This window comes from Scomber scombrus, chromosome 1 (assembly GCF_963691925.1).
Source record: "Scomber scombrus chromosome 1, fScoSco1.1, whole genome shotgun sequence".
NCBI lineage: Eukaryota > Metazoa > Chordata > Actinopteri > Scombriformes > Scombridae > Scomber > Scomber scombrus.
The window spans coordinates 12,924,336-13,068,514 of record NC_084970.1 but is presented as its reverse complement, the minus strand read 5'-3'; the positions used below and the strand labels follow the sequence as shown (position 1 = coordinate 13,068,514).

Genomic DNA, 144,179 nt, shown 5'->3' with positions numbered 1-144,179 from the left:
TTTGCCAAATGGAGCAATTCATTCTAAATGTACTCACCTTATACAAACACCTCAGTTGGAAATTTTACCTTATTCTCATAAAATCTTTATTATTTACTTTATTGCCATCAGTTAAGATTCTAGTCAATTCTACCTCTTGAAGTATGTTTTGGATTAAATGCTTAATGTGACTTTATTTGAATTGCATCATTGCACTGAGCTCCTCCATCACATGTACAGCTCATTCTGACCATCTTGCACACATACAGTGAGTATAAGCCAACCCCAACGCAGGCAAGTTGTGATGATTTTTCAATCTGCAAAAGACTTAACTAGCAGCTACTTGATCCAATTCTCCAGTCCAACTACTTTCCACCCATTTGCAGCCTCAGTGTAAACCAGATATCAGCAGTAATGGCTGAGCAATGCAACGTGTCAATCAAACCGACACTGTAAAATGGCTGTATTGTCTCTAACTCCCTCGAGGATAACGCCATGCATCCACAGAGGTGGAGCATAGCTAAACATACACTGCTAACTGAGAAACTACTGAGGTAACTAGCCCTGAGTGCTGCACAGTGCCAAGACAAAAGCCTCTATCACTAACAGAGAGAGACAGTGTGAAAGAAAAGAGGGGGGAATGAGAGAATGGGAAACAGAGACAGTGAGAGAAAGAGACAAAACAGATAAGCGTGCACATACACACACGGCTAAAATTACATTCAAGAGGGCATGAACTAGGCCACTGCGCTGCACTATGCTGGAAAGTGGTAGTAAGCTGAGTGAACAGAGGCTTGCACAGAGCTGAAGGCGTAAGTGTAAAAGTGCATGGTTACCTATGTGACTTAACTGTTGGCTGAATACTTCGCAAGATGCCACATCAGCCCACATGATTATAGTCTTAACTGCAACTCTGTACAGAAGCTAATAATCACGACGAAACGGAAAAAAGGACAAAGAGTACATCAACACTGAATATTCAAAAATAATTAACAGATTGCACCGGAGCAAAATAAATTCAACAATGCTAATCTTTTGAGGATTTGGGAGGATTGACGGGCCCAAATCGACTCACCAGACAACTAGTAACAACTTCTAACAGCCAAAGCTGGCAAGAACAGAATTTAGCCACACCAGCAGCAAGACCGAAACTGACAGGCATGACTCGCACCTAATAAGCATTACATACTGGAGTTGTTTATTAAAAAAACTCCGTCTGAATACACAGCATGAGCCAGATCAGCAGACTTAAAATTTAATTTTTAGTTGTGGTATTATTCAAATCTTAAAGTCTGTGTAAAGGAAACTTAAACATTTATTTTTAAACGCATTATACATGCTAGAAAATTATTGCTGAAAATGTGAAAAGCCAGTGAACAATGTGGTATTCAATTGAGTTAGAGCGTTAAACAGTTTTTCACCATTTCTGTGTTCAGAGTTTTTTTGGTGGACCTGAAATGGTGGCCAGTGACATATGGGGTTACTAGCACCTCTCCCACTGCATTAACACTAGAGCACACATACTCATAGTTACCACTAAATTTACACCAGGAAGTTTTACAAACTTTCATCCAAGACAACTTGGACTCACTTCAGATACTCTGCTGTTACTGGTGAATGGGGCCATTTTCGGTCAACATTTGCACTCAATAAGTTATTTTAAACCCAGCTGAAGCGTCTGTTGATGGGTGGAGCTGCCAGCGGCTTCGTCTTCAGCACCGGCTGTGCGGCTGGGAGGTCCCTGGCCAGATGGAGAGCCTTTGCCAGGCAGCACTTCGCCAAAAAGCATGCCGTGAGAGGCTTTTGCTCCAAAGGTGACGGCCACAATGAAGCCACCAAGGATGTTTCAGCAGAGAAGTGAGCACTGTTAAGTGCATTGAACTCCATTGAAAAAGACAAGAATTTAACATACCAATGCTTGTTAACTATTAATTTAGTTACATTTTTACTGAAAAAAGTACACATTTACCTACAAAATATGTGCCGAATTAAACACTGGAGTTTAAAACCTATTTTTATATACTTGGCGATTTTTTTTTAATCATTCAAATTTGGATGGATGGTTAACTACACATTTTTCTGTGGTGTGACAAACTCAGAACAGAATTATTCTTGCTTTACAAGGACTTTAAATAATTTAACAGCTGTTTTCCCACTTTCTTGTGTTCTAATAGAAACATTAAATAAAGAAGTATCCCCAACATTAGCTACAGATGTTTGGCAAAACTAGTGTATTGTAAGTAGTGGTCAAAGTGTGTGGTGAAGTTGCCATCAGTAATTTTACGTTTGACAAAACTGCTCTTGTTTTGGATAATCTTTCCTCAAGTTGTCCTCTACAGTCAAACATGAGCACACAAAAACTGCAACCAAACCAGGCTGCGTTTATTATTAATGAAGCCATTCAGACTAAACTGTTAGTTTGCTCCAATGACACAGGAAAAAAAGGTAAATCTGGTGTTATTATGAACAATTCAATACTGTAGGCTTTGTGGCATTTAGACAGGCCTACACATTATGCTCATACAGCACATAAAAACTGGCACCACACACTGGAGGTCGTTCAGCGTGGCTGTAACCAACAGGCCCTACACATTAGGCCTTTGTGCTTCGAGAAACATCAGCCTCTCTTTTTTTTTAACCCTGCCTGCAGCACAGCAGAGCGCTGCAATGTGCTGACACCATCATCAGCTATTCTAAACCTTTTACCACAGCTATATTCCCACATCCTGATAAAAAGAGGATGGAGGGGGAAAAAAGAGAATAAGCTTAATTTTCACTTATCTTCCTTCACAAGAGACGCCTAATTTTCGGTGTCTGGTAAGTTTGGTTCAGTTTTTTGTACAAACATTCAAACATCCTGTGCATGTCCTGATGTGCTTTCTGCTTGGACCTCATTCAACAGTGTCACCCTGGCACTGATGATCCATGGAGAAATGGCTTGTGATCTCCTGAGAAGCATACAGATTGTGTAGCAGCAGCAGCGGTGTAATGACACCTTATCGATCCAAACTTGGGGAAAATCATTCATCACTGTACAACTCAAGCTGGTCAAGACATTTTAAAAAATCACTGTTAAACTTGGGAGGCATAATTTCTGCAAAGTCTGAATGGTTGAGAGCTTGCCAATGCTTTTTGTTAATCTTGACAATTCTTCAGCGCACTATTATTAAATCAAAAGTTCACCATATAGAATGTCAAATGCTATTCCATCACCATTCAATCACAAGGTAGGGCACATAAGACAGACAATTAACACAAGGTTAACACTGAACAGAAGACTGTAAATATAGCAGCATGCTGACAGACAACAAGTTTGCAAAGCAAATGAATATTTGGCAAAAAGCCTACAAGCAGAAACAGACCAGAGATATTATCGTCAAACAGTGTAAAGCCGAGAGTTCCAAATCTACAAATCCAATCAACAATGTGGCTGTAGCTCGTCGCTCAAATCAGGAAAAGCCAAGAGACACACTATAAGAGGTGGTGGTGGAGTCTACAGTCAGAAAACACCAGGCAGGTTACTTGACAAGCTCTGATCAACAACCGGTGAGGGTAGAGATGACTGAAGATGCTCATTCTAAGAGCTGCAATAAAATTGGAGCTCCTGGCAGTGTGACTAGAAAAGGGTGAGCTGGACAGCAATGGTTGACTTCCTCGGGCATAGACATGATGGAGTTGGTGAAATGTCATTTCAGGGCGATCAGAAATGGGTCACTTTGAAAAAATGCAAACTGTTAACATCTGCTGCATGAAGCAGGGTCTGCATGGCCAAGATACCTGACTGACACTGAGTCATTTGAATATTTCCATCTAAATGACCATCAATCAGATGACCCACAGACCACAAGGGGAGGGAGGCTTTTTAATTACTTGCAGCCCCTGAAGTGCACTGACACTGAGCTGCATCAGAGCTACGTCTACATGCCCTGGGCTGCCAAATGGTATGCACAGTATGCAGCTTCCCTGCTGCATGCACCATCCACATCACATGATTAGACGCTGCATGGAAGGGGTCAGTGGTGTGTTATTAAGCATCCCCAACGCCTCAAATGGCTCAAATGTGAGTGCTATATGCGATTGCAGACAGCCATACAAGACGTCGATCTCTCGCCTGACAGCCCATGTGAGATGCTGTGCCCTCATTAGTGCGGTGGAAGATACCTGTGGCCTCTCAGTGATCTCTGACAGTTAAGTGACGAGTCAGCCAGCCAGCTGGTGGTAGTCTGTCTTCCACACAGGAGCGAAGAAGCAGCCCGGGCTACAGGTTATCTGCTGCGGTGCATCTCTCGGGTGCCCGGCGGTGTCAAAATATCCCCCACAGCTCTCTGCCAGGGTTAGGACCAAAATGTGGCTTCGACTGTGCGCTAAGGCTGACCGAGGCGAGAGTTATCTGAAGGCTACTCAAAATAAACCATTATCCCACTCCCCAAAACTTGCGCTGTATCTTTAAAAGAAAAGGCCTGACAACTTAACAGCAAAAAAACTTTGTTGAAGACGGGCCTAGGCAAGACATATTGGCTTCCCGTGTCTCGGTATGAAGAGGTGTGTGTATGTGTGTGTGCGGGGTATAGATCAGTGATGGGTAGACCGGGGCTAATGTGGCCTGGTGTATCCCCATACTCCTTTATGCGTCTCTTTTCCCCCTCATTCTCTCCATCACCCGCCCCCCCTCTCGACGCCATCTGTTTGTGGCAATGAGAGAATGTGGAAGTCAAAAAAAGAAGAAAGAAAAGACGACATTTTGACTGTAGTTGCTGACCTACATCGACCATTTGTTTTCGGTGTAGCGCCAAAAAAATAAAAAAAGAGAGGGAGTCCGCACCGAAAGACACCCGTCCAAAACGCACAGTCGGTGAAATCGCCATCCATGACTCGCGTACATTTTCTAGTCTGAGGAGGAATTTAATAAGTTACGGTTGAAACAGTCCGCCTCGCCGGGGCCGGACAAGCCAGCACCAGCAGCAGCAGCATATCCCGTCTACGGAAAACATATCATCAAAAAATCATTACTCACCTGATTCCAAAATCGGTTTATGGTGGCGACGTGACTGTGGTTAATTTTGATATGGGAAAAAACAGTTACAACGGTGGGTCCCCGTTGTGTGTAGCAGGAAGGAGGGAAGGGAAGGGAAGAGGGGCTGACGTGAATGAATAAACAACTGAGCTCCTCCTCAACGCCACAAGTAAAGGCGCAATGTGGCTGACTTCGTCAAAATCCACCAGCAGCCGGTAAACATAATCTGTATGGAGCATTTACCATTTAACACAGATGTGTTTGAAGTTTCACAACCTTTGATACCGGTTTATTATGATTATATTTAAACCTGACAATAATCCTTCTACAAGTCTGAAAAGGCTTTTGGATACTAACCCATCATGACAGTTAGATTATTATATCATTTGTATTTAAATAGGCTACGGAAATAACAACATGTTACTAATTTTACTGTTAAAGACAAAATGTGTTTCACATTAACTAAATCCACCAGGTGGCACTATGTCTGCGTCCTGACAACTGGACTCAATTTAAAACCCAGAATTACAATTATTTTTACTGCCTAATAAGTTTGCACGTACAGGGAACACAATATCACAACAGCCAGGTGATCATAAATAGGTGACTTTTATAGTAATAAGTAAAATTATATTTTATAAGCGAGTTAGAATTTTTTTTAATAAATTTGGGGTCTGTTTGTCCCCAAATGAAAAGTTAGTCCCCATAATTATGAATGTGTGAATAAATGTATGTAATACAGTAACACGCTCTCACACTTTACTAGAGCAAAGCTTTCTACTTTATAGACTATTAATTATGACAAGATTACACACTATGTACCAGAACTCTACAGAAACATTGTACTGTTTTTGTTTGTTCAGATTTTTTTTTTTTTTAAGTGTGATAATAGATGAAAAATGTGCAGAAAGTGGGGGAAAATTACATTTTCAGAGCAAAAAATAGATTTTTACACTTTTATCCTCAAGTGAGCCAATGATGAGGTTTTGTTTAAGAGACAAAAAAAATGAGTAAAAGTTCAAAACAGTGCTGAAATTATTCGTTTCCTGACAGAAATGCACAAATCTGACACTAGAGGGCACAAGCACTCTACTAAACCTGTGGGCTTGAGCTTTTTTAACATGTCTTCCAAGGTCCAAATGATTCATGTCTCACATGATTAAAATTCCTCAATTAATACATTGCTGTTTGTGTGTGAACAACTACATCAGTGTTCCTGTTATAAACTGTCAAGGAAGATCAAGGCAGGTCCACTGTGTCATCATTTGAACACTGAAATTCTCTGTTGAAAGCAATCAATTGGGCTTCTGGCTGGTGTGTGGTGTGTGGTAGTGCTGGAGCTCTCCTTTAAAGACAAAAATGTTTCATCACAAGGAAATATTCAGTTGATGATGTTAATTTGTTGTTACATAATTCTGAAGCAGATGTGTTCTCAGTATTTGTCTCTCGTGCCTTCCAGTGCTGCTGCACTATGCTATCAGTCCACACAGAAGGATGTGATTATCCAGTATTATTAACAGAATATGGTCTTTTACATAAAGATGCCCTTCAGTGGCAAAGTGGGATGAATTTTATTGATTGTTATGTAAAAGAGTTGAGAGTGGGAACACTGCACATACTGTTAGACAGATGTGGGGGTGTTATAGTATATCTCATACATGTTAGACTCTGGCATAACAGCTTTCTCGTGTCCTCTCTTTCATATGTCAGCTGTAAAAAGTAGTGTTCAAATAGCGGAATATGTGTCTTAGTTATGCAGCAAAAACATTGACTTGAATGAAAACAAGCTGCTTTTTTTTCCAATGCCATCGTATTAATATTCTGGTCTGGTACTGTTGGTTCATCATGATGCGCTACCATGATAATTTGACTGCCTGCTTCTCACGTTGCAGAAATCTGTGCAGTGAGGTCTTTGAAAACGGCTTTAAAATGTTCCTGTGGGTGGTTGATTTAACAGCAAGGCCCATCTCCTCTTCGCCTACCTCCTCTCTGCCCTGCTTGTCTAGACTGTGATTACCATCTGCTTCATCACTTTGGACTGTCCACTCTTCACAGCGCCTTTTCTGTCTCTCTCTCCCACAGCTATAAACAGAATAAAATAAGGTACTAGATTCTTATTTGCCTGACCTGCCAGTAAATCCAGTTTTCTTTATTCAGAGAACATTTACCAGTACATAATAATGTTACAAAGCTTGTGCCCATACAGTAAATCCAGTATTTCCAGACCAATGCAAGAATAGCGCAGTGGGTGTAGAGTTTGTGTCCACATTTGTTTCTTAGGATGAAAAACATGTTGCACAACGATTAATCTGAAACAGGCATTCTCTTAAAGGGAGAATAAATCAGTGAGAAATTTTGCCATGTGCTACTTGTTACAGCTTCAGCTAGCTGAGACCTGTTTTGTGATCAGCTATAATTTTCTTCTAAAACTACACATAATAGAGCCAGAGATGATGTCATGCACAAGTCAGTTGTGTAACAAGTTACTGATGAATGCAAGACAAAGAATAACAGGAATCTGGTGGGTTTTCATGCATACTTTCCTAAAATTACTGTATGATGCTCAAAATACAATTTTAAGCCCATAAATCCATTGAAAGCGATAATTGTCATTCATTTGTCTCTTAATCACATAACAAACCAGAACTTTGATTAGGACAAAGCTCACTAATACTGATTTGACTATCTAAGAAAACAGATTAATTCTGGTTTAGGTTTTTTCTAAACTGATTAATGAAGAAGTTATTTTTAAATTCTTGTCCATTACTTTGGGTTATATGGTCAATTTGTCTCCCTCATCATAAATCAACTTGACCGAGCTCACCTCGGAGACAATACTTATCAAACACTCTCCCATCTTTAATTAATTACACAAATTAGAGAGGACATAAATGTGAAAGAGCCCAGCGTGCTCAATTTGTTACAGCAGTGGGTTTTAACTGTGGTGCTGCCATGTGTTTGCTATTCATTCAAGGCAGTGTAGTACTCTGTTTTCCCATTCACTTGACAGCATGTTTTTATTAGGGTGTAACAGTATTACCTCATACGTCCTCTGACAGCTCACTTCGAGCCTTCAGTGCTTTCCAGAGACGTACAAGCAGGGCGTGTTGGGGCAACTGAAGTTCACATGTTCAAATTCAAACCAAATCCCTGGAGAATGTGCAAGCTATTGCATAAGACCCTCTTTCAAAGAAATATCCTGTGTTGTCATGAAGCATTTGAAGCAGAGAGCATTCTTTCTGTTTTCTGAACAGCTGTGTGTGGAGACTCAGATCAGGGTTGTAGTTCACTTTCAAATGTTAAAATTGTATTAGTCTGTGCATATTTACATGCTGTCTTTATGTCTTCCACTGACAAAATGCTAAGATACTGTGCAGCATACTGACTAGAAGGTACTTCACACAGAACTGTAGAAGTATGTGAACTATGACAGCAGTGTGGATGCCAGAGTGGGGTCAAGAATCCCACTCCAGTGAGGGTTTTAATATAGCCGAGGTTGTTCTCACCCCCTGTTGAGAGACCATTAATTAACACGGGGGCATCCCTCTCCTAGTACATGACATACTGCCCTGCAGCCCACTGGAACAAGCTCTCATGCCTATTTTAGGATACAGCATGGCTCCAGTGAGGTTTATTCAGGACTTTACACTGTTACATGTAAGTGAGCATGCAGACAGACAGACAGACAGACAGACAGACAGACAGACAGACAGACAGACAGACGAGACGAGAAAGAGAAGAGACGTCTTCATCGACAACTGGGTAATAATCTCAACACATGCAGACTGGATTCCTTCATGGAGGTCTAGTGTCATGGAGCCTTCCTGTGTTTCTTTAAAGTTAGTAGCATTCACTGCAGGGCTGCAACTAAGAATTATTTTCATTATTAATTAATTTGTTGATTATTTTCTCAATTCATCAATCAGTCATTTAGTCCGCAAAATGTGGATGACCATTTGCAAAGATGCAATCTGAAATGTCATGTTTGTCCCGACCAACAGTCCATGATCCAAAGATATTCATTTACTTGTTTGGAACAAGACAATTTGGGCTTTTTTTTCTTTAAAAAATTACTCAAAATTATTAATTAACTATCAAAATAATTGCCAATTCATTTTCTTTTGATTGATTAATTGACTAATCATTTAAACTCTAATTCATTGCTGCTGAACTGGTGATTGCAACATCAGTTTTTGTACCATTTAAAAGAAGAAAATAACACTTATAGTCTTCGAGTATTACATGCATGAGACTTAAGTGATACAGTACATATCCACTCAGTCACAAGATGAATAACACTTGAGGAAAATCTGAACACTCTGAATACCATTCTTGATTTGATTACTTGAGTGCATGAGGTACTTGATCTAGTCTTCAGCCAACCTAAAAAATGTGGTTGCATCATTCACCAGGTAAGATAAATCAAACGATTCTCATTTATTGCCAAATATGTTTTAGCTTTTGAGTCCACATTTTCCATAGTTTAACATTTCTAAATCAAAATGCAGATTGCTAAATTTACATTACCACCAGAAAGGCCACACACTACCACAGACTCAGAAAGCTGGCTAACTGGTGTTTGTGGGGAATGTGCAGAAGCAGCATAATGTCAGGACATATATGCATGACAGACAAGATGGTGGGACTGACTGCTTCACCACACACAGTCTGCCAAACACTGAGTTAGTGCAGAATGGCTGATATTTCAATACATGGCTGCTGCCTTTAACATTCACTTGCATACATGTTGGCCTTTGCACACACGCTTTCCTGAAAAAAGTGCTTCAGGTTCACATGCACCGAAAGATCACAGGTCTCATCATAGTGCGGTTAAAGAACACTGCTGATGTAAAATTGGCTACCTTCTAATCACCAGAGCACTTTGCTCAGTGCACTCAGGTACTGAACAAATTGAACAAGCAACAATCCAGTCACTAATTGGTCGCACTATCCTCAAGTCTATTTCTGTCCTGTCTTCCACGAATGTGAAAAAGTCTCAATGTGATTGCCTCTGTCTGATTTTTCTCTCTCTTTATGTAGCTCAAAAGCAATAATAACTTTATCAATATAGTTAATTAAACTGAACATGTTACTGCTAAACAGAACTGTGCAAAACTAGATAACTCAATAGTAATGATATTTAGGAGCGCATGAAATTGCCCCAGGGGCTAAGGTACATAATTAGGTAATAATTCTCATGACATATGAAGTACTGTAGTGGAGCATGTATTGTGCTCTAGAGCCTCTACAGACTCACAGTGAGCTGGATTTCAGCTACTGCAGTTTGTTTTCCTTTATGCATGTTGGAAATGTGTTCATGTCTGTGAAGGATATCCTCATTACATGGAGCTGGAAGTGGCACTTACCCGTTGAGTTTCCCTGAAAACTGCACTTTTAATCAGCATGGAAACAAGACTGCTGAACACGTAATTCTTCTTGTTCCACTTTTTTACTTTCAGAGCCATTTGCACTTGTAAAACAGCTAAATCTGCTCGTCATAGAGTCAGACATCATTGCTTAAAAACAACAATCTAATCTAGTATTTTAAAAGTAGTTCATACAATATATATATGCTATAATAGATTATCCCCCTCTTTCTGAAATACATATTTTTTACATTACATATTTTCCAATGAGCTAACACACACAGGCAGACTTATATTAATAAGGTTGTGACTAAATTGATGTATGGCAGTGAAAAGAAAAGAAATTATTAGAACACAGTTATAAACTCAGTGTTGTTTTCCCCACATTTTCTAATGTTCCCATTGTCTCAATTCACAAAACACATTAACCAAGACTACTACAACCCACTGAACAACAGAACAATGGACTGAGCATGCTTTATCCTCTCTCTCTCTCTCTCTCTCTCTCTCTCTCTCTCTCTCTCTCTCTCTCTCTCTCTCTCTCTCTCTCTCTCTCTCTCCTCTTGCACACACATACACATACACAAGTACAACCAGCACAGCAAAGAGTTAAAGCAACATATTAAAGCTGCACCAGTATAAGAAAGCAAAAAAAAGTTCTCCACATGCTTTTATGAACTGAATATCAGAGGTTATCTGTAATAATTTCAGCATTAAAAAAAGTGAATATCATATGGTCTGAATATGACTTTTTTTCTCCTGGAAATACATCTTCATTTTGCTATGCTAGCAAGTGTCTTAAAGTCTGTTTATAAAAAGAGTGTTACAGTCAGTCAGCCCTAAAAGTGTTTCATTAATCCAGTTTAACCTGCAGGAGTTTCCGAAGGCTCGTATAACATGTTTCTCTGCCACACAGGAAATAAATTCATGACAAGTGGAAACGAGTCTGAAGCGTCTACCAACTAAATGGAATATGTCAAGCTGCCAAATATCACTGTCAGAGATGATAAAGAGCTCAAAAAGACAACCAGGTAGTCTTAGAAATGCTAACTGCCCGAGAAAATATTATATATAAATTATATATAAATTATATTATATGTATATATATATATATATATATATATATATATATATATATATATATATACATATAATATAATTTATATATATATATATATACATATGTATATATATATATATATATATATATATACATATGTATATATATATATATATATATATACAGGTGTTGGAAAAGGGTTGTCTTTTAATTAGGGTCGCCTTGTATTTCGGCCAATATAGTATATTGTAAATGTTCATTACATTGCTCAGCCCTATCTCATGGATGTGTAATGTAGCTTGATAAACTGATATATAGCATTAACTGAATCGTGTACTAGAATCAAGGTTGATCAACAACATTCTCACAAACCATCAGCTCAGCATCTCTGAACGAATGAGCGTGATGTTCAATGGCAGAAAGAGGAGCTGAAACCTATTTTGTTTTCTGCTCATCTATTTACGAGAAGTTCTTAAGATTCAACTTGTAAGAAGTGGCTTTTTTCAATTCTGAACATGATTAAAGACACATTGACCACTAAGCGTGTGTAGAGTTGAAAGTAATGCACTCACACAGAAAACTGCATGAAGGCTTTGAAAATGAAGACCTGATATGATCTTTGTTTTTGTTGGGACATATGAACACTCAGATTTGTACAGAATCTCTTGAGGACTCTACAGAAACAGCTGGAATTATAGTAAAACTGTCAATATGACGCATTATGGGCAGTATCAGATTTCTCAGATAAAGCTAAAACTAAACTATTTCACAGGCCTGTGGCTCCACGTCCAGCTGAAGGTTTGGAGGATGCAAACAGCTCCCTAAAAGCCAAGGGCAGCTTGTTTGTGAGCAAGCAATCTTGTTCATCTGGGAGAAAAATGAATCCACTAAGGCTGGTAAGGTACAAAGCTTTGATACAAACTTGTGCACCTGTTAGGGGTTTCTCCCTCCTTACTTGAAAAGGAGAGCATTTTATAGCCCGAGGTGAGTGGCTAGCACAGGTGCTGCCTCCGTTTGATGTAGACACTTTGACTGGGGGAAATCCACCCACCTGTATCCATCTAAGTTAATGAAAACTTTGTCTCTTCTGAATTGACTGGGTTTTACAGTATCTATCGACATAAAGGATGAGTCTTTGGCACTTACCGGACGAGATGAAGATTGTTCAGAAACATAATGTTGCTATTTGAAGCTGAGATGAGATGTTAACCTGAGAGTTTGTTTTCTACAGGTGGCCTGCACTAAGGCTTAGATAGCAGGGAGCATGGGCTATATACTGTATATTATCAAGGGTATTGGATTTTATTTTACCCACTAATTCTTAGGTGCACAAGATACCAAATGAATCAAAACAGCCATCTGATAGGTGAGCTATACATGAATCAAAGCATAAACTAAACATAATAAATACCTTTTCTTTACTTCTATGTTGCAAGAGGGAGTTGTTGAGTGAGTGAGTGGGGTGAGTCTTACAGTATGCAGCAAACAAAATCAGTTATGGTGAGCTCTCTATGGTGATGCTCCAGCAAAACACCTGCACCTGCTCTATGTGACTCCAGGTCTGTTTGTTTAATGGGAAGCATGCCACAGTCATAGTGGGATAAGATGAGACTTCCAAGTCCCTCAAAACATGAAGGGAGTGTAGTTTTAGGGCTTGAACTAGAATCAAAAAGCAATTCAATTTCAAGTCAAGTCAATTTTATTCATGTAGTGCCAAATCACAACAGAAGTTATCTCTGTGCACTTTTCACAGAGACCCAGCATTCCCCACGAGCAAGCACTTGGCAACAGCGACAAGGAAAAACCTCAAGCAAAACTAGGTGGCTCTAGGTGGGTGGCCATCTGCCTTGACTGGTTGGGTTGAGAGGGAAATATGGAGAGGAAGAGAGAAAAGAGAGACACAAGGAAGCACAGCAACAACGATACAAACAACAATAATAATAATAGAAATATAACTGATAATAATTGCAGCAACAGTGGGCATCAAGCTGGATAGAAGGCGTTCCACCGTCCAAGGGGTCCTGCAGGACGAGAAAGCAAAAGACTGCAGAGAAGATGCCATGTCAATAATGTGTACAGATGGAGAGGGGGAGGAGGAGAATAGAGCTATGTGCATCATGGGAAGTCCCCGAGCAGTCTTCACCTATAGCAATATAAGTAGGGGCTGGTCCAAGACAAGCCTGGACCAGCCGTAAATATAGGCTTTAATTAAAAGGAAAGTTTTAAGCCTACTCTTAAATATAGAGAGAGTGTCTGTCTGACACTTGTGACAGTAGAAAATTGTTTCCATAACAATTTGTGACAGCTTATAATATTATTTTTTGAAAGATATGTTGCTGAGTTTTCTATTGTAATTTTTAATGCTTTAACAAACACAAATTAAATTCTGTTCACCCCCATAACATTTCACCAGAAGTGTCAGCACCTCACAATCTCAGGAAAGAAAAAACAAAAAATATCTGATTAGGTTGAAGATATATACATATAAATATGAATACAGCTGTACGTCACACTCAGGAAATCAAAAGTGTCTGAAGGAACTTGCACAACCTGACGGTGCTATAATTGATCTGTTACTAGATTACTATTATCTTGCTCATTCTGTAATTGCCTTTTGAGCTTTTATTTTGCAGTCCATTTATTTCTTTCACTTTGTGTTGTTTTAGTTTTCAGATAATTAACATGACCATAAAAAGATTCCTGAAACTTGAGTCAAGGGAAATCAAAGTGAAACACACACACACATAGCACTTGAAACAGGACAGAACAGGAAAGACTTTAACCTTAGCGTTCACATCAGCAAAATGCATATCCATTATGAGTGATTAAAGTGTGACACCGGCCGCTGATTCATATGTCACTGAGACACATTCCCGTGTGATCGTTTCACACACTCCTTTATATATCCATTAAATCCCATCAGTCAAAGGTTATCCAATATCTAGTGGGTCAAAGGATGAGCACACTGAGTCACTTTAACACTGAAAGACCAATTGTATTCATTAAAGAGAAGCAAAATATCCCTGTCTCTTTGTTGGTCACATATCTCTGACTTAACTGTGGGCAGTGATGAGTCATTACTCTTTTTCTCCTTCAAAGCCATTTTAAGTCTCCCACTTCATTGTGATGTCTAGTTTTTGACACAAGATTTTGTGACTTTTACTTTGGCTGAAATGTGATTTTAATGATGTAAGGAGACAAGTGTTTGGTATTGATGCCTTCAGAACAGAAGTGTACTGGGCTGAAAGGTCACACAGACAGAGGTGATTATAGTTGAATTGAATGTTGCATTTTAATTTTAGGAGTGACCTTTTTCATCCGTGTCATCGCATTGCCTGTCATCATACTTTAAGATTAGTGAGCCGCTTCTAATCACTCATTAAAATACATTTTATGTAATCATATTCTTTCCAAGTTTTTTCAGCAAATAAGTTGCACTTTGCTGGGCTTTGATGTAACAGGTGCCGTCAGGAAAATCACTAAATTGCATTGCTTTATATTGTGTGCCAGATTGATCCAGAATTACATTTTTTCATTTATTGTATTTTTTATTTAATTTCTCAGAGTAATCCAATCTGTCACCCAGAGGCCATTAGGAGGAATGATACCACCTACAGACTAAATGTACAAAGAGTATTCACCTGCTCTTAGCAGGACAGCTGAACTGCTTCATTCCTGCACTGTGCATTCTGCCACATATCAAATCCAGACAGTTAGGTTTTGTTGTTTCATAATGTAATTTGACCTATGGATGTATCTAAACGCTTTTTAAGCTGAAATGCCAAACTATTAGTCTACGTCACACAGAAAACTAACACATCCACATAGTGTTTTAGTGTTTTCATGAAAAAAATATTTGGTTACATTTCATGTTTCTTACCTTCTGACAAACATGCTTAATACATAATAAAACCTTTGGAAAAACCTTTTTATTTTTTGATGTTTTGAAAATTGCATTTTTAGCCATGGCTCTATGGATGGCAATGTCAGTCAGTCAGCCGACCCTAGACTGAAATATCTGAACAACTATTAAGTTGAATGATTGACATTCTTGCTCCACAGAGGATGAATCCTACTGATTTCGGTGATCCCCTAACTTTTTCTCTGGTGCCACCAATAGGTTACATTTTTACTTCCAGGGAACTATTCAACATCTGCTTGATGGCACATTCAGTACAGATATTTGTGGTTCCCAGCTGATGAATCTGACTTGACAATGACTTTGGTTAAACCCTGACTCTTCCTCCAAACATTCTACTTACAAAACATCAGCATGCTAGTGTTGTCATTGTGAGTATGTTAACAAGCTAACATTAGCATTTAGCTGTCTGCAGCCAGTACAAATGTATATCATCACCAAGATATGCTCGTAAAGTTTCTGTCTGTCTTCATGTCTATGATGTTAGAAAATACAAATACTGCAATATAGACACCTGATCATGACCATATTCATCTACATCACTACTAGTGTCCAGCACAAGGTACCTTTAAGAATAAATTTAAAACTGTTTAGTTATCATAGAAGAACCAAGCCAGCGAAGATAAATGGGGTATGTGTGAAACTGTCATAATGCAGTTTAAATCTTTTGCTAAATTGAGACATTGAGCCAAATATATAAACTGGAGCACTGGAGCTTACATATCATGTGGCACTAATGGATCAACAAAAATAAAAATTTTGGCAACAAGTAGGAATTGATAAAATTACGTGAAGTATATGACGAGGGTTCCTGGAAAATGAGTGTGTTTATTGTCAGAGACCCTGTCATACATTGCATCATATCCTTTTGCTCCCCTCTGGGATGACTGTATTCATATGTGCTGGGATGGGCTGGACAGCAATGACTCCCCTACTCCTCAACAGGGTCAGAACTCTACACAGTAAGATTGTGTTTATTGTCTTCTCTCTCCAGGCTTGCCTTCTGTCTCTCTCTGTATTTCTTCTCAGATGTGTCAGTCCATCAATGATTGATGTCTCCCCTTAGAACTTGACTCATCTTTCACCTGCAACCTGCCTCACAGCTGCTCAGTGAGCTCAGCACAAGCCCACGTGCATGAACTCACAGCTCTGCACACCACAATATATGCTTCTCAGAGACTGTGTGGTTTTTGGAGAGTCCAAAGACTGATGCATCACATGCCTCTGTCTCTACCTGACTCACCTCACATCTAATATTTCTCTCCCCAATGAGTTTCTTCCTCTGCGTGTTTGTTTCGTCTCTATAGATTGAGAGGAGATTCGAGAGTGACAGATCAGTCCAGATGAAAAGGCCAGATGCTACAGCTTTGCGTCCTTTTTGCCACTGCGTCTTTGTATGAGAATCAATGCATTTATTCAATATATGTCCTACCCTTTATTGCTATTCCCAGGAGCACAGAAATAAAAAGCCACTTTTCAGCTGCAGAGGCTGTAATTCCATGTTGTCAGAGCCCATTGTATTGCAGAGGCTGCATCTTGTCTTGTATTGTCTATTGATGGTGTGGGAGCGGCATAAGCCTCAACGGGCACAATTATGCTTCTTCACAAACCAGCGAAACTGCATTTCCCTACACACGGATCAGCGTTTCTTGAAGCGAAAGGTGAGGAAAGGCCGAATAAATATGTTTATCCTCTTCGGCAGTGGACCTCAAAGCCTTATGCTAACACTCAGCCCCTCAGCACCCACAGTAACATATTCAGTGTCATGCAAATATGATGAGTAGGTCATATACCCGCAGCAGTGGCTTAGCCCCGGTATCTTTTCCTATTTGTTTGGCCTTGTTTTTTTGGTTTAGGGCAGAGATTATACTTGCAGAAAGTTTTAAACCGAAATCCTTGCTTTAAACAGACAGACACGCTTGGGTTTGGAAAGACGTCTAAAGTCCTTTTTCCTTCAGAGATGTGAATGTTACTGGCAAGCAAGTATTTTATATTTGTGCTTAATATAATGAGCAGAGCCCAATGATACTTTCTCAAAACAAGCAATGTAAACATATCTTGGTTGTTAGTAACTTTAACAAAACTCCAGGATTGCAGGGTCAGAGAGTCATAAGATAACAAGGCAGTGGGGTGTGTCGCGTTTCACATACTGTGATACTCTTTCACTGGATATCTATGGCAGTATTCATTCTGTATTCACATTTGAAGCAAAATAACACACACCACACTGTAACACAGGAATTCAGAAAAGAAGTATTGTGCTGTTTATTTTTTTTAAAACACAGGGCCACTCCTGTTACTACAACTGAACAACAATATTCCAAAAGCACAAAACACACACACCCAGCTTTATGCAATGGATATGCATAAAAACATTGTTTGATGATTCATGTCTCCACAACTGTTGATATAAAACAGGACACTGATATCCTGGTTGTTTATTCCATTTTTTTCTACACAGCTTTCCTTCTCTGTTTAGGAAAAAAATTCAAGGGTTCAAAGAAGGGAAAGTCAAGACAATTATGAAAGACTCAAGCTTCCTCGACAATAACACATAACCTAGAGTTGAATCAGAATTGCTTTACTGGAACAAGACAAACAAACATCAACAATGCATGTGAACTGAATTACGGTTCTAGATGGCTGGTCCTGAATCAATTGCTTCCTTGAAAACTGACACAAGCCTCCAGTCCAGCTGGGAAGAAATGTGCTCTGACTGCTGTGCTCAGTCCCTGGTGTGAGAGCCAAATGTAAAACAGCTTCACATTCCCACCATCCATCTCATTTTAAACAGATTGTCCATGTTCATATTCAACCAGGACCCCAAAGTTTCCCCCAAAGTTTGCTGTATGTAAGTGTGATACGCCAGGAGGGAGTTCAAGGAATGTTTGAATTTAATAATCCATTTTCACTGTGTGGACTTGATAACCAGTGTTGTGGAAGGGGCAACATCATTTTGTAAAAATGATATATTATAAATATTGTCTCTTTAGGTTTCTGCCATAGATGTGGACACATGTTACATTTTACAGTGATATTCTTCACATGGACTAAAGTCTAAATAATAAGACTATGTCTACTGATCAAAACATCCAGCCTCTTCTGACAAATACTGCATAACTTTATTTAATTCTTGTCTCATGCTCACACATGTTCTGACAGTTGGGGAAATGGGCCAAACCAGAAAAGTTCTCCTAGATCAATGTTGACAGAGCTTTTAATTTACTGGATCATACTCAACTCAAGTAAAGAAATAATTAACAAAGGACTGTATGCTTTTGTATTACTGAGAAAAATAATGTGATTGTATGAATGTACAAGCATTTGTTGATAAAGTCAAGTATGATTAAGTAATCCCTGCATTGATCATATAGCTCATGTTACTTCTGTGAACAAAAAAAGGTAATAAAAGGTTGTCAGACTGGTTGGAAATTGTTTATCTTGGTGATTTTATCATGGATTATTATTAGATTAAATGATTTGATTTGACTTAATTGTTATTGTATCAGCTCACGATAAGGCAGTTTGACATCTAGTGCGTATGAACATGTTGGAGAGAGATTGTGGTTTTCTAATGTGTATATGTTTATGTGAAATGAAGATAGCTGTGTGTGTGTGTGTGTGTGTGTGTGTGTGTGTGTGTGTGTGTGTGTGTGTGTGTGTGTGTGTGTGTGTGTGTGTGCGCGTGTGTGTGTGTGTGTGTGTGTGTATATGTATATGTATATGTATATATGTATATATATATGCGTGTGTGTGTGTGTGTTTGTGACCTTCTGCAGTGCTTTCTGGTTAGAAGAGAGGGTCACACACCACAATGAGATATATGGATGTTATAGATTACTTTATATTGAGCATTTAAAAGTGAATAATATTCAACCAAAATTAATCATCATTAAAAAGTACATATGCTAGAAAACTCTGTTACATCAGGGTAAGAATCCTCTCTACTGGCATAAAGTCCAAAGATTATTTGAAAAGGCATATGCTGCCAAGATCAGTCAGGATCTGTTCCCATTTAGAGAGGAAGTTGACCTCATCAACATGAGAATCGTCAGAAGGCTTACATCATGGGGAACCGATCCACCGCTCTAATAATCCCCCGGTCACATCTCAAAGAGTTTCCTCTCCCATGATTTGGTGTGTATGCCTCCTGTTTTTAGTGTGCCAGATGCAAAATATATGTGTATTCATTCCTGGGCAGGCCCTTGCACAATACACTATTGAGACGCATAAGGGGCAACCGCCTCAGGCTCCCGTTGACGTCACATTACAGTTACAATAAGACAATCAATTGCTGGGCCTTCCCCTACGGTACTGTGAATAGATGTCTGCCACTGCTTGACAGGTCTTATTGGTTCTTGGGAGTTTAATGCCTTTAACATTTAACTAGGACCAAAGTGGCCTAGCTGACATTTGCACATGAACCTGACAGATTATATATAACCAATCACAGAGGGGGGACAATAAGGTTTTCACACTACAATTCCAATTGACTGGACAGTGTATGATCTCTCTGGTTATTGGTCGTAAGAGGGGGAGTTGCTTTCAACACATACCTATAGCGTATGAATTTGCATGCTGTCCAGTTAACATCCACAAGTCAAAACATAAAGCAAAACATCATCTCAACAAACTGAAGGTCATAATCAGTACTGGCATATTTCTGTTTTAGTGAAAAATATGCAATGTATTAACATTTTTATCTACAAAGAACCAATTTACAAACTCATTCATTCCATCAATCGTTTGTAGTCAGCCTTATGACAATTTTTATTTGTCCTCAATGAAGTGAACTCTTTCGTCAGCTTTTTCCCATTTCCCTCATGTTCCCACTGTATCATCAGTCTTGTGGATGACTGGCTGCTGAGCTGATTAATAGGCTGGCTGACTGCTTTTCAATCTGAGCAGCACTGTGATTGTGTGACTGACAGACTGGTAGACTTACAGAATGAATGATTGACTGACTGTCTGATTAGTTGCTGACTGATCACCAAGGTGACCTATTGGCCATCTTGCTCATCAGTTGCTTTTCCTTTTGACTTGTACATCTTCAACAGAGGTAAAGGATAAGGTTGGCATTATCCTTCATTTGTCAATGTATGTCATGAAAAGACCAAAAAACAACAATGCGTTAGTCCGTCTGTCAACTTTATTTTCCCGATGCAGTCTGTGGCACTCAACCTCACGCCCAATGGCTACTATAGAAGATGTCATCTCTAAGAATGGTTCATGAATATTTACATTCATGTTCAAAAGAGGGTGAATAATTTCCTTGAACAGCTGGGCACTGTAGGTTTTAGCAGATATTACTCAAACAGGAGTAAAAAAGGAAATAATGTGGGGACAGGAGTAGAATAATACACATCTGAATCTATTGAGTATTTTGAGCAACACTATGGGTATGTGGATTTAACTCAAAATAAACTACAGTACCCATGTTCACTGTGACGAAAGGACTTTGTGCAACAGTCTGACTCATTGATAAGTTATTAATAGTTTTGGACAACAACTGAGCTCTATGGCGCACACAAATAAACAGTATATCATTAAGAATTAGTAGACTTGTGAGTAAGATCGATTCGTTGTTGGTCTTACATCCAATATTTTTTTTAAAAAGTCATTTAAAGTGAGGGCATAATGTCTTCCTAAATTATCTTTAAATGTAAACTATGATATCACATTTTCTATTGTGCTGCCTACGGAATGGAGATTAGGATAAAAAAAAAAGGGATAAAAGAAAACCAACTAGATAATATTTTGTAAGAACCAACCATGAACCCCAGAATCCCATATAAGGTTTGGGTTATATGTTGCCTTTGGACCTATTGCCAAAGCTTGGGAGTTCTCAGTTGTTGTGAAAGATCTGTCAAACTGATGGAAGTAGATGAAAAAGGTCAGGGGGGGACAGATTATCTCGTTCTCATAAAGCTTTTACTCAAGTCACTGTTTGCCTTTATGATTGAGTAATTATCTCATTAGGTTACTCAAGTGATTTGTGTCTTTCATGGCCAGTGTCAACAAAACAAGCCGTTCCAGAAGATCTATCTGTCTGTCAACCCAGGCGGTCACAGGCTGGGATCCCTCCAAGAAAACTCCATATTTGTCCCTTTTTCTCCCCAGCTTCCTTGTGAAGGAGGGCTAAGTGATGTTTTAAAGCAGAGACATATAGTCTTTCTCACTTCCTACCTTTCTATCTCCTTAGTCTCTCTCACATACTCCATCATTAAAAGAAGCATGTTTCGACTCTCTGTCTATCTGTAAGCTAATAAATGCCAACTATTTGTACAAAGTACTTGTACAGGTTTAATACCAGTAACATGCTGGTATAAATCATTCAGTATTTGGATGTTGTTTCCTGAAATTGTAGTACACACGATGAAGTTCAGGCTGCACCTGCCTCTCTCATTAATTGTTACCTCTAAGCTCTGAGAGACCCTTTACCAAAGTGTCCACAAAACTGGAAGATCTAGGTAAGATCAGGACAAATTGTTACGCCAAAGGGGAAACCAATCATACACACACACTAACCAGTAAAAGCCTCTTCAAGAAAAAGAAAAAGAAAAAAACAGGCAATTAAAGCTGATGAGTTACAGCTGAGGAGACAAAGTGACAGCCATTCTCTTGACACTTCATTAAATCACCCGTAACACAACATGGGAAAGGGCCCCTTGGTCTGTACATATTGCATTGTATGGTGCTTCTGTGTTGAAACGAGATGTGACATTCAAAACAACAACTGCCCCACAGTTGTTGTTTCACTTTCATCTCTTTTGCACTAGTTAAAGTGAGTAAGGGTCTGGTGAAAAATAACATGTTTTGGCATTATATTACTCAAGAAAGCTGTGATGCAAATCCCAACAGTGTCAGTCAAAGCAGTCTGTGCTGGTGTTTTCTAATGTCACCTTTGAAGGAGGAAGCAATTTTGCCAACTGGAGAGCCTGGTATTTCTCAGAATCCACTGTCCACATATGCTAGAAGATCTGTTTCATGACTATAAAAGGTCACTGCAGTCCGAGGGCCTTTTTACACCTGTCAGTCTCAACCAAGGTCCATATTTATGTCACACTGTACATTTGGTCCGGTTAGTTTAGTTTCAGATTGCAATTGTTCGAGCATACTTAAGAACTTTACATGACATATGTACGTCCTCTCATCATCACCTACATGGGCTCCATCTTACTATACTAATACTACTCTGGTTTCATGGCAGCCTCACTTTTTAGATGTCTGTTTTCATTTTGTACAGACAGAACGCAAAGCAAATTTTAAAAGCAGTATGATTGCATAGTGATGCAGGAGGGTACAAAAAATGTACCTATCCAGTGACCTAATGAATCTGTTCATAAAAAGTAACGAGACCAAAAAGGAAAGAAACACACTCTACATGCATAGAGTTGGTGAAGACATTTCTAACTATCTTACAGCCAATGTCTGTACAGTCGATAATGCTTTGTTTCAGCTGACTTATCAATGTCTTGTTCTAACTCTTACTCATAGTGATATCAATCTTTTCATATTTCTCAAAGAAAGCAAGTGAGTTTATTTCCCAGAATGTTGACCTTTTTTACTCCATACAGCAAGCCCCAGCTAAACAGATGAAACAGTGGATAAAAGCAACACTGCCACACTGCCTATGCTCATGCTTTATCATAACGGACACTAATCTGTTCTCAAAATGACACAGAACATCATTGTTTGCCTGTATGGCGCTCCCATTCATTTGGATGACACTGCATCTTTCTCACCTGAAAGTCAGTGGTGATGAGCTTTAACAGCTGTTGACCTTTAGGTTCCAGTGTCCAGCTTATATATGCTGTGCAGTTTTGAGACATCACAGACCCCCCCCAAAAAAGAAGCTTCATTCAGTTTGAGTGGTCATGCACTCTGTTTGTGGTCATGCAAGTGTCTCATTGGGGAGAGAAGAAAAGGATAAGCATGTACCTTTTTCTTTGCACAACCTTAGTGAATCCTTCTTCAGCTGCTTGGGGGCAAGAACAGAAGTCCCTGTGTATCCAAAGAGAGAGAGAGAGAGAGATAGGGAGGGGGAACAGAAGAAGGAGAGAGAGAGAGAGAGAGAGAGAGAGAGAGAGAGAGAGAGAGAGAGAGAGAGAGAGAGAGAGAGAGGGAGAGAGAGAGAGAGAAGAGAGAGATAGAGAGAGAAGAGAGAGAGAGAGAGAGAGAGAGAGCGGTGGGGGGGGGGGGGGGGGGGGGGGGGGGGGTCTGGCTGGCCGTAGGGTTGCCAAGGAAACAGGGAACAGTGCAGGCATGGTGGTGAAAGGAGAGGGGGTCTGGGCTGATAGGGATAACTGGAGGCGCCAGGGGACACCTTTGTGTATTAAGATACTCCATACTCCCTTTTGAGGGGGAAAAAAGAGACTTAAATTAAAAAAAAACCCAAACTAAATTAAACTATAAATAGTGCTGGTTAGGCAGTGTCTGAAATTGAAGAGCCCAATATCAAGAAATGTACCTCACAGGCAGACACAGAGCATTTTACGGTATCCAGACCTGGGTGAATGAATACTTAGATCTATTTCCTACTTGTGCTTCATTGGTCACATGGTCTGTAGTGCACTAAAAATGGTCACACGTGAAATTATGCTGATGCTTACACTACAGTATGAATGTTAACAATGGATTATTCTCACTAAAATATATCTGCTCATAGACCTTCATTTCTGTGTGTTTCCAGCAAGCATCATCTGAGAAATGAGGTACACAAACACACACACATAGTAATTTGTCCCTGAAATCTCACTTTCAGAAGGTTAAACTGTGTCTGAAAATTTAGTTTATAATTTACTAGCAGCAGGTGCTGCTCAGGCTGCTCAAAGACTGGTCCATTGAATTTAAGTACATATACATTTCATACTATATTCCAGAAGTGCTTGTACTTGTGTCTGACGTCCTCCTGGTGTCAATTATGCACAAAGGAAGGCAACACTGTGTACAATAACAGTTTCCATCAGGCATTATTCCCTTGTTTATGGTATGTGTCAATGTTCAGTTTCCACCTTGACTGAGAGACATGTTTATGAATCTCATCCAGTTCCCTTAAATTGCATTGACGTTTCTCTCACCTCTGTCCTTCCCTTGCGTCTTTGTCGCTCCAACCAAGGATGCATGGAGAGACGCAAGAAAACCATGTGAGGTGAGAGGAAATGAGAAAATGTGTTTTTTAGAGAAATGAGGCTTCCTTTCCTCTGAAGCATCACGTTGAGTGATGTCTGCTTCTGATGACAGTGGCAGCTGATCACAGCTGGATCAGTGATCAGTCGGCTTTAACAGCTGTAGCAACTTTTGATGGAGTTTGTGTCTGCATAAATGTGCACTGTGCCAATACTAATAAAGGTGCACAGTTATCACTGACAGAGCAGCAGTGTTACCTGTTTAAAAACACCTGCACATGAATAAAAACCTGCATTTTGTATTAATACTGTGTACTGTGTCCTGCTCAGAGGCACATTAACTATTTCTACTGACAGAATGTGTTTATATTATTTATTCATTATTTGTGTCTGTATTTATTGATATTCTGATAATGAATTATTTCATAACCCAGAATATAAAAATATATAAATGTTTCAGGAAAAATTTAAATTATGTAACTCATATCAAACCCAGCACACTTGTGTGTTTCTGCTGACAACAGACTCTCCATTACTTTAATTATATCTTAAATAAAAGTTAATTGGGGAAATGTCTTCTTGATCAGACTTAAAATTAAAAGTTGTTTAACTAGATGATTAATCAGGAAACAAATAAAATACAAAACTTGGTGATATGCTTGAGTTGAATCTGAATCTGTCTCCACTCATGTTGATGATGTATCACATCAGTCTGATCAGCTGCAGTGTCCAATCAATAACTGATATCAATTCATGGTGTGTGTCAGCCAGTAACACCTTCAATGAAGACTGCTCTCATATCCTCGCTCCTCAGAGCAGAAATAAGAGCTTTAGGATGGCCTTCAAGATGGTGGATCAGAATGACTTCTGGTTCATGTGAGGATCAACAAGCGAGGAAAGCTCAAATAAGGGACTTGGGATGTTCTCTAAGCCTTTTACACAGAATACATTTTTAACATGTCACAGTAGTAAGATCACAGGTGTCAATAATACAGTTAATGCTAATTTCCATTGAGCTGCCCCAGTTTCAGGGTCATCTAGTGTTGTGCATGCTGGCTCTCTGTCACACTGTCATGGTTTACTGAGACATTTGAACACAGCAGCGTACAGTGTATTAATGTATTTGTTGTTGAACAGAACTGACAGCGTGAATTTATCTAGAAATACAAATTAAATCACAAGTTAGGCAATATGGCAATAAACAAATATATGATGTGTAATAAAGCCAAAGGAACTCTCATATTGATAGAGCATCTATTATAGTTTGGTCTACAATACTCATGTCAGCGGCCATAATTACTGCTTATTTTCCGGAGCCTGGGAACCCTGCCACCATGTTGACTTTAGATGTTGCCCCTTCCCAACAGGGCATGGTTTTGTTTTTGTAAGGCGAGGAAGATACAGCTTGACTGGAACTTACACATAACAACTGGGCCAAAATCAGTGAGATAATGCCCTGCTGTGAAGAAATATAAAACAGCAGCAGGGTGCTATTTATCTTTCAATTAAAGTATTTTGATTTGAACCATCCATATTCTTTGGAGACAGTGCCAATCACTCAATAGTTCCTTCAATAATCCTCAGACTCTGATAAAAAAGAAACTGATTTTCACCCACATTGCGTCATGTACTGCTAATTTTATCTGGATTGCAGCAACGGATGTATTAAGACATTTATGATATTTTAATTATATATCTTCAGTCTTTCTTAAGGTTTTCTTCACTAAACGGGCACCAGTCATGTATACGTTAGAATGAGCAACATATAGTCTAAATGATTCTCATTCACTTACATGTCATGACTCATGACAAATAAAACTCTAACCATGTGTACAGAGGATGTGGAAGCAATGTAAAAATATAAAGATGGTGTTGAAAATCTGTAGGGATTACCTTTGCATATACAGATGATGGGGAACTTTGAAAATGTTACTGCAAACTTCAGTCTAGCCACACTGCTGACCAAATGCCCTGAAATGAGTTGAAATGAGGCACTGCTGTGATCTCACAAAAGATAGATGAAGCATGCCCAGTCAGCAATTCCTATGTGAGAGATGAGAAGACAAAGACATAAAAGGAGGCCATTCTTTAGCCAGTTACTGATTGAGGCCAAGATCTTCTTTAACTTGAAACAGCAGCAAGAATCATTAGCTGTGTGTGTGTGTGTGTGTGTGTGTGTGTGTGTGTGTGTGTGTGTGTGTGTGTGTGTGTGTGTGTGTGTGTGTGTGTGTGTGTGTGTGTGTGTGTGTGTGTGTGTGTGTGTGTGAAAATATCCAATATAAAATGATATTGGCAGGAGAGGCATGGATGGCAGCACTTCTGAAACAAGCATTAACAGAGAAAGTGCCAGAAATATTGTAAATAGAGAACAATCATCAATCACTCTGACTCAGTAGCACCTTTCTGTCTGTTTCCCCACAGAGATTTCCCCCTGTCCTTTGAGGTGTGGTAACTGCATTAGTATTGCATTAACCCAAGTCACCACCGAATGTTTGTGCTTGTTATCGTTCAAATAAAGCTGTGCTGTAGTATCGTCTATAATGAGCTTGTCTTTGGTCGTGAGGTGGATATACTGTAGCTGCATCCTGAACAAGAGTACAACATGACAGCACGCTCTAAGTCCTGCGAGGCCCGCAGGGCTAAACACATACACAACTTAGCTTATGAAAATTAATGAAGAGAGCTGGGAGGAGAGACTTCCTTATCTGAGTGTTTCTGCCACCTGCACCCCTCCTATCTCGTTTTCGGCCTGTCTTGTGCCAGATCGGTGCAGACAGAGCAGAGGTGCTAGGTTAACCCTGAGCTGTCATTGTTTTCCTACAAATGCCCTTCCCTTTTTTTCCCTCCTCCCTCTGTCTGTTCTCCCTTCACCGTCTCTGCTCCTTTTTAGGGACGGCAGGCTTCACAAAGACAGGTGATTGCTGCAGCTGCTGGTGCTATAGAGTAAAAAAAATGTGTGTGTGTGTGTTTTTCTCCTCCATTTAGGGATGTGCAGTGTCAAAACCAGCAGAAAGTGTTTGGAATCACTCACCTGAAATGTCAGTGACTTCCTAACAGGATGTCCATCAGTGCTTTTTCAAACTGACTAGAGAGCCATTAGCCAGTAGCTCAGAGCACCTGTCCTGTGGCAAAAGAGGTGGGATTGAGTTGGGTTTTTTCAATGTCCATCTGCAGCAAACTGTTAGTGTGTATGGCATAAAAAGGGAAGGAAAATCAGCATCTGGATTGCATCTGTACATGAAAGCTGTGAGAATACTTATTTATAGTTTCCAGGAGACTTTGGTACATGATCTATACAATGTGGTGCACCCGGTTGCGATTATTATATCTTCTTGATTATAGCTGTTGTTTATGTTCTGCTCATGTCCACAGATGCACAACACCCAGGTGCAGGCACCATGACGACACTGTATGCAGCATGGGCACAATCTTTAATCATCCTGTTGTCCGCTGCAGAGGGAGAATATACAGTTATGGTGATGCAGACACCAACACAAACATAAGGACACACACACATGCACACACCTTCCCCCACCCGTAGCCCACCCCCTGCGATCCTACCGTTCCCTAGTCCATGATGTAATGCTACCAGACCCCTCCTCTGCTGTCTCTCCCTCCCTCCTTTTCTCACACACTCCTCTCTCTCTCTCCCTCTCCTCATTCTATTGGTGGCTCCCGCCTGCATCTGCTGGATCAGCTCTGACTCCCTGCGCACTCACACACACACACACACACACACACACATACACACACACATGCACACACACATGCACTCACACACACTTACACGCTCCCTCTCACACACTCTTACACATACACTACCAGGGGGATTCCTCCGCCACTGCAGCCTCTGCTCGCTCCACCTGGCTCCTGTCTCTGCTGCCGGGGGGGAAAAGCACGGTGAGTCTCTCCTTTTCTGATATGACAGCAGGCGATGTGGCTCACAATAAGACAAAAGGATGATGGGGTTTTTTCTGCAGAGATTGGCGGACAAACAACCGGGAGGCATTGCTGCCACTGCAGCCTGGGAGGAGAGGTTTGCAGCTGAGTTTGTGCTTGGAGTAATGAAGTGGTGTGAGGTTGCTCAGTTACTACAGATACCGGTCATCTAAGCGCTGGGTGCCATGGCAATAGATTGCATTCATGTCAGGTTCTTGGCCCATTGTGTGTCTGTGTCCTAGTAAGGTACTGCTTAGGTACACGTGTGTGTGTATGTATGTGTGTGTGTGTGTGTGTGTGTGTGTGTGCGTGTGTGTGTGTTTGTGTGTGTGTGTGTGTGTGTGTGTGTGTGTGTGTGTGTGTGTGTGTGTATGTGTGTGAAGCGTTCCAGCCTGAATGAATAAGCCTGAATATACTTCAAGGTGTTATCTTGTGTCCTTTTTGACAAATGTCAGTCACCTTGCTTTGAGATAACCTCAGGAGGAGGAAAGGATGCTGGGAGCTAAATCATACTGAAAGCTGCTACTGCATTAAGTTCCTGATCAGGCTTTGAGTGCGATGGTTTAGTTTGTTCTGACTCCTGCCAGCTGGACAGGGAGGATAAATTGGCTACAATAAAGCCCTGACAGTCTCATTATGTACGTATAGATTGTTCCTGTTGTGTCACCGACAAAAACAGGGTGTGTGCATGTGGTGTGAACTCGCGTGCCTGTGACATTTGGACACTTGCAATGCTCTCTCTGTCTTCTCCCTCCCTATTATGTGCACTGGGCTCTTTCATTGTGAAGCTCAATGACACTGAGTCTAATAGGAAAAGTAATTCTATTATTGCCACGGCTTTTGACTGCTAAATGACACAGTAATGATAATGGAACCGAGGAGTGAAGTCACTGATGCATTTTTTCTTCCTGGGCTGAGGTTGACCACATTGCATTTTGTGTAGCAACACATTGCAACCTAACCTTTTACATCCAGTGTGTTGAAATGTTAATATTTTATATGGTTGGTCTACTTCACATGTGGACACTCTCATAACTAATTCATCCAGATGTTATTCCATTTTTATATCACACAGAGCCGACAAATAAAAAGCCAGACATGATTCACTGCTTCTCCATTTCAATATTAATGGCTAAAATTAGTCCATCTTAAATCTCTCCATCCTGTTTAGTTGGTTTCCATTAGTGGGATCCATAATTCAAACAAATATCTAGTAAATCTGAAAGGAAGTGTAATCCATCAAATGCCACCAGCTCACTGGCAGCAAACCAAATAATATATTTTCCATGCAAGATAATCTGCATGCTGTTCTTCAATTAACCAACAAACAAATTAGCTTTGCTATGCCTTTCAACTCACTCATTATTATCAGCGATTGCAGCTATAACCGCACAAAAAGGAAGAAACCCACAACAATATTTTAGAAGTCAACTGGCCATATTCAAATTCTCCGCAGTCCCTCATGGAACAGTGTGTGAAAATATGTTGGTGGATTTTTAAATTGATGATTAGCACATGAAACGGCTCTTCCTCGGTCGGGGCTGTTTAACTCTGACATACTCCCCATACTCTCTTCCATAAATGGAAAATAATTAGGGTGGTTGTCCAACAACAAACCAATGGGCAATGAAGAAGTGCAGCAAATAGTCAACTCCTATTGGCTGTTGAAGCATTATTTGGGTCTTAAAAAGGTTCATGTGTGGTCTTACTGAGATAGTGTATTGATTTCTTGCTGTTTGAATTCCATTACAGCTGACAACAGACACCATGTAGTGCCCCGAAAGACCTTTAGAAGTAAGACCAGGAGCTAATAATGCAGTCATACACTGCAGTTTTGTGAATTTGGCAGAAAGTTTTCTGGTATTATTGTCCTCTGATCGTGAGGATTCACTTGTATCATTTGTTTGATCACATATTCTGACTTTTGAGCTTCCTGTGAAGTTTAGGTTTGCAGAAGTCCTGAAGTCAAACTTATCAACTACACAAAATATGAATATTTGAACTCACTCAAGTTAGGAAAGTGAAAGACTCGCAGTACACATGATCAGGCAAATCAATATTTAATTGACTCTGCCGACTGTGTGACCAATTTCGATCCTGATTACAGAAACCTTTCACTTTGGTCACTTTTTCATTGCATTGATTCTGTGTGAGTGCATGTGATTGGTCTGTGTTAGCAGGCTTCCACATGAGCACTGTCAGCTGTTGTTTTCTTTCTTTTTTAATCAAAGGTTGTGAATGTTTGATGGCTTTTCCCCATTTCCTATAAACAGAGACACCACAAGTATTCCCAAGAATAAAAAAATGTGACAATGTGGGGCCTACTTATGGAAAAACTAGACCAATGACAGCTTCTGTGGTTCTTCCATCCTGTAAACACTGAACACTGAGCTATACTTTCACCCAAACTGCCCTGTAAACATCACGTATGCAGGTGCACACTATCTTATCTTAAGAAGATTTTCCATTTCTTACAATGTCTGTCTTCCTACAGTACATGTGCAACTTGTAACTGCATTTAAAAAAAAACAATAAATACATCAAAAGTAGAGGACTGTATCTGAAAATGGGCAAAGCTAGCTTAGAGCACCAGGATACCTGCTAGTCTACAGTGGTTTGACAGAGACTAAACACTGAGCAGAAGGGTGAGAGCAAAGCAAAATATAGAGGATGATCCTTGCTCAATCATTACTTCTAAAAACCCAAAATTGTTCTGTTAAACCAGTAAGGTTTAATATGCAGGATCACTCATATCTTGCTTTGCTGTCCAAGCAGCTAATGGAAAGTTCATTCTGTTTTCAATAAGCTATTTCTTTTAACATTCCACAAACCTTTACAGAGCGTCAGTGAAAGAGGAGCTGATCCAACTCCTGATTTCCTGATCTTTAATTTCAGGAAGGGATCACAAAATACTTAATGGATAAACCTGTTTTTAGACTTAATTTTAACAGTATTCCCCTTTAACGCTGTACCACATTTAATGTCAAGATTGATAAAGCTTTTGGGGTTGAAAAATTCATAAAAAATATCAGAAAGTCATTAATTCATTCTCAGCGCCTGGAGGCGTTCTTTTTTCCACAGCCCTCCCCCTTCCCACTGTGCAGCTGTGCAGGACCTTCACCTATGCCCTCCTACTGCGGCATCCACAGCTTCAAAACCAAGAAGGAAGAGACAAAGAAAATCTATGTATTGAGTAAACACACACACACACACACACACACACACACACACACACAGAGCGACGTCTTCATTTAAACTGTGCTGGCTGTAATTGACGTCATTTCCCCAAAGCTCTCAGGGGAAAACCAAACCACATTATAGTGCATTAATCTCATAACATCCTATAGAATTTATATTAACGCCACATGTCGGCCCTTCCCCCGGTGTGTGCACAGAAGCTGTCAGAGAGCAGATAGATAGATTTGTGTTTATTAAGGAATATAAAGAGGCATCCAAATAATTCAGCTGCTTCCAGTATGTGCTCATGGCGTCAAGGGTTTGAGTCCGTTTCACATTCTTTCTTTATCTGGCTTTTTCTTTTTCTTTGTGCGTATTTTTCTTGTAACTTTACTGTTTACTGATGCAGAAATGTCACAAAGCTAATCCAAAAGACAGCCGGCATGCATGCTTCTGACACTTTCCCCTTCACATCTTTAGATCAAGTTTTTCTTTTGTGAAGTTTTACAAAACAAATAACCCAAAAGAAGAACCAAAGAAATAAAAAAAATGTTTGCAAAACATATCTACAAAAAAAGACCCTGTAGAAATGTAACACTCATACCAAGACTATAATGTGATAGTTACAGTTATCCAGTCTTCAGGTTTTGCAATCTGTTTTCTATGATAAGTTGTGTATAAAAGTTAGCTAGTAAACCTCTAAGCTTTAATTATGTTGGGGAACGAAAAAAAGAGCTTCAAAAAGTCACTCCGAGATGATTGAACATGTCAGGAATGAAAGCAAGAGCCAATTAGAGTAGATGGAATGATTTGCATCTCCTGCTTAATTATTTTTCCTGTCACTAAAACACAGGCCTGCTTCTGACATGTGAGAGAGAGAATGAAAGAGAGAGAAAGGAAGAGAAAAGGTGTCTGTCAGGCAGCGGGGAGGATGACAGCAGGAAAACGGGAAGCCACCTCTCTTGTCTTTGATATGGACTCAAGCTCCCATCTGCAGTAACAGTAATACTATGTGGTCACACTGGCTGCTCCCAACAGCCTACAGGGACATGCGTGCACACCCTGGTTTCTTAAAGGGTCAGTTCATCCAAATTACAAAAATGAAAACATATTTGCCTTTAGTGGTAATTAGCCGTGCAGATAGATTTGATTTCAGCCTCCATCCTAATTCAGTAGAACTAAATTAAATTTGATTTGTGGTGCTCACAGCTTTACAGGCAGCTTCCATTTCCATGAACAATATCTAGGCTGGATAATCCAAAGATGTCAGCTGTTTTTATGGCGACCCACTGGTCAAGGGGAGCAGACCTCACAGGGTCATCCTTGTTCGACCTAGTTCAACCTTGTTGCATTTCAGCAACTCTTGTCTTCATCCCCTGTTGCAGATACTCCTCAAATATAATGAAACATACATATGTGAAGCAGTTTTTCACAATAGCCTGCATGTTTTTATATAAAGGGATTGTAATTAAGATTTTGAAATCATTTTTATGTATTTTAACTTTTGCATGTTCTTAATTGTTGCTCCCTATATGCAGGTAACACTGATTGTAGAATATGAGGTGACAAACATCTAAATTCAAAGTGAATTTTGAGTTTATCAAATCAAAAACTGTTGATTCTATTGACATACGCTCTGAGTTGCTATTATTTACAGTTTTTGTTAAGTGGGTAAATCCTCACAACATGTAGGCATCACCAAATCTGGTGTTGTGTATTATCCAAAGAGTCTGTCATATACTTAACCCCAATAAAAGCCCGACGGGTGGCAGTGACCTTAATATGAATAGCTGCTGTATACTCCCCGGTGCGTTCGCGTGCCACGACAAAGGGGGGGATATTATTTGAGTGCGGCGACGGCAGATTAAGGGTGATGTGGTCCAACAACTGAGCTTCTGTGAAATGCAACCTTCAGGAACTTAATCTGCCTTGACTTGATGAATAGTTTTATTTATTTTTCTCGCTGCTTTATCTCTCACGTCGGAAATTATTTCTTCAAAGTGTGAAACAGTCCAAACACACCCAGGCGTGCTCATTACCAGGAGGCCACTTAATTCTTATCAAAGTGCTTCACCCAAAGCTGCAGAGCCACTCAGCATCTTGTTATTACATCCTCGGTTGAAGAGTGCCAACATCTGCAGACTGCCTGGCACTTTACTGCTTCCTCTTTTTTTCAGTGTGAGGTAGAGACACTGCACAGAGACACTTTGTTAAGGTTAATGAGTTCATATATCACTGTAAAGTCCATGATTGCAGAGCGAATAGAAAAGTAGCAAAAAGATAGAAAAGAGGTTTTTGCAAACCTGACTTTTATGTTAGATGATTTTAATCTTCTCAGTAATCCTTGATTCAATTTAAGGGATTACTTTGGGCTTGGCAGATAAAGGAGAACAACTTTGATTTGGTGTCTGTCTATCAGAGAGAGAAACATTAAGGCAAAATAAAGACAGGAAGTCAGAGACTCTGTCATAAGTTTAACCCCCACCTATCACAATTTTTTTTCTCCAGTGGGTAGGAACGTTGGCCTTTGCCTTTATTTATGGCGCAGTCACGCAAAACCAGTCAGTGTGACAACATTTCCAACAAAGAAGCGGCAGGATTCTGTCAGACCGGGCTATCGGGACAGCCTTGAGCATTCTGCGCCTGCCTAGGTCGCTGCCATCACATTTCTTGGTGTTAACTGTCAAAATATCTGACAAATTCTCACATTGTTGCATGCCACTAAAAACAAGGAGCTGGAGACTAATTATGAACGTTATCTTCTCCCCTCTGGGTGTGAGGAGTGGGTTTGTGTTATGCGTGGGAGCTTGATTTGTGTCCCCTCTTGTCAAGAAAAAGATGATAATTTTGGTGAGTGGTGAGCTCTCTGACATGGATCAGATTGGATGTCCTGAGTAGAGTAGAAAGGGGAAGGACATGCTGTCTGTTTGTTTTGACACTTACACTCTTAAAAAGTAAAACTAGATGACTTGAGTCCACAGTTCTTTGACTTAAAAAAGAGATTACATGAATGACTGAGTTTGGTTATGTTCAAGTCTTTTCCTTTGTACATAATCCCCTGTAATTCTTTGTGGTGGACGCTCTCAGTTGTCATTGGTCGTTTGACGGCTGCGGGGTATCACCCTGAGAAGAGAGAAACAGGCTTACTGATTTTCAAGACAACAGAGCAGGAAAACTTTTCCTCTGCAAAGACATTTTTCACAGCCAGAATGTGAAAGAGGAGATATATATACAGCAAAACATATTTTATATATACTTCAGAATATCTCTAGAAGGGATGATGTTTCAACAGCTACTTACACATACAGTGTGGAAAAACTGCACATTTTTTATTGGTCAGTAAAAAATAATTTTCTGCATTTCTGGTCATCTTTTTCATTGTTTATGAACACATGGAGGTATTTTTCTCCGATTTATAGAGGAAATAGATCATACAAACTGTAGCTTGAGTGATAATTTTCGGTTTTGGACTAACAATGGATGATTTCTTGAATATATATGTGTGTTGCAGGCTCTTTATACTCAGTCTGTGGCTGCAGGCAGGCAGCGTGTGCAGTGGGAGGAGCTAAAGTTTTTGAGGTTTGAAAGCAGCCAGCCTCAGTCTGTAGTAGAGGAGGCTCGTCTTCAAACGCACGAAGGATGGACTTCATTTCACGGACACGCAGACAGACTCGAAACGCGTACGTCTAAGCGCATTTAGAGGATTTAAATCTCACTTTCCTTCGTTTTCGTTATTTTCCCCTTGTGTTACAAGAACTGTGAAGACTTCAGCTGTGACCGGGTGTTTTTTTTTTTTTTTTTTTGCGCTGCAGGTTTTATTCACCAGCTCGTGGATGGTAAGGTATTTTTGTCCCTCGTCGGTGTCCTTTGGTTTTAAAGGTAAAACACCTTGTCAGCAGGGAGAACCAAGTAAAGCGTCATTTAAACAAAAGCCACTAGTTTTTTTAAATAAGAGGTTGAATATTTTTACCTGATAGATATCATTTTTAAACATTCAGCTGAAGCAATTCTAAGATGTGAAGGGATGAGCTTGGGAGTTTATGTGTGCTTGTTGATAAACAAAATCTCAAAATTATGATTTTAAAAATACGAATAAATATAGTTTCAGGAATTATTTGCAGCACTGCTGTAAAAACATGATATAGTGGGAGCAGGATGATGGACTGGCCCCTCTGTCTTTTGACTGTTTGCTCCCATGTGCGTAAACAGCTGCTGTTTGCATCCAGACCAAATACAACAACAAACTGGTGCTCTGTTAATTTGGCTCTGCTTTATTTTCACCAGACTTCAAGAAACATTGTTAAATCTGTAGTTTCTGAACACTTAATTATACATGTCTGTTTGTACCATGTGGAGCCTTGTGGAAGTGATTCTGACCAACTTTACACTTGTTTAATGACAGCTCGCATGTTTCCTGTTATTCTCTTATCCCTGCTGGCATGTTGTAGTATGTGTTGACATACCTCCCATATCACTCTGCATTTTTTTAAAGAAACAAACACAGTTTTAGACATTAGACATCTGGATTAGACATCTTTTCTTTCTGTTATAGTTGTTTATAAAATGTGTACTTTATCCTGAACTGATGGACAAACTCTGGTGTGAGAGCCAAAGCCCAGTTCAGTGTTTAGATGGTGCTGATATGGTTTGCTGGAATCAGACTGTAAATGACCAGTGGAGCTGTTGTACCCCTTTTGGGCCTCTGCTGTTCTTCTCCTCCTTTTGCCAGTGAGCGATACTGTATCAATAACACGAAAGCCGCTGATGGTCTCTGGATCTGTTCCTGTAAACAAAGCTGCTGCAACCTTTTTTCACTTGAAGCACTTGCACAAGCATCTTGTGTGCTCATCCCTTCCTCCCTCCTTCTCTCTCTCTCTCTCCCTCTTTCTCTCTCTCTCTCTCTCTCTCTGGCTCACAGACATATGCACAGGCAGACCACCACCCACACAATCACACACATATTCAAACACTCAAAACAAACACACAGACTCCACCCAACACTCCACCCACTGTAACAACTTCAGAGGAATGGTCAGCATGTGGAGAGGTTGCGGTAAAGAGCTGGAAGGGAAGTGGATACACTCTGCGGCTTTTTAACCCTCAAAAGGTTAGTGATATATCCCAACAGTGTCCAGAGGGACTGGATGTGTTCAGTACAAACTGATGGGAACTTGCATGTTCGGAGTCCCTGTGCAGCCAGAGATGTGGGAAAACTGTCATTTCACTGGGCTGAAGCCAGATTGCTCCTAGGCCAGGACATTGTTGGCTGCCTTTTCATCAGCTGAGTTGGGTTTGTGCAGATGAGTTTTAACAGTTTATTGCATTTAAAAACTGTTTATAGCATTACCAGTTAGAAATGAATAGACTTCACGTGTAAAAATCCCATGAAGATATAGTTCTCTCTGAGGTTTTTCTGCAGCTTGAACATTTGGCAGAGGAGGCGCCTCAGTTTCAGGAATCTGAGCGAATTCTCGCAGCGTTAATGCAGCCTAAACTGTGAAAAGTCACACTCTGCCTTTACACATGGGCGATAAGGTTTAACCGTTTGCATTTGCATTCACTAAAGACCTGGCTGCAGCCCAGTCTGTTGCTGTCTCTGCTGTGTCCACGCATAGCTTTGTCTGCCTGTTGCAAGGCTATTCATATTCAGCATGACCTGCAGGTCTTGTAGACAGGCTGGCCAGGCCCTGCAGGGGTTGAGATATTGGGCTAAAAGCAGAGTTGGTGAGCCAGCCTTTGACTTCTCTGACTTCTCTTGTTGCTTGCTTGTTATGCACCCTGACTTCACTTTCCCAAATGGATTTTCTGATAGTTAAACATGTCTACTAAATGTTTTTGAGCCATTGCTGTTTAATCCCTGGTCATCATTGTTCTTCCAGGACTTGAATACTGTATATTTGCTCAGTGATTGCTAAATGCTGTTTAACAAAATAACTATAGTGTATATAGAGAGGCATTCATGTGGTTGATGGGGTATTTACACAACAGATTCAACATGTCTGTATTTAGTCACTTAATCAAAAGTTTTGATTGTGTATTTTTGTTTGAAGTATATCTGAGATTGATACTTTGTAAGTCATATAATATTTCTAAAGTAATCATAGAGTTGCAGTAGAAAAGTATGTGTGTCCATCCTTTTGATAATAAAGCTGAGCATTCAACTCTGGTTAAGAGCAGACCTTCAAAGTCATTCAGATTCATTATGAAGTCAGGTTTATATCACCTCACTTCAGTCTGACTGAGGTGTTCATCAGCAGTGCCCTTTGTATCAGCTCGGATGAGGACTTAACTGAGGCAGCTGTCTTTTAAATGGAAATCTATTATGTAACATGTTCCTCTCCTGAGAGGAATTAATGTCCTCTCCATTTTCCTTCGCTTGTTTTGAAAGAAATGTAGAGGAAAAAAGTTAAACTGTTACTTTGTAATAGAAAACAGACTTTCTGTCTGCCTGGAATGTGTTTCCTTGTGAATTTGCTGATAAGTGTCTTCTATTTCAGCTGGAGTGATGTGAATACAAATGATTTTGCTCTGAGTGAGAGTCAGTATTATTTCCATTGTAAAATACACACTTATTATTTTGCTACCAAAACAAAGAACTTGCATTCTTACAAGTGGCAGGAGTTGAAAGTAATCAGGCATTTTCAATAAAACAGACAGTCAAAGATGTTATTTGCTGGAGTGAATGAAATACAGCAGTTTCTATCTAATTTGAAACATCTATCTTAAAGCTTGCATTCCGATACATTAACAAACTACATCATATTTGATTCACTATTTGTGGGGTATCAGAATAAACACAGAATCATTAAAAAAAAAAAGAAGAAGAAGAACAGATACTGTGTCTGCTGTCAATACTCTTAATTTGATTCATGTGTTATATATAAAATGTACTTTTACAACTTCTACATTAACTATAAAAACAACTATCCAATTTTTTTTCTTTAGCAGTGTCAATTCATCATTATGGAAGTTGTCATTTATCATTCATTTTAATAATTTCCGCTTAGCTCATTTTTTCCTGATTAACTGTTCTAAATGAATACATTTCATTATGATAGCCATCCTTATCTGTCGCATGTATCAGCTATTATCAGTGGTGCTGTTGCCAGGAGGGAGCACATTGTTGACTTATTACTTCCTTTATTGGCGGCGGCTGCTCGCAGAGACAAAGACAGAGCCCCTACCTGACAGTAAACAAAGCAGAAGTGTTTCAGCTGTTCCTTTTGAAGTCGACATGTTTGCCTAGAGTAAACAGCCAGCTGCCTTGAAGCAGCGAACCTGAGAAACGACTCTGACAGACTGTGTCATGTTTCCACTTGGGATGAGTAATGTGAACAGTTTGGTGGTCAAGGCTCGTGGTTTCCGATCATTGACGTTCGTACCTGAACACGCTGAAGTGATTGCACTGTCGGTCTGACAAGGTGAAGCAGCGGCCAGAAGCAGAATATCGTCATCTGATACGCTTTTAAATCCTATTGCCCTGCTTGTCAAATCTTGTAAAGAAATGAGTCCTCACATCGGTTTAACTACAGGGATTAATCGTGCCCCCCCAGCTTGATGTTTAAGTCATGAGATGAATAGCCCACTACGGATAGCCAAGTCTTTGGATTTGATGGTGTAATTAGCAGATGAACTGTGATGCTAACACAGCGTGGTCCAGACCTCACAAAGGCCTCTATTGTGTGATTACATGACTGTAAATCTTCGACTCTCCTTTGTTACGCTACAGAGTTTGCTCACAGACTTGACTGACATCATCATCGACCCAGCAGATGAATGTGATGCTGTCCTGTGTTGCAGCCATTTGCAGCTTTGATAGCAACAGTGTTCCCTATATATTCTGTATATCTGGGCTAGAAAAGTCACAAGTAGGCCAGAGTGGCAGGAAAATAAATGAAACCAGTTTTGTGTTTTTTTTCTTTCTCTCATTGCTGATGTCTTTGGATAATCATTAAATTGCATTCTGTCAAGCTGTAAAGCCCAAAGCAAATGGAAATTTAAACTCCTCTCTTCTTTTTTGTTATGTTCCCACTAAAAGCAAAATGTTAGGTCCTAATCATGAGGATTTTCTGATTGGTCAGCTTTATTAGTCTAAATGGGTCAGTGGGTTAAAAGTGTAGTGAGGTTTTTCAACCCAGAAGCACATAATAAACAAAAGGAGATTAGTGTAATCTATTTTCCAGTGAGTTAGTAGTCTTACAGCAGTCACTTTTAGGGACTTCCTCACAAGCAGCGTTTGCATCTCCAAAGGTTCCCATAGTTTCTGTAACAGGACTGTGATCAAGTGGGACTCAGGGAAATTATGCCTCCTATCACACTGCGTTCTGACTGACACGCACAGCTCATTATTGACGCTTTGCAAGTTTTTCAAGAACCGATCTCCCACTGTTCCCCATCAGGCTTGAATAATTTGAGGCAAGGGCAACTCTGTATCAGAGGGAGTAAGGTGACCTCAACTCTCCTTTAAGCACTTATCTCCTCTGCCAGTTCTGCTTCACTCCCTCGTTTGAAATGATAATTGCTCCTTCCTGCATGGCAAAGCTGAGCAGTATGTACACTAATGTAAAAAGAAGTTTGAATATTCCTCCGAGCCCATTTGAGCTCAGGATCACGCTTAAAGTGGTGTCACATTGTGCTCTTTGCTCATTTCAGCACTGTGTGTATAGTATATTGGGATAGATGGCACAGAGAGACAAGTTGCACTGCTAACCTAAAGGGACCACAGAAGGATGTAAAAAAAAGTTCATCGCTGCATCTTTAATGAATACCTTTGACTGTGAGACATGGACATGACAGAATCATGCAAACAGTGCACATACTGCAGTTAAACAATTAACACAGATCTGTCTGGTAGCTTAAGGTCATGCAAAGCCAATTAGGACATATTCAGGGCCGAGTCTTGCACCTCATTACCATGTGAAAAGGAATATTGATGCAATGTGGTTCATATCTCCATGTGTCTCCATGTGTTTATATCCACTCTAACAACTTGATGAAGAAACACTCCATCATTCTTTCAAACCAGTAATGGCTCCTAACTAGTTTTTTAGTATTAGCAAATGGATATCACGTCCTTGCAAGACCTTTCACTTGGGTGTACAAACAAAAGTTTGTCTGTTTTCACATTTTATTTCTCTTATACAGCTTAGAAAGCACATGCCTTTCATAACATTGACTCAATTAAACAATCAAACAAATTAAATTTACAGGATTAGTGTTCAGTGTTGTTACTGCAAACCATGTAAACACCTTGATATTTGCTTCAACTACATTGTTGTGGTTAGTGTTTACGTGTATATTATGCTGTAGATAAAAAGGTTAACTGTGTTACAGCATCGCTGTGTGTTTTGATGCAGATCTGGATACAAAAACAGATTTTCAAATTCTCCATTTTCCTGTTAGTAAAAAAGCAGATTGTGCAGCCTTGACAGAACTCGGCATCACTGAGTGCTTTCTAGTTTGTGTCCGTTATGCTAAAAGTGGACTTTGATTCATATTGTCTGACTGAATTGTCAGAGCTGTTTGACTAAATCAGGATTACCTCTCTGTATGGATAATAACATTTCCCCCCTTTTTTCTTACCTTTTGGGCCACTACACTTCAAGGGGGGTAATGGTTAACTTACTTGGTTTTTGACTTTTTTATTTGTTTACTGTGCTGCACCAACATCATCAGCCACTTGCTATGATTACAATAAATAACATGAAGGAAATGAAGATGAATATGTTAAATTGGAGGCTTCTGATTAGCAGCCAGACCAGTTTTTGTGTCATTTTGTACAAATTTGTCTCTTTCAGAAGGAAATTTGCCTGTAGCGATCATCAGGATCCTGAATCTTCACTGTGCAGCTGTTCCATATTATAGACCTAAAAGTTGGAGCGTGCATAAAGGTTTTTATTTTATCCTGGGTTAACATCTCTTCTGTCGTGTACTGGCACAGGAGCTTGGTTTGGTAGAGAGCCGAGAGAAAATAATGTTACCTGCAGGGTAGAAATGATATTGGAGGGATGCTATAACATTTTTCTCTCTGTGGTTGTATTATTTGTGTTTGTGTGTGTGTTGGTGTGTGTTCAAATTGTAACTTTGGGGGGAAAGTAAAAGCACCCTTTCATTCTGACTTTCTTTAATTTACATAGTTGATGTCCTATTGGTTTTCTATAGTTCTCTACAAAAGTTTATGTAAAATATTTACATTTAATTAGCATTTAATTTCCTGCTCAATAGGAATTTCCTCTAAGAAGCAAACTCAAAACAATCTCTGGATGGAAAGATGTTTTTCCAGGACCTGCATTGTGTTCCGCGTGTTATGAGTTATGACAAGGCTGTCCATATTAAAACCCACTGGAAGGCTTCTTTGAGAGGATATCCTGGAGATTTTTTTCTGATAGACGAATTACCCATAAGCTTCTGTACATTCCTAAGAAAGCATTGAGGCACTTCAGCACCACTATAGATGTACTCAAGATTTTAGCCATATCTTAGGGTCGACTTCCTGTTTTTAAAATTCCACAGACCTATTACCTTCTTGTTCAGTGCCAGTCAAAGCTGGGTTGGATGTTTGACCATTTGTAATGACGACATTAGACTGATACAGTGACACGGGTTAAAGCAAACTGGCTTCACAGTTCACAGGTTGAACGCAGGTCAGATGTTGCATGGCTTTTTTCATGCAAAAGTCTGTGGATAGACACTGTTAACAGTGATAACTGGCGATTAATTGTCCAATATATATCATCCAACGTTATAAAAACATTCAATAGACCAGCCCCTGTGAAAGGTGTGCAACATCTACGTGACAGTATGTTCAGTGCGTTGCAGTCAGTGATGTTATTACTGTCATCTACCTCTCATCCTCATTTAATATCTTTATCACTGAGCTCCCCTCTTCCAGACATGCTGAATCATGCTTTGACGCTGTGTAAACTCACCGAGTCACTGTGATGATGAATTTACTATGAGCTCTGCCAGCTTAGGAAACAATTGCTGCAGCTGCGCAGAGGGGTTACAGTTTATTTTTAACCCAGTCGTGATTTATTTAGGAGTCTGCTTTCTTGGTGCTGGGAGCAGTCTGCTCAGCTGAAACCCTTCTGTGTATATCCCCTGTCCAATGTTCCCTCTAATTTTTAAAACTGCTGAGCAGAAATTCAACTCCCCTGATGACCTGCTTGAGCAACTGTGAGCGACAATACGTCCACATGTCGGTGCTATGGCCTCACCTCTCCAACTCCAAATATCAGTACAATTGACTATTACTATAATGATTAATAACAGATTATTTTGACAACATTACCTAGGCTACTCCATATCTAGGTCACTGTTAATGAAAACAAAATACAATATTGTTTTGGCAACATTTATTTTGCATTTATTGCCATATGAACAATTATGTCAAAAAATAACTAAGTTGGTGTTATCAACTCTTGACACATTTTTGATATGAACAGTGATAAAAATCTCAGGAAAAAACTTTGAATTGAACAAAATTGTATAGGGCTGGGACGATATGCTTTTCTCCCGATTCGATTCTTCTAGGATTTTTTGGGTGGCGATTCGATGTAAATTGCGATTCTACGATACTGCCGATTCTCTCGATTTTTAGTCTGCATTTTAAACATTTATCTGCACACAAACACTGTAGGAGCCTATAAAGCATCACCATTTTCTGAAGGTCTAGTTCATGGCTGGAGTAGAAGTCTGTGATTGCCTTCACAAGATCATGAGCAGTGCATGCCTTCAACTGAACGATGCCACCAAACACAGTTTTGCAATTGACGTCATTCTCCTCTCTGTATTTGAAATACAACACTAGCATTTTATGCAGTGTTACGTCTGTGCTCTCATCAATGATCAAAGTATGCCATGGGGCGTTTCGGATACTGCACATAGTCTCATTCTGTACAACTGCATTGATTGACCCAGCAAATTCAAAGGAGTAATTTTTGCTCCTCCAGTGTTCTGGTATACTCACATATTTTGCCATGTGGTCATGGATTTGTTGAACAGCTAGCATCGATGCGTTCATTTTGATGGCAAGTAGAACATCGTCAATGAGAATTTTGATTTGCTCTGGATCTGACTTTTTCTTGAGTGACAGTTCATTTCTCTTTTGCCGCTCCTCCGCGCTTTCTTGGAGTAACGATCCAATCCCAAGCCCCTGCTTTCGTCGTTTTACAGTGTTAACAGCATGCAAATGTCCTTTTGTTCCAACATGTCGCTTTAGGTAGTGTAGCTTCCAGTCACTCCACACTTTCCCCTCTGAAAACTCGCCTTTTACATTTGCGTCACTGCACGTCTTGCAAACGACTCCAGTCTCGGTTGAGAAAGAAAAAATGTCGCTGAGTTTCACCAGTGTTCCCTCGTCCGTATTCATGTACTGTGACAGCCACTCCACTTTAAACGACACACGTTTTTTCTTCACCTTTCCGCCGGCAGTCTCACTTCCCTCCCGTGTAGCCATGGCTGAATGCTATTGCTAATAACAACAATGCCACAAGTTAACAGCGGCTACTCGTCATCAGAGTTATTGATTGGCTGTCAAGCTAAACAACCGCTGCGTATTGGCTGGGCAGCGCCTCGTGGGCATGTTTTTTTTTTTTTTTAATGATCACTGGCTGACAGCAGCCCTGTCACCTGTCACTCATTGCAGTGATAAACGCCCACACGGTTTAGGTCATACATTTCAGAATTCGAAGCACACAGGGAGAAAAAAAAAAAAAAACTAGTCGGGGATATTCGAGTGCGCAACTTTTTTTGTCTTGAGGTGGGGGGCAGTGCGCAATTGCGCAGTAAAACACCTTAGAGGGAACAGTGCCCCTGTCCCATTCCCAAGTGGGTTGGATACGACAAAATGTGGTATCACATGTTCATGTTCCCAAAGTGCTGTACCTCCATAGATTGTAACAGAAAGAAAGCAGGACTGTACTTTCCACCCCAGACTGTGAAATCCACTTAAAAGGTTTATTAATGAAAACGCTTTAAGGTCACTTTGTAAATAAAGAGAGAAGCTGTTCTTGCTCTACAACATTTTCTATAAATCAGGAAAAAATGTTTGATTTATCAGATGTACAAGGTTGTCTTTAACATTAATAATCAGAAAGCTCCTTGCTAGCTAGTTTAATTTCCTATCTACCAAGAAAATTGTTTATATAGTTTTCCTTGGCGGCCGTCCTTGACTTATTACGTTGCATCGTTTGCAGTGTGACTTGCAACCACATTTTATACTTTCTGTGCTAACAAATCAAAGTTACCATGAAATATTTCAGTAGTCTACTTGCAGAACCAACAACACAAAACAATAAATTCTTGCACGCCTGCATACATAGAAGCCACGGTAACGGCCTGACGTCAAACCATGATTAAACCTTTCCTACCAGCTTTGCCCTTTCTCCTGCTGAGGCTGAAAATTAAGATGGTAGATTGTTTGCGAACATGTGTCACACATGAAGGATCGGTATACGTAATTATTTGGGAGATCTGTGGTGACAGACTTTCACATCAATTGTGCTCACCATAGATTAGCTGTATAGTCTACATCATTCATTTCTGGGCTCATTTGCATTTCATTATCTCTCCTCCCCCTTGCTTTGATAGATTATGTACCAGTAAAGCCATACAGTACGAGGTTTAGCAGGATATTCAATACAGGAACTCATCATTAGGAAGAAGTGAGAAGACAGGAAAATGTTATTGAAAGTTATCTAATTGTTTTTGCTTATCAATAAATGAACAAACATTTCATAGTCATTGAATGGCCAACCATTTTTTTGGTTGGTGTGGGTGTTGCACCTCCCCCTCCCATCCGCCGGGTTAAATTTGAACCAATCACACGCTGCCCTCTCAGCTAAGCAGGCTGCTATAAGTGTGAGTTATTATGACAGACACAGCAAGGAGCCTCTGCCTTGTCAGTCACCTACTGCGGTCTTTTCTGCCCAACATAATGGCACCATAAATCTTGCTGAATAGTAATCTGAACCCAAGGGGCCGTGTTGTTTTTAAGGGTCGGACACAGAAAAAAATAAACGTTAGCAGTAATGTTAGACGAATACTGTCATTTGACCCCATGAAAACAATTACACTTTTTTGAATCTCCTTTTTATTTTTGTTGTTGGGAGCAGATACTGATATTATCTCAAAGTCACCCTTAAACCTGGCAAAAACTGGTAGACCAACTAATTAAATGCAAATGCTTTTATAGTTCCCTTTCACTTTGGACTTAGATGTACTCGTGATACTGTTAATGGATTGGACGGCGGCCTAATCTAGCCTCATGTCATTCTCTGTGATAGTGCTCTCATCACAGGGTCCTGTCCGGCAGCTGATTATCTCCATAAGTGCCTCCATCTATGCCAAAAGACTAAATGAGAGACAAGTCACTTTGCAGAGATGAGTTATTGGGAGCTGGTCATCGAACACAAAGCCCAGTCATGTATACAAAGCTAGCCAAACGGTTAGCATCCACGCTGCTCCCTATCCAGTGAACTCGCCATGACCTGGCCAAGTGTATCTTCCAATGTGTCTGTCACATCCTCCCTCCCTCTCAACAGATGCAGGTATTAATAGGGAGCCTCGAGGGAGGTTCCAAAGGTTAATGAATCTGTAGCCTTAAGCAATATGGCACCAGATTCACCCTTCATAGATACAAGGAGCAGCAAACCCTCTCCTAGATGAGCAGATGGGTTCTGTGGCACTGAGCATAGTGGGTCGTCCGTACTTTAACAGCTCTAGTTGAATAGAGCTCTAATCCTATAAGTCCTATAATTGTTGCTGCTAATAAGATCAGTTTCTTTGCTCTATCAGTCGCCGTCAAATATGATTTAATGCTTATTAATATTTAATACTTTTTCCTTAGATCCACGCTTCATTGTTCTTTAGGATAGAATTGAGTGCTACATGATTAAGTACACTAAAGTACATGGAGTACATGCACTTTTTATAGTCAACCAAAAGAAATGTGTGAAAGACAACATGCGGAGGAACATCAGTTTGCTTGCCCTTCATGCCCTTGCTAAGACTGAACAGATTTGCCTCTGGCGTGTGGAGTGTCCATCTTGTCCCCCTCAGGTGCTGGCATCAGCTACATCAACATTACTGGCACAACATCCATGAGTCATCCAGTATTTTGGATTCCCCAGACACCTCATGTTACCCAATCTGTTGCAGAAGCCTCTTCATGCTGCCCTAATTCATTTATGACTAATCACACACATTTTTGTTTCAAAGTTGAGAAAGTGTTAGTAGAAGAGTATCTAAAGACGAATTGAAAGTGCCTGTCAGTTCTGTTTGCAGGATTTGGTTTAGCTAACTGTAGTTCCTCTCCTCATCGTGACCATCTAAGATATTTCTTTTATACAATACAATTGACAAGTTGGTTAAGATCATGAATTGGCTATTATGGAAAGTTGGACCAAATCTATGAGAATTGAATGTGTTTGCTCATTATTCTCTGTCAAGTTACACACCACTTATTATCTTGAAAATGTGACTGGAAATTTGTGTTGGGTGTAAACTATTTTTTTGGTACTGAAATGTTAATGCAACAGTGTTGAGATATTTCTTTATACCCTAAAAGTTTCCTAATTCACCAGAGTCCCAGGAAACCCTCCTAACAACACTCCTCTCTTTTCATTAAAATGTAAAAGGCCCCTGGAGTTGTGTAAGAATATGCCCTGTGAACATAGAGGCATGGTGTGTGCGTCACACGCAGGGCTGCTGTGCTCGTTGTTGCAGTCTCAGCAGGCTTAAGAGGGACCAGCAGAGGAGGGAGATGTTACATGGGTCATGGGTGGATGTTTCAGCCTCCAGTGACTTGGCTAACTTCAGTGTAGCAGCAGGCTGGTAGTGAAGTCGAGAGGGGCACGGTCATTTTGGTTCACAGCTTGAGACCCAGGGGATGGACAGAGACAAGGGTGTGACCGTGAGAAACAGATGCAGAGATGAAGGAAAGAAACCCAGTCCGATGTTTTATTCAGTAAACTAGTGTGAGATGTGTTGCCATGGCAAAGGTGAGACAGAAGACCTTAAAAAAAAAAAAATCCTCCACCTACAATAATTGCCGTTACCCTGTCATTATGCAAGGCGGACAGCTTGTCATTCAAAGACATTCTGTCTGCTACCAACCAGTCAGTCAACAAGCTTATTATTCTGCCTGGTGCCAGTCCATCAGTCTGACACCCAACTACCCAGTCGTCAGGTCTACCAGGCAGTTTGAGAGACAATGAAATGGCAGCAGGGAGACATGGTTCTAAATCTTTGTTTATCCTACATTCTGTTGTTGTAAGTCCACGTTGATCAGAAGTTTAAAATGGTACTGGCCCTGTCACACCAGACGACCAGGGGCCACTCTCTGACCACCGCTCATCACTCTTGCACTGTTGTTGGTTTTATTAGCTACCGTAAATATTTGAATGAAGTCTTGAGGGAACTGCTGCAGTGATGCAAGCTCTCAACAAGAGATGGTATGTGCTCTCCAGTGTTTACTCTCTAAACGTCGACACCTATGTGGGAGCTCAGAGGAGTTGTTCAACGTTGTTGAGCAATGAGGAGTAGTGAGCGACCGTACATCACACAACAGGCTTGTTGTGTTCATTGACTTGGTGTCTGAACTCTTTGTGGTATTCTGGTAAAATCATGACAACAAATAACAGTTTGCATTTGTCTTCTTCTTTAGCCTTGAAATATGTTTCACCTGCAGCCGTTTCATGTGCATAATGTGTTGTTTTTTTAAAACATTTTATTTCATTTTTCATGTTAACAGAAATGCTCTATGAATTCCAACATTGGTTGGGCCACCATTTCAGTCAAATTTTCTCTATAACTAATTAACTGCAAAACTAATGACATTCACATTTGTTTGTCTTTCCATCAGACCAGCCAAACATCAAATTGTTAGCGTTGTCATTATGAGCATGGTAGCATGCTGATGTCAGCCTTTAGCATAAAGCACTGCCGTGCCTAAGTACATCCTATGCATTTAAAGCAGTTATATAATCAATATATTCATAACATTGGAGCAAATTACAACATATAATATGAAAGGGTTTGCTTATAGGAACAAACCCATAACTTTATAACAACTTGTTTGGTATACTCTCTTAATGTAATGGGCACCAAACAGCAGACAGACTAAGTTAAGTTAGTTGCTGAACATATGGGAACATTTAGCAGCTGAATAGTCTGATACTTCCTCAGGATTTGTTAGAGACCTAAAAACTGAAAGTTGAAAATATATTTAATACCTTTGTCAGGTAGCCATAGATGCAACTCTAAGTGAGTACTAATGTTACTTCTTGCCCAATGTGTAAATAATCAACAGTTTGCTAACAAGTTTGACATACAATTTTAAAAGGTTATAATATCAATGTTGTGGTCACAACTTGTTTCTACTGCCACCAATAGGATAAAAAACTGCTATTGCAGATTTAAGAACTACTAACAACCATACCACAATTGTCCAGTTTTCCATTGTTTTTATGGTATTGATGGGAGTTGTACCTGTTTCAAGTTAGTTTTCCAAGAAAGCTGACCCTCAGCTAGATTTGAAAAAATCCTAGCATATATCTACATAATAGGCACTTTATCTGCACACTCACACTGAAGCCAGTAAAAGTCAGACAGCAGATTTGTTCATAGCGACTCTTTGAGACAAAGAGTTGTCTTGGGAGTCACTGTTCTTTCATTTATTTCCCCACACAGCCACAGAATTACAGCCAAGCTCTCATATCATCTTCTTGAGAATCTCTCACCAATTCTTGATGACAGCATAATTAAATACAGGGGTTAATTTAAAAAAAAATCCAGCAGACGTTTTACCTCTTAAAGAAACTTCGTGGGCTGTAGTGCAATCAGCAACTTGGACACTTGCTTAAAGTTTGTAAAAACCTGCAAGCTGCCATATGATGTGTGTGTTCATGTCAGCTGGTCGGTGGTTTGAATCATCTGTTAAGTGGAGTTTTTCTTTGACAGTGTGGTGGAAGAGCAAACAGTAGAAGCATAAACATTTGTTTTTATCACCATGGCTTTGGCTGAAGCCATCAGTGCCACAAATAAATGTTATAGTCTCTAGACAGAGATTTGAGGTGGTTCTGTTTTTTTAATGAAATTATATAAACATCTAACTTCCTTGAAATCTGGGCGTATTGTTTGCAGAAAAGTCATCATCATTCTCCAGAATTAACCTAAGCCAAATGTATATGTCCAAATATATCAGCCCCTTTGCTGTTGTAGCGGTTGGTTAAAACATCAGAATTTGGATATGGATCTGTTGTTCATGATTCTATTTCATCTTTTAAAATTTTTTTTTTTTTTTTTTTACATGTTCTTGGATCTATTATAAAGAAACCATTCCTCTGTGTTCTCTCCACAGATCCAAAACAACTTACTAAGTGACCACTGGTTGGAGCTCAGCACTGATCCATCTACGAGCACTATGAGTAAATGAAAACAAGCTGCCTTTAATCCAAGAAGGATTCCTCCTCTCTTCGCTAAGAGTCTACTAACCGTGTATAAGGACCACTGGGAGTACCAGAATCAAGTCAAGGACACATTCACTCCCCCTCAGCCTGCAGGAAGATGGGAGTGAGAAAATAAAGCTCTGTGGAGTCAAGAGGAGCTTAATTAATTCTAAGGAACCTTTAAAACAAACAGCATTCATTTGTGTATGTTTGTGTGAGAGGATCAGACAACCATGTGGACATTCGCTGCAACTGTCCACTGTCTTCTGGCTGCTGCCCTGCTATTAGCCAGCTGCCTCCAATCAGTGATTGCAACTGAGGATGATGTCACACCGCGCATCAGTTTCCATTACAGTAAGTTGAAGTAATTACCTGACACACTTTTGTTTAGTCAATTACTGTAAACAATATTAGACACATGCCATTCCAGTATTATTACAGTTTTTCCTAAAATAACTGAACAGTCATTAAACCCTGAGTAGCAAATTGTCCAAGCAACTATGGCCGACCTGTCAAACTTTGGAGCTGTCCACATGTGTAAAGCACTGAGCATGTGGCTGTGGTTTGGATGGTGGGTTGGTTTAAAAAAAAAAAAAAAAAAAAAAAACCTCTCCAAAACCAAAACACAAGAGCAAAAGTCTTAAGGAACAGATAAAATGGTGTGTTGATCAACTCTGTCAGCATTTCATACTACATTATTTTACTACATTTGATTTATATATATTTTATAAAAAAAAGGTTATGTTAAGAAAAAAAGTTTATGCCATTATATCTAGAAAAACATCAACACTAGTAAAGAAAAACAGGAGAAGAGAGTAGAGTATGGATTATCTTTATGATAAACTCTTGTGTCAAGAATGAGGCAATGCTGAAAGGTCTGCAGAAATGTATTCTGTAAGAGACTATGTTTACGTGCACAAAGTATTCCACTAATATTCATTTCATTTCAAACCTCAACTGAGATGCATATTCTGAATGCACTGTACACATGTCCAAAGAATGCTCATATGACTCTAATAATATCAGCATGTCTTAATTGGAAAATTCTACATTTGGAATATCCACACAGAATATGCTGTTTATCCTGTATCAAATGCAGAATATTGTCATGTGTGTAATAATGGTGGATTATTAGTGCACATGTAAAGTGAAGAGAAATAACATAATGGCATTTGTTCATGTGCATGTTTTCACTCCAAGCTCCTTCTGTGTGCTTTCATGAGCCACCTGTCCACTGCAGACATGGAGCTGAACCGTAATGAATGAGTGAAATGGAGAAAAGCAGAAAATGAAACTAAGAAATTAAGTGAGTCTTTCTCAGCAGTAAATCATTTGAGTGTTTGATGGTTATTTATTTATACATTTTATTTCTCTCATTCACCTGCTTTGTTCCAACTACAGATACTCCCTCTGGTTCGCTTGCACTCTCAGCCCACTCTCTCTCTCTTTTTCTCTCGTCTTTTTTAAATGAGTCAGGAAGCTGAAGAGCAAAGCCAGACTTTACTTTTAACATTTTCAAATGAAGTGAAATGTCCTACCTTCATGCTAGGCTGTGTATACCTAGCTTAATGTTAACACAGATGACCATTGGTGTTGACTCCCAAATTGTCACGGAGCATTACAGAGATTAGTAATTGTAATTTAATTACTAAATCTTGAATTGTAATCCCTGAAAATACTTTACTGAAAAAATTATGCACTTTACTGTAACAAGTTATAAAGTAATATGTTGTCCCAATGTTGTTCCCCACTGTAAGGAAACATTGTTGAATGCTGTTAGTTTACCGTTAATGCTAGTTTACCATTTTAACGTTAGCGATTGCTAAATTGGAATGGAACACATTGATTATTTCTCATGCTAAGAGCCTCTTTTCTCTTGTAACCACAAAGTAGGATATGAACAATTGCATAAATCCAACCTAGTTACTTGTATTTGTTTGTAGGTTAAGCAGCTAAACAGTGTTGAGTTGGAATTAAACAAACATTTTTTACATTTTTACTGAGCATACTACAATGCATTTTGTCAATTCCAAACTAAACAACGTAATTAAGGACAATGTTGAGCAAACCAGGCTGCAGTTAGTGTGTACTGAAGCTACCTGCAGTTTATCCACAGAGACCAGTTGCCTGCAGCTCCACATACACACATGCCAACTTGCCAGTGCTCACACTTCCACTGCTCATAAATACATGCAAATATAATTATGTTCCCCGAGGATGTTTTTAAAAGATTAAATACCACTTTGCACAGTGTGTGTTGTTTTTTTTCCATCCTGCACATTGACAGCAAGAAGGGGCAGAAATGAATGTTATAACATGTGACTCCTCACAGTGATGAGCAAATAAAGTTTTTGTGGAAAGAACATAATCTTAACTGGACCCTCTAAAGAAGTTACTTTCTACTAATGATGGACTTTTTTTTATTATTCAGCTGAGTGCAACAATTTATCTCACAGATATAAACTCATTGTGTCTCCTGGTAAATTCACTGATTGAATGGAAGACCTTTTTGCACCTGAGTTAATCATTGCATGTAATTACTCCTCACACACTGCAGCACTCGTCTTAGTACTAACTGTGGATTAAGCTTTTAGAATTTAAAAACATGGCGCTGTTTTTCACTGATTGTTCAGCTGACAGCTTTTTTGAAATGATTGATGTATGATGGGAGCTTATGACAAATAAGGTAGCCGTTTGCAGCTCACAGGGGAAGCTAACTGCTTTTCAGAGATGTCTCACAAAACACTTTATTTCAACATCTCGAATTGAATCTCTTGTACAAGGACAGCTCTACATAACTAACAAATTGGCTCTTAAAATGAGCTTTCTTGTTCCTACAATTTGTTTGTCCCCTGTCCTTATGTCTGTTTTTCAAAACCACTCATACAGGCAAGTACACAGATCCAGTAGTAACCAAAGTGTAGGTTTCTGAAGATTAGAGGGTGTGTTGGCTCCTGTTAACATTATCTGTCTGAATTTGAAGTTCCTCGCTCTTGAAACAACAACCTGATGCTTGTTTTCCTCACTTCTCAGCTGACACGGTGAGGCGTCATGCTGTAATTCACGTGCACCATCTCAAATTAGCATCGCTCATACCCAAGGACAACCTTTCACATACTTGAGCCATTTAACTTGTTTCTCAAAGCACTAAATGGATTAAATTGGGCCAAGGCTGGTTCCCAGGAGCTGGGATGGGTTTTTTTTCTCCCCCTTTTTTTTTTTTTTTTTTTGCCTTATTCCACAAACATTCATACTCTAAATTTCATGTATTTTGACATCAGCGACTAGCAATTCAGATGCACTCAAGTGGATAGCTTAAGTAGTAGTGTGAGAGACAACATGCTTTTCAGTTGATGATACGGTGTAGAAAATCTTATTTAAATGTCACTGACACTGATTGTAAACTATTCATTAACAGTGCAGCTTTGAATAAACAGGATCTGCAGCATCACTGACATGCTAAACGTTTTGTATATAAAGTAGGCTAATTTCAACCCGCACCATTGATACAGAACATGTAAAGCAGGTCACCCCTTTTAAAAACTGCATTGTGGTTTGTGTAGTCTGTAAGAAAAGGGGAACTCAGGCTGTTTTCTAGAGAGAAGACCCTTGCCTTAACACAGCCCTTTTCCTGGACAGGCATCCCTTTTTCGTTTTGTTCTCGTTCCCTCTCCCCTTGCTCCTTTCTTCTCTCCTAATGAGCAGGCTAATCTCTCATGTGTAGTGAGTGGAGGTTTTTTGTGGTTGCTGCAGTGGGAGAGCTTGTCTGTTTTTCATTACGGCTCTTGTGCAGAGAGGCAGCACAAAGGATCACGGGACTTGAAGCTGTAAGCATTGGTTATGTGGCATGTATCCCTGTTAGTTATCAGAAACTTCTCAGGCAGGATGTTACTCTCTGTCTCCAGAGATACACAGAAGATTTAGTTTTTCTTGTTGTTTCTCTTGGAACAAGAAGTAGTAATTCAGCTTTTGTACTTAATAAGAACAGTTTACATTAATGAGCAGGTTAGACAGTTTGGCAAGCTTACTTGATCTTTGTTTTTTTTAAAGATTTAACTAGTTCATGAACTGTATTCTGAATTGTATTTCAAGCCTATTAGTGTGTGTTCTTGGCCAAGTCTGCTGAGATAACGAGATATAAAAAGATATCTATCTTCATACAAAGTCAGGTTGGCTGTTTTTCCTGTTTATGGCCTTTATGCTAAGCTAAGCTAACAGACTGCTGGCCTTCCGTAGCCTTAATTTTAACAGAAAGAACATGAGATGTATCTTTTCATTTAACTCTCAGCAAGTAACCCAGTAAGTTTACCCATCAAAATGTTATACTATTCTCTTTACTATCAACTACATTCAAAATATTTGTAATAGTATTGTTTATCTTATGTGTTTCTTTCTCTTTATATCTTTATATAGCTTTCTCTTTAATAATCTCATAATCTGTAGTTTATGTACAAGTTGTTTTGAACATTTTGTGGTTTGAAGCAGCACATATATCGTTGATTTCCTGTGAATATTATAGGCTATAACTATTTTTCTTCCACAATAAAAGGAATATTTAAAGCCATGTTGGTGATCATATAGAATCAGTCAGTCGTGTGCCATATTGTAGATCATTTTGATCTGAATCCTAAATGTAATTAATTTTTGCTCTAATACAATAATTGACATAATGACAGGTGACTAGAATAGAGAACATGCCAGATTTCAAAGCTTCAGCAACACATGTAAGCATTCACAGACTCTGTCAGATATGACAAAGTATGTGTCACTGTATGTGTAACAAAGGCAACTTTGGAAATCAATAGGAACATTTATCAGTCTTAACACTTTTCTTACATGCTGCTAGAATCAGAGAGAGCAGATCAAAATGCCCCTTTAAGCCGAGCCATTGAGCATGCTGCGTATGCTCAGTGTACTCAGTGTCCTTTCCCGTTTACGTTTGGTTTATGTTCGGCGAATATTGTGTGCTTTCTCTCATGCATGCTAATCCAATGACCTTGGCAGTGTGTGGATCGCAGTGCAGAAACGGAGGAGGGGCTGCGAGAGGGGGGTCAGGCCAAATACTCATGAGGTTTTAGACATGCTCCGATGCCCACCTAAAACCCAGCAAGGACACGCCCACTGATCCTGAAAGAAAAGCGGTCTGTGGCTTCCAGCAGAGGTGGCACTCACAAGTGCCTGCATATAACGCCATAACAGCCACAACAATGGGGCATAATTACAGCACATCAACTCTGTCTGTTTCAGATGTCTTAATGGCTTCATCATTTGCACGCTTCAGGGAATGTACAGAAAAGTTCAGTCCTTACAGATTTCGGTCAAGAACATTTGATTTGAAGAAAATGGCAAGCAGAGAGAAATAATGGTGTAGCTGTTAATTAAGATGGACAGAGAGGAATGTGAGGTTAGAGTCGTTAGATGTTTTTTGAATTGCTGTGATGCCGTGGTCTGCTTCATCACTATTAGCATTTTGCAGCATTGATTTTTCATAGTTTTACAGCTGCAGTTACACAAAAACAACTTATTATATTGGACTGAATTTCACTTTTTTCACACAACATAACACATTTTTTCTATGCTTTTTTAGACGTGGCGTTATATTATGACACACAAACAAATGTTTTGTCGCACGTCAACGACCACAGGGTGTTCCTATTACGCTTTACCATGCTACATTCTCTCATGCACTAAAAAACAGGAAGATAGTTGTAATATTTTTCTGCACAACTGCATTTCAAACTATGAAAAGGTTGACTTCTGTTGTAATCGAGAAGTGGTAATGCTAGACTAAGTAGCATTAAAAGCTGATTAATTAAATGTTTTGATAAGGTGATTTAATACACTACAAAAACCGAGAGGTTTCACATTTGAGTCAAGGCAGAAGTGAAATAGTTAAAAGCAGCCTTCTCATGTATCTTTCATTAAAAGTCAGAACTTTCCGGATTCGGTTCCAGCATGTTAATACATTCCACATGCCTCTTATTCCTACTTGTGTGTGTGCATGAAAAGAGAGACTGAGGTGTGTGTCCCTGTGAAGCCGGCAGGATTTATATGGTATATAGATGGAGCTCAGGGATTGAGTTAGTCACAGATTTTGTAACAATCCTGTTTTTTCTAAGTGGCTTCATTTTTTATTTGACATAATGACTATAGCGCTGATGGATTGATGAGAGGAGACTGTCGTCCTGATCAGCATGAGTGACACCTGTTAACAGAGATCAGAGATACAGTTGGATCATCTTTATACCATGAAAGCAGAATTACCTTTATGAGCCCAAATATGGAGGCTAACCCAGCAGGTGTGGGGATCTTGAGCTCACCAGGCTCCCAACGACAATATGACTAAAGGAAATAAATGTGATAGTGGAATAGCAAAAGTGAAGGCTTACAGCTGCTGAATTTTAGAGGCGTGTGTAAGAAAAGCCATTAGCAAGGAGCGTAAACCAATGTGCTTGACCACTCTGTTACTTGGCAGTAGATGAGTAGAGCAGGAGACTCAGTGTGACTCCAGCCTGCTCTTCTCATCAAGGGTCTCCTCAGAGAGACATACACAGACACATAGAGAGGGTAGAGGGTTGTGTTTGTATGCTGAGGTAACACTTAAAGCCCTTTAACACATGCCCATCCAAAGTGAGTGCACTAAGTAAACTGTAAGCAGTTCCACTGGTGCCCTAAAAATCAACAAGTGTGCAAACTAAAAAAATGGTTCAAGAGACGTATCGATGTGTGCTATAATGGGATTCTAGCTGTAGCACAAACATGCTGCCAACATGTGGGAGCCAGCTGTGTTCAGATCTTTGCATTGCCAACACAAATGACTCTTTTTTTTTTCTCTCTTCAAGTCCACTTGACTGAGCCTTATAGTCCATTGAGCCAATCTTTCTCAGTGTACGTGGTCAATGCTAGGATATAACAACCAAAATCAAGTTTTGTTAGCTCAAACTTAAACACAGGAAGCTCAGCAGGAGAGCTGAATCTGTTTACATCAGATCCCTGTGACGTTTTCTGTCTCCCGCCCCTTGAGAGAGTGTAGGAGTAAGATAGGGAGAAGTTGAAGAGGCTTCCCGCATACGACACGCACGGGCATGTCTGTTTTGAATTGTGAGTGAGGAAATTACACCAACTATCTTCCTCCCTTTGTATGTTTGAATAAGTCAGTCAGATACCACACAGTGTCTTTCTCTCTCTCACCAAGCTAATATCCAGGATTTTGTAGGCTTTCAGCTGTGATAGAACACTGCACTCCATCGCTCTGCTGCTTTGAGCATTGGGTGTGTGCATGCCAATCCAGAGTGCACCAGGATGACACCTAAGAGCCAATAATTACAGAGCAGCGCATCACGTCTGTGTCAGTCCCTTGTTCTCTGCTTTTAGAGCTATGCAGGGCTTTATGCACTGACCTCATCCTTGGTATATGTGTGCTGGTATATGGTTTTAAAGTATTTCAGGGCTTGTACACAACAGTACACACAACTATTTGGCATTCCCAACAATTATGCACAGTTTCCTCGAAACCTCAATTATTTCAAGGTTTTCTGTTGATGCCCTGATGCCCTGTTTCTGCTGCACATGTAACCGTGTGGAACCATGACACCTTCTTGCTGCATAATACACACACACACACACACACACACACACACACACACACACACACACACACACACACACACACACACACACACACACACAATTGCATCAAGGCCACCATCATTTCCAGTGATTACAAGCAATGCAACACATCTATGAGCTAGATGGTCTGGCCTTACAGATATTGTAGGTCGCACTGTTTCTGAAACAGATTCAGTGCTGTCAGCTCAGTACAGTCTGATTTTCTCTGCCCTGCTTTTGTCTTTGCTTGGATCTGGTGGTCTGTATCATTGGTCAATCTGGTTGACGCAGACTGAACTGGTTAAAATGGAAATGCAATATGTGAAATCTTTTTTAGTAAAAGTTTTATTTCTTCCTCAACGCTTCCCATCTAACACCCCCTGCTCCTCTGACCTCGTCTGCCTCCTCATTAAAGCACCATGTCCTTTAACTGTGCAGACAAACAGTGTTACTGTACTGACTTGGGCTGCTCTCGGTTGCCAGTAGCCACCGATAATAAAATAACCACCACTTTGCCCAAATAGCAGTAGTAGCAGTGCTGTGATGACCTTGACGCGACTTCTGTCAGTTTCTGTCTGGAGCTCCAGCGCTGTTATCAACTCCATTGTCAAATCATGTCAAACAGAGAGCCTTGGAGCTGTGCACTGTTGTGTAGTTTCAGCAGACAGAGGGCAAAGATAGATAGTTTTTGGATAAATTTGCATCTTGTATGTGAGATAAGCAGATCCTGGTGTGAGATTAATATGAACTGAGCTTCACTCGCCTTTCCTTTGAGTTTCCTCAGCCCTGCTGCAAGCGAACCCCTTTGTCCCCTTTGCCCCCTCGCCTTGTGACTTGGCTCATGCTGCTTTAGTAAATCTGGGGTATGTTTACGGTAGGGCCTTTTTTAGGAGTGTCTTGGCAGGCACGCACCTACCAAGCAGCCAATCAATCGCCCCACCCTGCCTGGCTGCAATAGCACTGGCATGTATTTTATTTCCCAACGACACTGTGTGCAAGCTGGCACCCCCTGATGATATCTTAGTTACCTCATTGGTGAGTTAGCACACACTGAACACACTCAGTGATTAAGAGGCATGTAAATCTGAATTGGTGTCACTGTGCTACTCTGGAGGTCTGATCTCTTAACATTGTTAGACTTCAACATTTATTTTAGTCTTAAACTTAAAAATGATTTGAATGCTTTTATTAATGTGTGTGACATTCATTTTATTAACACTTCACTAAACATTCATTTTATATCTGCATGCTACATTACAGCTATTCTTCTGTTCATCTCAAGGTCTTTGTGTTTCTGTTAAAGGAATAGTTTCACGTTTTTTTCGTCTTGCAGAAAGGAAAATAACATTGACACTACTCTCATATCTATTTGTTCAATATGAAACTGCAGTCTTTATGCAAATTATGTACTGGATGTTCTTTTTGTTTCCTTCAGCCTATCTTGCAAAAACATTTTGTCTCCCAGCAAACAATAAGTCACATTATCAGTGAGGTGGCTCATCCTCACACCAGTCTCTATAGGCAGGAAATGTTACATACCATACTTATGAAAGGCAATTCCAACAATCAATGTATTCAATACAGCCAGAAATTTAGATTTTAGGTCGCTTTTAAAGGCCCAGATACAAGAATTTTTTGTCCTGTATCTCTGTTTAAATTCATTAGGTTTTTTAGTCTGACTTGTCTCACCCTACAGCAAACAGTGCTGTGGTTACAGAGACAGCTGCTCTCTGAAATCCTTTGTAATCTGATTTGACATTCAGCACTAGGATGTTGTTAGTATTGTGTGAAAACCCTGTTCTTACGATTGTAAACTGTCCTCAAATTATGCCACCGGACTAATTTCTTGCTCAGGCAACCATAGAGCTTGTAGCTTTCACAAGCATGGAGAGCTTAAGCAAATGTACTCAGTTTGACTTCCAGGCTGGAATACCTTAGAAACCTGTGCTAATGACTAATTCAGCATGTTAGCGCTGGCAATAAAGCAGCCATATTGATGGTAGGTGTGATGTGATGAGCATTAGCAGAGGTTGAGGGCCTGGCTTGGTGACAGCCAGCTGATTAAACAGGCAGGTGATGAATGGACCTAAAGCCCGGCTGTGAAATGGCCTGCAGTTGCTGCTGCTCTCGGCGGATGCCCGACATTCTGCTGTAAGCATGTCAAAGCACACGAATGATCTGCTGCATCAAAAAGTTCAAGAAATATCCCATAAAAAACGGCCTTTCTGGATGAATCAAGTACAAAAGAAAAGGGAAGATCCTTGGTTTTCTGTTTTGAAATCACTGTGACTTGACAGAGCACTGACGTTTTTTACTGCTTGACCTTCTTCTCTTATCAAAAAGCCATTTTGGAGTGCTTTGAAAAATAACATTTTTTCCCCAGTCTGCATGTTTCTTCATAGGTCAACATCTCAATCCAATCTTCCTGGTTACCACTACTCCCACTCAGTACCCTGACCTCAACAACCCCCCTCATGCTAAGTAGCCTCTTCCTGCTCTCTGAGTAAAAGTTTCATGAGTTTGCTCTCCTTTGCTCGTTATTCCATTGTCTGTCTAAGAGGATGTCGCTGTGATTTATGTCAGAGAGTTTTAATATGCTGAGGAAAGGCTGTTTTTGGTTCCAGTGAATGGCCAAAACCCAGGGGAGCTGTGACAGTCAAGCTATAATATGTCCCCCTATTGAGAGCAGAGATGGTTCTCTTTGTCTGCCAACTGCAGGGTCCACCGGGATTCAGTATAGCTCTCTTTATGAGCATTTAGGACATTTTTAACAGACTTAATATACCTAAAAAATAAAACCAGTTTTTCCCCTCTTGACATAGAAAAACTTGTATTTTGCTCCTCATCTAGAATGACCTAAGGATGACAATAGGAAGTTTTGTATCCCCCCCCTGATTTTAATGACAGGCCCTTTTCTTTATTGACTCCAGATGTCACAACGTTTTAAACAGAATGAGGGCTGTTCTGATCTGGAGAAGGCCTACGATTTGATTTTGGACGTGATGTGGCTTGTGCAGCTGGCTTTCACTCCCATAAGGGGAGAGACGATCATCTGCCAAAGTGCCTTGAGTGTTAGATGAGCCATTTGTTTGCAAGCATCTTGGAAAGTTTAAGTCGTGGGTTGTAAACATTTATTGCAGTTTACTGGCTCCATTTGCATTATGGTCCAATGCATCACCTGCAGTGTTGGAGATAAACATGCTGCTGATGTCGTCTCTAATAGTCAGAAGTCTCTACATTTGAATTCAGTTTGCTGGTTGTACATGCAGAAAGGCTGTTAAGGTTTAACTGCAGCAAATAATAGTGTTTACGACTCCAGATACGAGCCAGTAATCTTATTTGGACAAGCAAGCAAATGGAGTCCATGACCCCCAGCATTTTGGCTCAGGGGGAACATCAAGTGTATTTAATATGTTTGGAATGGGAAGCAATAGATAAACATTTACAAAGATGGTCAAAAACTGCAATAAGTATAAAGTATATAAGCAATGGATGCACACAGCATATATCCTGTGTCTTTAGTGAGCTCACTGATACATGGCCGAGAAGATAGAAGATTGTTAGTCTTGTTAACAAATATCATAATACTGATAACATTGACCCAACCAAACACGGGCGGAGCCCGAACACGGCTGTTGTCTCTCCAGGGGTCACAAGTCTCAAAGGTTATGTATAAACCATTTTCCAGGACTTATTAGACCCGGTGTTGGCGTTTATATTGGGTGTTTTTGAGTATCACAGAACTGAAAAGTGAGCAATTGTCAGACCTCTTGCCTGTTACAAAAACTGGCTGCAAAAATCAATCCCAACCTCTGGAAACTCCACTTTAACAGCGGAAAGTGGTTAAAAAGAAGCTGTTGCTGATGCTACTGTTGAAGATCTGGTGATGTTGAGGGAAATGCTATAAAAGGAGCAACGTGTACATTAAATCTGTACTTCATCACAAGAACTATTTGAGGCTAGAGGGAGGGAGCGATTGGGGGGGGGGGGGGACTCGTTTGACTTATGGCCCACTGCTAAAGAGATCCATTTCAAGAGGGCTGGCAAGCAGCAGAATGAAGGACATTTAGATTGGTGTTGTGTTGAAGTGGCGTTTACCCTGCTGCCAGTACAGAGCAGACTAGTGAGAGAGCTGGGCAGCACAAGAAAGTGTGGACGTGGCTCATTGGTGTACATATAACATCTTCATGGAGCTAGCTGCTGGAGGATAATGTGGCACAGTATCCTCCAGGAGTGACGGTTACAGAAATAACATGCCCAATGAGAGTTTTCAGCTGTGTGTCATATATTGATTTGGCTGAAACTAACCACTGTGTGTTGTGCATTTAAATGTTAAATGCAATCTTATGTCTGTCCACTGGTTCTCATTTCTGTGATGTGTGGCTGTTTGTGAAGTTTCCCAGATTTTCTTGGAGTAATGAAAATAGTGAAACAAGAGTTCTGGTGCTGATATAGTGAGTCTAAAGGGTGTTTGAATTGAACCAAAGTGAATGAGTGGTGTTATGTATTGTGGTGGCCTTGGTATGAAACAGTTAAATGGTTTGGTTTGCTGATTGGCTGATTAGCCCAATGAATCAAAACCACATAATGCTACGTATAAGCAAATGGTGGTTTTAGTTCATATATGTGCATTGGTCAAAGAAACAAAAAAACTTTTGGCAATAATGTTTGTTAAATGAGTTACCTTGACTTACTATGATGTGGGTCTGCAACTAACAACGTTTGTCAAACTAACAGTTGTAAACCCAAAGAGATTCCGTTTTCTGCTTCCTCTTGATTTTTACATTGTAGTAAAGTCTTACATTTCTACTACCAAGACATGTTTGAGTGCTGAATTGTAGGCATGGTGGGCCTACCTGAAGTAGGAAAAACACTGAATTGTTGCATGCTTCTGGGGATGTTTTGAATGACAGTTCAGGAAGCCAATGACCCTGACTTTATCTTTGTATCTATCTATGATAATAAAGTTCCTTGTTTCAGGCTTTTACATCAGAGGACATTTGGAAATGAGGTTATGACAGCAACCAGATTACAATATTGTTAGGTGTCGATAAAGAGCTGAATCAGAATGCAACAATGTGTGTATCTTCTAATCTTGTCATTTGTCACCACAGGGTAAATATGAAAAGCTTGTATACTGTAGTTTGCAGTGCATATTTTCAACATCACAGACTAACCCATCTTGTCAGATACAGTATTTCATATCTAATGTTTTATTTTCCAATAATGCAATGACATTTTGAAGTCCTTGAACACTATATGGTAGCTTTGTAAACCAAAATCACTCATTGACATGCTGTTAAATTACTTACAGTGGAAACTTTGTCTTTGTTTCCAGCATGCATTCAAACAAGTTAAAAAAAACCTCCTCAAGAAGGCAAAAAACTTGGCAGGATTGTGACCATAATAATTTATCACCTTGTTAAGTGATCACATTTGTGTTCTTGTGCTTCCAGCATCAGGACATGTTCTGTACCGATCTGTTTCTCCTCTCTGTGCTGTCCTGCTATGTGATAATGATCTCCTGTGTGTGTGTGTGTGTGTGTGTGTGTGTGTGTGTGTGTGTGTGTGTGTGTGTGTGTGTGTGTGTGTGTGTGTGTGTGTGTGTGTGTGTGTGTGTGTGTGTGTGTGTGTGTGTGTGTGTGTGTGTGTGTGTGTGTGTGTGTGTGTGTGTGTGTGTGTGTGTGTGTGTGTGTGTGTGTGTGTGTGTGTGTGTGTGTGTTTTTCTTGCTGTTTCCAGATGCAAAGGAGAGATCAGCCAAGAGATTCTCTGTGGACGGCGTCTTCAATTACACCTCTCTGCTTCTTAGCCAGGAGGACGACATGCTGTATGTCGGAGCAAGGGAAGCACTCTTTGCCCTCAGCCTCTCTGACATCAGCAAGACCAAGCTGCAGAAGAACGTGAGTATGTCGAAAATGACAAAACCTTGGAACTTGGAAACGTGGACGAGTGGGCAGGCAGATAACTCAGGGCCATAAATCAGGTCAAGTGTGTAATAATGTGGCTTATAAATACAAATATTAAGTTAAATGAAAAAATGTAGTAGCTAACTTTACTCCACATATTGATTTTTGCAAGTGAAATGTATTTTCTATACATTTTGATATTAAATGAATAGTCCTCCTCCTGAAATGATTAGAATCAGCAATGTTCCCAGTATTTCACATGACTTATTTAGGGTTTCTTTTTCATCTTCAGCTGACGTGGGGCACTCCTGCTGGAAAGAGAGAGGAATGCAGCTTCAAAGGAAAGAATCTACAGGTGAGAGGCACCTTAACTTCCAGCGAAACAGGAAATAATAAAAGAAACCTAAAAAAAAAACTTAAATAACGACAATATCAAAAGCATGATTTTTCATTTTTGTTCTTTTGGGATTTGAGAGGCAATGATGGTTTAATTTATATGTTAATGTGGCAGATTACCTTAATTAAGTATAAAGAAGGAACACCTGAAGCTACCAAGTATAACCTTCATCCTCTGATGAAGCCTCACTGTCGTCCCTGAATCGTTTCACCAGCGCTCGGAGAAGATATAAAGAGAGTTCTGTGTTGACAAGCCTTTCCACCAGTTACAAATAGATTCATCAAGTGTGTGGGCCCGCCAGGAAATTGCTCTTTTTTCTGCCTCTTTCTGTCTGTCTGTTACCTTGTTGTCATGCCAGCTGTTGTATCCCTAGGCGACAAGCCCTGCTAATCTGTGTACTGCAGTTTACAACTCTGGTCTGTGTATCACAGAAAGACAACCGCTGTGTGACACAGGGAAGTTTTCCCAACAGTGTCTGGGACAAGAGAACATTTTGCACAGTTTCTATCAAACAGTATTTGTGATTCTGAAAGATTTACACGATTACTAGTATTTCAGGGAAGAATCTTTAAGGAAAAAGAAAAGTGCTCTCAAGAGAAATACTACTTCTTATACTGCATATTATGTTAAGATTTTCTAATGGATTTCTATTCCTTACACTCTCTCCATTTATTTCCCATCCAGACTGATTGCTTCAATTACATCAAAATTCTTCTGCGGCTGAATAGCACTCATCTTTATGTGTGCGGCACCTATGCATTCAGTCCAATCTGCGCCTACATAGTAAGTGATGGCCTCCTAATCTATCTGTTCACCTCCAACTGCTGATTTTCCTCCTGTAAGTCTTGATTTTTTTATGTCTCTCCTCTTCTCTCGGTCGTGCAGCTTTGAATTTTTATATATTTTTTGGTGTTCTTGTAGAATCAAGCTCTTTTATCCACCATGTCAGTATTGGATCTGTTGTTATCCAAGCGTAACCAAATCCTGCTGAGGCACTTTAGCCAGACATGTCAACAGGGGGTACAAGAGCTGTGTGGTTTCCAGCAGTAGATCTGTTTATCTAGCTGAGGAGTACATCAGGAGTGATGGTAACCGGTAGCAGGATGACATTGATTTCAGTGATAGGGGGCAATCGAGCTTGGCCACAGCTTTACTCTTAAAGCGGAGCATTTAACTCTCCCCCTTTGACGTCAGAGTGAAAGGATAACACAGGACGTCTCACACTGATGATGACTTGGCAGGACTTTAGGGCCTGAACCTGGATTCCAAGCAACTCTGAATCCACTCATCATGTTGACACAGTCCAGAGCTCTGTGTGTGTGTCACTGTCTAAGATGCATGTTAACATTAAGAAATGTTTTATTTTTATAGTTCTTCTCAAAACATTCACAAAGGGTTTTACGGGCAGCGTATCAGGACACTGAAGCCAAGAAGATCCGCTAAACAATCAAATGACAGACATGAATTAAAACAAGTCTCAAGTAGAACAACAACCTAATTATAATGATAAAGCATGGGAAGATCTTCCAGGCGACGTAGGCGCTCATTCTGTCCTGCTGTTTGATTCGAATGTTAGTAAATGGAGCAAATAATTACAGTTTCTGTCGACAGCACACATACATTAAGGGATATTTTTCAAGTTGATCCTAATGCAGTCCTCACTTTCTCACATTAAAAGCTGTATTGTGTTCCTCCTGTCCACACAGGTGCAAAGACATCCCTTCTTTAAAGTGTAAAATGAATTTAGCTTAGGTGAAACTAATGTGAACCTTCAGCAGTTTGACAAATCCAGTGGATATTCTCCAACATCATGGTCTTCTTAGTACCAAATTACTGTTTTATGTTACTGTCCTCTGAGCAGCTCAGCAAGAAAACAGTGTTCAAGAAAACACAGGAGGGAAGTTTGTGCTAAAGAGATTGTAACTTTGGAAGATTATCACTTAGTTTGGCTAACTCAGACTGCTGATGTGGCAGGGTTTACCAGAGACAGACTGAAATCAAGAGTGGTCAAAATGGATGCAGCACAAACCAATATATTCTCACTTTCACTCCCTGGTATAGGTCAATCTCCCATTATAGATCCTATACTGAAATGATTAGTCAAATGATGAATATTGTTTAAAAAATACTACTTTTCTTTGTTGGATTTAATTGTAAATTAAAGATCTTGACATTTTAACTGTTGATCAGGAAAAACAAGTTATTTGAAGATGTCACCTACACTGGACAAAAAGGGCCTTTTCATACACCCTTCCTGTCTTGTAAAAGTGAACATCTGTCAAACCCTGAGCTCACTCAAATGATGTCAGACCTGATGAATCTCCTCCAGAGCCAAAAAAGACATAATACAACTGTTTTCGCAGGCTCTGTATTGACCTACACACTGTACTTCTGCCAATGTGCTCTATGTCTATGGCCTTATGATTGACAGTGTCTAAAAATCCAGTTTTCATTATCAGTGAAGTTCTACTATGAAGACGTTCAAACAACCTGCCAGAAGAGAAGAAACAAATTTAACTTCTATTAAACCAGATCAATAAGCCTGGCAGGCTGAGATTTTTCATTAAAATGTACCAGCCTCAGATCTGCTAGTTTTAATTATGTTCAGGTATTATGTTAAAATAACACCTACAGCATACCATATACTAAAGCCTACTGCACGTGTAAAGGGACCAAACTCCCAAAAAGTCAGCTCTATCTATGTGTATTGTAATGAAAAAGTGGAGAAAATGAACTTTAGCTCACTCTTACTGTAAGTAGAATTTAATTGGCCTGTGCCTGAGGGACGTTTTCTGTTTGTGTCTGTGTCCAGAACACGTCAACATTCACACTGGAGAGAGATGAAGTGGGCGAGGTTGTGATGGAAGATGGGCGCAGTCGGTGCCCCTTTAATCCCGAGTACAAATCCACGGCCATCATTGTCGGTATGTAATAACAGAAAAAAATGTTTTGCCTCTTCCTGCGTGCCATTTTAAACATCTGGCTTCCAAACAGTACAGTGTTATTACTGGCCTCTTTCTGGGAAGACACTCTGAAAACAGGCTCAGCTGTTTCCGAAACTACTTTTGATGTTTGTTGCAACTTTGATTCAGTAATGAGTCATGATTTGCCTACTAATGTTGTTTGCCTGCGTGAATAGCCGGACACCAACAGACACTGCTTGTGCTCAACTTCTTTAACAAGCAATTAGTAAATAATTGAGCTGGATATGAGTGAGAGAAACGATTTGTCTAATCCCTCACTCAGTCTTTCTTGTTATGATGTTAACAGTACTCTCTAAACTTCTATTTACAATCTATTGAATTGAATAAAAGCCCTCAACAAATAAATAATTTGTAATATTATTATGTAGTATTATGTTAAGTTTAAATTTTTTGTTTTCTTTCAGATGGTGAGTTGTACACCGGTACTGTGAGCAACTTTCAGGGGAATGAACCAGTCATATACAAGAGTCTGGGTCAGGGAACTGCACTGAAGACAGAAAACTCTTTAAAATGGCTGCAAGGTAAACTCCATTTACCCCATCAGACTATTTTTTTCCTCCTCTACACATCTTCCATTATGTACCTAACAGCAGATAAGCTCCAAAAAGTAGTGATCATTAGTGAGGCACAGTTGCTAATGCAGACTGAGAGCAAAGACAAGTTCTCTTAGATTGCGTGCGCCCGGTCCTATCAGTCGCCCCACATGCACATCAAAACAGCCTCAGCTGGCTGCCACTGGTTTTGCCAGAGTAAAGCCGCACTTTGCACACAATTAAGACCCCTCTTGTCTTTTGATCTATAGGTAATACATGCAGAGTGCTCCTGATGAGACATCTGAGTACAGTTATACAGAGGATGCTGTTTCCTATACTCTTCCAGGGTTGTATGACACAGCTCTATCGTGTAGACTTCTTTCCAGATTTACAGTATGATGATGAGTTCTACATTGAACAGAAGTGAAAAAGATAGTTGCGTAACATGCTGGATAAAGCAATGGAGTTGCGTTTCACCACATGTTTTTGTATTTTTGACAGATCCGGTCTTTGTTGGCTCGGCTTACATCGAGGAGAGTCAGCCAATAGGGAACCCCGTGGGAGATGATGACAAGATTTACTTCTTCTTTAGCGAAGCGGGAAAGGAATTCGACTTCTTTGACAACACCATTGTGTCAAGGATCGCTCGCGTGTGTAAGGTAAGACACCTGGGGTTGTGGTGAGGTCATTTCACAAGATGGCCTCCTCTACTTAATCCCCATACAATTATCCTAAAACAAGGTGGGACGCTCCCATGTCAAAGCATGTTTGTTACCATTTAACTGTATGTCATGCACATGTAGACGCAATAGAAAATGTCCATAGTGCGTTAAAGCTTCTTGTATTTGACATGTTTTCAACAGATTTGGTCTCCTCTCGCCTAAATCATCCTCTCCTCTCTCCCTTCCTCCCTCCCTTTCTTTCTTTTCTGTGCAATGTCATCTCCCCCTCTCCTTCCATCTCCATCACAATGTCAGCTGCACTCGTCCATCCCTCCAGCTCTTTGCCTTTTTCCACCAGCTCTTTGAGCTTTGCAAGCATTATTAGTATTCAAGGGTGCTTCGCAGCAATATGAAATGCTTTTTACACTCAACTGTATGGCCTGTTTTTCGTTGAAGGCACAGCATGCAAACTGTAGCAACCGCAAAATTCACTTGTATCATTTAATTTGTCGACGTCATTCATCCTGGAGAGTTTAGTTCGGTCGAGCACCCTGAATAATCGGCACCAGACTGTATCCCTTTTCACCTGTCATCAGATCAATTAAATGGCTATGAAGCCGTTTGATATACATGCACTCAGCATCCCTCCCTGACTGATGCCTCTTGTTCATGAAAGCATTAATGTGAGTAATCGTGGGGACAGCATGTAATCTAAGTGACAGCTTAATGACTTAGTCCTGCTAGGCTTTGGCACTCTGTGCTGCGACACCTCTTGCAACCAGCGGAGCACCTCCTGGGTTCTATATATGGAAATCATTGACAGAAAGGCCCCCAGACTGTGGCAACTTGCTGCAGATGAACTGTGCAATAGAGACAGAAGAATGGCTTTCTCCGCTCTATAAAGCGCCTTTATTTCACTGGAATGCAGCAGGCTTTTTCCTGACTGACATCTTTCAGATGCTGCTCTGTGGCAGTACAGTAAGAGTTGCAGGTGGTTTATTCTCCATTTTACTGGGTAAATCCTGAAGTACATTAACAAATCAATGCGTCAAGAAGGCGCATAGCAATTCTGCCTTCTGTTTTTTGTCCAGTGTCTGCAGAAGAAATGCATTTGTAGTTTGCTGAGGGCTTCAGTCTCAATTCGGTGCAAATTGTTGTGCTGCAAATTTCATTCACACTGCTCATAACTCCTCAAACATCAGTTTGTTTTTAAGTTAGTAACTGATGCCTTGAAGATCTGAATTGCTGCAGGCAAATATGCAAAGCTATTACCATATTCACTTCTTTTTTTTCTCTGAATAGTGCATCACATCCAAACACACGCCCTGTGTACTCCTTCAGTGAACAGAAAGTGCTGGACTCAGATTAGAGTTAAGTAACACTGAGGTATGAAGGCCCCTCCCTGTTAGCGGGCTCAGTATCTGTAACTGACAGAAAACATGCACTCCCTTTTCTCCTCTATGTAACAGGCAAGGCCAAACAAGTTTAAATGTGGTTTCATTTGAATATTTTAAACATTTTGGGTGTGTTGGTTAATCTTGTTACCTTATTGAGAGGGCACGCTTCTTTTAAGATAAGATAAATCAACATCTCCTCACTTTTTTTAATGATGCTTTAACTACTGTTTTACTTTGGTTTGCCAAGTAATTCTGCTTCCAAGTTGTTTTTTCTCCCCCTTATCAAGCTGTCCCCCTCCCTTCTTCCACTCCCTCTTTCTTTTGTTTATTCAGGTGTGTGCACACTGAGGGACTTTGGAAAGTAGGCAGATTATGAACAATGTGTGGCACCACTTCTCTTTACATCTTGTTCATCTACTTCTCTGCTTAAAAAGCAAAGAATCCAAAATGTGAAATTTGCATTAAACAAAAGAGAGTGGTGTACAATCATATTTTTGCACGGCAGCTATCAAGTGGAGGAAGTGGTCGAATGCGATTTGAAAGTACAAGCTGCGCAGCGGAGCACAGCAACAATGGCAGTGGACAGCTGAGAGAGCAGGAATTTGTTAATTTGTTTGCTTTATATGTATTATGTCATTATGTGGACAGACTACTACCACAGCCCAGTAATTGGCTCCCAGACCCCGCATCAGTCCTACGAGGTTTCACCTTAGCGTGGAGTGATTGTTTGTTTGTAACATAGAGGAGGGAATGGAGGTAGTTATAGTTTTGCATTTCATCATCTCCTCAAAGATGATTCACTCTTCGTGCTGTTATGTAGGAGTTGTTCAGGGTTGTTTGAGGCCGTGCTGCAGGGATAGTTTGGATCAGAGGCAGCAAACTGTCTTGAGATTGGGTGAGACCAGTTGTTTTGGTCATGTCCTTCCTCCTCCTCTTCCTCCTCCTCCTCCTCCTCTTCTTCCTCCTCCTCCTCCTTTGTTTTCCAAATTGCTCTCTGTATTTGGGAGGACTTTCTTTTGGTATGTGTGTGTTTATGAGCTCTTAATTAATTACTAGTCCGAGTGAAGTTGTCTGATAACTGTTAATGTGTATCTTTTTTTGATGGCCCAAAAGGGGAGTGAATGTCTCTGCTACATCTTAGAAGAGAAGTGAGACATTAACCACTGATCCATTTCACAATCTTCTCTCCTTTAATGAGCAACTGATGCTCAGTATTCCATCAATCCATCTTATATGTGGAGAGTTTTATTGTCTTTGTCCTTTTGTAATTTAATTTAAAAAATGAAAGTGGATTGGACAGCTGCAAACTCTTTTTTGAGGAAATACAATGGACACATAACCCCAATCAACAAAGATGATGAGGACAATGTCCTATTGATATATATATATATATATATATATATATATATAATTTGAATCGGTTCCTGTCTGATTAGCTTGCTGCTTGCCTTCGGACACACATAAGTACTCCTACTCAGTGATAACCACATCAATAAGCCAATGATTCGTTCTCAAAAGAGATGCTGTGTTAATTTTTTATATTTTTTTTGGACACCGTTTCTTCATCCTCAATAAAAAAGAAGATACATTTACAGTGTCTTCTGGCATATCTAGACCATCTCTCCCCTGGAGCAATTCCTGGCTTGCCTAAACAATTACCTTTTTATGAGACTAAAGGGTCTTTTGACCAGAGCTGACTGAAAGGCCACAGACTCTGCCTAACATTTTTTTTTAGCTGGAAAGCTTCTCCTGTTGCTCTTCCTCCTCCCCACAACTTCACATGCATGTGAGACTCCCTCTGACCTCGCCTATTGCTCACTCTGCACCATCTCTCCATCCTCTCTTATCACTGGATCATCAGTAGTCATGTACCCCAGCCTATGCTCTGCTGATGACACTTACTATGCACTGTAGATGCACTTGCCTTAAAACCAGTGATTCTTTCCTCTGCAGAGAAACTGGAGTCTGACTTTAAAATCTTCATCAATTCTGGTCCAGTCCCTGCATCCTGTTTTGGATTTAGGGTCATATTCTGTTCTTTTTTCTTTCCTGTATAACTGAAAATAGTGCAAGTATGCTCTGCCAACCAAAAAATGTATAAATAGTTGGACAATTACAAATAACTTTCATGGCATACTGTGTTTTCAGGGTGATAAGGGAGGTGAGCGTGTACTGCAGAAGAAATGGACCACCTTCCTGAAGGCTCAGCTCCTGTGTTCCCTCCCTGATGACGGCTTCCCCTTCAACATCATCCAGGACATGTTTGTCCTGAAGCCCATGGGAGACAGCTGGGAGAGCACCGTCTTTTACGGCGTCTTCACATCCCAGTGGTGAGAGACACATGGAGGGATTTGTTCTGATCACTTAACTGACACCGCACCTACATATTTATGCTACAGTTTATGTTTATGAACACACACAAATGCACAGAAAAGGCACACACAGCTTACACACACCATCTAGAGCCAGTTTTTCTTTAATATCTGCACTGAAACTTGGCAAGTTGCCTTTTCTTTCTTTGCTCCTCTGAATTTAGAGCAGCTGTAATGAGCTTAAACACTAACACAAGCTCATGCAACCCCAATGTCTAATTAATGTATCAACAAAATACAGGTTTTAATATGGAAATTATTCAGGCGCCCACTCTACAACTGTTCTCCAGTGAGAAGTTGCTGCTCCAGTTTCCATTTTATATAATGACGACTGCAGAAAGGACTGGGTAAAAATGATAACATGCTGTAATAAAATGGGCCCAATTGTGTGACTACTTATTTAAATGCCTCCATTTTTACATGTTAAAAAAATATGGAGTATTAAACAGTAGACACACAGCATCTGCAGGGACAAACAAAAAACCCTTTATATCTTTCTTTACAGGTATAAAGGAGCATCGGGCAGCTCAGCAGTGTGCGCCTTCACCATGGCACAGGTGGAGAGAGCCTTCAGTGGGCGCTACAGAGAGGTCAACAGGGAGACGCAGCAATGGTACACGTACAATCACCCTGTACCAGAGCCACGGCCCGGGGCGGTGAGTGCTGCAGACAATATCCTGTGACAGAAAACCAAGTACAACTCAGCTTCTTTTGTCTGTGCAACAGTTCATTCAACCAGTATCAAAAGAAGGTTGTTATGTTGCTTCACACAGCAGATACAAATGTTCATTTCCATCCGATATATCTATCTTATATAGATGTATATTATTAACATTCTAGGCTAAATAACAGTTAACCTACAGCAAAACATACATCGTTGTATCTGTAGACGGATGTTTGGGCAGTTCAAGTACAGTTTGATGTGAACACATGCACAATCTTTATCTGCTTTGTTTGTGTACTTGTCTTGTTGATGATCTGCTGAACCTCCCACACACAGTAGTTTGGGAGGTAATAAAATATCTCTTGAACTCTGTATTTGTTAGTGATGATCACTCCCTGTTACACAAGCTTCACTTTGTTATTTACTCAATGATCATGGCATCCTTTGCTCATGGTGTCTGTGTATTCCCAGGGCTACACGACTAAGCAGCGATTCATTTTTCATTTCTAATTTGCTCCCCACACAGTGCGTGACCAACCATGCCAGGCAAATGGGCATCCAGTCATCTTTGCACATGCCTGATAAAGTGCTCAACTTTGTCAAGGACCATTTCCTGATGGACAGTGTGATCCGCAGCACTCCCCTGCTGCTGAAACGCAGCGTGCGCTACACACAGATCGCTGTGCACAAGATCCAGGGCATGGAGAGGGCCTACGATGTGCTCTTCATCGGAACTGGTACACTTAATTAAACAGCACATTGTGACTATTTCTATTATTTTTATTGGAAAATCTTTTAAAGGAAAAACATACGGCACACATTCACATCATTTGAAAACATAAATATAAATGTTTGTGTTTGAGAACAAATCAAACAATCATCAGTTAGGATTTGTGATGTAATAACAGTAGACATTGGTTCTTTTGCTTTCACAAACTGTCCCCTGCCTTCTTATACTGTTACATCTTCTGTGTCTTCCTCTGTGTGCTGTAGATGATGGAAAGCTCCACAAGGCCATCAATGCCAATGACAAGATGCACATCATAGAGGAGATGATTCTGTTTCCTGACCCTCAGCCTGTGCAACACATCGAACTTGATCCTCAGAGGGTAAATCCTAACTCTATCATCACATTTTATGCATAACCAAGAAAATAAAATAAATACATTTTACAGCTTTATACCAATCCATAATGATTATTGCCATATACAGTAGGTTGTGTCAGTTCTTACTTATGTTACATCATGTTTACTCATTCTATATAAAAGTAATAAAAACACGAAGGAGCTAGATTTACCAGAGCACAAACTGGCTACAGACATTTTCTTTCCACGGGGGCCATTCCATTGAGTTTTCCTGAGAGTTATAGCACCGTCTGGAAGAGAGTTTATGATCCTCTCTGGCATCTTACCCGGAGCTAAATTTCATTACCTTTCTCTCTTTTATTACATAATGGCCTCTCCCAGGACCAAAGCAGCCAAACTGCAATCTTATCTAAGATTATGTAACTCTAATAAAGTCCGATATACTTTTTTTGAGTATATTCTTGGCTCCAAATAGGGATATGAAAGACTAAGACGTTATCCACATGTCTGTCTGTCTAATATACTGGGAGATAAGGTGGCCTAAATATAGACTGCTCTTTTCAAACACGGGGTGCATGGTGCATCAGCATCAATGTCACATTAATGGTAAAAGTGCACTTGCAGACTTGCTTTTACCTGCTACACAATGATAAGCAATAGAGGTATGTACTGTCTGAAAAGTGTTGATCATGCAAAAGAAAGAAAAATAATTAAATACAATTCCATTTAACTGCCACTGCCTTTGTGTACATGGTTGCCATGTGTCTTTGACCACAGTCAAATGAATTGGCTGGCATAAAGTAAGAGAACATCTGGCCAGAGTTAGCTCTTTGTTTAAGTTATACTGTTCTGTTTATCTGAAGTTATTGTTTTAGCATGGTTTTCCTTTTTGAAATCAAAAATCCTTAACCTAAAGCAGAAGGACTGTTCTGCTCAGGTGTTTTTTGATGAGAAAAGTGTATCTCACAAACTGACATGTGTTTTCTCCCCTGCAGGGTTTGTTGTTTGTGTCGTCCTACTCTGGGCTGGTGGAGGTTCCCGTGGCTAACTGCTCTAACTACCTGAGCTGTGGAGAGTGTGTGTTGTCGAGAGACCCCTACTGCGCCTGGACCGGGCAGCTGTGTCAGGATGTCAGGATGGCTCCTCCTGACAGGTGAGATCACATCCACATACAGTGCATGGCCTTAAATAACCTCAGAGGTATAGTTAACACATACACTGCAACCCTGGAGCAAATTATGAAACACTCATTCCTTAATGCTCAATTTTAATTTGCTCATCTACCTTCATATCACACAGCCAATAGCCTACGGCTGTATTTAATTATTATTAATTATAAACCCCTTTATCTGAACAAAAGCCCTTTTCTGTAGTCACAGAAATAAGTAAATGAACAGAAACATACTTTATAAGGCCATAATCATTAACTTCTAAATGCAAGTAATGTGGACCAAAAAGTTAAATTTTAAATAATATGTGTCCTCACCTTTTTAGATCTTAGATGAATGTGTTTTGCTGTGGTTGAAGTGAACATGCACCTGAACAAACAACATAAATATATACAGTATATGTAGTGGTTTAAAGCAGACTGATCCCTTAATCATACTGATGAAGCTATACTCAAAGGGTTTTTTTAATGAAAGACTTGTAGGGAGAAATTAGTGTGTCTACACAAGGTGCCTCTTATTACAGCTGCTAAACTGACCCTGTTGTTTTTTTTAAAAAATGTTTTGTCTCAGCCGCTGGCAGCAGGATGTGGAAGAGGCTGATACTTCAGCGATTTGTAGGTTTCCCAGCCCCAGATCTCCCAGACCAGCAGCGTCCCGTGAGTGTGTGTGCTTTTTGTGTAGTGGAAAAAGGGTTTGTGTCAGTCACCTCGTCGACACCATGCAACACAGTGTGGCTCATGAAAAGAAGTGGTCACTTGTTCTGTATATTCTGAAAAGAATGCCAGCCAACACAATACTCTTACTCTTTTATGTAAATTATGTTACACAAAGTCTAGTTTTTGAATTCAGAATTGCACAACATGCAGCAATGTAGTTAACATGACAATTTAAATAACTTTAAAGGAATAATTTGCCATGTTGGGAGGTTGACTTATTTGCATTCTTGCTGAAGGTAAGAAGATCAATTAGAATTAGATATTTAACAAATCTGTCTGTGAAATATGAAGCTGGAGCTAGGAGACAGTTAGCATAGCTTAACATAAAAACTTGCAGCAGGGGGGGAAACAGTCCAAAGGGTAAAAAAAAACATCTACCTACAGTACCTGTACCTCAACCCCCCATAAAAAAACTATTTTCTTTTCTGTGCTGGTAGGCAGGATTTTGTAGGATTTGTATTGAGCCATGCTACCTCCAGTCTTGATGCTAAGCTAAGCTAACTGCCTGCAGCGTCTTATTTAATGGTCACAGCAAGAAAGCAAATATCCCAAAATGTTGAGCTAATTCTTTAAGTTTGGCTTATTCCATGGGCTATGAAATTAGTAATATATTCCTTTTAAAATGATCTTTAAGTGTTTTCAAGCATTATTGTGCTTGTTTTTTTGTTTTTTTTTATAGGTGGCTCCAATTGCCAGCTCATTACAATCCCCGCCAACACTTTCAGAGTCCTGCCCTGCAAACTGCGCTCCAACCTAGCACAGAGGAAGTGGCGATACAGTGACAGCGCCAGCCAGTTCCTTTATGCCACCCCTGAAGGCAACTTGGTCGTGGTAGCACAGGCTGACAAAATGGAGACTTATGAGTGTTGGTCTGAGGAGGAGAGCTTTCACCAGCTGTTGGCCAACTACTGTGTGAGAGCGGAGCCCCGCCAGGAAAGCACCACTATGATCGGTCACTCACGCACACCACATATTGAGCGAGAGGAGACCATCATCCTGCCTGGCCAGTCGCGTTCTGAGCAGGTCCACACTAAGACGTACTGGAACGAGCTGATTGTGGTGTGTGCCCTCCTTGCGTTCTCCCTCGTGGTGTTCTCGTTGTTTGTCATCTACAGGAACCGTGACCATATGAAGTCCATGCTGAAGCAGGGCGAGTGCCCCAACATGCAGCAGAAGAAGCCAAGGATTGTGGGCAAGCCGGCCGAGAGCTTACCCCTCAACGGTAACACCATCCCCGTTTCCACATCTGATCACAAGGGCTACCAGACATTAAATGACAACTATATCTGCAGCACGCCCACCCACGAGTCCTCGCCAGACAACAGCAAGAGCTTCTCTGAGTCCTCTGACAGGCGGCCACTTAACCTGAAGGAGAGCCACGTGGAATACTCCCCCACCTGCCCTCGGCCCAGAGTACGGTTAGGCTCAGAGATCAAAGACTCAATCGTATGAAAGCACAGTATTTGCTAAATGATGCCACCCTGTATCTCCATGAAAGATACAGGCCAAACCCACCGAGCAAAGGAGGGGAGACCCTGTCATCCTCCTACATCACAGCATATCTTTTATTTTAGTCATCTTTGTTCTGTGATCAGCACGGAGGTCATTTTGTTTAACCATTTCCACTCTGAAGCCAGAGGTTGGTCCGGTCTGCTGCGAGGGACAGGACGAGGAAGCAGTGCGACACTTCGGTTTCAACCAGCTGCTAAAGAATAGTTATATCAGTCTTTTTTTGAGTCATTCTCATGGCCACTAACAGCATATGTGTGTGTGTGTGAGTGTCGGGCTGTGAAGAAAATAACACAATAAGCAGAAGACCTTCTTCCAATATCAGTATTTATTCCAGTATCCCTTTTAGATATGCAAGCTAGTCCATTGAATTGTCTAGTAGGTCACTGTCACATGATACAATTACAGCAGTAGACAATAAATTAAAAATACTGATACACTGCCCAGCCCCATTAATAATGTGTGTCCTTGCACATGCTCACATGCAGAAGATTGCTGCTACGGTATCAACACTTCTGATGTTATGCAGACGCCATACTAGAACCAAGCTACAGTACACACCACACATGATGACCTAGAGTTTAGGTTAAGGAGGATATAATACATGCAATGCATATTCATTAAGATCCACTCATGATGGGAGCAAGTCAGAAGCACATTTCTTTCCATTTCGCTCAATAAATGTCATGACTGTCTGAACAGAAAGACGAGGACAGACGAGGAAGACCAGGAGAACACCACACCTTGAAAATGACTACAACTTTAAGACCGTTAAGGGTGGCTACTAATCAAAAAATGTGATCACAAATGACGCTCCTGGGTCTAAATATTGGCATTTACCTCCTGAATGTACACTGTTTCATTTACACCTAACCACAACATGGACAATTTAGGGAACCCATTCCTCTACATCTCTGCTCATCCGAGACAGCCCTGCTCTTCAAAACTGACATAGCAGGTACAATGATGGGTTTATAAGTCCATGGGGACACAGATACCCTGTTTTAGAGGCGAATACGGAAAAAATCCTGGCATTTTCTATGGCGATCAAAGAAGACACTACAAACACAGAGAGCCAAGGAAAAAAGGGTGATGTCCACACCTCACTGTGTTCAGGGCAGCAACAGAATCATCATGTGCACTGTGCCAAAAAAAGCAAAAGAAAAAACATGATTGTCTTATCAAAATGCAATAGTGCCATGCTTTTCTGACCACTCCCATCTCATGCTTTGTTTTAGCATTGATCACTGTCGAAGAGCACATGGTGACGGTGCTGGAGGTTGTTCTCACAAAGACACTAATAATAAACAAATGTGAAGTGCAAGGTTGGACATTTTTCTAAGACTGTTAGCTCATTACAGACTTTTCAGACTGTGTTGGGCAAAGTCATTGACGTTGTAAAATCGGCCTTGGGGTAAAGGACATGGCATGGAGATTGAATGTGGTGACAACTTGCCATGTGGTTATCTGCCTTCTTAGTACTTTGAAATGCACAAGTACATCTAGTTTGAGACTATTAAGCTTGACAAACACTTACAATACACAGGCAACATCTTTTTAGGTTAATGTAACTGCTAAGCCCAGTGAAAATGAAAAGGTCACAAAACAACTAATAACTGTCACTGTATTTAATAGTCTCTTGTTCAGACTGCAGCTGCACTATGTAGTGAGGTAAATGCAAATAAGCGCTGTATTAGCTCAAGATAACTCCCCCCCCCCCCCTCACTCCAGGTTACATTTCTTACACACATGGCATTCACCACACTGTCGACGGCGACGTTAATGTGAAAGCACAAGTAATCAGGGTGTTGAATACAGGTTTGCACATTTCAGTAAAAACCGGAGCGTATTTTAAGAAATGCAACTACTGAAAGACAGATGGTGTGGCTGCTAAGGAAAATGATTTCTAGAAATCCGTTATTACAGGGACCAGTGCAGCCATTATGAACATTCTTGCACCCACATTGCTTCAACTTTTGAGACTTAAAAAGCAGAATTTTCCAAAGATGTAGGAAGCCGATAGATGTGTAAATCAAACTGAAAAAACATTTACGCGGCCATAGGGACAACATGGCACCACATGTCTTAGAATACACATCACCAGTTCACTGTATTGATCAAGTAAGCCTACAGTATATATTTCACTATCGAGCAGAATTTGCTATTTCAAACACTGAGCAGATGACGACATGCTATGTAACTTCAAATCGACAAAGTAATTGCACAGCATACTGTGCAACAGTGGTCAGTGTTTCCTTTTTTCTTTTGTTTTCGTTGTGTATATACAGTATCTGTGCTTAATATTGTGTGTTTTTAAGGGACCTTGTGCAAGATGTGTTGTAGAGATAGTCTTGAAACTAGAGAGTGAACACTGCTGATATATTTTCTTTTTTTCATAATCGTGCTTTACTGCCTATTCAGAATACATTTCTCCTCTTGCACAAAATACTGCACATTTCTCACCATGCTGTTAGTTCAACAACTGCGCTGGTTTTTACCAAGTATGTCAAAGCAGGGGAGGTATCCAGTTATATTTTCAAGGAATAATTTGACAGGGAAATATTTTTATTCAGAGAAAAAAACAGACAAAAACATAAATAACACTCTCAGTCTGTGCAGTAAAACTTAAAAGTATTTCCCAAAATGTCAGCCTATTCCTCAAATTTTGTTTGCTTACTTACATGCTGAGACTGACCAAATTAACCAGTGTTACATTTCCTAACAGATGTATTTCAAACAAAGTCCATTGCTTATTGCAGAAACAAGGATAAATCAGATTCTGTCCTTGGTGGAGAGTTAAGAATTTCTAAACTCTAACATATCTCTCTTGAGCTTATTAATATCCTGCTTTGAGATGCTCGATGGATAACCTCACAACATGTTTGCAAAATGCCTTTTAGATATCAAGTTGCTCTGCCTTCTAGCCATGTGCCACATTGTACACACCACCCAACGGTGACCTTACCAACAGAAATGCGGTGACTGGCGTGATTGTAGCCCTCCGTGGGCACACTTAACTCCACAACACAACACGGGTCAACAGTAGATCTATACACTCACCCGAGCCACCATTAACTTTGCCTGCAAACAATAAAACTGGGAGCTGCTCAAAATCTCGTACCACTCTGCGGTCTTTGCTTGTGTTGGAAGTGGTAAAGTGCACATAGGAAACACCTTCCTTAAGAGTTCAATATTTAACAATAATATTACTTCATAATCTCATGTACAATACCACTTGACCTTAATATTCAATAATGCCAAATGGTAAATACTATGTTATAAAGTTGTGCATATTTATTAATGATGAGCTTTTCATTAAAAAGCACACAATAATACCATGGTGACTTCATTTTGAGTGGCTCCTCAGTAATGCAACATACTGTACTGGACATGAATGTAGCCAACTATATCAAGTTTTGAAGAATATCTTCAAGGATATTACAGCAGTCCATTTTGCTAAAATGGCTCAAGCCATTGCAACATCTTTTCAGCATTTAGTTTAAATGGTCATACTACAAAGAAACGGTACAATAGAACTAATTAATCATTTGTGCTGCATGATGTAGTGCTGCAGTAAGATGCAAGCGCAGCTCCAAATCCTCCATATCGGCTCAGCCATGAGACACAGCAACAGCTTTGCCTCAGCATACCAAACACCATAAGCTTAGTTAACTGAATAACTATTAGACAAATGTGGTCTTGCCTGCATGATTTCTTGTTTTGTTGTGTACAAATAACATTGTGAACTGTATTTTTTGTATCATTGAGATTGTGACTGTTGTTTTTATTATATTGTACATAAAAAGCACTTTATTTTAATTTTTTAAGATAAATGAATAAAATACATGTTTTGACAGACGCATGTGCGAGTCCATTTTGTGCTGTAAATTGCTGTTTTGTCTTTCAGAGAGAGCAAGGAGAAGGAACTGGTTAACTTAAATTCACTTTAATACCAAATTTGCATTGTAGGTGTGAAAACAAGGCCAGTATAAAAAGAACATTTTCCCAATTATATATGGACTAAACTGTCAATTTGGTAGGAAAACTTGCTTTTTAAAACAAATATTGGTTAGTATTTTCACAAGACCTACATCAGTTTCAGGACTATAATGCAATATAATGAAGTCTAGAATGTGTCACCTGGATGATCATGGGCATTTTTAGTGGTTTATTTAATCTGTCAATTGCATGTTAACACCTTACTTTAACACACTGGATTTTGTATTTAGATTAGTACTTCATTCACCTCCAAGGGGAAGTTTAATGTGTTACAGAACAAACATTTAATAGTGCAGTCAATAAATAGACAACAGTAAAACAAAAAAACAAAAAAAGGCTTCTCAATAGTTAAACAATAAATACAACCAGGCATTTCCAGTACTAGAAAAAGATATAGAACAACACTGCTTTGAATACATTCAGCAGTATTCATTATATAATCTAATGGCGGCTGGAAGGAAGTACATCCTTGTAGCAGTGTATAACATTTAAATTAATAAATATTGATTGTAAAAGAATATATATAAATATATAATATATATAAATATTTATATACACTCAAATATTTTATATACAGCCAATAAATTATAAACGAAGGGCAGTAACAGTTGTATCATGAAAAAATCAATTTAAAAAATCAATTAATCATATAATTTGGCAATTAATTCTATTTCCTTTTTTTTTTTAGCACTGAATGATTGCATCAACTGCTTCATTCACATTTTTCCATCACTGGCTCATGTCAGCTGCTGGACTACCAGCTGATCTGTAACTTTCAATCCCATTTGTGCAGGTGCACAGTGTGGCCATTGCAAGCAGAGATTTTAAAATTACCTTGCAGATAGCTCATGACAACGCTGTGCGCTGCCACAGCTCCCTCCAACATCACAGCCTCCTCCTAATGTGCTTTTTTAAAATATTGTTAATTTAACTACGGTTTAAAGCTGCACACTGATCATAGATACACAGTTTCAGAGGTCAGCACTCTTGTAAACATCAGCTTTGTGAAAGAATACAACATCATGTCAGGTTATTGTCATTTAGTGTTTGTTTTGATTTTCTACTTCTCACAAAGGAAAGAAGATCCAGTTCTCAATGAGACTACCTGTTTAAATAAATGATTAAAGAATTCAAATTGGAAATTAAATACTAGAGAGCTAAATTTTCACTGCTCACAAACAGACTAGGAATCTATGAAAAACATGATCATGTACTGAGAATCAGATATGAGCTGTAAGCTAATGATATCATTAACCTTATTACAACTAATCAACACATTATTTCAGTCCAATCAAATTGTATCAGAAATAATAGTACAAATAAAATGCTCTATTGATCATGTGCATGTTTAGATCCCTTTTGGCTAATATTGTAAAACTGTACCTTCATTCTCATGTTTAGGTTATGAAGGATGGCTTATGTAAAAAACTATTTTAGGTGTCCCACATGGTTCCTTACTTCGACCCTTTCTCTTCTCAGTTTAGATTGACAGTCTCTCCTTATTCCATTGATAAAACAGTTTATTAGCCTGGCTGTACCAGTAAGTGAAGTGACAATGAAGCATGAAATGTCTCCGGACATCTGGGCATGTTAGGGTCTGAAATTACAGCATTAGTACACGAACACACAGTCAACAACAAGAGAAGAAAAGACAACAGAGGAAGAAGTGGGAGATGAAACAGAGGACAGCATCCAATCCATGTTTTTTCAGAATAATCCTTCATATATTTTAAGTTTAACAAAGCAATTTCCCTGAGCTAATATGTGTAAGAATGGGCCTTGATGAGAGCTTTTAAATTCCTTTTCTTAATATGTTTACCAAAGCAACATTTTAACCATCAACCTTCAGAGTGATCATTTTCTGCTTACAATATGTTTGCTAATGACTTTGTTTCTTGCTTTTGTGCTGAAGACATTCATCACATTGTTAGAGGATACTCTATCCTCTTCTGTTTATTGATATTGCTGTCTCCAGTGCTGCCTGTAGATAACAGGCTATTTCCATTTAGATGTTACATTTTTGTCCTTTGCTTTGTGGCTTCTATGTGCTTTTCAGGGTAATCATCAGTTTCAGCTAAGACAAAAGACTCCATGTTGACCTCTCATCTCATGTCGTTGTCTTTGACTTCTCATACATCAGAGGATCAGTATGATCAAGCTTCACACTAACTTCAATCAGTAACACAGCATATGGTTTTGCTTAACTGGCAGAATACTAGGATTTCTGAAGAATAATGTGAGTGTAATGTATGTGCATAGGTGAGAGTACAAGGAAAACAGAAGCACATACTCATACTCTGCAAAACCAAGTTTTGCAGATCACATCAAATATAAGTGGGTACATATGAGTGGATGCAAACAAGGCCATGAAATACCAGGGTTTAATTAGGTCTCATAAAGATCTGTTCTGCAACATGAGAAATGACAGACTCCCCTCTTCACATCCACTGACCATCTGTCCATCCCATTTTAAAGGGTGAGCTCTGTGGTAGCTGCTGATATTTGTAACCCAGGCATTTTTCACAACTGTCCATCTTATTAATGATGGTTAAATCACAACTATCCACAAAGATGGCTCTAGGTAGCAATTCAAACCTGATTACTTGACTATGTACATGCATCAGGATGTAATTACAAATTATTTTGCCAAATAAACTAACGAGAAAGAGTATCTTCCTAGACATCCCAGAGCTGGTCCCAGCAAGTATCCTGTTGAGCCTCGGAACCAAAACCGACCTCAACATGAACAAAAACATTAAAAAACCTCTCCTCGGAGGAGACAGTGTACTGTGAATAAATCCTACCTTATTGATGTCCTGGCACCCCTGCTGAGACAGAGATCAGCTGTCAGCAGGAATAATAGGCCTCTTTCCTCCCAGACTGCTTGTGAGTGTGTCAAGACTCTGATGGTCACACGGATAGCATCAAGTGGATGTCCATAGCTGACTGTGACTCTACTCTAACATCTTTCCTCAAAATGACCCAGAGTTAATAAAAACAAAAAATATATATATGTTCATTCTCATCTTTTTTCATTTTTTTCCCTCTCACTTTCTGCTAACATATGTCTTTCTGTTTCTTTCTGGATCCTGTTGAATCTCAACATATACTGTCTTTTGATGGCCAGTGACAGATCCCATTTACTTTCAACACCAGAAGCTCGTCTGCTGTCACCGACCATCTGATAATGACCAAAGGCGGTAATTTCCCATTCATTAATAACAAATCACTGCGCTGTGAAGAGGGCCTTTTGTTTGCCTGAGCCCTGAAAACAATTACAGTCAGTTTGCATTTCAGCTGTGATTACATTTTTTTACATATTACATATTTCATGGCAACGGTTCATTGATGGTGAAATTGAAAGGCAGATTTACTTTTCACAGTCAATGAGAGGAATTGGAGATCTTTAAAATCCAGACACAACTTCCCACGTCACACATCATCTCATCTCTTTCAACCTGGGTATTCACATGTAGTTAAGATTCTTGAATGGATGACCATTTGAACTAAAACCTGAAATGTAGCAGTTTATCTTTTTTCTATTATCTAATTCAATTTCTGCTTTCAATGCAGTAGACACAGATTTTGCAGGCACACTACAAATTAAAAAAGGAATTTACTTGAGTATTTGTAGAGTGTCTGTGTACAGTCTAGTGTCATATGGTTGGGCAGTGTGTTAGTACACTGCAACATGAGACTCTTATACTTATGCAACACTGACTCTTAGATATTATGTTTATTTATTAAATTATTATTACATCATATACATTTATTCTTGTGATTTCCTCTTGTTTATAGAAACAAATACAGGCAGATTTATCTATAGACACATTAAATGTTGTAGACGTACACTCCTTTTTATTAATTTACTTTCTAATTTTTAATGTATTCAATAATGTATTTTTAGTATTATTTACTTTTTTTAAATTCTGTGTTAAAATCTCTGTGTATTGTATAATTGTTTGACATATATTGCTTACTATAAATATATAATTTAAAGGACCAGTGTGTAGAATTTAATGGCATCTAGTGGAACGGACTAGAATATAATGGGGCTTTTCCACTATACAGTTCTAGCACTACTCGACTTGACTCGACTCGGTTTTTATTGCGTTTCCATTAGGTATAGTACCTGGTACCTGGTACTTTTTTAGTACCTGCTTTGCCGAGGTTCCAAGTGAGCCGAGACGATACTAAAATGTGACGTCAACAGACTGCCGGCCACTGATTGGTCAGAGAGTCTTCACTGGAAGAGTCATGAGTCGTCCTACACAAGAATCAAACCCGGCATTTTTAAATACCAGCAACCGCGTTACAGCCATTCAGCTCAATTTTCTTGCTTTGTGTGTGACAAAAAGCCACATACAGCAACATCGCCTCATGTCCTCCGTTGTTTATGTGTTTGTGTCACGTATAAAACAAATCACGGCAGTTTTGCGTGCTATGACGACCGCGCCTACGTTGAGGTACTATAGTAACTGAAAAGGTCGTTCCTGGTACCACACCGAGTCTAGTCGAGCCGAGTAGTGCTAGAACTGTATAGTGGAAAAGCGTGTTTTTGTTACTTTATAATTTGTTACATCTATATCTAATGTACATAAGGAATGGGTCCCCTTCCACAGAGCCTGCCATGATGCACCGCCATGTTTGTACAGTAGCCCAGAATGGACAAACCAAACACTGGCTGTAAAGAGAGCCTTTCATGCTTTTTGCAAATTTCACAACCATTGTAGATTTTTCTTAACCTCACCATTAAATATCACTAAATCTTACACACTGGTACTTTAAATTGTTATACTTTATGGTTCCTATTTGTGCTAAAAACACAATAAAAACAATGTGTTTATACTCATTTGTAACAACAAATATAAATTGAACTTCATTTGTAACTTTTGAAATGATGCAGACATTTTTGAATTGAAGTTTCAAACATTTAGCTACTTCAGAAAAATACGTACAGCAGGAAAATGAGCTTTTATCATACGAAGCAGCTGTGTGTTCGACACCATTAAAAGAGAGCAAAGCAGAGCAGGAAAAAACATAATTATTATGTTATTCACAGTGCAGTCATTATCTAAGTAGCTGCAACAGTGTTACAGTGTAAAAAATTAATTCTCAGAAAACAGGCTTTATCAAAATATTGTGCTGCCTTCACTCTCAGTGTAATGAAACAGGAGGAGTGCCTGCCTGTGGCTGTATTAATCAACCACAACATTAATGCGATGATCACATAATTTTTCTTTAAAGGGAAACACTGTACCAGGCAAAATATTGTTGCATGTAGCTGGCAAGAAGACAAGTCTTACAATATTTGCTAACATTTTTTTTACTTTATTGGGTATTTCACAGCGTAGTCCAATTGACCAGAAAAAACATGTAGTTGTTTTTTTTTAAATTTTCATTTCACTCTACCTAGATCACATCACAACTAGACTAATCAGGTGTATTGAGAGCTGATCAGTGCAACATCTAAGTTGTGGATACACATACAGTACACTAAATATTCAGATTCAATGTTAATCAGTTACCATTATCATTCTGTATGTCCCATTAGTCCCAGACTTTTTCTAGCACTGTTTTACCATTCATTTGTTTCTATATTCTCTTTCTTTGAATCACCTAAGAACACCGGAAGGTCATTCTTGATAGACCTGAACAGCTGATACACATATAGATCTTTGTTTACCTGTATATTCATAATTTACCAATAATATCATGCAGCAGCTGAAGAAGTCTGAATTTCCTGATTATTAAGGCTTTACTTTGGTTAAATGAAATTACTAATCATATCTTTGCTGTGGGGGATTTTAGATCACATTCAACAAATATAAATGCAATCATCATTTACAGAACATTGTGGTCCATCTTCTTCTCAATTTGTACTTTGACACTGGTCTATTCAGTATTGAAAATGGCACAAATGAAGCCCTGCTACAACAATGCGTTTTACTCCCATATCTCAACATATTCAGCAAAGAAAGCAGGAAGAGATGCGGCTTATTGTATGAATTTAATTAGATTGGCTGAGTATGTCTTTCCTTTGCATTCTGCATTTCTCATTAGCCTACCACCCAGCTCCTCTCTTGGTCTGCTTCAAGAAAACATGCCAGGACCCACTGGCAAGTCAGTCTGTTTGGCCTTATGTTGGAATTTGAGTGAGATCTAGCAAAGCTGAAAGAAGAGTATCATGGATAATAGCAGATAAGGTTTGAATCCACTCAAATTTAAGCAGCCTGCTGATTCTGCATTTGTTCCTATTACTATTTAGCTCCTCAGCTGCACTCCTGCTATCTGAGATGGAAAAAAGCTAAACTGGTGATTGAATTATACGCCCTGTAATCTGAGAACCGAGGACACAAACTCACTGGATTTCGGCAAGTAGACACACAGCTTATTGACTATAAATAGGCTGAGCCAAAGCTTATTGGTTCAGTGAACACTATAAAATATCTGCAATCTGAATTTGGTGCTTATGCTGGTGGCTGACACTCATAATACTAACACTGAGCAATAGCAGTGCTTGCTTCATTTCAAAAGTATGAATAAAATGTCGATTCATAGCACTCAAAACATCTTAAAATCTCACACTGAGCCATGACAGACAAACAAAACCACATCAGTCAAACACAAATCCAATTTTCACCTCTAAAAATACATTCTTTTAGAAAGATAGCCTGGTGTTTGCTTCCACCTAGTGGTCATCTCTATACAATATCACTCTGCTGTCTGCTGGCATATTTGGTTTAATTACAGTAAATTTGGCAGACTCCAGTGTTACAAAACACAGATGCAGCAGAGACAGAAAACAGATGAATCCTTCTTGTAACCACGAATTGTCTGCAGGATGATATGTTTTATGATATTTATGGTAAATTGGACTTCTTTAGAGAGTTACTCTACTAATAACTTTAAGATATATCCAGGTTGGTAAGGCTGTCAAATTCTTATATAAATACGCATGTGCCACTTGTTTCAGAATATCTGAAGCAGCAAAAATGATCATAAATCCGCTTAAGTAAACAACAGCAGTTTACAAAAACAGATGTTACCTGCTTAGTTGAGTGACGTATTATTTTGGATGATTCATTGGCTGACACTGTTGTTCCTTTCAGTGTGAAGGGTGAGCACTATCCACACCCTGAAACTGGCTGAATTTTTTCTTCTTGTGAACTGTGTAGGTTTGATATGAATTTATATAGACTACTGTCCCATTATACTGTATTTTTCAAGGATTCAAACACTGCAGAACCTGATACCCACTGATAGAAGGCCATGAACAGTGGAATTACTGCTTTATAGTTACAGCCATAATTCATCAAACACTAAAAAATAAGAGAACATACAATGACAATACTGTTTGCCATCATTATTATTTTCCAAGTGATTGCCAATATCTGGATTCTCACAGATTAATTAAAATTCAGATTGTGACATTTGTATTTATTGGCCATCTTTTTCGTTCTGTGGTATCTCTATGAAATTTGTTTTAGTATAACATCACGTATGCAACGGATCATTAACCACGCTGCCTGCCCAGAAAATACATACAGGTTGAACTAGATTTTTTATGGGCAGGGAAGGTTAAACTGGTTTAAAAGCCTAGATGTAAATATAGGCTAAACGTTGCAATTATTCAGCTAAAAAATATATTGTTATAACTTGTTTGGGTTTTATTCAACTTTTTTTTTGAAAAACTGAATTACGGCATGAAATCAAATTACCCAAATATCAGAAATGGCTAGTAGTAGTTTATTTCCAGATCATTCCTCATTCATCAGTGTTATCTCTAATAACTGCACCTGAATGTGATATCATTAAAAGGGACGCTGAGAGATCCAACTTGCATAATTAAACAGTGTTCGTTGATTGCTGCATTCAATGTTAACATTCAGAATAACTCAAGCAAGCATGAACTAAAAAGATACACTTTATTTGAAACCAGCAGGGGACATTTTAGTACAAAAATACACAACGCTTTCGTGTCAATAATTGTTCATCTTTCTCCTGCTGCTTACACCACTGATGCTCCTCCGCATGCAGCATCAATGTGGGACAACTACTAATTTGTTGAGACATAATTTCACCGAGTAAAGTAACAATTCCAACAAGCAACGTCATTTGCCATAGGTAAGAGTGTAGGATCCTAAATTCTCGAGTCTAGACAAAAATAACAGATTCGTTCTCATAAATATCAGGAAGAATGCTGAACGTGGGATGTTCTGGAAACGCTGAGTTGAATTTATCTCGGGGCTTCATTCTTTACTTGGGCGCTGTGCTTGGTTTCGGTCCTTCATCCGCCTTCATCTGCTTCTGTTTCATTATCTCAGCATCCCTTGGGTAAAAAGTGACATTTGAAGAGAAAATACATTTTTGTTAGGACAGACCCAACTATAACACATCTGTGTGAAGCACACCATTTTAAGCACATTTAATAGGTCCCCCCAGTGATGATATCATTTATTATTTCACTGAAAAAGATATCAAGCAAAATGTCATGCTATAACCCAAAGGTACTGAAAAGTGGGTTTTTTAAAGCACAAGTAAAATCAGGTACTACATACTGTATCATAACATGGATTTAAGAACAAAAACAAATCAAAGCATGATTAGAGATTAATTAAATGTTCAACAGAGCCATATATTGGTGAGTTTCAAGCTACGTCGCCTGGCTTTGGTTGTTATACTGTAAAGATCCAGTGGCACCTCAGACATTGCTCTTTCATCTCCTGCAGACTGGTGCTTACCTCTGCTTCCGGGCAGCTGCAGACAGCCCATCATCACCCCTCTTGCCTTTTCCATGGTCAGTCTGCTTTTTGGCATTCTTCGCGCGTGCAAGCTCACGTTGGTTTCCCCCTGTACATCAGGAAAAGAACACCAACTTTAAAATATGGCACAGGAATGAACAACGAGTATGTAGGCTATACCCTTAAAATCAGTTATATTAGTAGTCACTGCCAAAAAAACCCAAAGTAACAAAAAAAATCCAAAAAAACACCAGATGTAATTCAAAAGTGTCTATAATATACAGAAATTACACACGGTGCAATCATTTTAAACGCAAGTAAAAATGGTCATAATAAATTGGTGCAAGTCTTGAAAGCAGTCGACGTGGCAGAGAGGCGCTCTGGAGCTGCTACATGTCTGGACAACACCAATCAGAGCACACAAGCAGCGACGGAGGATCCAAATGTGAAGAGAGAAAAACATTTCCTGTCTGCTTGTACCAGCATTCATACCAAACACCTGCGTGTGTATGTCCCCGTTATCTGTTGCTTTCCAGTAGGCCGAGGCTCGGACTAACAGCTGGACAGGAAAACAAGGCACCAGCCAGTCGACGTTGACAATCATCCAACGTTGGTCGCATCCATCATTAATTTACACAGCATGTCTAAGCCGTCTAAACACACTAAGATGGCAAAACTAGTGCTAAGCGAAATATATGATCCAAAGACGACGAAAATATTTGCAGAAATTCCGCGAAATGTAACGTTACGTCTTTTTCAGCAAATAGACGGAGCCGAGGTCGATGGGGTAGGTGGCCAAGGCTAAAAGACTGGGGGGGGGGAAACAACGAGCACAGACTACATGCGATCTAATAAGGTACATATTGTCTTACAGTAGAAATATATGTCGATACCCACTGGTCATTTTTTAATCGATGCTTCTCTCCTGCAATCCAAATAGGCTCAGCCTACGGGCCGCTGGCTCCCTTTAATCACTCCAGTTGCTTTTTCTGCTTTGGTGGCGTCGCTCAGTGAGCGCGAGACTCTACGAGAACATTCCGTGCCCTCCACACTGCGCATGCGCTATGTAGGAACTCATCAATTAGGCTTTATATACTGTAAATCATTACGATGGCTTTACAATGGATTTATGATATAAATAAGTAGGACGGGAACTATGTAGCTATCCAGAAGTCTTTGCGTTAGCTAAGCGTAGCAATATCACAGCCAGAATAAAACTAATTAATTATTTAAATATGACGATGATGATGATGATGATTGATGATGATATTGATATTACTACTATGGAAAATACTCAGACGGATTTCCATACTGTAGTGGTAATGGCAGTAATAGCAGTTGGGCTTATAAGGCTTTGTATATGACACGAAGAGTTACACACGTCTGTACGCAGTAAAATGCATTTCAAATTTAATTGATTTGCATTAAGGTTGGTTGTACTGCTTAGCCCTCTGTAGATGTCTATAGTGTTGCCTGTCAAAGTGGGGTCCAGGGGGGTCCCCAGCAAAAAGAGGAGTCATTTATTTTCACTATATTTGAATCCATAAGTAGCACAATGACAGAATACATGACTGTTTTGGTCATGGATTTCATGCACTTTCTGTTAAAAAAACATCTAAAAGTAAAAACAATAATCAAATGGGCAACTGTGGTCTAATTTGTGTAAGTTTAGGGGTCCTTGACATGAAAAAAGTTTTATAACCACTGGTATACACTGTACCTTGAACACATCTTAGTAATATTTGTAATGTACTTTAAGTAAGCTCAGAGAAACTCAATGGGAGATGGTGCCAACCACCTGCACTGTACTTTTGATACCTTAACATTATGAAGAGTTTTAATCCTAAGGAGTCTTAATACACTCACTCACTCTGCTGACACCTACTACCGTCAAACACAATTTAGCAGTGACTTTTTAAAATCTTATTACAAAGGACCCAGCAGAGGGCAGTCTATGCTAAAGTAGATGGTGGTGGTGAAGCTAATTTGAGGTAAGCAACCTTGCCATTCCTCACACTGAAGGTTACATATCACTTAAAGTATCCAAATACAGGTATAAAATACATGTTAAATATTCTACTGTTCCTTGCAATGAACTTTGTTCAATTGTTACGTATTATATCAGACAAACCTTTCCACACACTTTTTTTTTGTCAGTTAATGAATTGTTTTAGTTTTATGTACATTTTTACAAATTAGATAAGTAACGATAACATAATAAGACCAGATCATCAGAAAAATGATTACATTAATAACAGTGTGTCCTTTAGGGTCCCTATACAGCTCTTAAAATAAAAAATGGAACTACACTTTCTAGTGTACAATAAAAAGCCCTGTGAAGTTCCTTGCAGTTTTGGTGGGGTGGTTTTATTGACTGTCTGGTTGTTAAATAGGCTAAATGACTGAGTCATGTCTGCCTAAAATTGAACTTGTACCCACACACTGCAGCTATAAATACAGAATAACACAACCTACTTCTGCAAGTGTGCCTGAGTTACACTTGCATGTGCCTTAGTGTGCACTTCAGGTCACGGCACAGTCAACCAAGTGTGAGTGTTTTCTCAGTGAGCACATCTGTTTCATTTTAAAGAGAAAGTGATTGCCTGCAACTAAATTTCATAAAGTAACACACATTTGGTTAGCAATGAGATATTAATCTTTTAGAAAAATCATACAGATTAGGGAAACATTCAAAAAATTGTTGCGTCATATCTAATGGGAGCTGGAAACATAGGTTCACGCTTGGCAAGAGGATGACAGTCTGCATACTGTGTTAGACTCAAATGTATTCATAGAGAGGGACGTGAGTTGGAGGAGGCGCATAGACAGGACTGGGTTTCTTGCTGAAAGAGGAATACTGTATTTTAAGGATGTAATTACTGTTTGAATACAATGAGCCGTCAAACTACTGCTGTGATTGTCCGGCCACGAGTCTATATGGTCAAGAATAAGATCTTCTTTGAATTTAATTATACACTGTATGTTTGTTCTGGTCTGGTCTGCAGTCCTCTCTGCATGTGATTTCTTGATGGCTGTTCTGTGCTGTGCTAAAAATCTATAAGTAATAAAGCTAGATCCCTTTTTATCATTGATGGTAAAATGATGTGTATGTTACAACACACATAGTGAGTAGTCATTGAGAAATGTCCTTGTGACAAGTGGTCATATGTCACCAGCTGGAATACATTAAACACATATTTAGAAATTATTTTTTCTGTATTGATCTTTTCTGTATGGTTGAAGTATGTTTGCACCTGACAGACAGCACTTAGTTTAAATAGCAGTAAAGCATTGCTGCTGAGCACTATCAGACATAGTGTCACTCTGTGGATTTCATGCAGATGTATCCTAATCTGATGCAAATTCACTCAATTTATTAATATTTGAAGGATTATAGTCAAATATATTTATTAGTTAATTTGTTGTTAATTTTGTTTGTTAATGTGGACAATTTATGCACATTTCCATTGTAATATTTTACACATTTTACAACATTTTTAAACCAGCTACTCACCTGTGTGAATTAGAGGAAGCATAATATATTCATTGACCTTTTGAGCTTAACCCCTCCTGTTTGCACTGACATGCCAGAGAATAATAGTTTTTAATTTATTTCTAGAGCAGTGTTAACTTGGGTGGGAAAAAAAACATCACTACAATCTTCTTGGAGGGCATCTTTGCTCTTTCCTTGCTTTCTTTGCTCTCAACTGCTTCATAGGAGGTACAGATCCCCTTTAGAACAGCCCACACCCCTACAGGACAGGTCTATTCAACTGGGTCTGAGGAGCAGCTTTCTATTTGGAGAGGGGCTTAGTGTGGCTCAGGTCCTCTGACTCCAACCTGCCCCAAACCAGTCCAGTCCCCCAAGCCCCCCAAGCCACACCAGCCACCAGAGCCTAGTCCAAGGTGGTTCCATCAGATATGGTTAGAACTAAGGAATGAATAGTACATAACAGAATAAAACATAAAAGATTAATGAGTATGCAAAAAAGTTAATAAAAATAAATGATTTGATGAATGCCAGGCCATTATAATGACGTATTAATATATCATTTATAAACTTTCATGAATTTGATGTGGCATATTTGCCTAATTTATCTATTTCTGTGTATGTAAGAGATAGACATTCAGCCCTTCATAAGCCCATATAAAAACCCATTGTAGTTTGTTCCACATGAAATGTAATTCTCCACCATATTGTAAAACTTTCCTGCCCTGGACACAAAGGAAAAATGTACTTCTAGATGCTGCTTGAGGCTGTTTATGGATTGACCTATGAGAACTGTGTCCTTTTAGATATACTGAGATTTTATCTTAATGATTAAACAGTTGTAACGCAAGAAGAAAAAAATTAAACCTACAGAGGATAAACCAAAATGTGTTTTCAGTGCCACTTGCGTGCTGGAGCGTGAAGACTTTAATAGTGTGTAGAACAGCATGTCAAACACTGCGGTCAGTTTATTGGGCTGGTGGCGACACAGGGCAGCCCAGGATGTCTGCCCCTGACTTGTTTTCCCCACAGCTGCTTTTAGTGACAGCATCCTGCTTTAAGCAAACTGTTTTTGTCTCGCAGTGCAATTATCACCACCTGGTAATTTTGACAATGTTGTCTGCTTGTACTTTACAAAGCCCTTAAATGTTAATGCTGTCCTTGTGTGACTGCTCTTGTGCTGCTCTGCAGCTCGTCATGTCACGTCTCCAGTTTAATCAAAGAGAGATGATGGGGAGGAAAAATTTGGTTTTCCATTAACCTCACACTATATTTAACTGGCAGATTTTTCTAAATGCGTTGTATTAACAGTAAGTGTCCTTACCCTCTCATTACTCCTGGCACATTTCCATGCTGACTACTCAGTGACAGACACCCTTTCATGATCACGTGCAAGTAAGTTGTTCAGTTTGGCCCCACAAAGTGTGTGTGTGTGTGTGTGTGTGTGTGTGTGTGTGTGTGTGTGTGTGTGTGTGTGTGTGTGTGTGTGTGTGTTTGTGTGTGTGTTTGTCTGTGTGTGTGTGTGTGTGTGTGTGTGTGTGTGTGTGTGTGTGTGTGTGTGTGTGTGTGTGTGTGTGTGTGTGTGTGTGTGTGTGTGTGAGTGTGTTTAAACATAGCCTATGATTATAAAGAAATACTGACACAAAGGCAACTGAATTTGCTGTATTAGGTTTGTGAGTGAATGTTTGTACTGCAGTTTTTTTTTTAAATAATTCAGTCCACACAGGTGATAGATGATTCATGAAATCATGCAGTCATGACGTGATGTGAAGACCAGACACTTTCTCCTTCAACATTTGATTGCAACATCTTCATACATACAGGCTGCTCTGTTTGGAGCACTCTTTGCTAACGCTAATCATGAAGTGGTGGAGGCACTGATGTGTAGCAGCACAAAGTTAGTATGACAAGCTGGACGTATGGTGCATTCTTCTGTCTCATTTCACCACTGTCATCCATCACACTGCCAGAGTTCTGCCTGCTGTCGTCAATGATTGATGGGACTTGCTGATCCCATCTTGTGCATTGCCTTAATGTCCCTCGCATTATAGTTGCTGGAGCTAATTTTGACATGAGCCTATGAAATTATTATGTTTGTGCTGTATTGCAGGCTACTGTACATTTGTTCTCTCTCTCTCTCTCTCTCTCTCTCTCTCTCTCTCTCTCTCTCTCTCTCTCTCTCTCTCTCTCTCTCTCTCTCTCTCTCTCTCTCTCTCTTCTGAAAACCCACATTTTATGACAGTTGCAACTTATTTCCCAACAGCATTTAAAAGGAATGGTATAGGCTACTGCATACTCAGTTTACATTATACATACGTTTTCAAATATGTATTGTTGTTTATTATTGCCAAGTTTGGTTTTGAGGTGCATTACTTTTTGCATTAGTTGAGGGACATTAACGAGCCAGTGTGCTACTTTTTTGAAAGTATTATTTACCCCCCAAAAAAACCAAAAAACCCAAAACCTTTAAACCCCAAGCTCTGAATGAATGTTTTTTTACTTGTTCTCACAATGGCTTTCCTGATGCAAAATAATAAAAGTGAACATTCCTCTGACATGTTGATATAAAATGTAATCTAGGTCACTTTTAACCCAAAATATATTAGTTAAACAGACTTTTTTAGATTAGAGGAATGTGGGCTGCGAACAGTAGTTAGTTGGCAGAGCTGATATATTTTGTTTCAACTTCCCGTCATAAAAAAATAGCCATTGTTATCGCTGCACATATTTAATTTCAATAGTACAAATATGTTGTGTAATGCCAAGCCAAAGAGGACTCCAGAACAGAGAGTCAAACATTTCAATTTAGGTTAAAATAATCACAGATGTCCTTCATATAATGGAAATCACTTTTTTTTCTTTATAGTTGTGCATAAACACTTATTTTTACACATAAAGATGCAACAGATGCTTCAGTTGTAGGCATACGGTCAGGTTTTGCTTTTGGCATTCATGTTAAGCTTCTGTCAGTAATCAAGAGATCAGGAGTTGAATTTACAAGATTTACAAACTTATTTCTCAGTCCAGTTTGGAAAGAGTTATATATTCAGCTCTCATGGGTATCACCACACAATAATATTATGCAATGCAGTGATTCATTTCACCTGCCTTTGTCCTCCTCGGAACTAAACATAGAGCTTCAAACAATACATTGTGGAAACGTTAAAATGGGTTAATGTGTTGGGGGAAATAGGGCATGTAGTGAAGGTTTCCTATCAACTTCTCTGCTAAAATGGGTGAAATTCTTCAGTTGATGGAAAGAGTTATGCAAAAATGCTATGAACCCTCTGATGCCTCAGATTGATTGTGTGATCTACTTTCAGGCTCTTTTTTTCTTGCCTTTCTTTCCTCTTTTACTTTTTGGCACACTGGCTAAGACATAACTGAAATGCTCCAGTTGACAATGAAATATTAATTTTAAAAATACAATTTTAGCAATTCAGAATAAAAAAATAGTCCACCTGTTTCTGGCACAGATTAAAAAGGAAGGTGGAGGAAGCAGATTTACTTGATTTGAGGTGATTGAGTCAGATACAAAGACCTTCAATTCATCTTTTGTATTTTCACTCCTGTCTCACCTGCTTTAGAGGCCATTTAGGCAGAACCATTGTTTCACCTCTTTATCTGAGGCCTAGCTGCCTGAGGGAAACTAGTCTAGGTAATCAAAAGTTAGTTGGGGACTAAAGAAGACACGTGAGCATCAAGGTAATTTCTCCTGGAGTGCAGATGTTGCACTGGCTGACCCTGTGCCGTGGAAACACTTAAACACAATCCAGCAGGGGTGGGGATTAGGTTGGGTTGAATTTCACTGACATGACTGTGGATGTAGCTTTCTGAAAGCACAGAGAAAAATTCCTTGACTTAAGGACTTCTTGAAGTCAGGTCAGGTGCACAGGAAAGGAAATATACAAGAAAGACTCCCACAAAAAGCAAAATTTGAAATTGGTGCGGACAAATAAAACTGATTCATTGGCACATGTGAGATAGCACAGTGGAAACAGTGATGTCACAGACCTGATGGCTGTTACTGAGGTTGTGACACCAAGCGAACAGTGTGAGATTAGCAGGAGAAAAAAAAAACAGCAAATTTAATTTGATCAGCTGATTCACGAATCGGCTTCCCTCAGCTACATTGCTGTGTGCAGTGAAACGTGAAACATGTCTCTGATACCGCTTAATTGAATGTTCTGTCACCAGGAACAATAGCTGTCATCCGAGGAGAAAATTATGGCTTCATTTTTCTAAATTTACACCAGAAGTACACACCATCCTCTGCTGTGTTTGTATCCTGGTTAAAGTCACTTGTAACCTGCTTTTAAGAGCACAAAATGAAGGAGTGCACTGCAGCAGAGCTTTAAATGCAACAGGCTGTTGTTAACAAGTCTTCAAAGTTACTTGGGTGTCTTTTGAATCTGTACCACATTTAAAGAAGTTGGAAAAAAAGAACCGAGCCTGCAGATAAATCCATAATACTGTTTTATGGATTTCATTGCCCATGTTTTCAATATGCTGAGCAAATGCGCTTACGTCAAGACCGGTCTCATTACAATAATGAAATGAAATCATGACATTGTCCAGATTATGTGTTTTCGAACGGTTGCCAAGGTAACAGTCATTTCTCAGCTAATGCACATCCAGAATATCAGAGTTGACTAGATAACAGTGGATGGAGTCCTGGATCATACCAAGTGTCTATGACAAGGTTGACTGGTCCAACATTCAAATTGATTTTGGAAGTGGGATAATCACAGCAGAACTAAAAAGAAACACATTTAACCTTTGAAGGGTTATAACTTCCAAAATGTGGATTCTTTTTGCAGGTTTTTGCCAATATATTTGCTGATATTTTCCATGCATGCTGTCTCTGTCTTCATCTCTGTCTTTCTCTTCAACCTCCTGCTGTGAGGTAGATGTGGTTTGCAGTAGGAGAAGACAGGCATCCATCATGACAGACATTTTACAAACACCACAGACAATAGGCAAAGATAAAGTGCTAAAGGTTTCCTTAACTTCTCAATAAAAAACACTAAAATACATTACCCTAGAATAAAAAATGTAAAAGAAATACATAAACATTGCTTCTGTAGCATCTGTGCAATGATGCTACTTCTTGTACATCTGAATGATAGCTGCCGGAGCTCACGGCTGTCTCCTGGCTGACTCATCTCAGTTGTTTCCAGCATCTGCAGACAAGCTGAGTGACAGCTCTACACTCTGCATGTAAAGCACAGAGAATTATTCCATCTCTGTGAAATCTATTGGACGTGCAGTGCCGACTCACCGAAAACACACAGTGTCCATGAAATGTTACTGATTCCCCTGAGCTCCTTGGTGTGTCTCACAACAAATGTTTACGGCACATACACATCCAGCTGGACCACAATATGATTTTGATATACAGTGGTTGAATAAAACTTGTATGGTATATAAATCCATATTTTTAGTCAGTGTTTGTTCTTATGGTGAGACAGATCACCACAGGGTGGTTTGAACAAGTCATAATTTATTACTTTATTGCATTTCTCTGAATCTATTCCTAAATATATGACTAATGTAAAAGAAAATAATTACAAAGCAAATGGAAATGTTATACTGTTCTTCTATATGTACAACATATATAAATGTTCAGCACAAACTTAACATTGTGTTCCCAAAAGAGTGACACTAAAAGTAGCATCCCAGATGTGGGAGTCTCCTCCATGGCAACTTGCCTTTACCGGGCCTCAATTAGCCGAGTGGCAGGACACATGGGAACCCCTTACCCATCTCCAGACAAGACTCCTGGGACCGGAGCAGAAGCGAGCGAGTACAGCAGGTCGGTTCTGTACAGTAAAGCCCATTACTGTTGGTCTGAGGTGTAACAAATATGTACAGTGCCTTTTCCCCAAGAGTCGCCCAGAGACAAATATTTTGAAGGGTGGAATTAGATGCAGCATACTCCTTTAGTCTTGTTGCAGCGCACAAGGCTTCTCAGCTTTAATTTGGATAATAATGATTACTACTCCATCATGTGGGAAACTGTTGTTTTTTCATAATTGTATTTGTTAACACCTGCTTTATTCAAATGAGATATACTGGACTGTACATCTCTCACACACCATGGTGTTTTAGGTTTCTGGATCTTTTTTTTTGTAGCTTCAAGGTACTGACTGTTTCCAGTGATGCATGTAAACAAATGTGCATATTGAGCCATTACAGAGAACAGTTATCATTACCGAACGTGTTGTATCAAGGAAACAAAGATGTACAAAGTGTGTCAATATGAAATTATAATGATTTTAGAATAGTGTGTACTCTATCTTTTGCTGTCGGTCATAATGAAGTTGTGATGCCCATGATGCTCAGTGGTGTTTAGAGGTACATTAAGCAGAAAACCCTTCAGCAGCAGCAGGACCTGAACTTTAACATGCATACTTGTGTTTCATTCATTATTCAAAAACTGGTATAAATCCAGAAAAAGACAAAAATATTCTCTGCATGTTTTCAAAGACAGGGCAGAGCTCTCATTGGTGTACTGTCTTGTTCTTTTTTTACACATTCAATTGACTTTTCTTCATTCTCTCTTACACTCTGTTTATTTTTCCTCCCTGTTTCTCAACCATTTTTGGGAAACTGAGTGCTGTGCAGCTGTGGCAATATGAAGACACCTGCCCTGAATACGATGATGACGTCTGTGGCCTCAGTGAGTCATCTACACCCTTAAGATCTGCCGGGGAAACTAGCTGGCTGAATGAATGTACTCCCCCCTCCCCCCCACCCCTCTCAACATGATCCTGCTGAACAACAGGCACACAATGAGTGGTATTAAACTCAGAGATAAGACACTGTGCAACTCTTTTGTACATCTCTAGTCCTTGACTTTCAAGTGTGATTACCTGGCTGTAATACATAATACAGCTTTTGACAGTGCGATGACTTTAATCAAGCTTCAAAGGCGACTTTGTGGTGGTTAAACACACAAGATGAACGCTGCAATCTTTTTTTTTTTCCTTTTTCTTTAAAGCAATGTGTCAGCGAGAAATAGGGCATTGTTTTACGTATCGACATCCCCTTTATGGCATCAGGAGAGTCCAAATATGAGCTAAGTAATAACTTCATTTATCAATATGGAATCAAAATTATTCAAGACATGAACGCAGCAGTGGATTTCATTACTGTTCAATTCCTACCGCTTCTATATTCCTGCAAATCTTTTACACCAGCATCTGTGGGATTTTGAGTCAAGACCAGATATTCTGTTCTGCTAATCATTCATCTATGATTGTGCTTTAGATGTTGTCTGATTCAAAGCTGAACCAGTTTATTAGTCATTTGAAACAATAAAACTTCCCCCCCTCCTCCTCCTAAAAGGATCGTACAGACCTGGTCGACCCATTATTCTGCTCAGTCAAAACATGGTTTCAAAGACACAGACTCTTCCTGGTCCCTTGACATAAAGGCATCAGTAGTCTGGTGTCTGACTTTTATTGGATCGCTCTGTCACTGTGCCCCTGTGGTTATGGGAAATCTGCTCTTGCTCCCAATTACCCAATCCTGTTCCAGTGGCGGGCGCCATTCGTTGTTGTCTATTGTGTGCAGTGGCAAAAAAGCCAGTTGTGCCAGAATAGGCTTATATTTTAATCAAAAAATTGTCCAATTATGCCAATTATGCTGTAAAAACACAGACATCAACTGTCCCGAGATATTGCTGTAAGCAGAATGTGGTGGGTTTTCACCGCTGGAGCGTTTGTTCGGAAAAAAACGAAACAGCTTGAAGCAAACAAAAACAGGGGATGTGAATGAGAAGCTGAAAGGATAGTTGTAATATGAATCATTGTCATCGTCAAAACCCAACAACAGCAGGGAATAATAACTCTTTTTTTTCTTTCAGAATCTTTAAAGACATTGACTACGTGGAAGCACAATGGCGCAGCAGCACTCTGACATTATGAAGATGTTTTCCAGACTGGGACGACACAGAGCATTTCTTGTTTGACTGCTGTCTCTTTTCATGCGTAGAATGATCAATCACACCTGTAGTCACTGTAAAAGTGGTGGCTGTGAAGGGCATGTGATCTCAATAAAACACCAAACACCTGGGTCTGCTTAGCAACAAGTGTATACATGCATGCATGTGTGTGTGTGTGTGTGTGTGTGTGTGTGTGTGTGTGTGTGTGTGTGTGTGTGTGTGTGTGTGTGCATGGGTGATGACATGGACACACACACACACATGCACACGCACACACACAAACACACACACACACATGCAGAGGGAATGAAAAGTCTGATTGTGTTGCTTTGTGGGAAAGTTTGCGCCCACCTTCACTTTGAAGACAGTGAAAACAAACGTGCAAATCTCAGATGTGAGCGTAATCCACCAACATTGCTGAATAAGCCTGCTTCTTTGGGGCTACTGTAAACTATTACAAGGTCCAGATGTTTTTTTATTATTTTAATTTTTTTTTGGAGGAAGGAGGTAGTTAGTTTCATCTAAGCCACCGCACTTTACAGCAGGTAGATCGTTTTGATTAAATCTTATCTTACATCGCGGTGTGACAGCTTCAGTCGGTTTTCAGCTCAAGTTTTGTAGTTTCGAATATGTCTGAGTCTCTTTTGCACTGGCAGCATTCTTTGTCCTTGGACGCCAGTTGAAGAAAACATTATACTAATTTTGTTAAAATGTTGCTTAATATTCTTTTTTTGTATTGGATCTGTGGGCTCTAACAGATCACAGACAGGAGGACTCCCAGCAACAGCAGGGTTTTAGTGAGAAGTGAAGAGGTCTGTCTACTGCCAGCATGCCTTGCAAGTAACACGCAGCCTTGAAATTCCTCCACTTCTGAAACACAGAAGCCTTAACTGTGTCTTTATGCATCAATGTTAGGACCTCTGAGTTTTTCTTTCTTTCACAGTTTACTCATATAAAAGCGAAAATTGTATCCAATACAGTTGTATGTTGGTATTTGTTCGGTAAAATTTGTGAAAATGTTTGCTGTGCATGGGGTCATGAAGGGATCATTGTTAAGAGTAACCATTATTAACCCATTATAAAAACCACAAAGCACTAGTTTAAGACATAACATTTAGCAACATTAGTTGATAATGGGGACTGTTAGTGAAAGTTCATTCAAGTGTCATATGAAGTCATTAAGGTTTGGACAAATTTGTCTTCTCTTGCTGGGTTAAAATCAACATTACTGGTACTGATGAATAGTAGTATGACCCAAACACAAATTAATATTACTCAAATCATAGAGAGTTTGGAACAAACATCAGATATAAAATTCAATATGAAATGTGTTTTTGAACTGCTGAACTTCAGGTTGCAGACTTTTAAAGCATTTTATTGCAGTTAAGAAAACTAACAGTCAATCCTTTTTTTTCAGAAACACAATTTAGTGATTTTCATATTTTACAAATTGTATTTTGTGTGTAAATCCCCTGTTGACAAAAACTCAACAAGGGATGTACAAAACTGAAATAATAGTAGCAAACTTTAATTACAGAGCTGTTTTTATGTTTTCTACATTCACAAAACTGAATGAAATGCTGTGCCACATGTCTTGAAACATCTGATGTCTTATCCTATTTGATTTGGCAACATTTTGGCAGTTCATATTGACAGACATGGAAATCAGATCAGAGTAAATCCTCAGTGCATATTTATCTGTCTTTTTAAGTATGAGAGAATACAATATGTTCTGTACTGCAGAGAACACTCATTTGCAAACATCAATTAACTGATGTCTATTACAGCTCAGCCAACATCAAGTTATCTCACAGCAAGTTTCTGTTAACGAGGGAGAACCAGCAAATCCATCATCTTTAACGTTTCACAATGTGTCTAAACTGGAGTCTGATTACTTGAAATAAACTTTGGGGTAAGAAAACATTCTCTGGACTTTATAATGTTGCTCTTGCACTGAAGATTACTGTTCATACTTGTCCTAATTCATACCACAACAAAAAAAAATCAATTTTCTGGGGCCTATGAAAGAACACCATGACACCAGGAGAAGTGTCACGCCCACACAAAAGGTATACAGTAAGTGTCTCTAACCTGCTACCTTTCCCAAATTCATAAGTGCTTTCTCACTGCCAGACACACCACCCCTGCCAGCTGAAATAACAGTTTGTGTCTGTGTGTGTGTGTGTGTGTGTGTGTGTGTGTGTGTGTGTGTGTGTGTGTGTGTGTGTGCGCACGTGCAAACTGAATATGCTTGTTCACATCACTTACTCTTTCTAAACTTCAGCTTTTGAGTCACTTGCAGGTGTCTCTGTGAAAATGTTGTCAGATGTTATTGTGCAGTAAAATGTGCAGTGACTGAACAAGGTGTGTTGTTGTGTGTGTGCTACGCATGCATGCTAATGTTTTTTTGTATTTTACTGACTACAGCCAGATCTATTGCATATGTGTTGGCCCAGCTGTCTGTGTGAAGGCAGCATATTTTACAGTATAACTTAACACTGCAAGCAGAAAAAAAGCATTTCCATGTAGATTATTTTAACTATTGTATCATCATTGTGTGTATCTGTATGGTGGAGACTGACAGGAACAGCAACTTTACCATAGTTGGAGATGCTCTCTAAATTTTATAAGAAATGCTGATCAGGTTTGTCAGGTGTCACCTGTCTGGTTGAGCATGCCAAAGCATTCCAACTTTACAACTTCAATAAAATGATAGATTTGCATTCACATTATGCCTTTTTAACTACAGACTTGACAACCTCAAAGACTTAAACTTATTTTATGTCATCGTTGCACCAGTTTGAGCATGTTAGAAACCAAATCCTAAATGGAGTAGACAGATATTACTACATGTGATGTGCGGATGAGACGTGTTAGAAGTGTTGAAGAGTTTGTTAAACTTCCAAAAATAGTGCATAATATTCTGTTCAAGATATATTATGTGCAGGATTTGAGCATTTCTGACTCTATGACTGTATCACAAAAGACAGCAAAGCATGCTGCTATACCTTCTCTCCACATCCTATCCCAAGAATCTGTGATGACGCCAGTCGACACAGATTACACCCATTTTTAGCTACACTATGTGGCTGTACTTTGAGTGCCACCAGCAGGTCCAAATTTTCACTTTTCCACCAAAATATCTTTACATATATTAGATGGATTAGCACAAGACTTTGTATTGATGGTTCCCAGACAATGTATCAGAATAAGTTTGTTTTCTTCCAGCACCACCATGAGATTCACATCACTTTGTAATCATCATGTTAATGAAATTTATACAGATAGCCAAGACAGACTAGATGTAAACCACCTCATTTTATTTCCATCACAATGGAAATGTATGTAGACATCATGTATGGCAGTGTAGACATCATGTTCTCTCTATAAAGTTGTGATGTAATCTATATTATTTAACCTTTGGTGGTGATTTTCTGGACAGATTACTGTTTTTCAACACACACTGCTCTGTACTAAAGAAGGGAGACATGAGGGACGACAGTACACTGAGAACAAACTCTGCTTCTTGCCAGTGGCAGGTGTCCTGGGAGTCATTGACCTCAGGTGTGAAACATACCTCCCAGGGGGTTGGGGTGCATCAGCAATTTCCCATGCAGCAGATGGCAAACCACAGACAATGAGTGGATGAGACAAGCGATCCAGGTAAAGAAGAAGGAGGGGCTCAAATGGGTTAATCTCCAACTGCTGTTGGAGGAGTGACTTGAAACCTATAGAAGAGGGAAAAAATGCATTAGTGGGGCTGGTGTGTGGGGGATGGATGCTTATTTTAAGTATTATTATACTGTGTGTACTTATCACAGGAGCTGAATTTTATATTTTGTTTAAGTACAAGGTTTATTGGATTTTAGGGAATTAATGTATAGGAGTAGATATAGGGTTTTGCTAAGTCTCAGGCATGACGTGAAGATTCAACACCACCTGTTCTCCGTTGACCCACAGTCACCCCTCCCCGCTAGGTACTTTCATTCAGGGAGTAGCTTAGCAATTTAGCCAAATAGGCTTACTTGTCAGACTCATCTGCTTTGCCATCCACCATCAGTGGTTCGCTTTCTCACAGTTATACAAACACTTAAGTTGCCTAGATTGGCTGTTATTCAGCTTGGTCATGTTTGTTGGGCTTTAAGAAACATAATACATCAGATAACAGGTCTACCCAGCTATGGGTTCAGTATCAGTGTTAGCTGATTGTTCACTGCTGGGTCTCAAAAAACAGGACATGGGAAAGTTGGACAGACTGTCAAAAATTGCGATAACTAAGCCCATTAACTCCTCAGGATAAGCATCTTTCCTGCAAAGGATTATTTGCAAACTGACGCACATTGTGATTATTGTATTTATTTTTTCATTTCCTGTCTTTATTTCCCTTTTAGATAGTCAAATAGATGACCTGCTAATTATCAATCAATTAAAATCTATAAATAGTAGATATTTGCAGAAACTATATTTGTAATTGTTTTCATGCTGTAATAAATACACTAATGCTCTTTTTTCAGTTCATTTTATGTAAAAACTGTCAATACATAATCACATAATTTTATTTTTATACTCTGGTGTTAATGAATGAGTATCTAGCAAACAGTAAAGCAGTCTTATCATACTGATGAACAGTAACATATGCATTCTTACTATTGTGCTACAGCTTTAAGATATAAACAAATTATCTTACACTTACATTTGTGGGCTGGCAAAGCTGACTTCTACTTGTCTTGTTTAATTAATGAATCATTGTCTGTTGGAGTATCATCAGACAATAGAATGGTATTTATTTAGATATGTTGACCAGATGTTAGGTTGGGCCGAATTGACTGCCAATAAAGTCGGTTCAAAGCACATCCTGCACAATGTAGTGACACATTTATCATGTATATATTTATGTGCATCTAAAACGAAGTTACTGCATTTATTGCAATTTGCAGGTTTAGCGCTTGGAGCTTAAGACTGCTTGAAGGACTTTCATCAGCTTCTTCTTTATTGAAGCAGCATTGTGCTGAATGAAAGCCAAACATTTCAACTTATGCCGTCATCAGGAGCCAAACAGGAATAATAGGTTGAAAACCACTTTTTATACATTATCAAACATCACACAAGGCACCCTATAGGATAACTGAATAACTATTATTCAGTAAACAAGCCATCAGAAAATCAAATTCCAGCGTAATGTTTTAATAAATTGTATCAAAGCTAAATAGCAGAGAAATGTAGCTTCTAAGGAAACACCTCTCAAATAGGTCTTCATTCAGTCCATGTGGTAATAGTTTGTTTAATTAATGTATCCAGATCGCTTCCCGTTTCAAAAGCAACAGAGCCAGATTGCTGCCTTGTTTATTGCAATTTACATTCTCAGTGTGTCAAAGCGTAGAGTAGACTTGAAATAGTGTGAAAAGAAATTGGATCCTGTCTCCTAATGGTGCTTTTGTGTTCTGAAATCCAAATTTTCCCTTGTTGTTTTGTCTTTTTCCCATATACATCAAGCCACACAGGCTCAGCATGTATATCACCCCACTGGTGGCACAAGTTATGCATTACATTAAAGGGGATGCCTGCACTCTTAAGTGTGGGTTGTTACCACAAAATAAGACAAATGGTCACTTTCCTTCTAGCTCTGATTTGCACAATGACTTTTATCTGCTCATCACCTACTTTATGTGTGCCAGCTAATAGCTAACTTTGGTGGCTGTTTGCTATGTGGGGCAGGTAGTGACAGTAGGTTTAAGTAGGTTTGAGTTGAAAGATGCTAAAATGCTCCATAGAGCTGAGGAGGAGGAGATAATCGTCTGTAGGTTTATCATTATGAGTGAGCTATTTCCTATTACTTTACATATATGTCCTCTTTAGACCCTGTCCATTCTGTGCTGCCGTAGAAACAACATGGCAGGCTCCATGGTAAAGGACCCACACCCTATGTAGATATAAAGGGCTCATTATAAGGTAATGAAATATACCAATTTTTATTTTCAGGTAATTATATACTTATGAATATTATATTCAATTTCTGCTAAGTTTGTTCAGCTAGATGCCACTAAATTCAACATGTTGCACCTTTAACATACTAGAAGGCATACATTTTACAGTAATCTTTCAGATTTCTTGGGATAAACAAAGAGCAAAGAAATATAACAAGAATAAAGAAAAGTACCATAATGAGGATGTAGAAATAATTAAAACTGCAAGCAGTGTCGAAGGGCCCTCGCACCCCCCCGATTTCCCCCCAACTGTAACGCCGTACATGCACGTCGGTGCGTGCGGCAGTCGCAGGGCTGTCAAAACTGGCATGTAGATGTCTTTGCTCCTGTGCCTTTAAGTGAACATTGTGTGATGGGGTTAATGTCTCCACTAGATGGCAGTCTAAGACCAGAAATGAGTCTGGGTGACTTCTCAGCACAAAGGAATGTGGGTGAAGGGCCAAAAAAGCATCAAGATTGAGCCTTTTTGCCTGGATGGCCGACTTCCTGTTGGACTTAGGCTATGGGTCCAAGAGGCTTTTTTGTGCGTCTGGACATGATACATGTGTTTACCGAATTTTGTTTGTCTACGTCAATCTGAGTCGAGGGGCTTGATTTTTTAATGTTTCTAGGGGGCGCTATTAATCCATTTTGCGTCAGCCATTTCCGCGCTCCTTAAAATATCAAAGTTTTCTCCGGATCGGACATGATTGCAAGTTTTGGTGAGTTTTGGGGCATGTTTAGGCTGTCAAAAAGGCGTACAACTATAATAATAATAAAAATCATCCAGATTGAACATTTTAGCCTGGATGGCCGACTTCCTGTTGGACTTAGGGTATGGGTCCAAGAGGCTTTTTCGTGCGTCTGGACATAATACATAGGCCTTGTAAATGTCATTTCTCTATGTTAATGTGGTAGGCGGGGCTTAAACTTTGAAATCTTCCAGGGGGCGCTGTGGAGTCATCTTCTCACTTAAAAATCCCAAACTTTGTCAGTAGTCAATATGTGTGACTGTTGACGTATGTGTACAATTTGGTGAGTGTAGGAGTTTGTGGAAATGTACAAAATGGATAAAGGCATTAGGGGGCGCTAGTGAGCTGTTGTGCCACGCCCAGGGGCAGTTATGGTCTCAAATTAAAGTGCTCATGAGTGTGAACCTATGTGGACAATTTGGTGATTCTGTGAAGACGGGAAAGTCCTCTAAACGCAGTGGGAAAATGGGAAAATTGACGCAGGAAATGCGCAATAACCGACTTCCTGTTAGAGCGAAAATTTTGAAAAAATTAATTTGGGGGTTTACCCATAAGTGCTATGAGTCCTGTAAATTTCACGAAGATCAGACAAAGTTAGTGGTCACATGACCTGCTGTTAGGGGGCGCTATGGAGACCACTTGCCACACCCATCCCCAATGATGTTGAAATTTAAACGGCGTCACCAGGTGTGACATTTTACGCACTGCATGTATTAGCATCCGACAATGTATGGAGGAGTTATAAGGAGTTGTTTGTTTATACAAACAAATGACTGCCACGCCCACCTGGTATAACGTAGGTAAAATCTGTCATCAAGTTTACATCATCAAGGTCTGAGGATGATAAAGGTTCCAATCTGAAGTCTGTGGAGTCAAAACTGCAGGAGGAGTGTGTTACAGTACGAGGCCTGGAAATGGGGAAAATGGCGGAAAAAATGCACCTGTGATCCAAGATGGCCGACTTCCTGTTGGACTTAGGGTATGGGTCCAAGAGGCGTTGTGCGTCTGGTCATGATATATATGAATCCTAAATTTCGTTCATGTACGTGCATGTAGAAGGCGGGGCTTCAACTTTTAATGTTCTAGGGGGCGCTGTAGAGTCATCTTGGCACTTAAAAAGTTGCGGTTATACCAAAAAATAATATTCGTGAGTCTTGATGAGTGTGTCTAATTTGGTGAGTTTTAGAGTTTGTCAGTACATCCTAAGTGGGAAAAGGCATTAGGGGGCGCTACTGAGCTGTTGGGGCAAAATATTGGGCAAATGTGGTATCAGATGAAAGAGCTCATGATTTGAAACCTACGTGGCAGGTTTCATGATTCTGTGAACATCATAAAGTCCTCAAAGCGGTGTTCGAAAAATGAAAATCAGTGCACGCCACGCCGCGTGGTCAACTTCCTGTTTGGTAAAAAAATTCCACAAAATTAATTTCCCAATGATCCGATGTGAACTGTAACATATTTAAATTTCATGGCGATCCGAGAGGATTTGTGGTCACATGACCCGACGTTAGGGGGCGCTAGCGAGTCCCCTTACCACGCTTGCGTCCAATCACATTGAATTAAATAAATTTTCACCAGCTGCGACGTGTGTGCAGAATTTCATGAGTTTTCATGTATGTTCAGGCCACCAAAAATGCGATTCATTACACGGCATAAGAGCGTGCTTAATAATAATAATAAGAATCCTGGCAAAAGCAATAGGTCCCTCACTGACTTGTCAGTGCTCGGGCCCTAATTACATATATTGTATAAATAGAAATAAAGTGGTGTTTGCTGAGCTCCGCCCACACGGTGACGAAGCAGGCACAGTGTTGAGCTGAGGGCTGAGAGAGGAAAGCTGCTTTGATTGCAGGCAGAGAGAAAAGCCAGCGATGGCTTCGCTCAAGCAGGAGCACCACTATGGGCTCTCCTGTGGAAAAAACAACAAAAACAGCCCCAACAGGACGTTGTACCATGTCAAGCTCACGGACACGGCTATCAGAGCGCTGGAGGCTTACCAAAACATCAAGGTACCGAGATGAGCACACAGCAGCACTTGTCAAAGTTGTCGCCTATGGTCCTCTTCTCTCATTTGTTAGTTGCATTTGGTTAAATTGTTGTTCCGTTGTGAGTGTAAAGCGTTTTATCTATTTTTTTTTTATAACGTTTAGCCTGCCTTTAAAATAAATAAACAATTAAATGAGAGTCGCTCAAGCAAGTTATCACAGTTATTGTAAGTGCGTTGCCCCCTGAGTCAGTTTGGCTGCGTCGCTGCATCGCATACCGGGACGTGAAGGCTGTGATTGTCGGGAAAGACGAAGCCGTCAGCCACTGTGCTGGGAAACCTTCCTGTGCTTCAAAGTAAAGAGAAAAACAGAGAGAGCCCGCAGTCTGCCTAGTTATCTAATTGACAAGTCGGCTGGTTTGTAATGAGCTCCAGTAGTGGAGACCATTAGCAGCAGACAGGCGTTATTGATTGTGCAACTTTAATTTAAAGCATAATTATGTTGAGATTACAGGCTTCTCTAAATATGTGTAACTATAACACAACCAATCCCTTTCTCTTTTTTAAATTTAAACTGTCTTTCTTTCTTTTCTCCTCAGGGATCTTTACCAAGTGAACCATCGATTTGTTTCAAAGGAAACCAAGGGGTGAGTTTATTACAAATTCAGTTTATTGTGCACATTAAGTCTAATCTTGTTATAAATCCAATCTAACAGTAAAGCACTGGCAGCTTAAGTTTCAGGTGGCTTAATTCCTTTTGTTGTTTAACTCATCTGTATCCCACAAGGCTTTATCTTATTTCTTTAAGTGGATTAAACCGTTATCAGATGATGAAACAGTGCTTTTTGTTAAGAAGGCAACTCATCATTTTTATTTCACATGTTTCTTTAAATAAAAGTGCAGGCCACATTTAATTTTATTTCAAAAGAAGCTTTTGTTCATCACCAATGGCTGTTGACTCACATGTCCCACCATATACTGTATACTGCTGCACCAGCCGGTGCGCTCAGATGGGAGCTTATAGCTGGTCGTCTTCAGCAGATAGGAGGCATGCAGGTTACTGGGTCAGGCTGGTGACTGGAGAAGCTTTGTTAGGTCAGCGAGCAGCACTGGGAAAAGAACGGGGAGGAGGGAGGGAGGGAGAACTGCACACACACACACACTCACACACACACACACACACATTGACAGAGCCAACAGTAGGCAGAGGACTTAGAAGTCAAGTGAAGAGCCTTCAGTGACGTAGATTAGCCTTTTGCACCTTGTTCTCCTTTGGGAAAATACACTTTAATGCAGTGTGTGTGTATATGTGTGTGTGTGTGTAATTATCTAAGACATGACTACATTAGCAGTGTTCTTGGGCTTTTGAATTTGAACCATAATCTTTGCGTATGCAGCCTGAACTATGCGTGTTTAGACTGTAGTGAGCAGCAGTGTCCTTGGGGAATAGTTTACTTTCAGTCAATGCTAATTGCATGGGCTTGGAAAGAGTCGCAACCCCCTTCTTGTCTTGACAAGACGAGCTGAGTGGTGGTGAGTTTTGTAAAGGGGCTTGTGTGGTTAAGAAACCGGTTTAAGGTCTACGTGATAGTGGAGTGTGTGTTCCTTTTACCTTGTCTGAATTTTAGTTTTAACTGATCATTTGTTGCACCTGAAAAGTGTCTTTTTTCAGTTTTTTTCAGCATTCTCTTTATAATTCTCTCAAGTCGAATTCATTTGTACTTCTTGTCCATTGTTAATACTGTTATTATGGTCTGGTGGTTGGGGCTTCCTGGTTAGTCCAGGAAGTTTCTGTAACGTGTCCAAACTGGCTCCTGCACAAACTCTGCTTGGGCGTCAGGTGTTGAAGGTCAGCTGCAGTTTTTTTTTTCTCTGGCTCTGTAGATCCTAACTGCAACTCCAATAAGGCACCGGGCGTTTACAGGAATATGTCTGGCATTAAATTAGAAGAAAAGCTGCAGATCTAATCCACAGCTTCAGGTCTTTAGTCTACACACACTAAGCTGTGGGAGTTTGTGCTGAGAAGTAGTTGGTTGGCTATAAAACCTGACTGGATGCTTGGATTCAGCCCAGTTGATTTGAGAAACAAATGTAGCTGTAAAAGAAAGTGTTTTTAAATAGAAATCTAGTTAACTAAGAACAGGCAATTTGCTGGTATTGTCTTATACCCAAAGCAGGAGGGGTATTGCTCTTAAAACCAAAGGAGGGAATTAAACTGATTCTGCATTACATTAAATTTATATGGGGGTTTTCTTCTCAACATATGCTGGTTAGATTTACTGCATTACATACAGTATAGGAATGACCAGTCAATACTAACATATAACATGTTAGGTGACCTGAATGAAGCCTTAGTCTGTTTATGAACTTTGTACATCATGACAGTTCATTTTTGGACCTGTGGTGTCATCGTGATGGCCGAGGGATTGCAGGGAATTTCACACCCCTCACTATATGTGGCCCTGAAGTTATTAGCCAAATGAATGTTAAGAGGTAATTACAGGAGCCATAATGCTCTTGATTACAGCGTGAGGCATCATGACTTCAGTTTGTATTAGCTCTCCCTGTCTGTCTGACTCAGATATTCATGAGTGTGTGTGTGTGTGTGTGTGAGTGTCCAATCGGGGGAAAAGCAGATTTTTGGGGTAGTGGTTAAGGTTATGTTTAGGGTAAGTCCTTATGATTGTTAATCTATGTAATGTCCCCAAAAGTGACCTGAGACATTGTGTGTGTATGTGTAATAACAAAAATTGAGAACACATACACACCCTGGATGTTGAAGTGTGGACTGATACATCCTGTACAAGTATGCATGCATTTTTATGTGTTCAAAGTTTGTATTTGCATGCTATGACATGGGTGTGGATCTGGTCTGGGTTTGTGTGTGTTTATGCTGTGCCCTGTGTGGCCCTAAAGGCATGATTTATTCATGTCCCACCTCCTTTTCTTGTCCTGCCCCCTCTGCCCATTGTGCAGAAGTCTTTAGCCTGGCAGGACCAGAGTGGATCCCCTGAAGACCCTCGGTGTGTGGTGTGTGTGTTTGTTTATTTGATTTGCCTCTGCGTACGAGAGAGAATAGGGGACTATTTGGCACTCTATGAGTATGTGTTAGTTTGACTGAGTGTGTAGGTTTTTTTTGTCTGTCTTTCTGTGTGTGTGTGTGTGTGTGTGTGTCTGTGTGTGTTTAGGCTGCTTATGCTCAGATCCCTAGAGTCCCCACTGATTGTGTGTTGTCTCCGCTGATTTGAATAACAATGAGCAGGGGAATGCAGGCTGTGTATTGTCACCCTGCTTGGATCACCCAAAATGAATCGAGTTTTTCAGCCTAACGCATTACCGTCAGTCCAGATGTGCTGTGGCCTGCCCCGAGGGTTTGTTTGTGCCCAGCATGATAGAAGCTTCCCCACTGTGAATCTAATGGAGTGGAGACTAAAATGGAAAGAGCTGCAAACAACTTCTGTTTTAACACATAGTTATTCAACTATGGCCAAAGTTTATAGTCTAGACTTTTATCTGGCCTTGTTTTTATATGAGAATAAATTATATTTTGGCAGGAGTACAGAAGAAGCTGAATAATCAAAGTCATATATATCAAAAATGTCTGTAGTTTGAGCATAAACTTGAAATTAAAAAGCATTTAACAGCACATGAAAAAGATGTTGGGCAATTAAGAATGTAAGCATGTGTGTATTTTCACAAAAGAGCTTTCACTGCATTTCAGTAATCCCTTCAGTGTACTGTATATGTTGTTTATGTCACTTGTGATAAGTGTGTGTTGTTTTCTCCCAGATCACGTTAATCAGTGAGTGCCCACAAAGAGAAAATTGTTGAGGGATTATGATGTTTTTAAACACTGGTGGTTATACGTTGCTACTTTTTTTCCCGTAAAAAGCCGAGAATGAAAATCTTGCGTGCACCGACCGGATTACATGTTTATTTAGCGAACGTGTGAGTGCAAGACGAAGACAAGAGCCCTCAGAGATCCAGCTGCTGTGCTGGAAAATGCGTTCTCTGTCTGATTAAGCTGCTCGGAGATATGGAGCACTTCTTGGCTCGCCGAGGAGCGTGTCCCGTCTAATTCCCTCATGTGAATATCCACACCATAAGCTAATGAGGCATAAAAGGGCACTTGTTTCCCCCCACACATGACATGGTACGGCCCTACATGTCTGGAAAGATAGCATTCTGTGGAAGATCCCACCTAGCTTCAGGGGTTAGAAGAAGAGGGGGGGAGTTTGTTGGGGCACAGTGACCCGCAATTTGTTGAAGTTGACAGTTTGGCCTCCAGGCACCTGCCAGAGACGTATCATTCTTGGCATCATAGTGGGGAACATCAGGGGATGCTTGTGGCACAGCACCCCTCCTTGCTGCCCTCCACCTCTACACCCAGCTTCCTCTCCCCCAGTACAAGAGCTTGCAGTTCTGGCAGAAGCTCTGTCCCTTCTGTGAAATTGCAAATGAAAAGGAGTGGAAGGTGATTACAGGCTCGGGCTTGATTACATGCACTGTCTCCCACTGAAGGCAGCCACATTAATCACCCAGTGCCAGCATGTTGAGCTCAGCTAGAGAGAAGACACCGCGTTGCTCGAAGCGATGAGTAATTGACTGTGGGATCATAAAAAAACATGCAAAATCCCTGTTTCTCTCTTTGTATTTTCTGCTCCATCTTTGCTGTCCCTCTCTCTTCCACTCGGCCAGAGACACAGACACACATTGTGTTTTGTATTGCTGTCCTCCATTGTGGTGGGGGCTTGTCTTAAATGGCATGTGTCAACTTGTGGCCCTGGGAACGATTCTGCTCTTTTGTTTGTGATGAGATGATGAGAAGTAGTGTTTACTGAAGTGTGGTGAGGATGAGGATGAGGATGAGGGTGGTGGCTGGCTGGCTGGCTGGCTGTCTGTCTGTCTGAGCGTGTGTGTGTGTTTTTGTGTCTGTCTGTCTGTGTGCGAGTGTGTGTGTCTCTCTAAGCCAGTGGCGTAGATGTTTGGCTGATAGCTCGACTTTGGCCTTTCTCCCTCCTCAGGCTTATGAGTGGCAGTAATGCTGATTACACCCTGGTGAGAGGAGCTGGAGCTGAGCCTCTCTTTGCTCACGCTGGATTAACACAGACACACACACACATTCAATGAGTTTGCATTAGCACCCAGCCCAGAGTGACTTGCCTCCTGCTGATAACAGACAGCGGTGGTGGCGACAGGTTTCACTCCCTCCTCCTCCTCCTCCTCCTGCTCCTCCTCCCTCTCCTCCTATCAACCAGAAAGGGGAAGCAGTGCCATGGCATCCCACTCTGGAGCCGAGGAGGCCAGAACAAAAGACGGCCTGTTTTCAGAAGGCCATTACTCAGACTGCAGAGGATGTGGAAACAATGGGCTGCATGAGATCTACACCCAGACCCCACATTCAACCAAAAGCTAGCAGGAAACATAAGCCCTGTCCACCGACAGCAGTCTCTCACAGTTTTTGTTCAATTGACTTTATAGTTTGATAAAGCCAGGAAAATTAGCCTTTCCCATCCATGTCCTCAACGTGTGGAGACATTTATGAGTCACAGTTGAGAGTGAACTGACTCATTAAGGTAGTGCTGCCACACATACTGACAGTCCTGATTTCAACTGAGGCAAAACTTAGAAAATGACAGAATTATGATTTTCAGTGTTACATGTCAACGGTTGGGAAGTGTTCCTTAGGACAAAATTTTGACTTGATTTTTTTGTGTGATTATGGACTAACTGAAGTTGTCTGACTATTTGAAAGGTCATAGGTTACCTCAACAGGTAGCATGTCCATAAAAAGTGATAACAACAAAATACACGGTCGCCCATAAAGTTGGAATAATTTTGTTTTCAGACACATTCTTCTTTTTATTTTTCTATTTATAAACATCAGTAATCACCTTTGACCAGGTGCAATGAGATTGATCAATACAATTTTGAGAATATATACACTTTATCTATCAAGAATAAATCACATTGTCACAATCATTTCATGAGAAGAAGTAAAAAATATTTTATTCCAACTTTATTGGCGACCGTGTACTAAACAATATTTACAAATGCACAGTGACGAGATATGCAAAGGAAAAACAATAAATCTAAAAAATAAAAAAAGATCAAAATAATAATAATTGCATAAATAATATGACGAGCAATGCTGTGTACTACTGAGCAAGGCTTATGCTAGTATCTCATCTCACTCAGTGGGTGTACATGTACACTAATAATTACATTTTTAACCAGATTACAACAATACTCTGTTTATTACAACTGTCATATAAACAAACTAACTTGGTCAAAAAGTAAGTGTAACCCAGTTCAATATTAACCAATTAAGTCATTATTTGTCACTCTGACAAATTACTGTGTTTTTTTGTCGAGTTTTACTTCACAGCAATCAAATAACTCATGTAAACTCATGTTATTGCTGTTGGAGTTATTGGGGAAGTCAGAAAAGTGGAATTATTGCCTTAAAATTTGTTTCACAGTAATCGTGGCCTAAGTGTTGTAAGTCAGTATGAAGAAAAGCATTATTATCAAATGTCTAAAAAACTGACAAGCCATCATCTAATTTATTTTGTTTGGCATTTTTTTGGCATCTTCAGAAATATTGTATTTATTGAGTCTGGTTTCAGACCTCTGAATCATTGAAGAAATTAAGAGATTTGGTTGGCATTCAAAATGGTAGAAGATCTATCAGGGTGCACATGGGCGGGGTTCATATAGACAGATTTGTCTGGATCCACAGAATCCAGGAAGAAATAATTTTATTTGTTTGACTACAGTTCAGAAATTATAGGCCAAAATGTCAATTCAATCCTCTTATCAGGTTAGTTCTAAAACTGATAGCGAGAAAGGTTGGCAGAGATGGAGCGCCCTGGTGGTCGACTGGTTAGAGTGCATGCCACATAATCGCAGCGTCTCTAGTTTGAATCTAGTCAGGGACCTATGCTGCAGGTCATTCCCCTCTCTCTTTCCCTGATTCCTGTTGGCCTCTCTGCCAGTTACTTACTAAAATAAAGGCATGAAAAGCCCAAAAATAAATCTGTAAAAAAAAGAAAAAAGAAAGGTTGGCAGAGAAAGACTTTGATTTGTGGTAGATAATGTTAACAATAGTTTAATATCAGACATGGTATGCATAGAAAAAACCAAAATCATTACTTATTTTCTGTTTTGATCCTGTTCCCCTGTGTTAAACACTGTTAAGCAGGTGAGAGGTAACGTTTAAAAAAAAGTTCATTTACAGTACTATAGACCATATAGTCATACCATAGACTCAGACCCACATGCAGGCATATTGTCGAAGAATTAAGTGTAAACATACAATCACTGCAGATACTAGTACTTCTGGTTTTCTCAAAGAGGTGCCTTTCAGCGCCCCCCCCCCCCCCCCCCCCCCCCCCCCCCCAGAAAGCCCAGGGAACTGCAAGTAACGACTCATCAAGTCTTGAATCTGCTGCTGCAGTGTCCCCTTACATAAGCTGGTGGGGTGAAAAGTTGAAAGCTAAATTATAACATGATAACATATTATAGCGAGATAATGCACAAAAGTTTTGCAGGCCCGGGGGAATGAATGTGTGCCGATTTATGTGTGTGTGAAATGAAGGTAGTGTCCCACTCAGTTCAGTCAGAATAGAGAGATATAGGAAGTCAGAAAGAAGCAGTCAAGTGAAATTAATACAAGAAGATCCTGTTAGTTACAGCAGTACGGTTTTGTTTGATAAGTATTTCTCCTGTATTGTGGATACAGTTTAAAGTGGTGTACTGATACACCCACACAGGTGTTTTCACATAATTAGGCTGATCAGAGGTCCTCTCAGGACTGTTTGGACACGTACAAGTCATCACTGATTGACGTCTCTTTCCTGTAATCTTTATTGCACCTGAGACAAAGTAAACTAGCATGTTAACTTTTAATTTTTTTTGGTGCCACACCAGCAGCTGCATATGTAATAAGATAATTTTCCTTTTTTCTCTGAAGGCTGATGTTGATGGAAATTACAAAACTTGAAAGGAGTGAAGCAAAAAGTGTAGTGAAGTAGTGAAGTTTGCAGACGAAGAAAACAGATGAACAGACAGGCCTGCGCCAAGAGTAATGCCTTTGAGAGAGAGAGAGAGATTTATGAAGAGAGCAACACAGAGAGAGACGTGGAGGCTGAATGACAGACCGGCATAGCACAGAAAAGAGTTGGGAGAGTTGTGATATTTACTTTTTTACTGTGGTAATTAGAATGAAAATAGGGAATGTGTAGAGAGGGACAGAGGTACTGTAGGTTGAGGCTTCTCTAGATGTGTGAAGTGAGAAGGCATCAGGGGCCACGGTTTGGGTTAAAAGAATGAATCATACGTTCAAACAGTTGTCAGATTCAAGGCCCCTCTTGGTTTGCCCCTTCGCCTTTTGGCCTCTGGGGGTCACTGAGCATTACTGAGGTCATATGTCACTCGTAAGTGTAGGGCAGTTTTAATTATATTAATTTCATGAGAATGGACTTGCTAGTACATATATATACAATTAACCGTCTTGTTAATTTTGTCTACGCTTGATGATTTGTATTGTTGTTCCAGTTTTCTTTGATTCGATAATCGCAAAGATCAGAGGAAACCCACAGATTCCCTGAATATTTTACTTGAAAGGAGGACAATAAATATTTCATTATTCATGGTCAGTTGAATTCTTTAAGAGCCAAGTCCTTTGTAAGAGCAACTCTCTGGGTTTTGTATTGCCATGTGTGGCACTCAGGAGAAAGTGGATTGGTGTGGGCCCCATCGGCTGGGAACGAGAGTGCTTGTTGTAGTTTGCACAGTGGGGGTCTAGAAATCTGCCTGTGGAGGTCATACGAGCAGCTATCTCTGGCTAAGTGCCAGTGAGCGCTCCTCAGTGCGCTACATGTCTGGGCATTTGTAACAGCTGGAATTCTGTGACGGCACACAGCAGTCCAATGAACACAGTCGATAAATAATGAATTGTTATTTTGGAGGAAGATTGGAGGCAATGTCCTCAGATGATCCCCTTACTGACATAGCCATGGTTTTGTTTTTTTAATTCTTGAGGTTTGTCTTAATAAGAATAACAATTCAATTATAGCTTAAAACATTACATTTCTATTTAGACGTGCAATGCATCTGCAGCTCTTCCAGGCATCCTCAATTGGAGATGTGTGAACTCACAGGCTCTCCAGCGCTGACAAAAACTAAAGCTGCTGAAAAAACATTCCTGTGCAACCTTGTGCTTTCAGTTAGTGTAAACTCAGAGAGGATTTCAAGGTTGAGTTTAAATAAGTCCAGGATAGTTTTATGACTTTGTTTTGTTGAGTTCTCACATTTTCCAGATAAGCTCGCACTATGTTTCTGTGAAGTGAAATTTGCCCAGATAATTACTTTTCTAATACCTCCCAGGAAATAGTAATCACACTTAATGTGAAAGTTGGATTTGAGTGGAAGTTGGACTCAAAACAGGCAACAAGGCTCTTTTAAGTAACAAAAAGCAAATCCCCACAGTCCTATGAGCAGCATTTGCCAGGAAGACAGAGACACGTCTTTTTCATAGGACTGTGGGGATTTGTGAGTTGCACTTCTTCAAACCAGTGTAAAACAACCCAAAAGTATGCTAACATGCTAATGTTCAGTTGGATTAATGTTTACAATGTATACCATCATAATTTAGCATGTTTGCATGCTATCATTCTGGTAATTATATTTGTGGGTTTGTCAAGTGACACCCATTGCATAACTTGTGAACAACTTTAAAATATCAGTTGATTATAACTTGTGGCTAGTAGAGATAAGATTATCTCAAACCTCAGTTTGCAAAGAGCTGAAATATGAACTGTTGTTTGTGAGGCTTGGACTACCAGCTGTTTCTCTGATTTCACAACTAATTTGCACAATCAGAAGGGCAAGATTGCTTGAACAGATTTGTAGGTGTAAGATGCTCAGACTGACAAATAAGCACGCAGTCAGTGTTTGCTGTGATGTCTGTATTTATATCATCGTCTTTATTTGTATGACCATAGTGGTTGTTGAAATAACAAGACTGTAAATGTTATGGGTATGACTAAGTGGTCATTAAAAGAAAATATGTTCATCATCTTGTGAAATGTTAGAATAATTGTCTCATGGTGAGAAATAATCCTCTCCAATGTGACAATAACCACACGTTTCTCGACCTCTGTCTGTCAAACATTGACACATCCAGGATTAACCTACAGGCTGTAAGAGTGGATCATTGAAAGGCTACCCACAGGCAAATATTACATAATCCAGAATGAGATACATCAAAATGTCAAATGCTTAGAGATCCACCTGTGCAGTGACATGCAATCTAGTCTATATCTTTCAGCGCTAGCTCAGCTGTATATAGTTTATTTGAATTCCTGTGGCAAAAAGACTGCATGTAGAGACATGTGGAGCGGGCTGATAAGAGAATAGAGCCAATGTCGGTGTTGCTTTGTTGCACATTTACGTAAGAACATTTGAGGCGACCCAGAAGCAACTGGCCAACCAGCTTAATGTGTAGGCTGAGCAGCACTTACAAAACTGTTAGTTCAGATCCAGTTCACAACCTTTTTAAAACATTAACTCAGCTTACTCAGTGATGTTCAGATCTCCTCTGAAAGCAGAAATGCAATTTTAAGAAATGTTTGAACTGACACCTTGTTTACCTGACCATCATCAGGATGTGAAGTTAAATATTGTTATTAGGACACAAATTATCCCTTGAACATGACTGCATTAAAAGAAAAAAACAACTCCCTACTGTGAAAAATGTAAAATAAAAACACAGTATAATGCCTTGCAGCATAAATGGCGTTTCTCTCAAATACTGTAGAGTAGGGGTTGAGAACCCCACAACTTATTTTAATGTCATTTGACTCATGCAATTACAGTTTTTCTTGCATAGAGTAATTATCCTCACAACTTAAACGCAGTTTCAATCATGCAATTAAAGTTGAAAAAAATATTATACTTTCATCATGCATAATATGATTGTCTCAGTAACAAATAATTGTAATTATCTGAATGTAACAAGTTGTGAATTGTTGCTAGGGGCATAGGCACATGCCAGGTTATGGCATGTGCCTATGCCTATCCTCTTTTAGTGTTTTTAAAAATAAAAGTATCATCATACAGTCCCTGCAATCAGGTGATTTATATTTAAGCAGCCTATATATACATTTTGGACCACCCTTCAGTTCAGTAGGACCCATCGCTGATCATTTGCCACAGCATGCTTTGGCTTTTAATCACAGTATGTCAATCCACTCAGAAGTCTCACTGTTAACAAAGGTGAGAAACGTGCCATTTAGCTTCAATGCAATCACTGACTGAAAATAGAACATAGAAAAAGATAGGCTAGCATATGTTAAATGAACATGTGGAACCTGCTCACTGACTCCAGGCAAACTTTAAATAAGCAAAATGTAGGACTGGACTGTCACCGTAATGCTAAACCAATTTGCAAGTCATCAGTAGCTAACTTTGCCAGTTGGCCCTCAACGATCAAACAGGATTCGGCTGTTTGTAAAGGAAGCAATCAGAGTTGGCTCTTTTAAGTGTAATGTGGCTGTTAACAGGGCTGCCAGCTCTTGCACATTGACTGTGAGAATCTCACCATTGACACTTACCACACTGTCATGCCACAATTTTCTGATGCAGCGAAAAACTAATTCATAACGTGAGATATTGCTTTTTGGTGCATTCTTGGTTTTCATAGCACTTTCAATATTACTAATCTAGACTAGTGCAGGTGGCTGTTTCCTGACTTAATCCCAAGAGGTTATGTGGTAGAAATGCAGGAAACTTGTTTTAAATTATAGTTATTGTGTCTTTCCAAGTTTGCTACCACATTTTAAAAAGTAACCAGCTGCCCATGGCTAGGGGTGCTTTGATTCAGTGGTACAGATACATTATGAGCCATGACGTGAATTAACTTTGACAGTTGGTACTGTACCAGAATAAATTAGGCAATGTTACTAAAAGGCCAAAGAAAGTCAGACATCAACTAGAATACAGTTATATGGAGACTATGCAGGGCAACTGTTCTCAAAATGTTAATACTAGCAACTTCTGTTATCATTTTCAAGTGATACATGTCAGAGAATATGAGGAATTTATTATTTATTATCACCTTTTTATGTTGATTGGCCAGTTGATACGGTGCAACATTAACATTCATTTGGAGTCGTCTTTAAAAAATTGTTTGATTATAGCAGCTTTAATAAAAGCCAGTAGTTTAAGGATATTCCACAGGGAATAAATACATATATACCTTCTAGAGTCTTACGGACACATACCCCCACCATAAAGTGTTACCAAATATTTTTACTGTTCAATATTCAAACATACTGCAAATTTTAGATTATACTGCCCAGCAGCCGCACTGTAGCCTCTGTGGATGCCAGCGTCACATGCACACATCCAGGTAGGAAAATCCGAGCAAGGACTGGACACAGTCGGCCAAGTGTATTTGAAAAATAGGAGACCAGAGCCATGTGGGAGAACAGGAGCACAATAGGAGAAAGAAGAGGAAATCCCCCGTGATACCTTAACGCTTAAAGGCACTTCCCACCCAAAAAAGATGGCACAGCTGCCTGCAGCATGAATAATGGGATTGCTGTGAAACTGCTGACCCCTTCTGCTACCATTAGAAGGCAGTGAAGGATACATGTGGTGACAATGTGGATCTCCTCTGCACAGGGACGTTTCACTCTGACATTTTCAAATATCAAGCTTCTTTCTCGGTCCAGCCTGTCTTATTCTCATGCACGTGCCCTAAAAATAAAGCCTCTTTCAAATTAAAAATACCAATGAAGTAACTTAAAGAGTCATGGGAGATTCAACTGATTTGAATGTAAAAGCTCTGAATAAAGTATTTCAGAAACCTACTTTCATAAACGTACAATTATGTTTTTCAGTGGTCAAATCAGTGTATATCCTGACTTTTTTTCTGATCTTCATTTTTCCTGATGTGTTATTATATGTCTCTGTGTGTGTTCGTGTGTGCATTTGTCTGCCCTGGAGGTTGCAGCCTTGGCTCTGCTGCGCTCCACTGAGTCTGCCAGGAGATCTCATGGACGCCTCAGTGGAGCGGACTCTTAAAAACACTGTTTACCCAAGGAGATTTATTTAAAGTTACAGAGCGGCACAAAGTCTCACTCTAGACTGTTTTATATGTGTGGGTGTGCGTGTTTGTGTGTATGTGTGTTTGTATGTGCATTTAAACGCGTGTGCTCACATGCAACGCTTCGGTATGAAAACAAAGATGGAGCAAGTGCTGAATTGCTGTTTCCCAATCCTTTCTCGAAGACACAGATGACCTGAAAATTTCATTTCTATAGAGTAATTCTCCACGGCTCATCAGTCATAATCCAAGCACTCAGTTTGTTGTCAAACAACTGTACTGTGTGTTCACAAGTACTCATTGTCTGATGTACTAACAATGATTAAGGCACTGACAGAAGACTCAAAAGCATTACATCTGTTGTCACGACCTCTGTGGAGTGAATCAGTGATTCATCTTTGAAGAACAGATAATGGGGCGAGGATTTTATTTTTTAATGTCATAGGGCCTGATTTACTAAAGGTTTGTGTGTGTAAAAACATGTGCAAACTTGACATCACCCACAAAAAAATGTGCAAGCTGATCTACTAATAGGGTGCACTGTGGATTGCGTCTTTCAAAGGTGCAAGATAATACTAATAAGATAAAATAATGTCCATTTAGTACGTTTGCCATAATGAATACGCAATATTGGGCGTTTTTACCCCAGTGTACAACATACAGGGAGGAGAAAAATGTAAATATTTTAATTTAGCACACGCTTTGTGATTTCCCAAACCCGAAGTTAATTTTGCTGAGGGTAACAGCGTCTATAAATAATACGTTTGAAGCACAGGTATTAACCGGCTGCGCACTTCACAGATGACTTCTGTTACTGTGGAGAGGAGGAGACGGAGGCACAATGACAGAATACGCAGAGAATGGTTTTTGTCCAATATTTTTGGAGTGGAATATTTTAGGTTTTATTAACAGCATTGACTTTGTCACAAATACTCTTCCATATGGCAGTTTTTTTGGTAATATTTTTGTTGCTGTAACTCAGTATTTTTGTTAACCTCTTCCACTACAACCTCGATTTCCATGGGATCAGATTTCATTTTGCGCTTGCGGGCTTCCTGCCTGTCCAAACTCTCCATTAAGACACGCAAAACCCTCATTTAAATACTGCTGTCTGCACCTGTTGTTATTTGCACAGTTATTCTTATTAGATCACCCACAAAACGCACGCTTACCAAATCTGCAATCTGTTGCACTGCACACGTAATTAAGTACCCTTTATTTGGGATCTTAGTAAATCAGGCCCCTAGTGTTTAAATGATTTGTATTCAACATTCTGTGTAACACAATGTAATTCTGTTGTTTATTTGTGTTTATATATGAAAACACTGATGTAAAGCTGAATTACTGGTAAATTCCACCAGGTGCGTCTGCGGTCCTGCTTCGCTCCGCCACTGCGGCGGATCCGATCCGTTTCCATTCTAGTCAATGTGTGTACTCCAGCTCCACCAGCTTCAGAACGGCTCCGGCAGTCCGGAGGCCTCCGGATGCCGGATCACGGCGCAGCAATTCAGCACAGAGCAGATCGTGCGGGACAGGAAGTCGAGCACAAATAAAAAAACGTCCGGTTTCAAAATAAAATACACTGTGTTCACGGCGGATCATATTTCCCAGCACTATACCTCGAAAACGTCATAATGGGCGGAGCCAGACCTGAAGTCACGGTTTTCAGGCACCCCTACTACTCCTCCGAATGGATGTGTTGGTTTTGTGTTTATCTATATAGAACAGGGGGCACGCGTGCCACAGTTTTGTCACACTGGCAAAAGCAGTACCCTCTCTGCAGCATTTAAAATCCCCTGTTAACCATGGCACCTGCTCTATGCGTGGCCTATCTTCATTTCCCACAGCGCTGCGGGCCATCAGCTACCTACCTGAACTGGGGCCCTTGGTATCGGTCCGGGGCGGGGGCGGGGGGTGCGATGCAATCGGTCTAATAAGTGGCAACACAGAGCTATAAGGACGCTTTGCTCTCACACGTGCTGCATTTATAGTCTCACAAACACGCACAGTCACTCTCTAGCGCGCGCTCTTTCTTGCTTACTCCAGATTCCGGGAGATTGGATCTTATTTGCGGGCGTCAGGGAGCCGCTATCAATATGCGGTAGAGTTGGGATGTCTGTAACAATGACTGTAACGATGTGAGCATCTGCACTTGAACTATAGCATCCTGTAAACAGAGGTGTCAAGCACGAGCTGCGCGCTCCAGCTGTCTGCAATTAATTACTGATGAGCTGTTACTACTGTACGATGTACAGAGAAATAAAAAGAAAAGCAGAAAGGTTCACAGGCAGGTTCACTACCTGCCTGTGAACCTTTCTGCTTTTCTTCAGTGTGTTGAACAGATGTATTTCAGACACTAGTTGCTGTGATGTTTCAGTATTTACAGACCAAACTGACCCGCAGCACATGTTGAAGCGCTGTGTGTAAAAGTGCACCGCTGCAGCAGTGACATACGTTGTGAGCACAGATCCGTTTACAAAGATCTGCTAACTTTGTTGTTTATTTACATTATAATAGAGATTGTTGTGAGAGAGGAGCAAAGCCACATTCAAATAAATAAATACATAAGTCAGCTTCCAAAATTAAAATGTTGATGTTTCATGTGGATAGCAGCATTCTGATATAATATACATCCGTTTTGACATTTCCTCCCAATGCAATATGTTTTAAATGAGTTACTGAAAGCAGTGTTTTGAAAATGCATAATTCCTAAACCCTTGTTGTAAATAATGGAAAAATATCTTAAAAATGTTCTTCCATGTGGCCTATATGGATGTTTTTGTATTTTGTATCATAATTTAACTTACGGTTTTAATTTATTGTTGATTATGGCACACTCATTAACAAGAAGAAACTGGCACTCTATGTCAAAAAGGTTGCCTACCCCTGATATAGAAAGTACATCCCGCTATATCGCGCAATTCTCCGTGAATTCGGGAGATCTCGTCCTCACCCCTCCCGCTGCCGGGCGGAGACGCAACACATACGGAGCCGGTGGGTGTTGACGGACGGCGGAGGAGGGAGCCGGAACGCAGCGCAGCCGTTCCGGAGCGGATCCGGACCCGGTGGAATTTAGCAGTTAGGCCACGTTAAGACTGTTAAAACAGTACAAGCAGCGGCTAAGGTGGGGGCATGTTGTTTGAGGAACTGGCGAGACCATGAAATGCGATCCAGGAAGACCAGTTGGAGTCAGAGATAGAATATGTTTAAAGTCAAGATGAAATTAAAAATGCCTCTTTAAACTTTTAAACCCTATTTAACACCTATTTAACAATATATGCAAAAAAAACAACAATGAAAAAATCAAGTTCTTTATATTCTAATATGAAAATCCAACCATGTTTTCTTCCTGTAAAACAAAATATGATGTGTGCTTGTAGGTTTGAACCAACTAATTTCAATCATTAATATCATGACGTCCACTCATCAATCAATCTTCAACTTTTAGCGGCACATGATAATGGAAGAAGGAGCCTTTTGGCTTCAGCCTGGAATACATGAAGTGAAATAACCCAGGTGCATTCCATGTATGTTTTCAGATTTAAATGGTATTTCCAGCTTGACCAACAAAAAGTGTGTAGTCAAGGATGATAAAGTTTGGTGGGTCAGTGACTTTGCTTGACTGAGGAGGACTATCATGTCTTTGCTGACCCGCTGACCTGCTGACCTTTCCTGTTTTGCTACCATCACACCAAACTTTCCCCCAAACCTTCCACCCAAGAAGTCTCTTAAGTCTGATATTCATATCATAAAGTTTAATGGGCCCATTGAAGCTCCACAGAGGGTTTATGTTTTGGTCTCTCAGTAAGTGTTCCTCTTGTGGCATCTTCAGGCCAAAAATGTCAGCCTTTCACACAAGGTATCTCATCTATTGAGCTATGAAATCTGTTGGAAACATTCGTGCTCGCAGCAGGATAGATAAAATTTCACTGGCCCTGTGGTCATTCCTACTGGTATAGTACCACATATTTTAAAATTGTCATCATACTCCATTCAAAACTGTACCGTTGTAATGACCAGTGCCACATCAGGGGGCTTTTAGTATTGTTATTTCAGGATTAACCGTTCTTTTCAGGCCTCAATTACATTAGCCAGTGTCCAGTCTTTGCAGTGGGCTGTAAGTTTTGAAGAAATAAACTTCATTGATTTATGATGATTGCAAAAACTATGATTCTGGACTGGCCCTGTGTTCTTGGCTACAGTGCTTTTGGCATCAGAATGGCCTCTGAAATTCTACTGAGTAGATAATTGCTTTTCCCTACAATAAGTTGATAGTTTGAAAGATAACAAAGGATACATGAACTCGAGATGCCTTAGGAAAACATTGACAAGTTAAGGCAACTGGCTGTCACCGGGCCTGAAAAACAATACAAGCCTTCTTCTTTCTACTGAATGTGCTCATGTGCACACAAGTAGAGTTGGATTACTTGGGTTTGAATAATCTGTTAATTATATACACATAACACGTTTATACAGCCAATTAGATTGGAAATCACAAATATTTATGTGGTTTTGGTGAATCTGACCTTTCTTCTACCTTTTCCTGTGTTTCCTTCATAGTACGTGAAGATCCCTGCTCCAACATCAGAGTCACCAACTGCTCTTCGCATCTTCTCCTTCTACTTATCCAGCGACAGCAAAGACCAGCCTCAAGCCAGCTTTGACTGCATCCATCAATATGTTTCAAGGTATGAAGTTGAGCAGTACAAAGATACTTGTTATTCTTTATACTGTATGTCCTTACAGAGAGCAAGAGAAAGATAAATTGAAAGAAATTGAGTACTCCTCAATTTATTTCTTCTCAACATTTTACACCAAGCTCTACTAATTTTTTTTCTGTTAAAACTATCTAGAAATCTTTTTTCCACATAGATCAACAAAGAATTTTGGCAAACTTGTCCCGCAAAAAATGTATTCAGTAAAGGTTAGCTAAGGCTCCAGATGTGTCTGATCCAACTATTTTAGATGTGGATCTGATGTACTGGTTGTGGAATAAGTGACACCAGATCATAACTTTATGTCACCTTCATAGGTCAGCATCCTTTCACCACATTTCTTTCATGATTCATAAGCGATCTGCATGCTCACACCTATGAAGGCATCATAAGAGATAGTTAGCTCACTGCATGCTGTGCACAGGATGCAGGGCTGTTCAAATGTCCTGTGTATTTCAGGGCTGACCCTTTCATTACTGAGACCTGTGATGCCTTGTTTGTGGAGTGGATATGCATGGAAACTGAGGGTTACGCTCTGTTGCTGCCTCCTGCTGCCAGATGGCTAGCTGCGGTCTGAATTCATACTAGTTCTGGTTCCAGTCAGCTGCTGGAGCCAAAAGCAACAGTATAACTGGTGAAAAGCAACATCCTGCTCTCACTGCCTCAGCATTTGTTTAGATATTTAGAGGATTAAGAGGAGAAATGATCAGTGGTTACACCCATATAAATGTGTTTGGCTCCAGAAGTGGGCTAACGGCAGGTGGGGGAAGTAGCTCCTATTTTTTAAATATGTAAAACTGACTTTGGCAGTACAGAAAATTCCCTGACTTATTTACAACATTAATACAGGCCAGGTTGATGTATTAAACTTTTTACTTTGGCCAAGATGATTCTTGTTTTGCAACTGTGGTGTTAGGAGCCAAGCTAATCCTGGAGGTTTTTCACAGGCTCTATCCTGCTTTGACCCAGGATATCTGCCTTTCTCACACATAGCATGCTACAGGGCTATTTACAGACTATGACATAACATACAGTAACCATAGAGCTGTCTTAGCCAGCTTTGACCACAAAGCCACATTATGCCGTGTGGAGTCCACGTTGGTATGCTGCTCTGAGATAGCTTATAGGACTATGTCTTTGTAGTGTTGTCAGTACAGCCTGCAGAAAGCCCCTTGGTTCAATAGATCTGTGTTTTTGTTTTGCAGTGACGGCCACGAGCAGCTGGAAGGTCAAGGTATCATCCAAGACAAGATCACAGTGTGTGCCACCGACGACTCCTACCAGATGACCCGTGAGAGGATGTCTCAGGTGGAGAAGGACAGCTGGAGCCGCTCTGCCATTGAGATCAAACCTGGAGCCACACATCCAAGTAAGAACAGATTAGAGATCTCTGTTGACCAAAGCAAAAGCAGAGGTATCTATGGTACAATCATGGTGGAATCAGTGAATTTGATGTGGATACAGTGATGGAATATAAGACAAAAGTAGAAATCTAATAGTATCAGTTATAGTAGTAGGAATATTATCCTTTAAGTTTTACTGTGAGCTTCACTATGTAAAATGATGTATGTGCAGTTTGACACTAGAAGGCAGTTTTAACATTTCTCTGCTGAATGGGGGAAAGTTTCTCTGAGCTCACTGAACCTCCAATTTTAAGTGGTGGGCCTACGAGCATGATTTGTGACATCCCAACTAGTTTGGAGCCAATCTTGGTCCAGATGCAACTTACACAAGTGTGATGTGAAGCCTCCTGTTCACATTCACTGAGAATGGACTATACAGTGAAGTAAGAGACATCTTCTGAAATGAAATATATATACATATTTATAAAGTCTGGTATTTTTAATGAGGGAGAAAGCGTGGATGTCATAAAAAGGATTTTAATTGTATCTTTTTCTGGAAAACCCTTATTAGACCTCTGTTTATTGCTTTAATTTGAAAAACAGATATGTTTCTGTCATGTGTAATGAAACCACATCTGCAGGCCATATATTGGTTATTCCAATAGTACCAAAAGCTTACTCTTGTCATATTTATTATTTTGTACAGTTTTTGATGTTTGGTTGCCAGTTTGTTATTACGTTCTATTTAGAGTTTCCTTTCACATCTGGCTTTGAAAAGAGTTTTGGCCAAATGGTCTTTGAACCATCATTTCAGAGGTAGATGGCCAATATGAGATTCAAAGCCAGGTTCTTCCTATTTATACTATTGAAAAGCAGTGTTACAAAAAGAAGAGTTGGGGTCGCAACTTTAAAACATGGCATTGGATATTATATGTGAGACGTGTATAGAGCTTGAACTAAAGTCTCTTTTTTTCACCAAACAACTTAATTTGTTACAATATAGCCCGCAAGTTGGCAAAATAGCTAAAAGATTGTGCATAAGTGTCTAACTGTTGTTGCCATCATATCACAAATAATGATAATAAGAAAGTTAACGAGAGGTTACATAAAACACACAAATATAGATTCACAGGTGATAAGTTGTTGCTCCCACATTTGCATTTTGACAACATTTTCAACACATTTCTCACAGTATTTGCCAGAATTGTGTGTGTGTGTATACATGTTATCAGATCTTCATAATCAGGAATAACTTATAGCATATTAATCATATGAGACAAGACATCAACTGGCAAGCTACTTTCTTCCTTTTTTTCTTTACTCTTTTTTCTCTTCTCCAACCTTTGCTGTGGTTATGCAATATTGTTATTTGGCATGATTTAGACCCCCATGCCAGTGCTGGAGCCCCAGGGAAGCTGAGACTCTTGAGTGATTTAGACCAAATTTAGACGATGTGTGGATTGTATAATATCAGGTCTTAGGGTGAAGATGACATTGCAACATTTATGCCCATAGGTAAACATTTAATAACTGCACTCTAAAATTCCTCTCTCAGCCTCAGGAGGTGCTTGTAAACAGTGCATATTATCATACATGCCAAAATGTATAGAGCATGCAGTTGACACACCATACAACCCACACCATAATTATTACATAATTCAGGGTATTTTTTTTTACAATGATTAGTGTCTGCCACTAGAGAAATTATAATGCACATAGTTATTATCTCTTGGCAGGACATACTTTTGTGGTTGAAAGTAAGGCCTTCTTTTCCTCTACCTCTGCCCCACTCTGACCTTCAAAGCACAGATTAAACTGTAATGGGATTAGGACAGAGAGATAGCTTTCACTGCTCTCCAACATGCCCCATATGTCGGCAGCAGGGATGTAACGATCAATGGGGTGTTTACATCTGAAGACAAAAACCTACAAGCTTGCATGCAGGTGTGATGTACAGTTAAAGGTTATTCGACGATATTTTGATAAATATTTCCTTGTTCCTCTTCAACCAATTACCATAAAAGTTTAGCCCGTTGAGCATGCACATATGTTAAAAAGGTAAAGGCAGTGGTGAGAGTCAGGCTGTCAGGCATCTCTGCTTTTAACTCTTATCAGTTATATCTCGCTAGTATAAATTTAAGTTTCTCGAATGTCTGACTATTAAACTTTTTATGTCATATTTGAAGCAAACAAATATGTACTGGTTGTAAAATGTATTGTATTTTATACAGTTCTAAGAGAGTTTTAGGCACTATAATAAATCACAACTCAGCGAATTACACTGTGAATTAAACTGATAAATCCAATTCTTTCATTTACATTTTTGTGTGTTCAGATAAATGCGTCCAAAAGTTCCAAAAGAGGCCAGCACCTGTGTCTGCATCAGACAGCAGCTTCTACAAGCATTCTTCCAACAACCGGAGGAACGGCAGTATGGCCATGCCGACCCAGAAGCCCCTGAGAGAGCGCATCATCCACCTACTGGCTCTCAAACCATACAGGAAACCAGAGCTGCTGCTGTGGTTGGAAAGAGAAAGAGTTAGCCCCAAAGAAAAGGCCGAGCTGGGTGCCATACTGGATGAGGTACGCAGAAATAATATATGTGTTTGCATAGAGGCATGCACACACACATAAATGCATATAAATAAATGCATGCATGCATATACACACATTTGACTCATCACACTACAGATGCGCACATGAGTTTTCTACATTTATACTTGCACATTCTTAAACATACATGTATGCACACATCTAAAAAAACATTAACCTTAGCATAACCCTAAACTTACCTCTTTAGACCAAGTCCTCACCCTAAAATTAACAATTATGTAAAGGGAGGAGAAACAGATTTATATCCCCACACCATGAGGAATTGGACACACGTTTCTGTCCGCTGGGTGTGTTTGGGCTGAAAGCCCAATTGCAGTGACATATCAAAACACCACAGTGTCCCAGCCAGCCATTAACGCATAATGAAATGCTTTTAACAGCATTAAAATATTAGCTATTGCTTTCAGTGCTACTTGAGAGGATTCACAGACACACACACACACACATAACTGTATTCAATCCTACTAGTACCAATTTTTTGCACCACCCTTTCCATTAAAAACAACCATAAAAACATTAGTTTTTTGTAGGACTGAATATGATCCTGGTTTTAAAGTGCATATGACCAGAATATGATAAGTAGAGATCTTCTGTCCAGCTAGCAAGCATATAATCTTGTAGTGACATAAACCAGCAGCCAATTGAGCTTTAATTGAAGCTGTGATCTAATTTAGAAACGTTTACTTTATGTGACTTTCCTGTATACATTTTTGAGTAATTTCTAAATTATGTTTGTGTCCTTTTACTGCCATCGTGCGTGTGCGTGCGTGCGTGTGCGTGCGTGCGTGCGTGCGTGCGTGCGTGCGTGCGTGCGTGCGTGCGTGCGTGTGTGTGTGCATCTTTGTGTATTTTCTGGCTCTAGTGTATGTCTGTGTGTGCATGCGTGTGGTTTTTGTGCCAGTGTGCATGTGTAATTAGGTCAATGCTGTAATAGTCTCTGCAGAGATTGCTGTGGGGTGGGCCGTGCTGTCAAGAGGCCCCAGAAAGATAGATGTCCTCAGAGAAAGGCGGCCTGACTAGATTAGAGAGGAGGTTAAAGTCACTGTGAGAAAGAAAGCCTGAGACTCTCAGATGGGAACAGCAGTCGAAGAAAAAAGGTTTTGCTTTTCAGGAACGTGGATGTGCCACATCCAGGACTCCACTTTGTGATACTGTTTGACACTGATTTAAAATAACAGTGTGTTAGTTGAAAACTCTACTATAATTTCATATTTCATATTTACAATGGTCAGTTTTTCCAGATAACATCAATTTGCAAGAAGCCAAAATGAAATGTATGGAGAAATGAAAGCTTGAACGTAGTAAGTGTGGATTTCATGTGACACTGATTCTGATTGTTCTTCACTGGCTCCCCAACATTGAATTCAGAATTCAATTGAAATTTCTTGTGACAATCTATAGGGCTCTGCATGGTCAAGCACCTGCCTACATTAGAGATCTACTGCAGGTCTCTAAGGTCTTCTGATCAGGTTTTGCTGGTTGTTCCTCGATCTAGGCTTAAAACTAAAAGAGACTGTGATTTTGGGTTTGTGGCTCATAAACTTTGGAATTGTCTCCCTTTGGATTTAAGATCTTAAGACCTTTAAAAAGCAACTCAAGTCCCATTTGTTCAGACTTGCTGTTGTGTCATTTTTCTATTTGTTATTTAATTGTGTTTTATTGTGTTTTGATCTGGATGTATGTTTATGCTTTTTTCTTCTGCAAAGCACTTTGTGGCATCCCTGCTCTCAAAAGGTGCAGTTATAAATAAATTAAGTTACTTATATACATTTAGTTTAAAGTTAAATTAGATTAAATTAGGAAAGTATGTGTTTCTTTGTTTAATTTCAGTTGGTGGTTTGAGCTTCACACTTTATGTGCAGACTGTTGGGGGAAATTTCTCTGAGCTCACCTTAAATCAGAGCATACCTACAAACATGATTTACAACATCATAACTAGTTTGGAGCCAATTGAGGGTCAGTAAACCACAAGACAAGTGTGATGTGGAAACTTGAGGCCTCCCAACAGTGAGAATGGACTTTACAATAAAGAAGGCGATATCTTGTGTACAGCTGTTAATCTTTTGAAATGAACAATATCTGCATATTCATAGTCTAGATTTAGTGAGGTAGAAGAGCATGATGCCATTTTAAGAATTTTTAACATGGTAAATGAACATTTTTAGGGGAAAACATGTCAAACCCAATTCATAATTCCAAGCAGAGGATTTTTATATCCTAAATATATGTTAGAGATGTTAAAGGCGACCTATTATGTTTTTCTTTTTTCCAGTCATACAAACGTGACAATCACTATTGGTATCCTTGCATTTATTTTAAAATATGCTCAATTCACCCTGAACAGTGTTGAAATGAATAGATATTTTATTATTAATACATGTCTATGTTTGGTTTACAGTGGAACAAAACAAAAAAGTGAAAATAACTGAACTCGTGCTTATTCTACAAAGAATTTCTAATACAGCCTGAACAAAATTATTGGTACCATTTAGAAGTTGTAAGAAATAACTGATTTGTAGTGATACGTTAAACAGGTTATTGTGTTTTTAATTCGTGTCACAGCAGTTTTCAATCTAATAATCACTCATGCAGCCAGTTTCAAAGGAGAAAATGACTCATTCTGCTGTTTTTAGCCACTGTGTGAATCACACTAAACAAAATGGAAGGACAACTAGACTGTAGTCTGAAGACAATAGAAAAAAGGTAATAGTCAAACATGGTCAACGTAAAGTTTATAAGACCATCTCCAAACATCTTGATGTTCCTGTGACCACTGTAGACAATATAATTTAGAAGTTTAAGGCCCATGGAACTGTGGCGAACATCTTTGGAGGTGGTCACAAGAGGAAAATTGGCCTGAGATTGAACAGAAGGATTACTGGAATGATTGAGAAAGGGTGCCTTGAATCTGTGCATTGCACAATTAAATCAGAAGACTATCAAGGCATTTTGGAGCAAAACATACAGCCCAATGTCAGTAAGCTGTGTCTTACATGTAGATTATGGGTCTTCTAGCAGGATAATGACCCCAAACAAGCATCAAAAAGCACTCAAGAGTGGATGAGAAGAAAACATTGGACTGTTCTGATGTGGCCTGCTATGAGTCTGATTCCCACTGAACATCTGTGGAAAGAGCTGCAACTTGCAATTGGGAGACAGCTTCTATTAGAGTTGGCCAAACTGCCAGTGGAGAAGTGTAGAAACCTTATTCAGAGTTACAGAAAGCACTTGACTGCAGTTATTGCCTCCAAAGGCTGTGCTGCAAAATATTAAAGGATGAGTGTTTCATATCCTATTTAAGTTAGGGTACCAATATTTTTGTGCATGCCATTTTTATTTGTTTTAGTGTATTGAATAAAGGTTATAAATCAATTGCAAAGTTGCATTTATACTCAATGTGAAATAAAGAATGGTTGGAATGGTTGAAACTGACATATACGTCAGTTTCAACTTAATAAGGAGACTTTTTTTTTTGTTTTTCGTTTTGATTGGTGGAAGAGTACCAGTGTTTTTGGCTACATCTATATATATGATGTTGGATGTTCATATTCAACACGAACAAAGTTTCAAATAACAAGGTAAACATGTAGAAGTAATCCCTGTGAGTGAAAAGCACCACCTTCAGACTGCTTATATGTTAATATGTTTTATCTGTCAATATGAGCAAAGCAATATTTTTTAAAGATATTTTATGCTTTCAAAGCAGATGTTACCACATAGCTTTCTTTCCAATATCATTGACTACTGGTGTGAAGTCAGTCAGAAATTAGACTTTTAAATGGCAGTTACCTCATGCAGTATCTTGTATTTTAGGTGGCAAAAGTAAATCCCAAAGACAGCAGCTACCTGCTGAGGGATGACTTCTACAAGCACGTGCGGAGGGATTGGCCAGGCTACAGCGAGGAGGAGAGGCAGCTCATCAGCAGGCTGCTGGCCAGGTGGGTTAGAGACATGAAAATAAAACAAGGATGAAATCTCTGCTGTTTAAACAAACTGATAATTACATTGCCCTGCCTCATTATATAATCTGTGTCATTGATGTAGCATCTACAGTATATGCAAGTTTACTTTATTCATCAGTGTGATCACAGAGGTTTTGGTTGGTGCCTGAAACTTTGTGGTTAATTTGTATTTAATGTTATATTTCTGTACTATATTTACTTACTAATCCTGTTCTCCTCATAGTAAATCTACTACTGCTACTTTTTGTGTAGTTTTTAGTCTAATTGTGTTTTTGAGCATATAAAGAAAATAGACTTGAATCTTTGTTTAGTAACTTTAATAAATAACCATAGAGTAATATTGGAACTTTCTTTTTTTCTGGTTCAATTGTTTTTCACAACTTTCGACAGGCAGTGGCTCAAGTCTATCTTTTGATCTGTCATCTTTTTCTTCCCTCCTCCACATCTTTCACTCCCACACAACGGTGCTAATCAACACAAAGAAACAGAATCTGCAAGAACCTACATTGCATTTTCATGCTTAGTTTTATTAGTTCTATAAATCCCTGTAACCTCTCAGTTTAACCACCGGTTAAAATGAAATGTTTCTAAATCCACAAAGGTATTTTTGTCTCATTCTCAAACTCCCTCGCTCTTCTTTTTTGTTTAACAGAAAGTTGCAGCCACACATCAGCAACCAATCAAGGAATCCTCAAGCAAACGCATCGATATTGAAGACCTCAGAGGATACAACACTACATCACAGCGCAGCAAAGAACCCTGTTGTAGTAAGAACCCATATTGATTTTGTTAGTCTGTGTTTGATCCTGGTTGTTTCATGTGAAGGATTAAGAAATATTGATCCAATTCCTTAATTTCTCATGCTATTACATTTCTAAGTTTTCTAAAAGTTGCCTCTTCTGTTTTTATGCTTTGTATTTATGATTTATACTATATGTATATAGCCATATAGTCTTTGGTCTTTGTCTTGATGGATATTCAATATATTCAAACTGATGGCTTTTACATGAATGTACAGGTGCATCATTTGAAATGATAGATTTTGTATGTTTGGTTTGACATCTGATTGACAAGCTAGGTTGCACATGTTTGCATGGAAATATTAACATATTATTTTTATAAATATAGTTAGATTTCTTTCTTTTTCTTCTTCCTTCCCCAGAAACGTCCCGTGCCTTTTGACTCACTGGAAAGCATAGCTGTTAAGAGACAAAGACTAGATGAGCAGGGGCTGCAACAGCAGCCCACTGTAAACGGACTCTTAAACAATAAAGGAGATCACGACAATTCAACACCTACCCTCAACCCCAGTTTCCACACAAAGACTGAGTTTCAAAGGACAAGTAACCACACAGGGAACCAAAATGGTTTACCAAGGGGCCATAATGGCTTTCCTGTAATGCACAAACTGTCTAGCACATCTGACACAACTGTCTCAGAGACCAGGGAGCAAGAACCCAAAGTAAGCAACCACCAGCCACCGCAGGGTGAGTCTGACTGCGCTCACCAGCAGCTCACCAACAGCCAGCACAGAAAGAAGAAGTCTAAAAAGCACAAAGACAAGGAGCGGGAGAGATTAAAACACAACCAGGGCAGTGAATGGTTAGAGACGAGTCCTGATCTCAAGCAGAACGTGGACAAGCTTGACAGTAAGGCTTTTTTTAACATCTTGATAGATTTGATGCTAAACTTTTTCCTCTTTTTGTGGTTAATGTGACTCCATGTGGCACATTTTGTCTGATTACATCTGTAATATCGCAGTAGTCACATCTCCAAGACACCCTTTTGTCATAATGTGTTTGAACTATTGTTTCTGTGTTTCTCCTCCATACTTGTCTACAAAATAACAGGTTAACCACACGTACTTTGAACAGATGGCCAGTGGTAATTGTGTGTGAGGTCTCTCTAAGCACCGTTTGCCTGACACCCCACCGGTGCATTTATACAGTATTATCTCATAAGCATGTCTGTGTTGGCTCCCTTAAGCTCACTCTCTTGAGTCCTCAGTGTGTTATGTGGCTGACTGACTCAAAAACAGCTCAAGCAGTGCATTGGGTCTCTAAGCTGACACGTCTCCTGATACCCACAAGCTCTTTGCTAGTCTGCACAGAGGCGGCCAGGCACACACACACTCACGCTGTGGCTTTAAGCAAAACAAGAACTTATTGCTCAACATTTAGGCAATGTCGAAGTGTCTTTATTGAGTCATACAAATGTCATTTTCTTGTTTTTATTTTAGATCCTGACATCACAAATGATGTGGCCTCTGAGGGGAAGCCAGATTATGTGCTGTGAGTGTAAACATGATTTAAAAACCTTTTATTGTCATTGTTCATTTGGACGCACAAAAAACTCTTTTATTACACATTTAAAATATATTTCCTGTTTAAAAGTGTGTTTAGGATAAACATGGGGACAATCAGAAGTACCTACTATAGCAATCATTTTAAGTGCATATCTGCTCATTTTTTTGTCTTTTCTAAAAGGAAATAGACATGTTATTACACATTAGTCGACAGATGTTACTATTTAATCATTGTTATTTATATATATATAAATATATATGCAGTTGTGGTGGAAGATATGATAGAGTTGTTTAGTTGGTGATGATTGTGCAACTCAGTTTCAGAAACTGTATGGCCTATGCTGCCATCTGGTGTTAGGAATGAGGTACTACATAAAACGGAAATAATGATTTTAAAAACTGGGATTTGAGGAAATCTTTACAACAAATGTCCTCTTGTAGAACTTCTAAAATAATAAAAGGTTATCACAGATTACAAATAATAGTGGGTACTGAAAGGAAGGAGAGATATTTTAGTTTTTTTCTTTTTGCTTTCTTGTAATCAGCTGCATGTTATCAAGGAGCTTCTTCAAGATAAATAGTATCTGTAATGTTAGTCAGTATAACATTGCAGGTATATCATCACACTTAACTCAAGTCTCAAGTTTTTCTCTGCTTGTCTTGTCGTAGCGCGTATGACACCATCACAAGTTTGGAGCAACGTCAGAGGTACCAGGATGATTTCTGCGCAGAGTACGATGAGTACAAAGACCTCCACTCCAGGATCGCCACCATAACTCACATGTTTGTTCAGCTAGGATCCAAGATCAAGAGCCTGCCCCCTGGCACTAAAGAATACAAGGTACATACACAACTAGATCTGATCTGTTTTGGCCACAAACATGTGAAAACTCTGATACATGTCACACAATGCTGAATTGCAGTAAATGCTAAGGTATGTGTTGTTTATTGTGTTTTGTATCATTTAGATAATGGAAGACCAAATATTAGAAAAGTACAAGAAGTATCGAAAGGTAAGTCAAACATTTGCTGCCATTTAAATGGTTTAATGTGTTAATGTTTTTGGTAAATCTCCTTTAATTAATCACATGTGAATCCCTTTTAAGGAGTACCTCTATGTCACATCTATGCTTAGATACATGCAAAGAGACACAATCCTTGATTGATACTGAAATTTGACCATGCTAATAACATAACTTACTAACTAGATATATCTAAGCTAGATATTGTTTATACACTTAAATTATAATAATGAATCAAAGCAAATTCCATTTATTCAACTTAATAGGTAACATTTACATGTAGTGAAACATTTTTAGAGAAATGTTGAAATATGTGTTACAGGAAAGGCTATTCGATTCAAGAGCCCAATTATAAATAATTATAGGCAGTTTTAGGCTCGACTCAAATATGCTTTATTTGTGTAGACCGCTAATCATCTTCTGAGCCAAAGAACTGTATGAACAAACTCTTCGTTTTAATCAGTGCTCATCAGCTACTTGAAATGCCAAACACATTGCTCCTAGGCTACTAAAAATAATTTTGAAGTTTATTTTTTTCCTAAATTCAAAGTGTTTATAACTGCCTGTGGTCAGTGCACTGAATTACAAAAAAACTTGCCACCAATATTCCCTTTAATCTACACTGCATGACATCAGTAAGTGGACTTTAAATAGATCAAGGCTGTCTTGGAAACTCAAAGTCAAATATGAACTTGACAACAGTATCAAACTAATCAGAAATTAGACATTCAGTCATCTTAAATGTAAGATAATTAAAAAATTATGATTGTCTGTCTCTTATAATTCTTGCATCAGCTGGATAAAATATCATGTCATATAGCTGGCAAAGCAGTTCAGTGACCTATGTGGGTTCATTCATTTTATGTATTGATGATGGTACTGAAGCAATGCCTCATGTTGACCACCAGAAAGCTGTAAAGAAATCAGCTGTAAACTATTTAAATTTTTTTGGCAGACCTTTTAAGCTGCCTGTTCACAGGTTCACTGGATTTAAAAGGGTCACTGCTGCTGTCCGCCATTTGCTCCATTTGTGTTAATTAAAATGCTTTTTCCTCTCTCCACAGAAGTTTCCAGGTTATCGGGAAGAGAAGAAACACTGCGAATATCTCCACGAGAAACTGTCCTACATCAAACAGCTCATTACAGACTATGATGTCTCTCAGGCTTCTTCGTAGCATCGGCTCCCCCTCCTCATTTGTTAACATCAGATTTTTTTTTTTTACATAGGTGTCAAACAAATTGCTTTTATTTGAGAGTGATGTAAAAGGTTTTGGATGAAACTGCAGCTGTCAGTTCAGACTGCTTCTACTGGGACCACGGACGACGGATGCTGTGAGCACTAATGATTACACGTCAAGAGTAGATTTCGCTCTGGTGTTTATAAGCCCATTTGTTTTGAAGTTATAATTTCTTTCACATTATGTTGATGTTGAAGAGTCATTTTAAATTGTGAGAGATGTTGGAAAGCATCTGTTTTCATCACATTGCCATGACAGTTTCTCTAATAGTCTTTCTTTGTTAAAACCAGTGTCAGTGTAAGCCATTTCTTTGGAAATATGTAAAAGGTAGCAAATATGAATTTAACTTATTCCCTTTGTTCTTGACACTTAGCTTGTTAAGTCAAACGTTGCTCCAGGCAAGGTTTCCCTTTTCATATTCATTAATTTAAACATTGAAATATGCAGCACAAAAAAGGGTGTACTTTTCAATTCCATATCAAAGTTGCCACATTCATGATGCATGATTGAAGCAGCCCAGTGCAAAAAAACTTCAAGTCTTATTATGCAAATGTGGTGAGATAATGCCACTCGTTCACAGAGCAGTTTCCCTGAATGTGTCAGGCATTTAGTTTATCAAGACTAGTTTACAGCAGTTCCCGCATTAGCATCGAGAGATTGATGCCTAATTTTGAGCAAAATCTTAAAAGAGGTCAATTTTTTAAAATTGGAAATTGGAAGTGAAATAATTTCAACCCTTGTTAAAAATAGGACTCAGTAATATACAATGTGACATATTAAGATGAACATATTTCTAGTTCAGTGTGGTCCTCATCTTTTGCACACTAAATTAGAATTTTTGAAATATTTGCTAGCAGTTTGAAAGCAGTTTAAGCCAATGAGCAGAAACTGGAAAATATTCAGTATATACCTCAATACATTGAGCATATACTGTACCTCAATACATTGAGGTATATGCTGTCTCCCAAATGCACTTAAGTTTATCTAAAGTATTTATTAACTACAACTCTTTCTTCTCAATGACCAAAATGCCTAGCCTCAACGGCTGTTGCAATAACTTTGAGGGGAAAAACACATTTTCCTCCCCAAAACAGTTTCTGACATTATTAATCATGCGCCAAATCTAGTTTCAAGTATTTAGCCCATTGTAAAGAAATGTCTTTCTCTTTTTCTTGCTTAGAACTACTGATGTATTTATTTTAAGCCACCTTCTTCTGTTGTTGGTCTCCTTAGCTTGAAGTGTCAGGTCATGTTAGATCAAAGTGTTTGTATCCAAGCAGCTGGGGAAGCAAGGTGGGAGAGGTTTTGTGTAGATGAAAGGTTAACATAATATATTGTATCTTTTATCTCTGCCTGACCCAACACAGTTGTGGAGTGTCACTGGGTTGAGGGTGCCCTTAAAGACATCTCAATATTAATGATGAAATGGCAACAAAAGGCCTCAGATGGGAAGTTAGCGGCCAGTCCATCCAATGCGTCAGCTGTCTCTGAAATCGTTCACTCATTCATTATAAAGGGGAGAAAGCATAATCAAACACTATGCGGGTACACTGAAAAGTGCAGTGGTACAGTAGTTGATTTGCTCTCATTGTAGTGACTTTGAGTCTGTGCACATTATAGGATACATTAATCCCTACATGAGATCTCAGATGGCACTACAAAACGGGAGACAACACTAACTTGGGGATTTTAATAGGGTTGTGTTTTAATTGTATGGATTTCGATTCTGCTTATCGATTTCCCAGTGTCTATTCCAGTGTTGTTTTTTAAAATAAGAGGTTAAATATCTTTTTTTAAATTATTCTTTAAGCGTTTACTTTGACTTTTATTGTTTCATTATCATTAGTAAATACAAAGTCTTTATAACTTAACATTCTGCTTATTTGAGTACTTTCCTGTCTTATCTTACCCTCAGTGAGTCTGCTGTAACTGTGTAACTGTAACATAATAACTGCTAGGTTGGATCAGCCAGGGGGATGAACTCTCACAAGTGTGGTTGGGGTTAGGGTTACGGGCACAATGAAGAAAAACAATGCATTTAAATCTCACGAGAAATCGTCCCTCAGGCGTCCCAATCTATCATCAACCTTTAACCATGTGTGTTCCTATCTAAACACACTGATTCACTGTTGCATTGATGCATGTCATAGTCAGGTGCTGGCAGATAGCTACGTCCTTGCACATATGTAGCCTTTGTTTGCAATAATAAAAGGTTAACATGTTTAGGAGCCGATAAGCAGAACCGAAATTCATTTTTTTTATGGGTAGCCAGTTCTTGGCATTTTGGACTCGGTTCTAATTTGGAACCGATCTTCAGCTCTCAACCCGAGGTTTTAATAGCGTATAGTGAATGATTTCAGATTCAGCCCTAGATAGTTGGGTCGTCAGGGATATATGGAGCCATATTGGTAAAAAGTGTACATTTTCTACACAATAACCCATCATGGTACTTGGGTATTTGAAACACTAGCCTGGACGATTTTATTATCTTCAATTTCCAGTAAATAATCAGTCCCCATGCAGGTGTTTTTTTTGCACAAAACCCACTCTGAACAAAGGGGCAGCAGGCTAGTGAAATTTCCATTCAGATTGTAATTGTTCATCATGGTTGCAAATTTTCTACTGAATGTTATCACACAGTCGGTGACGTAGAAGCCTTAAGAATATGAACTTTTATAGAACAAAAAAATCAAACTGCCAATATCAACTACGAGTCATTATTCATACACTCTGTTATCTGCCTTATATTACTGTAAATTACTGTTAGCTGTTAAAACTTTCTTAGCCACTTCACTGTTCCAATTAATGCCAACAGTGACTTTCTGACATGTTGAAATATGACTCTCTGGAGGAAATATTCTTGAGTTCAAGATGTTTCGGGCACAGTTTGATTGGCTATGATGACAGCCTACTCCTCAAATGCATTTGTAATCCTGGTACGTTTTTGTTTTTTGTTTTTTAATCATCATTTAAGGATATGGTCCGGAGACTGGGTTTATCAATAGGTATACCACTGTGGTTTATACTGCTGCTGATATACTTATTGATTGATAACCCACCTGATTCAGATCTGAGCACATGTAGCAGTTTGGTTGGAGGACTGTTTTCAGTGATGTCTGTTCTATTTCAAACACAAAAAGGTCCATTGTTAAAATAACAATACTCAATCACTTTCAGGTAGTGGGTGGTAATTGCAAGAAGGTTTCAGGAGGAAAATGATGGTGCCACATGTTTGAAGACTATAATTATCTGTGGGTTACTGAGTATGAAGAAATCAATGGTCTTGAAAGACGGAATATTTCTCACAACATCACTAAATGAATGTCATTTATCTGTGCAAGTCTTAATCACAATAGGTTCATAGTTTTTTTGTTTATATTCATATATATACATATATATATATATATATATACATATATATATATACATACATATATATATGTATATATATACATGTATATATATATACATATATATATATATATATACATATATATATACATATATATATATATATATACATATATATATATATACATATATATATATACATATATATATATATATATACATATATATATACATATACATATATATATATACATACACACTATATTGCCAAAAGTATTGGCTCCCCTGCCTTGACTCGCATATGAACTTAAATGACATCCCATTCTTAATCCATAGGGTTTAATATGACGTCTGTCCAGCCTTTGCAGCTATAACAGCTTCAACTCTTCTGGGAAGGCTTTCAACAAGGTTTAGGATAGTGTTTATGGGAATTTTTGACCATTTTTTCCAGAAGCGCATTTGTGAGGTCACACATTGATGTTGGACGAGAAGGCCGCTTCGCTTTTATTCATCCCAAAGGTGTTCTATCGGGTTGGGGTCAGGACTCTGTGCAGGCCAGTCAAGTTCATCCACACCAAACTCTCTCATCCATATCTTTATGG

At 39.5% G+C, this 144,179-nt stretch overlaps 3 protein-coding genes across 3 annotated transcripts; 2 read left to right on the top strand and 1 right to left on the bottom strand.

Annotated features, from left to right (window-relative positions):
* Positions 1 to 35,221: 35,221 nt before the first annotated feature.
* On the top strand, positions 35,222 to 78,328 carry LOC134003690 (semaphorin-4B-like). Its single transcript, XM_062442993.1, has 15 exons — positions 35,222 to 35,262; positions 49,944 to 50,385; positions 63,380 to 63,540; positions 63,839 to 63,901; positions 64,628 to 64,726; positions 66,756 to 66,867; positions 67,332 to 67,448; positions 67,962 to 68,119; positions 71,668 to 71,849; positions 72,397 to 72,547; positions 73,082 to 73,292; positions 73,549 to 73,664; positions 74,636 to 74,793; positions 75,380 to 75,465; positions 76,205 to 78,328. Exons 2-15 carry the CDS (start codon positions 50,265 to 50,267, stop codon positions 76,975 to 76,977), a joined length of 2,508 nt encoding a protein of 835 aa, XP_062298977.1. The 5' UTR covers positions 35,222 to 35,262; positions 49,944 to 50,264; the 3' UTR covers positions 76,978 to 78,328.
* Positions 78,329 to 88,947: 10,619 nt separating this feature from the next.
* On the bottom strand, positions 88,948 to 90,811 carry serf2b (small EDRK-rich factor 2b). Its single transcript, XM_062442883.1, has 3 exons — positions 90,675 to 90,811; positions 89,778 to 89,886; positions 88,948 to 89,365 (listed from the first exon to the last, which is right to left on the bottom strand). Exons 1-3 carry the CDS (start codon positions 90,679 to 90,681, stop codon positions 89,293 to 89,295), a joined length of 189 nt encoding a protein of 62 aa, XP_062298867.1. The 5' UTR covers positions 90,682 to 90,811; the 3' UTR covers positions 88,948 to 89,292.
* Positions 90,812 to 109,801: 18,990 nt separating this feature from the next.
* Positions 109,802 to 140,163, top strand: LOC133980067 (RNA polymerase II elongation factor ELL-like). Its single transcript, XM_062418640.1, has 12 exons — positions 109,802 to 109,939; positions 110,514 to 110,561; positions 127,589 to 127,716; positions 128,949 to 129,112; positions 131,422 to 131,669; positions 135,513 to 135,637; positions 136,314 to 136,428; positions 136,824 to 137,310; positions 137,901 to 137,952; positions 138,636 to 138,807; positions 138,935 to 138,979; positions 140,053 to 140,163. The coding sequence occupies exons 1-12, from the start codon at positions 109,802 to 109,804 to the stop codon at positions 140,161 to 140,163; spliced, it is 1,833 nt and encodes a 610-aa protein (XP_062274624.1).
* Positions 140,164 to 144,179: the final 4,016 nt, after the last annotated feature.

Bases quoted from the DNA above. Each gene is read 5' to 3' on its own strand.
- LOC134003690 (XM_062442993.1), top strand. From the start codon at position 50,265: ATGTGGACATTCGCTGCAACTGTCCACTGTCTTCTGGCTGCTGCCCTG. The intron at 68,120-71,667 runs GTAAGACACCTG...CTGTGTTTTCAG, and splicing joins GGATCGCTCGCGTGTGTAAG to GGTGATAAGGGAGGTGAGCG. The intron at 73,665-74,635 runs GTAAATCCTAAC...TCTCCCCTGCAG, and splicing joins TCGAACTTGATCCTCAGAGG to GGTTTGTTGTTTGTGTCGTC.
- serf2b (XM_062442883.1), bottom strand. The intron at 89,366-89,777 runs GTAAGCACCAGT...TTTTTACCCAAG, and splicing joins GCAGCTGCCCGGAAGCAGAG to GGATGCTGAGATAATGAAAC.
- LOC133980067 (XM_062418640.1), top strand. From the start codon at position 109,802: ATGGCTTCGCTCAAGCAGGAGCACCACTATGGGCTCTCCTGTGGAAAA. The intron at 136,429-136,823 runs GTAAGAACCCAT...TTCCTTCCCCAG, and splicing joins CAGCAAAGAACCCTGTTGTA to AAACGTCCCGTGCCTTTTGA. The intron at 138,808-138,934 runs GTACATACACAA...TGTATCATTTAG, and splicing joins CTGGCACTAAAGAATACAAG to ATAATGGAAGACCAAATATT.